This window comes from Crassostrea angulata, chromosome 10, assembly GCF_025612915.1.
Source record: "Crassostrea angulata isolate pt1a10 chromosome 10, ASM2561291v2, whole genome shotgun sequence".
NCBI lineage: Eukaryota > Metazoa > Mollusca > Bivalvia > Ostreida > Ostreidae > Magallana > Magallana angulata.
Window position 1 is genome coordinate 3,942,052 of NC_069120.1, and position 144,179 is coordinate 4,086,230.

Sequence of the window (144,179 nt, forward strand, 5' to 3'; positions counted from 1 at the left end):
TCCCGAAATATTGTTATTTATCAACTGAGAACTTCTTACCTATTTAAATAAAATGTAAGGTAATACCATACATCTACGACAACAAAAATATGATTACGATTTCTTCTCAAGAAACTTGTACCCTATTTACATGTTAAGGTCAGACGAAACCTTCCTCAAAAAGTTATATTTATTTTTTCAAATTTTCAACGGCCTGATCATATACCAAATAAAGATATTATTACATGTATCTATTATCATTTTAAAATGATTAAAATTTTAAAATATATTTGTATATGCAAATATGTTTCTATATCGGCAATTTAAGTGTATTTTTCAATGAGATTTTAAAGAAATTTGCATACTCTAGTATCTTGCGCAAATGCCTGGTAAGGTATCCTAATGTTTTGCAAGGAAGCTTGTCAAAGTAAAATCAATAACCAATTCCTTAAAAAGATTTGTAAAGTTGAGGAACGTGTCTGACCTTAAATGAATCCAGGGTACGATAAAGTTCTCTTGGATGGCGGTTCTGGGCACAGGTGTCTTACTTTGAAATATTTCTTTAAAAAATAAGTTAATTCTCTGTACTGTAATAATAATTATTAGAGTACGTCCAGAGAATTATCTCATTAGTATTGAAAGATTTTTTTTTATATTTTGAACGTAAGCTAGCGCCTTTGCTATCACCCTCCCATTCTCTTGAGAAAAAAAACAAAGGAATTTTAATCTGATTTCTCGTGGTATATAGTATTGTATGAAAATAAAATGAAGTTTGATGGCAAAAATTGTATTATACACATCAAAGAAACTTGAAACTTAATTTACAATATCAAAAACTTTTCCGAATTCGGATTCTCTCATTCATTTATCATTTTTGTTATATACTCGAGGTTTCTTATAGTTTACTATTGAAAAAGACACCAAGCGTTTCATTTAAATCAAACTTATTGATATCAAGATTATTTATTCCTTTGTGCATCAACTACCATCATCGATCATTACGCATTCTGGCAGAGTGAAAGATTGTGTCCCTGATGATGATAAAATCGTATAATCGATAATTTATTTTACAAACAAAATATGTTGCGCGAGCGCATCGACGCGCCGTATACAATTAGCTAATTTAAGTATGTAGCTGCACAGTTCTAACTTCTAAGTACGGCGCATCTCATCAAAAACCCGACTTGAACAATTCTTTTCCGATCGGGTTCGGTATTTTTGTACTACTAATGAATGTATAAACTTTCAGAAAATTACAAAGTTCTCCATGAAATAAATCTAATCATTTCATTAAAAGTAATAATTACGTATAACCTATACATATTTACATCGCAATGTGTTACGGGGTTCATCCCTCAATGCTATTATGCATGCGTATTTACTGTAAACAAAACACATGCAGGCCTCGCGAAGATTCTCCTGGACATGTTTGTTGATGAAAATATGTCTTTTCCACTTCTCCCAGGTAATAATTATTCAAAGTTTTTAAAATAACCACAATTATTATTCTGTAAGCATGTATTTTGCGTGTTTATCACAGGAGCTGCTACAACCTAAATTCATTTTTGTAAATGAGGCCCCTTGAGGGGTTATATGAAATATTTATGTCTGTTCATTTTTAAAATGAACCGAAATTGGTAAACCATTAAAAAATTATCGAGAAATGATGATGTGACGTGTGTTCCGTTTAGAGAGTCCCTTTAACCTCGTATACCATGATGACCGTAGTAGGACGAAGATCTTGTAGTTTTCAGTACGTGTCAATTACTGTCAATCAAAGTCTACGTGGTACAAATAAACGATATAAGATTATTCCGGTTTGTGATATACGGGTTGGTCACGTGATCAAAGCCCGAAGGGCTTATGGAAGATTTGATCACGTACAAACCCGTATTTATATCCCGATATACATGTACATCCAAAAATGATACCTTGTTTCTTATATTTACATTTGTTGCAAATAATGACAATAACAATGTTCCATACTTTCTCTTCTATGATGACCTAGAAAGCCGCTTCGATTAAGATGACGTAACAAAAATTAGTACAACTATTTTGCAAGTATTTCATTATCATGATGAATAAATATGACACTACTTTTGACAAGACAACACTTTTTAGCTCATCTGAGCTGAAAGCTCAAGTGAGCTATTCTGATCACATTTTGTCCGTCGTCCGTCCGTCTGTCTGTCTGTCCCACTTCAGTTTTCCACACTTTTTTTCTTTATGCATTTGAGGAATAATATGAAACTTACTGAACAGCTTCAAAATGTCAAACTACAGATCAAGTTTACACTTTTATAGCGTTTGGCTGACATATTTTTGAGAAAATTAATTTTTTATATTCCAAGTTTTTAATGTTCGGATTCGTTATCGGGTTCGGTGTGTATTGAATAAACGAGGCCACTGTGTAGTTAGAAATAATATCGTGCGTTACTTGTACCATTCCTTTTATCATTTCTAACAAAAAAATAAATTCTGTAAAATAGTGTCATACATTGTGTTGTAAATTTAATCGGCAGGGTTTTTTTGTATTATCACAATCGGGTTCGTTGTCGGGTTCGGCTGTTAAACTGTTTGGTTTGATTCGGGGTACAGAAGACGGTAAGAAATGATATTGTGCATAACAGTGCATCGTTTTCACAAATTTTTACCGGCGAATACCTAATGGACTTGGCGAAATTACATGAGATAAAATAAAAAGTATTATTTTACCGACTTTGTATTTAACTTCTATATCAACTATAACGTTATAGTTTGAATTTCCTCAGTCTGTTCTTTTATCTCTGGTTAAAGCATGACATCTCGTTTACAATAGTTCTGAAATAGTTGTGTGCTTGGAAGCTTTCGTAGAATAATACAAACCGGTAGGGGACGTGTATTGCTTTTGCAATACTCTCAGAATGCTTGTTTGTTAAGTTGTGTTTTTACAATTAGAGAACAATGATATAGAATCTTTAAACAGGTTATGCTGTTTATTTTTTGGTGTCTAAACATTCATTAAAATAATGTAGATGAGGTATAGAAAATACGAAATAATATTTGAAGTCCAAAACGTTTTGCTATGTAAAACCAGTGTAATATGCGGACATCGAATGGACCGGTCCGGCCAAAGGGGAAGTCTGTACAGATATTTTAGTACGCTGATTGATTTTATAGGGTTTAAACGGGAAATGATAGAACAAATTCTACTCATCGATTGGCCAGTTCGTTTTCCTGGCTGTATAAAAAATGTTCTTCCGAAATCACAATCGTGTTTAGCATTCCTGGGCATGTTTTTCAGGTGTTATGTTTATTTTTGTTATAAATTTGACAAACAAAAACAAAAGAAACGCCGTGTTATATTGTCGCCGGTAATCAGGAAACGGACGGAGTTCTAAGGACATCAGGAGAAATTCAATGTTTAGAAGGAACGGACAATGATCGGTTAGAAATGTGACAAGATTTTTATTGACAGGTTTAATTGAAACACAACTTGTCAACACTCGTTTTTGTGTAAATATGTTATTCTTTAATGTTAATGATTATTTATCGACGTTATTGACCCCGGAAAAGAGTCCCTGGCCAAGGGAGTCTGTCTTAAGGGGAGGGTCCGGGAGTAAATGTATATAAAGGCGTCGACTCTCTTAGGACACACGTCACCCTCACAGTTAGGATAGGTAATGGCTGTAGTGCCTGGTTTTTCTTAATGTAATTTTATCATATCTTAACAGTAAATTAAATTTGGTGTCTTTTATTTGTAGAACAATGTTGAAGCTTGCAGTTTTACTAGTTTTTGTGTCATACGCACAGGCCAAATGTAAGTTGTTTTTTTTAAACTACTTAATTATTTCAGGAATATTTACGGAATAAAAATGTTTTGGGAAATATTACGAAAAAAAGATCACGTCTAATTGCTCTGAAAAGAAAGACTCCAAATCTGAAAACTCTAAATCTCAATAATTTCAAAGTAAAAAAAAATGTTTCATCGGTAATTATCATTGTACATTATTGGAAAGAGATTGACTTTATTATAGTCAAAGGTGGCTTCGGTGGAACTGGCTTGGGTGGGGGTGGAATTGGGGGAGGACTGACAGGTGGCGCCCTCACCGGTGGCCTTGATATCGCATCCGGAGGACTCGGATTTGACGGTGGATTGGGTAGTGGACTTGGAGGAATAGGTTCTGGTGGACTCAGCCACGGAGGCGGATTAGGTAGTATTGGAAGCGGATTAGGGGGAATCGGAGGCGGATTAGGGGGAATCGGAGGATTAGGAGGTCTGGGAGGAATTGGAGGAATCGGAGGCGGTTTGGGTGGAATCGGAGGCGGATTAGGAGGGATTGGAGGTGGATTAGGGGGAATTGGAGGAATCGGAGGCGGTTTAGGAGGAATTGGACGTGGATTAGGGGGAATCGGCGGTGGCTTAGGAGGCTACTACCCAGGTGGAATTTCCTCAAGTTATTTCTATTACCTGATGAGTATTTTAGGCCCATACTTTGGAGGAGGTTTTCCAGTGACCGGAGGTATACCATACGGAGGCGGAATAGGCAGCGGTATCGGCGGAATAGGCAGCGGCATCGGTGGTATAGGCAGCGGCATCGGTGGAATAGGCAGCGGCATCGGTGGCATCGGTGGAATAGGCAGCGGTATCGGTGGCATCGGTGGAATAGGCAGCGGTATCGGCGGAATAGGCAGCGGCATCGGTGGAATAGGCAGTGGTGTTGGTGGCATTGGAAGTGGAATCGGGAGTGGAATTAGCAAGATTGGAAGTGGAATTGCTGACGTTGGTTACGACTTCGGTGGATTGGGTGGTATTGGTGGCATTGGTAGTGGAATAGGTGGTATCGGCAGTGGAGGTCTTGGTAGTGGCATCATCAGCACTGGTGGACTAGGTAATGGACTAGGAACCGGATTAGGAGGAATCGGAGGTGGATTAGGTGGAATCGGCGGTGGATTAGGAGGAATTGGAGGTGGATTAGGAGGTGGATTAGGAGGTTTAGGAGGCGGATTAGGAGGTGGATTAGGAGGCGGACTAGGAGGTGGTTTTGGAAAAGGTATGTTAATTTTTAACGTTAAAGTTTTCAGATAGGATATGGCGTTAAGCTAATAAAAAGAAAATTTATTTTTGGTTAATCCTCAATAAGAACAAAGAATTTAAACATTATTCAAGTGTCCTTTATCCGATTATGTTTTGCTTGAGAGCAATTCAAAGCATTTGTAAAAAGAAGATATACTGAACTCTATGTAGTAGAAATAAGTTGAGAACAAATGCTCCTTTAACCGAAAGTTTGTTTTTGTTTGCAAACAATAATTTTGAGGAGTAACCATTAATACATCATATCTTTATTTTTTTATTTTATGGATTCTTTGTGGTATACATCTGTTCATTTAGATTTGCCAAACTTAAATTTTTTTTTAAAATCCAAAATCAAACCATACGTACTGCATTAAAAATAAATAGGTAAATAAAGAATAATAGAGTAACGCTTTTATACATTTTTTTCATTATTTTGCAGGAAAAAAGTACTACTGAGCTCTGTTACTGAATTCGACGCCTGCTAGTTAACGACGCCCATCATTATTTCATCTTAGTTTGGTTTGTGTATATGTAGTCATAAAATTCTGCAAGTTTCAAACATATTTGTTGTTTTATAAAAGAAAAAGTCCCACGAGATTTTACAGGTATTTTAGCACAGTATGCAACTACGTGAAGGATCAACAGAATAAAAACTTGATTGCTTTATAATCTAGAAATAAAAAAAAATCATTATAAAATGTAAAAAAAAAAACCAGCAACCAAATTGTTAGGTTTTGTAAATTCAATATTTAAAGGGGCAAGGTCACCATTTGGTCAAATTCTAATTTTATTATTCACAATGCTTTACGATTGCATTTCTAATAATCAAATGAAATTTGAGAGTCAGTCGTAGAGTTATAAGCAAGATACAGGGCTCATAACTCTTTGTCATGTTAACAAAGTTCGAGCCCTGTTTTTGCTGACATAGGTTCAATATACCAGTAAAAAAATCTTTTTCCTGATTTTTTTTCAATCTTCTTATTTATTTTAAGCAAAGATAAACAGATTCTAACGTTTAACACAATCACTTAAGGTCTAAAACTGAAAATTTTAGTTTCAAAATCTAAACAAAGGTTTTGTTTACATAACAAAGAATTGTAAGCTCTGTAACTCGCTTAATACTCAACAAATGACACTCAGATTTTGGTTGTTGGTCAAAAATGCCTTACTAAAGCAATGTAAACATTAAAATAGGAAAAATGATTTTTGACCAAAATCGTGACCATGCCTCTTAAAGACCGGGGCCCGTTTCACAAAGCATACTTAGGACTAAGTTGTATCTTAGGAAAAAACTTTTTCCTAAGTTCATTACTTATCCGTTTCACTATTCCAATCTTATCTTATGAATTTCCTAAGTTATGTCTTAACTTTAAGACAGGTAAATCGATGTCTTAGGAACAAACTTAACATGGCGACTGTCTATCTTAATTGATTATATGCATATTAAGGTTGAACAAAGCTATTATCAAGATTTTTAATCTTTTCAAAAAGACGCAATATACGTTCCTTATAATGTAAAAATTAATGACTGGCCATAAAAATGCGAGATTTATAGGTATATGGTAAAAAATTATTCATTTCAAAGCTCCGTCGATATATACATTACCCTAAACTGCAAACTTAAAAATTATCAAAATATACCTATATTTCTTCATGATCAGTTAAATTTGTGGTGTAGACTTCTAATTTTTACATTTTTTAGATTATCTGATCGCACACGCAGATTGATAGCGGGTATAGTTATAGCTAGTGCACTGATGTAAATTAAATTATTCACGCCCGGGAATCACTGATCTCTTAAATCGTTTGATAAAATCAGGAATACATACTAAATAAATACCCAATTACAGATTGACTGGATGAATTGTCCTATCCCTCCGAGAAATAAGCCTTTTTTACGGGAGAAAATTTAGGTGCTAGGTGTGTGTGTGTGTGGTGTTTTTTTTAGGGGGGGGGAGGGGGTGTTAATTGATTTTTTTTGTTGGGGGTAGGAATGACCGGGGAGTGTTTTAGGAATGTCGACGCTAAATCCTCCATAGGGATGCTGTTTTACACAGTAACTGAAAATCTTGCCTTACATCTTCGTTTCGTCTTTCAGCCGAGATGCATTTATTTGCGAATTTCGATTTTTTTTCTTTTTTGTATGAAACTAAACAAAACACACCATTTTTATATCAATCATTACAAGAAAACTACGTTACATAAAACTTAGTTTAAAACTTCCACATATGTCCATTCCAAATCCTACTTGTCACTGCATATGATTATTGTATTCCATTTGGAACATACCCTATGAAACAGTAAAATCATCTGGATATTTCAACGATCGTTTTCAGATTTAGGAATAAGCATACAATGTATCAGTATACGTTAACACAAGCTGTTTAAAATGGACCAACTAGACAAAAAAAACCACACTCGAACATTTATAAAAATAACAGAAATTATAGCAGTGACCAATGTTTTCCATTAAATTATGCGGTCCAAAAAATAATATCAAAATATAAATAACGAAATACATGTATATATAGCTAAAAAATGTAGTACGATCTATCCATTCTCTCAAATAAAAAAAAATAAACTATACGAATTTATTACGTAAATATTGATCTACTCTTTTATGCATGTGAATGTAAAAATACCGTACAAAATTTTAGTACATGTACATAGACACTACACTATTTACATTCTATTTACACGTTTTACTTTTTTTTTTCTAAGATGTTTCTAGGTGAATAAGGGAATGGATTTTTACATTCATTGAAAAAGTATACATGTATATACATTCGTGTCATATTGAAATTTAAAGAATTTAAATAAACGGTATCAAATTAGAATTATTTACCAATATGATATGAAAGTGGCTTACATTGTATCTTAAGATAAGTCAACTGCGATATGCTAAGAAAGTTTTGTGAAACAGCTATGACAAATCTTAGGAACTTCCTAAGTTATAACTTAGGCATATCTTAAGTTCTATCTTAGGAAACATCTTAGGAAATCTTAGTGAAACGGGCCCCGGAATAATAAACATAACTTGACTTTAACTTGTGCGTGCACGGGTTGACATTGCATATGATATCGGACATTTACGAAATAGATACATCGACACACCCAGAGACATACATAACAGTATATAAGTCCCTGACACACCGTATTGTTGACAGTTAAATATAACCAAGCTTTAAGCCTACAACAAGCTATTAATTTCACTACACTCTGCTTAGTTAGAATAAAGGGAAAGGCCCTCGCCACAGTTTAAATGCCTCCCATATACCGGTAATGTAGCAGAAAGTCGCAGAATCGCTCCGAAACGATTTTTGAGAAAATTAATGAAGCTGCATTGAAAACAACAGTCAAATTATTCAAAACAAACCATTTTGAGGCTGTTAAATAAATACCTTTCACCTAAAAATTTAATTCATATTAATGAAGAATATAACACTTTTTCACCAACGTTTTTTCCTTGGTTCAAATTTACACAACATTTACACGACATTCGGAACTCTCGGGATTTTTTTTATATTAAATGCACTGAGTTAGAGTTATCTCCCGTATTTCCTTTGATGAACAGAACATATAGCAAATTTTCAATGAAAATTTACACGTATTTGTATTATCGTTTCTGAGTTTATCCATGCAACTGTGATATTGTGGAAACATAAACTAAAGATCCTCCCGTGATTTAGTGTGAATGCAATGCGCATGCACATGAATGTAAAATCCAAAATTACCAGAAAAATTCGAGTCTATTATTTCAATATAGTAATATAGATGTGTAATATTGATATTGCTGCGCTTGCTAACACTTTAACTAAAAGCAATTTTAATTCATTAAAGTATTGAAAAGAGAATGTCCATAGAAATAAACCCAGCGTTAGTGATAGCATTAATATTTAATGTTTGTTAGAGAACTCAAGAGAACTACTGAGTACTTTTAAGACTGAAGCACACGTTTTCCAACGCTTTCATTCAACTAAGTTACCCTCCCCCACCCTCTCTTGACAAACAAAATTTACATTTAGATTCTGATATTATATCATAATTATTTAATTAGTAAATGTTCCTTTCTTCAAAATATGTATTTATAATATCAATTATATAACTAGATACGACCTCGTTACGAGTAACGAGTAGGTCTTCCGTCCGATTTTTTTTTTTTAAAGTTTAAATGATACCATGAAATATCGATACAATTTCAAAATTACCCCCCCCCCCCCCCCAATTTGAAGATAAAGAATAAAAACCCTAATTACGTCAAACATGGGCCTGACGATGACTTTTTCAAACCGATAATGTAGATATCAACAACTTTGATTTTATAATGCATAACAAAATATTTATCGTTTTCAAGTTATTCGTAATAGACTTTACGATTCTCTTGGTCCCTAATTAAAGGGGCCAGCCCCTTGTTCTTGATTTTATTGGATAGAACTTTTGATTCTCTACTACTTTTGTTCTATATGTCTTAACAAAATATCAACTGATAAAAAGATACTGATCAAAACATATGAACATTTTGATTCGAAATCTGTACCCCATTTTCGTGCCTAAGCGAGCTCCAAGGAATAGCGCCACTGGTGGAAAACAACTAAATAGTGCACAACTTCAAACCATGCTCTACCTATCCTGAAAATTTCAAAGTCATATCTCTTATAGTTTCTTAGATCAGCTCTGCACAAAATTGGTCGTAAAAAACTACAAAATCGACCGTAAATCCGGACCGGAAGTGACGACGACAAAAAATTCAAAAACATATAAAATTCAGATAATGTCTCATCATCTGAGAAAAATTGTTGAGATCGGTTGAGTAGTTTTCGAGAAATTGCGTGCACAAAATTTGGAAAAAAAAAAAAATAAACAGTACGAAAACAATAAGGTCCTCCGTTGGAAACGGACGACCTTAATGATATATATAATAATTACTTAATACAGGTGAATAAAAAAAACAATGGGGAAACTGGTTCTTTAAATCAAAGAATCAACAAAAATATATTAAATTGTTACGAGTATATTTCTGTTGAAGATAAATGGATGGATTAGAAAATACATTTTTATTCAATATATCTCTTTTCAGAGTACATGAAAGGTGTAGTATATAACAATATCAAAACATTTATATTATACAACAAACATGAAATAAAAATAATTATGTACAAAAGTCTATATATAAACAAACGTGAAGTTGTGGATATTATAAATAAAATGTAAAATGCGACCTGCAAATCAAATTGTCCAGAGTTTTGTCAAAACTTTGGTCATATTACTTTGCTGTGCTTACCACGTAAATTTTCAGATTCTTTATCCATAATTCCATTTTGTAGAAAACTAAATGGTGTAAAGTTCGAATCATGAAGTGTTTGATTGATGGCGTTTGGAAAGGATGATTTCCGACTTTATGATTAATTCCATGCAGTACTCCACGTAAAGATACCAGTTTCCAAATCAGAATTTTGATATTTTTCAACAGAATATTTGTGAAGGATTGAGAATACTGGTATATCTTTAAAGGAGCATGACCAGGATTTCTGCCAAATCAAATGTTGTACTTTTTTCATTACACTGCTTTATTAATGCCTTTCTAATGTTCAACCAAAATTTCAGTGTCAACTTTTAAGTAATGGGCAATGATCCTGATCTTACAAATATTTGCTATGTAAACACGATTTGTCCCATGTTTTTGTTTGCATTAGTCCAATATATCGGTAAAAGTTGTTTTTTAATACTTATTTGTTTCTATCTGCTATTTCGTTTTAAACATAAATAAACAATTTCTAGTGTTTGTCACATTCGTTGTAGGTCTTAACCTGGAATTAGTTTTTCAACATTCAAAATATGAACAAAAACATAAACCGAGCTTTGTTTGTAATTTGACTACTGACACTCAATTTTTGATTGATTATTAGAACTGTAGAAGAGAAAATGTCTTTATTGATAATTCTATACGATTCCACTAATCAAAACATCAATGTAACTACCGTATGTCCCCATTAAGGATCTAGAGGGCTGGCCCCTAAAATATTCAATCATTTGTATCTCAAAAATGATCAACAATTTTAGATAAGTGTCATTCAAAGTCGTGACCACACCCCCTTGACATATCCAATGAGGTATGTCGCTTGTTGGATGAATGTGAAACATTAAGAAAAGGAACACTTTTTTGAATGGGCAAATTGAATTTTTTTCAAAAAGTTATTCCTTTTATATAACTTATGGTGTTAACAAAATTTTGGTCTGGTTTCAATTCACGTAACTTATCTTTGATTATAAACATTTTAATACAGCTTTATTTAAACTTAAAAACATGCATGACATTTTAAAAATTGGTGTACGTCTGTATACGTACATTGATGTTAATTAACACAGGTACAAGTGTAAACACTGCACACTGGTCAAGTGTCACGTAATAAACAAAGAACAATTGTAAGCATCGATACAAGACAGGTGTTAACACAGAATATGACAAGGGCAGTGAGGATCCCACACATGACGTGTTAAACCCAGTTCTGTGTACGTCCATCTACATGGCGTCCTTCTCCTCGTGTCTGGGCAATTCGTTATACAAAATGTGTTAATTATTTGGACTCAGTGATGATAATTTCTCGTAATAATAAATCCGTGAAATAAAGTTCTGATAATTATATCTATTTACTAAAATTTGAAAAATCTTTAAAAAATACTGGCATCTAAAACATTTCAAAAGGGTTAGGTAAAAAAATAAAAAAAATTATATATTCAATAAATAACTTCTTTATGTTTCAAGAGCCTAATTATTATAATATATTTATATAGATCATTAAATTACATTAAACAAATAGCAGTATAGTGTATCAGAAATGCCGCGATACGTTATAATAAATCACAATGGTACAAATGTGCATTTTTCTGAGAGTTTTTACAGTGGAAAAGATACAATATCGAACAAAATAATTTAGACGTCTTTACCAAAAAAATTCAAACGATGAAATCACATTGCTGATACCCAACATATATTGATAAACAAATTACTTTTGAAAAGAACTCAAACTAGTTGCTCTTATGATCAATATAGATATATTATGTCTTCTCTAAACTAGTATATACCTTGTTGCAGGCACGTAATATCAGGACGTTTTTCTTAAATTTACATATAATATTTTCAAATAACTTGGATTTTTTCCCGCCCCGCCCCATTTTGAAAGTAAGGAAATTGAAACATTGAAATAGAAATAAGAGAAACACATCGCTAATCCCCTCACTCCCCTTGTTCAGATTTTTTTTTTTTTTACACAAGTCTGGTCTCCACATTCAAAAACGTTGCCACGTGCCTGTGTTGACTGGTAATATATTTGGTATATAGGAACCTACAAATATTCACCAAACAAAACATATTAACTTATCAACAAGCTAGTTGTTATAAGTGTTCTAAAGTGTTCTAAGCTATCATAATGCTAACGATCACATACAAAGAAGAAAACAGTTCTAACTAGTATTTTACACAATTACGAACAATATTCATTCTAGAAAAAGGAAAAACGGGAAAATGCATAATCCATACATAAACACATTCTCTCTCACTCTTTCTCTCTCTCCCCATCTCTCTTTCTCTCTCTCTTTCCCTCTTCTCTCTCTCTCTCTAAAAAAATGAAAGCAGTGTATCAAAATATAGTGAATATTCAAAAGTTAGAAAAAAGTAAATGCACATTCCGAAACTTTTTGTTACACAACTGGAAAAAAATTGCAATAAGTTGGAACGTCAAATACATAGCAAGTTTTTACCTGGACGTATTATAAATGCGTTTCCAAACAATATCAGTACCAATTGCAAGTGAGGACTACAATCAAATAGAACTGAAGTGATACCTCCCGTTGACGTTGACAAACCAAATATAAATGCTCATGCAACGTGTTCTATTATTAAACACTGTACCAGGTTTAAAGCGAACTCTCTCTTATAGATAATTTTGATTACGTAGAAAAAAAAGTGTTCGAACTCTTCAACATGGGCATGGGTAATTTTACAAGCATTACAATTATAGAAACAGAACAATCAAAGTTAACAAAGATGGTGTGGAATGTCAGTAATATAGACAACACAGGTAGGACATGCATAATCAAGATGTTAACATTCTCTTATTGGTTAATTTGATCTGCACCAATCATTCTAATTACATAAATATATGGCTATATTCGATTTCTTTCATAAAAGAAGAGTATAAAAGGTCTCCCAAGATACGTAAAAGGCACTTTGTTTTATGTCTAGAAGCTGAAAACACATTGAGGTATATTTGATTTGAAAAAAAATGAAATAATGAATTATTTGCACTAATCGTTAAGAAGAAGATTGATTTTAACTTAAATGTTAATATGATTGATTGTTTCCCTTGTTATACAGATATCATGCTGAAGGAACTTTGTCTGCTACTTTGCGCCACATATGTGGCTGCAACCTTCAGCACAGGTAACATTTCTAAATATAAGGACTGTCTGTACAAAACAAACCCGAACGACTATGAAACTAAGATTTTCTTCTTATAATAATTCTTTTTCAATTTTTTTTAAACCCCCTATTACCCTGATAGTATCTTACGAGGTTTAGCCAAACGCACTTGGTAAATTGATAGATCCATAAAGTAAACTGAAAAGTGAGACAATTCTAACTGCTATTTCCTGAACGAACTATAGAATTCCATAGCTCAAATAGCAGGGCTCATACACACTTGGAAACTTTAAACGATCTCCGATCCATCCAGATTATTATTCTTGAAGTTAATATTACGCTAAGCCATTCAACGAACTGCTTGGCTTAGTGGCCCCACAGAGCAATACTACCTAAAGGTAGAGGGGTTCGAGCCAACGGTGCAACTTTTTTTTCTAATTTGATCTCAACTTGTATACATTATTTATTCTGTTATATTCATCGTGGCCAAAATGCAATATTTTGTTTATTATACCTCTATGAATATTTTCTATGTAAAATAACAACGGATAAACGTGCTATTCTATTTAACCGTGAAATAGTCTTCGTGCCATCTGCCCATTGTAAATAGTCATCGACCCTATTTATCGGCAGCATTTGATTTCCCTCCTTTTTAAACTCGGAACACCTCTGACGTAATACAACTGTTACATTTAATTCAAAGCCAGATAACTCTAATTTGTTTATCGTCAAGAAATTCTGCATCGAAGACAAATAAAGTATTTTTGGTGTAATAAAATACCTATTGTTCCCCTCGAAGCTTCTCCTCGTGAAATAGATGTTGTCTTGGGGGACAATAAACTTGCTACTGTCCTCATAGCCAGTGAATAGGCATATTATAATGCATGGATACCATCAAAAAGTTTCTTTTTATTTCATTTCATTTATAAAGTTTCAAGGATAAATATCATTTTTAGAATGAGACAAATACTTTGAGGCTGAGGATAGGAAAACCTTAAAACAAACTTTGGAAAAAGTAATGAAAGCAATAATGCACTCCCTTAATTACATTCGTTCATTTGATTCATTATAGGTTACCCCTCCTTTACACAATCTAATTCAATAACAATAAAATCAAACAATTTCTTTTTATTAAAAAAGGTTACCCCTCCTATCCCACCAATCCATACCAGCCCTATCCCTCTTCTGGAGGATCAAGATACGTAGTTTATCTCCAATATCTGTACTACCTGTACGTAACCTATGGACCAACCTCTGTCCAGTACCGTCAGCTCTACTACTACCTGATCCGACTCCACGTTATTCCTTCAGGATTCAACTTTGGGGGCTCTCCTGGTGGGTTTCCATTAGGAGGTTCCACTGGAGGATTCCCAATCGGCGGTGGTATTGGAGGACTTCCACTAGGAGGATCTGGCTCCCCATTGGGAGGAAGTGGATTGGGAGGCGGATTCCCAATTGGAGGCGGTAGTCTTGGGAGTGGTTTACCTATTGGAGGATCAAGTTTCCCAATTGGAGGCGGTAGTCCAGGAAGCAGTTTTCCAATCGGTGGTGGAATAAGTGGTCTTCCTATTGGAGGATCTGGCTTTCCATTAGGAGGAAGTGGTTTGGGAGGCGGACTTCCAATTGGAGGCGGTAGTTTAGGAAGTGGTTTACCAACTGGAGGACTCAGTTTCCCGATTGGAGGTGGTAGTCCAGGAAGCAGTTTTCCAATCGGTGGTGGAATAAGTGGCCTTCCTATTGGAGGATCTGGCCTCCCAGGAAGCGGTTCAGGAGGAGGTTTCCCTATCGGTGGTGGAAGTCTAGGAAGGGGTTTACCAGTTGGAGGATCTATTATTCCGATTGGAGGATCAAGTTTCCCAATCGGTGTTGGTGGGCCAGGAAGTGGCTTTCTAACTGGAGGATCTAACTTCCCAATTGGAGGGGGAAATCCAGGTCTTGGCGGATTTCCATCAAACAGTGGTTCACTAAGCTTTTCTAGCAGCGGATCTAGCCTCCAGTCTGGTAGCTCTGGATTCCCAATTTCCGGTGGATTCCCAGGATCATCTGGTCTTAGTGGATTCCCTAGCGGACTTTCTGGCCTAACTTCTGGATTGAGTGGTTTAAGTGGTTTAACCAACGGATTCCCAGGAAGTTTTGGTCCAAGCAGAGGTCATGGCGGATACAAACCCAAAGGTACATTATATTAATTTGAATAATGTCAATAATAATAATAAATTAAAGAATATTCACTTATTTTATTTCACTTTTCATCGGGATATTGATATCCACATGATTTTATTCAAAATATTATTCTATTATTTAGGTGGCATCTACTAAGTTGTGGAATTGAACTCTGACTATCGAAGATGGATTTAAAATCTAGATTTTCTGAAAATTGAGTGTAATGGTTACGGAATAAACAGCAGACACCAATAATCAACCATTGTTTGTTTTATTTATAAATATAAAAAATAAATTAATAAAATTAATTATGATTGAATAGAGCAGTGTAATGACAATTAAATGTGAATATAAGTTAAAACAAAACATTAGACTAAAGTCAAAGCGCTCTGCTAGATATAATGGAATAATATATAGCAAATAAAAAATTGTTATTGTAGCAATAACCATCGTCTACATTTATAGCAAAATAATTTCCCCCTGATACCACTGAAGCTATTGAAAGACTATTTTGAAAATCAGAATGCAATACAAAAGTAACAAGACAAACTGAAACTTTATTTGATAATAGGAACTAATAATTCCCGAGTATTATAGAAAATTTTAACATAGCACAGGTCGGGAAATCGTAAAGTCAGTAAACACAATCGGTAAATGTTATTATTTTATTAGACCAAAATTTTTAAAATAGCAAAACTGCATAAAAATATAAAATCCTTTTTAAACATAAAAATCCAACCAGTTATACTTTTGTTCTGTACTGTCTCCATGGAGGGATATGCCTCGAATTACAAGTTTTTATATATTGTACTTTATCTGTTGGGTTAAAAACATAATTTCGCATACTTTTTTCTATCAACCCTACATGAACATCTCTGTTACATGTCATTTTTTTAAACATTTTTTTTTATTTTTAGGGACAAAACAACTAACATTAAATCATTATGTTTCTTTTATGCTTCTACTGAAAGTCATACCGTGATTAAAATGCACTAGTATATTTTTATTTGTTGTCTTTAAAAAAATTAACAGCGCAAATAAAACAAAAACTATATATATATATATATATATATATATATATATATATATATATATATATATATATATATATATATATATATATATATATATATATATATATATATATTAGTCTTTGACCCGCATGATGTCGGACATTTACGAAATAGACACATCAATACACCGTATTGTTGACATTTACATAACCAAGCTTTGAGCCTACAATAATGCTTTTAATTCCACCACACTCTGCTTCGTTAGAATAATCTAACTCTGTCTCGGGACATGCCTTCACCATAGTTGCCTCCCATGTACCTCCCATATACCCGTAATGTAGGAAAAAATTGCAGAATCGCTCCGAAACGATTTTGGAGAAAATTAATAAAAATAACAGCCAAATTATTCATAACAAACCATTTCGAGGCTGTAAACACCTTTTATCTAAAAATTTAATTCATATTCATGAAGAACTCAACACTTTTTCACCAAAGATTTTAGTCGCTTCAAATTTACACACCATGTTGACATTCAGAATATTCGGTATTTTTCATAGTAATTGCACTGTGTTAGAGGTATCTCCCGTATTTTGTTTGATGAACAGAATAAATGGCATTTTTATGGTGGCATAAATCTGCCACCACTTGTCAGATAATTATGTCGACTTGTCAGATCTTGATGTCGACTTGTCAGATAAATTATGTTCACTTGTCAGTTCTTTAAATCGACTTGTCACTTATTCACGTGTATAAGAATACAACAATTTAACCTTTCCACGCCCAATTTGTGCCATCCTTTGAAATAATATTTTCTGACAAGTCGACATAAGGATCTGACAAGTCGACATAATTATTTGACAGGACGACATAACATCTGACAAAACAACATCCTTATCTGACAAGTCGACTTACAATTTAAATGATTATTTTTTTAAACTAGTGGCCATATTATTTTTTCTGTCAGATAATTATGTTAACTTGTCAGATCTTTAAGTCGACTTGTCAGATAATTATGTTAACTTGTCAGATATCTATGTCGACTTGTCAGATGATTATGTAAATTTGTCAGATATTTATGTCGGCTTATATGATATTATGATGACAAATAAATGGCAGTTAGTGGCACTAACACGCTTTGACAACAAACTATTGAGTTTCTAGTCACTATGGTTATTTTCTGACAAGTCAACATAAAGATCTGACAAGTTGACATAAATATCTGACAAGTCAACATTATCATATGAGAAGTTAACATAATTATCTGACAAGTGGTGGCAGATCTATGCCACCATACATTTCCAATAAAAATTTACACGTATTTGTAATATCGTTTTCGAGTTTATCCATGCATATGTGATATTGTGAAAACATAAACTAAAGAGCCTCCCGTGATTAAGGCGTGAATGTAATGTGCATGTGCAAGGTTGTAAAATCCAAAAGGTCCAGATGAGTTCCGGATTTTTAAAAGGAATTCTCGTTGATTATCAATTAGCGAAGCTTGATTGAGAAAAAATAAATACAAATTGGTAATCTTCAAGTACCAATGATGTTTCAAATATATAAATCAAAAGGCAGTACTTTTCCAATTTCTCGGTATTGAAGCCCAAAAATTCGAGTCTATTATTCTAATATTGTAGTATATATATATATATATATATATATATATATATATATATATATATATATATATATATATATATATATATATATATATATATATATATATATATATATATATATATATCCCTTTTTATAATTTAATAAAAAGTCTTTACAATGATATTGCAACATAAGTTCCTTAGGGGATCCGAACTAATAAGACATTGTTTGTCTGGTTCGCTTGTTAGTCTTGCTAATTTTCGAATATATTGAAGCAGGTTTTGCCGGTGGATTTTTATTTCTATTTACTTTTTTATATGAATTTTGAACCTATAAGCTACACGAGATACAATCTTATATAGAAATTAACATGCTTTTTCTTATCCTTTATAGTTTATCTATCATATGATTTATACGAATTATAAAGAATTTTCTACAATTTATATATTTTGCAATCATATGGAGTCATATGGGATTATATGTGAATCGAAGATGATGACCGGTGTTAAAACTCATCATTTTCATTAACTAAAATCACAGAAAACAGTGATAAAAGTAGCATCGGTTATGAACCCTTGACATTATAGCTGTTGAAAACAAGATTGTTTTTAGAAAAATATGTCATTTTAATATTTATTTTGAAAGACAAAATGTCATAAAAATGAAGACGTTCGATACATTCTAGGCATTAAGATGATGATTATTTTAGTATAAATCACTTTATACACGAGGGCATTAATATTAGTTCTAGATAAATGCTTCGTTTTTAAGGTAAATTTCACTATAAATTGCACAAGCTCAAAATTGTTTTAATGAATTTGAATTTTTTTTTTGTGTGCTTTGTGAAAATGTTTGGAACTTTATAAATCAAAGAGCTTTATCTCTTTAATGTTAATAATTTTGTTCGATTAACGAATGGCTTGTTATAATAATACGAATTGCTTTAAATAAATGTATATAAAATGATCTCTTTTTTTTTAAATTTCAATATATAGCTGCCCATATACATTTTCCTAACCGTTATCGTAAATGATCGCAACAGGTAATGGAGGTGATCTGCATGATGAGAGACGCTATGATAGAAATAGTCAAAGGTTAGCAAAAAAAAAAAATTATCTTGAAAAAATATAGAAATATCATTAGAAAAAGATTTAACATTCATCTGGTTTGATGAGCGTCAAACGTGGCGAAGATTAGTTTGGGAAAGTGTAGACGGAGCATAAACATTTTCTTGAATTATTTGATATTTAAGGTAGCTCGCGGGTTTACCTGCTTGTGAGAAAACCTACCTTGAAAATTTGTCCACGTGATCCATAGGTTTTATAGTTTTATTTCTAAAATTCATTTAAGATTCGTCTGCGCGGTAATAATGTTATCGTGTTTCAAATACAGTGTCATTTATAAAATTAAGCAACGCCATTTCAATTAAATATATAGTAAAATGCACATTTTAACCGAGAAACGCATTACAAAACTATGCTCCAAACTTTTAAACGATTCAGACGAAATTAATCATACTCAACACAAAAACAGAGGAGATGATTATGAATCAATTCATAAAAAAATATCAGTATGTGTTCTCGGCCAATTTTTGGCAAAAAAAACTTTAAAGATTTAAAAGATTTCTCAAAACCTTATATTTTCATTACGACGTTAGCCTGACGTCATCATTTCCTTACTTCTTAGAACACCAAAATTGAAATGCATTTATTGACAAGAACATGTAAATGCTTATTAGACATTATTGTGAATGTTATCAAATGCAATTAATGTAAGGCTGTAAAGATACAGAAAATTGCTATTTTTGTTTTTATGAAACTCTGAGTCAACCAATGCAAAAATAAAATGCCAGGCAACTACTGACATTATAAGTAAGTAATCGAATAAAACAGTTATCTCAAACCAAAAGAAATTTAAGAATTTAATCGGTAGTACAGATTACGGAAGTTATAATTGTAAAAAAAAATAAAAAAGTGAAGTTAATGCATGTATACATTCTATTTTAAAACATGACTTTAAATGGAAGAGTTCTAACGCACACTCATTCTTTATCTTTATAGAACAAAATGTGACAATGTATGTGACATCTTTAAATTTTCAGCACTTGATATTATAAATCTTTGTATAAACAGTCATAAACCGCATATAAGCTTTTTAAAATATTTTTCTTTTATGCTTCTAAATATCTCATTTGTCATTTTAAAAAAGAATTATGAGTTTACTATGACGGTCAACTCTTTACGTCGATTCCTATTATGACGTCAGCAAACCCGCGAGCTACGTTAAATGATGTTATCGACTAGGGAAAGGGTAAAACAAAATACATGTAAATGAATAAAACAAAATTGTTTGAATTTAAGTGAGAATAAACCCGAATAAATTTGTTGATTATTAAAAGTTTTTAAAGTAGAATGCATTAATCAGTTTAAATGCATATCGAGTTGTCAATAGTTAATCCATATTACTTTTTAACTGAAACTTTAACTTATTAAATATATTTAGTATTTTAGAAAACAAATCTTCAAATGGATAAAAAGACGTTTTTCTAATTCGGTATTCAGTATCAACGTAACAATGGCTTTCATGTGGATTAATGAGTGAGCTAAAAATTCGACGTGGAAACACTTAATGATTACTTCTTTGTCAACGTAATGAACATTTTTCAGTCGGGCTTTTTTTACCTGAATTAAATAACCTTTTAACAAAATCAAGAAAATCATTTAAATATCGAATAATTTTCAAAAATGTACAACTACATCTTCACTTTAAATACTATTTGCGATTTTATTTTTTATCGAAAATTATTTCAAAATGATAAAAATCACTAATAATTGAAAAGATTTTGATTTAATTTTCCATGCATAAAATTATAAATGGCCGCAATTTGGATAGCACAACAAGTAAATAAAAAGTTAAACCCTTTTTATAAAGGTAACTTTTGTCGACACACGTCAGCAACTCGCTGACATAATGTCAAGCGAATTAATGCTCCATTTAACGATATGCTTGCAATGTCTGAAACTAGGACAAAACCTTGTCAGTACTTTGAACTACCAAGAAAAAACTTACAAATGCTGCAGTCACTTATAAGTATTTGGCAACAGATTACGCCCCTTTTGAATAAATTTATCGCCACGTGATGTATCTAGCTTATTGCTTGTTGGTGGTGGACTAATGAACAGTTCTCAATGATTTGTTATATTTGTCACAACTCTCTTCTTCGTGTAACTCGTCATATTGTCTAAAATCATGTAAATAATGTTTATTTACAGAATAAATACACGAGCATACCAACCATTATAAACTTAGTCACTGTGAAGTATAAAAGATGTTAATACATGCAGAAATGTAACCGCTTTTAGACAGGTTTAGCAATAAACAAGAGGACAGGTGTCAGCATCGAAACAGGACATGTGTTAACACAGAATATGGCAAGGAAAGTGAGGATCCCACACATGACGCGTTAAACACGGTTCTGTGTACACATGCCGTCCTTCTCCTCTGGCCAATTTGTCTATACATGTGTAGGCAATTTGTTTATTGTTTAAAGTATTAACACGTGTCACAATTACATATAATTTTACATATTATATGTTATTTATTTGGACTGGTGAAGGTGGTTTCTTAGACTAGTGAAATAAAGTATTTGATAGATATAAATATTCACTAAAATATAAGAAATTTCGCCAATACCGGTATTTATAGCATTGTAAATTGATTTAGTTAAATTATTGTATATTTCAGATAGAGTTTCTATAGAGCCATGATTTACAATCGATTTTCATAAGAATTCATACCGGGTTAACGTAAATATATTCAAATAAATCACAGAAATAAAAAATAATCATTTTTCTGGACATGTTCACAATGAAATTATTTGATTTTGAGAAGAGATATATCTTGAATAAAAAAACATTTTTCTCGACGTGATTTGACTATATAAATACAATTTTTGTTGTGTTTGTAGCATTACGACAATGTTACGGAAAGTAGATTACGTCATCAAGAAATAATATCAGACAATTAAATCTCATTGGTGATATAATTTAATTCTGGTTGTAACGCGCTTTCTGATTGGCTAAAAAATTATTTTATATCGTATAAAGAATGTTGCCTACGTCATAGTAATACTAACGTCAAAAACGTATCAATACGCCTGACGTTACGTTTGAATTTTTTACAATTTTACATCATTTTAAAGGTCAAATAACCGTTTTTTCTAGAATGAAGAGTAAAAAAAATTAAATTATAAGTAATGAATTCAATATTTATTAGTTTTATACGATATAAAATGGTTTGAAACAGTTTACGCTTTTTTATAAACCGCTTTGCGGTTTATAAAGCGTAAACTGCCCCAAACCATTTTATATCGTATAAAACAAATAAATATTGAATTCATTCCTTAAATCAAACGCATATTTAAAAATTACAATTTACTATAACTCTAACTATTTGCTATTTTGATAAATTAAAATAAATTTTGATACTCATTTCTATCATTGGGACTGGTAATTTAGTTTGGCATAATAGTACAAGTATTTACCAGAAAATACTTATAAAACACTTGCAATTGCGGTGCATCTGTAATTAAGAAAAATTAAGAAAAATTAAAACCCAAGAAATACGGTATTATAATATTTACCCTCACAAAGAAAAAAGGAAGAAGAACAATTCAAAACTGTACTTTAACAAAGATAACAATTACTCCACAGTTTAAAGCTGTATTACCTCTCACAAAGAAAATAAAAATTGAACAGTTTAAGGCTCCATTGTGTATTAGCTCCAATAAATCAGAAAAATACACATTTCAGAGCATTATTCCATTTCAAAAGAGGAAAAATGCACAATTTATTAAAAGTCCTTTCTTATCTCCAGAAAAAGAAAATAAACCGGTCCAAAATATAAAAGAAGTACTGCAAAGTATCAGAATAACAAAAAAAACAAAACAAACCAAAAAGAAGTAAGTAAAAGGTAAGTAAAAAGTTAATTAATATTTCCAGAATGTGCAGTTGCACAGCTGATAAAATCGCAGTAACTGACTGGACATCAAATAACGTTAAATAGATAAAAGCGTCTCCACACAATGCTAGTTCTAAGCAAGGAACGCAATCAAATATAATTTAAGTAAATTGAAAACTCCAATTGACGTTGACAAAATCAAGTTTAGATCGTCATGCAATGTGTCCTGTAATAAAACATATTACTCATGATCAGTATAAGGCACACTTTATCCTGTATATTTTTATTACGTAGAAGCAAGTGTTCGAACTCTTTAACATGGTCCTGTGCATTGTTTAACATGCATTACCATTTACGGAACAGAAAAGTAAAAGTTATTTAGATAGCATGGAATGTCAGTGATACAGACAACACAAAACATGCTGATCGGGATATTAACATTCTCTTCCTGGTCGATTTGATTTGCACCGATCCTTCTAAATATATCAATATTTCGCTATTTTCTGTTTCTTTTATAAAATAAGAGTATAAAAGATCTTTCAAGATAAGGAAAAAGCACTTGCTTTTATATCTAGAAGCTTAAAGCACATAGAAGTATATCTGATTTGAAATGAAAAGAATTACTCTGCATTTATAAATTAAAAAAAGAAAACTCATTAAAAAATATATTTGCTTCACTTTGTATTCCAGATATCATGCTGAAGGAACTTTGTCTGCTACTTTGCGCCACATATGTTGCTGCAACCTTCAGCACAGGTAAACTTTCTCTAAACATCGGGGTTAACTGTACAATTTATAACTGAATGACTATGAAACTAAATCAGATCATATTCCTTTTTTCTATTCTTGTTAATCCCATATTCCCCTTATAGTATCTTTCGTGGTATGTATCAGTGAACTTAGTAAATCAATGAATCCACAAAATAAAATAAAAGAGTGAGACAATAGCTGTTATTCATTGAAAGAAATATAAGATACCATAGTTAAATTTCGTGAGTAGATGATTAGACGATCACTGGCCAATATGAGAATTTAATGCAATACATATATTCCTTCAATAACATTCTTTCGATTCATTTTTAGGTTACCCCTCCTATCCCACCAATCCATACCAGCCCTATCCCTCTTCTGGAGGATCTAGATACGTAGTTTACCTCCAATATCTGTACTACCTGTACGTAACCTATGGACCAACCTCTATCCAGTACCGTCAGCTCTACTACTACCTGATCCGAATCCACGTCATTCCTTCAGGATTCAACTTTGGGGGCTCTCCTGGTGGGTTTCCATTAGGAGGTTCCACTGGAGGATTCCCAATCGGCGGTGGTATTGGAGGACTTCCACTAGGAGGATCTGGCTCTCCATTCGGCGGAAGTGGTTTGGGAGGCGGATTCCTAATTGGAGGCAGTAGTATAGGGAGTGGTTTACCCATTGGAGGATCAAGTTTCCCAATTGGAGGCGGTAGTCCAGGAAGCAGTTTTCCAATCGGTGGTGGAATAACTGGATTTCCTGTTGGAGGATCTGGCTTTCCAGGAAACGGTTTAGGGGGAAGTATCCCTATCGGAGGCGGAAGTCTAGGAAGTGGTTTGCCAGTTGGAGGATCTAGTTTCCCAATTGGAGGATCAAATTTCCCAATTGGAGGAGGAAGTCCAAGTCTTGGCGGATTTCCATCAAATGGTGGTTCGCTAAGCTTCTCTGGCAGCGGTTCTAGCTTCCAGTCTGGTAGCTCTGGATTCCTCAGGGGAGGATCCCCAATTTCCGGTGGATTATTCCCAGGATCATCTGGTCTGAGTGGATTTCCTAGCGGACTTTCTGGCCTAACATCTGGACTAAGTAGTTTAAGTGGTTTAAACAATGGATTCCCAGGAAGTTTTGGTCCAAGCAGAGGTCATGGCGGATACAAATCCAAAGGTATATGTCTCTTTAAAATTCACTCTTAGTTGAATTGTTCACTTGTTTTATTTTACTTTTCCTCTAAATATTGATAAAAATATCAACATGGTTTTAATGGAAATACTATTTTGTTATTCAGGAGGCATTTACTAAGCTGTGGATTTGAACTTTGATTATCGAACATGGATTTAGAAACTGAATTTGCCAACATTTGATGTGTAAATATTTATGTGTAATGGATATTAATAAACAGTAGAAACCAATAACCAACCCTTGTTTGAGTTATTATAAAATATTATTATTTCATAATTGAAAAATAATAACTGTGTAATACCACTAAACCTTATTTTTTGAAAATCAGAATGCAGTATTAAAAAACAAAAAAATTAGCTTTTTTCCAATCACAGGATGAATGACCATCTTTAAGTCCTCCTTAAAGATAGCTTAAAGGTGTTTAAAGGTAGCTTAAAGACGATCTTTAAGCCACCTTTAAGCTACCTTTAAGCTATATGTAGTGCTTAAAGGTGGCTTAAAGAAAGCGTAAAGATGGCTTAAAGGCAGCTTAAAGACTATCTTTAAGCCACCTTTAAGCCACCTTTAAGGACAACTTATAGGTCCTTAATGTCCAAACTTCTTTAAGTCACCTTTAAGCCACCTTTAAGCTACCTTTAAGCCACCTTTAAGCCATTAAAAAAAATTTAATTCAATATTGTGCTTAATTTCGAACAAAATGTATTAACTTTATGAAAGAAAAGGTATTATAACGGTTTTTGTTCTAGAAAGAAAAATATAAAAAAAACACATAAAAAAAAACCGGCCACGGCGAGAATTGAACCCGGGACCCTTAGTTTACTAGCATCACCACACATCCTCTGCGCCACGGCAACTTACATATATTCTGGCGTTTTTATATCCTATATATCAGTGGATATTGAATCACTGTATTGAATGTGTTTACTTGAAAAGATTTTGACAAACCATTCAGTTTGTAACAATCAATTATATCTAATTTATTAATTACATGCATGCATGTATTTAGAATGAAATACGGAACTTGGTCTTCAGTGAACAAAAATATATTATACCTAAATGGAAACCGTTAGGTTCACTATAGTAGGCTTTCTTACATGTAGTTAATAAATTTAAACCGAGTAGATATACGTTCATCTTATTTATAGCTATAAAAATGTAAGAAAGAAAATGATGTCATTTCTTTTATTAAATGCATTGATACTACTAGGGTATTTGTTCAATTTCCCGCAATTTCACGGTTTTCATGATCGCGGCGCCGTTCCAATATGTTTAAATATTTACATGTAATTGTATGTACATGATTTGTAAACTATCAATTCTATAACAAACAAAATTACCAATTACCGGTGACGTATTTACTGCATGTGGCAATTGCAAATGACTTGTACATACAATTGTATGATGTGCCAGGCCGGGTATATTTGACATATTTACCCTTATACATATATTTAAATAATCAACCCCTATTTATGATCACCGGTACATTAATTAATTAGCCTCAAGATTTTACTCTTACATACATGTATCGTTAATTTGTAGACGTAACATCTTTGAAACCCAGAGCTAGGAAATAATACTTTGAAAATAAATTACAAATGTAAATTAACTTTTATTCATTAGACTTATCGTATACTCGTACATACTAAGATTCAACGCCTTTAGAAACCCTGACGTGCACCTGGGCACACGACACACCTGTTGTGTATATCTTGTATATTCTGTGTTAGTTCCAGGGGTTTTCTTAAGTTGGACAAACAATAGACTTTAATTAGATATACACAAACATGCACCTGGGCACACGACACAACTGTTGTGTATATCTTGTATATTCTGTGTTAGTTCCAGGGGTTTTCTTAAGTTGGACAAACAATAGACTCTAATTAGATATACACAAACGAACAAAACTATGTCTAGACAAACAAAGCAGTAATATCCTGCCCGATATAACAAAGGCAGTTGAGAGTCTTTTCATCTTTAACATGTATCTAGCAGATCTAGAGTTAGAAATAATGAAAATTGAAAAAAAAAATACAAACCTTAAACCGATTAACAAATTAAATCATGCATTTTTGGTTCATTATCTTTATTTTGTTTAATAACCGGATGAACTGAGAGAGAGAGAGAGAGAGAGAGAGAGAGAGAGAGAGAGAGAGAGAGAGAGAGAGAGAGAGAGAGAGAGAGAGATATTTTTCACCGATTAATTCATAATAGGAAACAAACATACTTTAATTAGTTTTATGCACATATTAAGATACAGAGACTGCGCTCATCCCTACAATAATTTTGAAACCCCCAAAAAATTATAAAGAATTTTATAACGGCAATCTGTGTCCATCGGAGCGGTGCTGATAATAGCGATCTGTGTTTAATGGAGCGACGATTAAAACCGCATGGAACACCCCCCCCCCCCCTTCCTTGGAAATTATATTATCACTCGGATGAACCCCTCCCATCTCTATAAAAGAGCTTTTGCATTTAATATATGTTTTTATTGTTCAGCTTGATCAATATTGACTTAAAGGCCACTTAAAGACAGTGTAAAGGCAGTGTAAAGAGAGCGTAAATGCCACTTAAAGATGCTTAAAGGTGGCTTAAAGGTGGCTTAAAGAAGTTTGGACATTAAGGACCTATAAGCACTTGCTTAAAGGTGACTTAAAGGCGGCTTAAAGGTTGTATAGCCTTTAAGCTCCTTTAAGTCACCTTTAAGCCACCTTTAAGGACTTGCTTAAAGATGGTTTTTCGTCCTGTGAATTCGCCAATGCTCTAGATCTTATAGGTTTAAAATTTACAATATTTCGCAGTAGTTTTTTTCTATAAGCCCTAAATGATCATCACATCTAGTTTTTTTTTCATTACATTTTTTTGTGTTAGGGAGAAAGAAAAGCAATGAATCATTATGTTTTTAAAGTTTCTACTGAGAGTTATATAGCGTGGTTAAAATGTACTGATATTTCAAATGTTGATGTAGCCGTGGACATAATTAATTCACCAATGCGATTAATTAAAAAGAATTTATGTATTGTCATCAACGCATGTATGATTTGATAAAAATTCTTTATAGTGCTACACGTCTTTTAATGATTTTGATGAATCCCATTTTACGATTGTTTTTGATGGACCGTCTCGTAATTCACTTTTACCAAACACCAAACCTCTTGTTGAAGTACATATTGCATCTTTCTATATCCGTATTGAAAAAATTATATAAGTTAGACATGCCATAATCTTAGAAAGGGAGCAAAAAGTGACATCGTTTAAGGTTTTTTTCATTTTTATCCTTTATAAACTAAATCTCAGACTAAAATAATCAAATTCAAGTGCCAAAGTCACTTTTGATGAATCGAGAATTATTCAACAATTAACATGTTTGCAGCTGTAAAGGTTGCTCTAAATTGGCAATATGTCTATCACTTTTGATAACCATTAACCAATGGTAAATCCCATCGCCTTTTTTGTATGAAATCACCCCCCCCCCCCCCCCAAAAAAAATGATATATTTACATTTTCTCTGAGATAAAAGTACGAAACGATATTGTAATGTATACAGTAAAACCCGGTTATAGCAAACACGCTTTTAATAAATTGATGTTTACTTAGAAGTGAATTCCATTCCCCGGGACTCTATTACTTTTTGTTAACTTGATGAATATAACAATTATGTAGACCCTAAGTTATTTATTGCTACATTATTGCAATTTTATTATTCCTTTTGTAAACAGTGGTAAAAAGAGTAATTACCAATCGGTTATGAACTCGTGACTTTTTTGAAAAGAAAAATAGATACTAGTGCTACGCTGTTAAAATAGACAGAACGGAACATCTTATTAGAAAACCGACCTGAAAAATGTTTTTGCTATTTTTGTACAACTCATAAATGTATAAACTTTCAGAAAATTACTCCATGCAATCATGCAATCAGTTTAATTTTTTCAATAAAAATTAATTATTACTTATAACCCATAAATATGTACAACATTACATGTTACAGGGTTCCGTCTTCTATATTATTATGCATGCATATTAATTATAAACAAAGCACATGCAGGTCCCGCAAAGATTCTCCTGGACATGTTTGTTGATTAAATTATGTACTCCCTACTTCTTCTAGGTAACAATTGTTCATATTTTCAAAATAATCAGAATCAAAATCCTCGTGGTACAAAAAAACGATATAAGATTAATCCCTTTTGTACGACCCTTAAACTCCGGAGGCTCATAATTACAATAAATAGGCACTTGAAAGGGACTTTTATGAACTCCAACTGTCACAATGGACGCTATTTCTTATTTCTAACGATACATTGAGTAAATCTGATGTCAATCACACATTTTTTCAGCTCTACTGCTTTTTTAAAACAAGATTGTGTCCGGAAAAAATATCATTTTATTGATATCGAAGGACAAAGCATAAAGATGTCATACACCATTACATAAACCCTTTATACACGAGGGTATTCATATTAGTTCTAGATAAATGTCTCGTTTTTAAGGTACATTTTTCTATAAATTGCACAAGCTTAAATATTTGAGATTGTTTTAATGAATATGAATTTGTTTTGTGTGCTTTGTGAAAATGTTTGATAAGTATCTTTATAAAACCAAGAGCTTGCTTTCTGATTATCTTTAATGTTAAAAATTTTGTTCGATAAATCACGACGAAAACGGGCTTGTTATAATAATACCAATTGCTTTAAATAAATGTATATAAAAATGATCTACATTTTTTTTAAAGTTTCAATATCTAGCTGCCCATATGCATTTTGATTGCAACAGGTAATGGCGGTGATGAGAGACGCTATGATAGAAATAGTCAAAGGTTGACAAAAAAGCGTTATCCTGAAAAAATATAGAAATATCATTAGAAAAAGATTTAACATTCATCTGGTTCGATGTGCGTAAACGTGGCGAAGATAAGTTTGGGAAAGTGTAGACGGAGCATAAACATTTTCTTAAATAATTCAATATTGTAATGATGTTATCGTCTAGGGAAAGGGCATACTAAAATACATGTACAATGAATAAAGCAAAAATATTTGAATTTAAGTGAGATAAAACCCAAATAAATTATATTCATCATATTAAATATTAATTATATAAATTATTGAAAGTTTTTAAAATAGAATGCATTAATTAGTTTAAATGCATATCGAGTTGTCAATAGATAATCCATAGCACTTTTATTCAGTATAAACATATTTAACAATGGTTGGCATGTGGATCAATGAGTGAGCAACAAATTCGAGGTGGAAACACTTATATTAATGATTACTTCTTTGTCAACGTAATGAACAATTTTCAGTCGGGCTTATTTAACCTGAATTAAATAATCTTGTAGCAAAATCAAGAAAATCATTTAAATATTTGATAAATTTCAAAAATGTACAACTACATCTTTACTTTAATTACTATTTGCGATTTTATTTTTTATCGAAAATTATTTCAAAATGATAAAAGTTACTTATAATTAAAATTTTTTTTATTTAATTTTCGATGCATAACATTATAAATAGCCGCAATATGGATACCACAACAAGTAACTAAAAAGTTAAACCCTTTTTATAAAAGTAACTTTTGTCGATACACGTCAGCAACTCGCTGACAAATTGTAAAGCGAATTTATGCTCTATTTAACGACATGTTTGCAATGTTAGAAAAAAGGACAAAACCTTGTCAGTACTTTGAACTACCTAGAAAAAGCTTATTACAAACAAATGCTGCAATCACTTATAAGTATTGGGCAACAAATAACGCCCCTTTTGAATTATATTTATCGCCACGTGATGTATCTAGCTTATTTCATTGCTTGTTGTTGGTGGGCTAATGCACAGGATGCGTAGATCTTCTAAAAACACCACAACTAAAACATGGCCTTTGTCGTGACGTTAAACAGACTGGTGCTCAATTTACAGCACTCAATGATTTGTCATATTTGTCACAACTCTCGTTTTCGTGTAACTCGTCATATTGTCTAAAATTGGGTCACCTTTCAAAAATCATGTAAATAATGTTTATTTACAGAATAAATAAACGAGCATACCAACTATTTTAAACTTAATTTGAGTCAAAGTGTAGTATAAAAGATGTAAACACATGCAGGAATGTAACTGCTTTAGACAGGTTTAGCAATAAACAAAAGGACAGGTGTCAGCATCGAAAGAGGACATGTGTTAGCACAGAATATGGCAAGGAAAGTGAGGATCCCACACCTGACGCCTCTGTGTAGACATGCCGTCCATCTACATGGCGTGCATCTCCTCGTGTCTGGACAATTTGTTTATTGTTTAAAGTATAAAACGTGTCACAGTTATATTTAATTTTAAATATTATATGTTAATTATTTGGACTGAAGAAGGTGATTTCTTAGACTAGTGAAATAAAGTATTTGATCGATATTAATATTCACTAAAATATAAGAAATTTCGCCAATACCGGTATTTATAGCATTGTAAATTTAGTTAAATTATTGCAGATTTCAGACAGAGTTTCTATAGAGCCATGATTTACAATCGATTTTCATAAGAATTCATACCTGGTTAACGTTAATATATTCAAATAAATCACAGTAATAAAAAATAATCATTTTTCTGGACATGTTCACAATGAAATTATTTGATGTTGAGAAGAAATATATCTTGAATAAAAATACATTTTTCTCGACGTGATTTGACTATATAAATACAATTTTTGTTGTGTTTGTAGCATTACGACAATGTTACGGAAATTAGATTACGGCATCAAGAAATAATATCAGACAATTAAATCTCATTGGAGATATCAAACGCATATTTAAGAATTACAATTTACTATAACTCTAAATATTCGCTATATTGATAAATTAGAATATGTTAAATTATGATACTCACTTCTATCATTGGGACTGGTAATATATTTTGGCATATTAGTACAAGTATTTACCAGAAAATACATATAAAACACTTGCAATTGCGGTGCATCTGTAATTAAGAAAAATTAAGAAAAATTAAAACCCAAGAAATATTATAATATTTACCCTCACAAAGAAAAAAGGAATAAGAACAATTCAAAGTTGTACTTTAACAAAGATAAAAATTACTCCACAGTTTAAAGCTGTATTACCTCTCACAAAGAAAATAAAAATTGAACAGTTTAAGGCTCCATTGTATATTAGCTCCAATAAATCAGAAAAATACACAGTTTCGAGCATTATTTCATTTCAAAAGAGGAAAAATGCACAATTTATTAAAAGTCCTTTCTTATCTCCAGAAAAAGAAAATAACCCGGTCCAAAATATAAAGTATCAGAATAACAAAAAAACAACACACAAACCAAAAAGAAGTAAGTAAAAGGTAAGTACAAAGTTAATTAATATTTCCAGAATGTGCAGTCGCACAGCTGATAAAATCGCAGTAACTGACTGGACATCAAATGATATTAAATAGATAAAAGCGTCTCCACACAATGCTAGTTCTAAGCAAGGAACGCAATCAAATATAATTTAAGTAAAATTGAAAACTCCAATTGACGTTGACGAAATCAAGTTTAGATCGTCATGCAATGTGTCCTGTAATAAAACATGTTACTCAGTATAAAGCACACTTTATCTTGTATATTTTTATTACGTAGAAGAAAGTGTTAGAACTCTTTAACATGGTCCTGTGCATTGTTTAACATGCATTACCATTTACGGAACAGAAAAGTAAAAGTTATTTAGATAGCATGGAATGTCAGTGATACAGACAACACAGGTTAAACATGCTGATCGGGATATTAACATTCTCTTCCTGGTCGATTTGATCTGCACCGATCATTCTAATTAGATCAATATCTCGCTATTTTCTGTTTCTTTTATAAAATAAGAGTATAAAAGATCTTTCAAGATAAGGAAAAAGCACTTGGTTTTATATCTAGAAGCTTAAAGCACATAGAAGTATATCTGATTTGAAATGAAAAGAATTACTCTGCATTTAAAAATCAAAGAAAGAAAACTCATTTAAAAATATATTTGCTTCACTTTGTATTCCAGATATCATGCTGAAGGAACTTTGTCTGCTACTTTGCGCCACATATGTTGCTGCAACCTTCAGCACAGGTAAACTTTCTCTAAACATCAGGGTTAACTTTACAATTTATAACTGACTGACTATGAAACTAAAATTTTCTTCCTATCATATTCCTTTTTTCTATTCTTGTTAATCCCATATTCTCCTCATAGTATCTTTCGTGGTATGTATCAGTGCACTTAGTAAATCAATGAATCCACAAAATAAAATAAAAGATTGAGACAATAGCTGTTATTCATTGAAAGAAATATAAGATACCATAGTTAAATTTCGTGAGTAGATGATTAGACGATCACTGGCCAATATGAGAAATTAATGCAATACATATATTCCTTCAATAACATTCTTTCGATTCATTTTTAGGTTACCCCTCCTATCCCACCAATCCATACCAGCCCTATCCCTCTTCTGGAGGATCTAGATACGTAGTTTATCTCCAATATCTGTACTACCTGTACGTAACCTATGGACCAACCTCTGTCCAGTACCGTCAGCTCTACTACTACCTGATCCGAATCCACGTCATTCCTTCAGGATTCAACTTTGGGGGCTCTCCTGGTGGGTTTCCATTAGGAGGTTCCACTGGAGGATTCTCAATCGGTGGTGGTATTGGAGGACTTCCACTAGGAGGATCTGGCTCTCCATTGGGAGGAAGTGGATTGGGAGGCGGATTCCCAATTGGAGGCGGTAGTCTAGGGAGTGGTTTACCCATTGGAGGATCAAGTTTCCCAATTGGAGGCGGTAGTCCAGGAAGCAGTTTTCCAATAGGTGGTAGAATAAGTGGATTTCCTGTTGGAGGATCTGGCTTTCCAGGAAACGGTTTAGGGGGAAGTATCCCTATCGGAGGCGGAAGTCTAGGAAGTGGTTTACCTGTTGGAGGATCTAGTTTCCCAATTGGAGGATCAAATTTCCCAATTGGAGGAGGAAGTCCAAGTCTTGGCGGATTTCCATCAAACCGTGGTTCGCTAAGCTTCTCTAGCAGCGGTTCTAGCTTCCAGTCTGGTAGCTCTGGATTCCCCAGGGGAGGATCTCCAATTTCCGGCGGATTCCCAGGATCATCTGGTCTGAGTGGATTTCCTAGCGGACTTTCTGGCCTAACATCTGGACTTAGTGGTTTAAGTGGTTTAAACAATGGATTCCCAGGAAGTTTTGGTCCAAGCAGAGGTCATGGCGGATACAAATCCAAAGGTATATGTCTCTTTAAAAATTCACTCTTAATTGAATTGTTCACTTGTTTTATTTTACTTTTGCTCTAAAAATTGATAAAAATATCAACATGGTTTTAATGGAAATACTATTTTGTTATTCAGGAGGCATTTACTAAGCTGTGGATTTGAACTTTGATTATCGAACATGGAGTCAGAAACTGTATTTGACAACATTTGATGTGTAAATATTTATGTGTAATGGATATTAATAAACAGTAGAAACCAATAACCAACCCTTGTTTGAGTTATTATAAAATATAATTATTTCATAATTGAAAAATAATAACTTTGTAATACCACTAAACCTAATTTTTTGAAAATCAGAATGCAGTATTAAAAAGCAAGAAAATTTGCTTTTTTTCCAATTCGCCAATGCTCTAGATCTTATAGGTTTAAAATTTACAATATTTCGCACTAGTTTTTTCTATAAGCCCTAAATGATCATCACATCTAGGTTTTTTTTTCATTACATTTTTTGTGTTAGGGAGAAAGAAAAGCATCGAATCATTATGTTTTTTAAAGTTTCTACTGAGAGTTATATATATAGCGTGGTTAAAATGTACTGATATTTCAAATGTTGTTGTGGCCGTGGACATAATTAATTCATCAATGCGATTAATAAAAAAGAATTTATGTATTATCATCAACGCATGTATGATTTGATAAAAATTCTTTATAGTGCTACACGTCTTTTAATGATTTTGATGAATCCCATTTTACGATTGTTTTTTATGGACCGTCTCGTAATTCTTTTTTTTTTCGTAATTCACTTTTACTAAACACCAAACCTCTTGTTGAAGTACATATTGCCTCTTCCTATATCCGTATTGAAAAAATTATATAAGTTAGACATGACATAATCTTAGAAAGAGAGCAAAAAGTGACATCATTTAAGGTTTTTTCATTTTTATCCTTTATAAACTAAATCTCAGACTAAAATAATCAAATTCAAGTGCCAAAGTCACTTTTGATGAATCGAGAATTATTCAACAATTAACATGTTTGCAGCTGTAAAGGTTCCTCTAAATTGGCAATATGTCTATCACTTTTGATAACCATTAACCAATGGTAAAACCCATCGCCTTTTTTGTATGAAATCACCCCCCCCCCCCCCAAAAAAATGATATATTTACATTTTCTCTGAGATAAAAGTACGAAACGATATTGTAATGTATACAGTAAAACCCGGTTATAGCAAACACGCTTTTAATAAATTGATGTTTACTTAGAAGTGAATTCCATTCCCCGGGACTCTATTACTTTTTGTTAACTTGATGAATATAACAATTATGTAGACCCTAAGTTATTTATTGCTACATTATTGCAATTTAATTATTCCTTTTGTAAACAGTGGTAAAAAGAGTAATTACCAATCGGTTATGAACTCCTGACTTTTTTGAAAAGAAAAATAGATACTAGTGCTACGCTGTTAAAATAGATAGAACGGAACATCTTATTAGAAAACCGACCTGAAAAATGTTTTTGCTATTTTTGTACAACTCATAAATGTATAAACTTTCAGAAAATTACTCCATGCAATCATGCAATCAGTTTAATTTTTTCAATAAAAATTAATTATTACTTATAACCCATAAATATGTACAACATTACATGTTACAGGGTTCCGTCTTCTATATTATTATGCATGCATATTAATTATAAACAAAGCACATGCAGGTCCCGCAAAGATTCTCCTGGACATGTTTGTTGATTAAATTATGTACTCCCTACTTCTTCTAGGTAACAATTGTTCATATTTTCAAAATAATCAGAATCAAAATCCTCGTGGTACAAAAAAACGATATAATATTAATCCCTTTTGTACGACCCTTAAACTCCGGAGGCTCATAATTACAATAAATAGGCACTTGAAAGGGACTTTTATGAACTCCAACTGTCACAATGGACGCTATTTCTTATTTCTAACGATACATTGAGTAAATCTGAAGTTAATCACACATTTTTTCAGCTCTACTGCTTTTTTGAAACAAGATTGTGTCCGGAAAAAATATCATTTTATTGATATCGAAGGACAAAGCATAAAGATGTCATACACCATTACATAAACCCTTTATACATGAGGGTATTCATATTAGTTCTAGATAAATGTCTCGTTTTTAAGTTACATTTTTCTATAAATTGCACAAGCTTAAATATTTGAGATTGTTTTAATGAATATGAATTTGTTTTGTGTGCTTTGTGAAAATGTTTGATAAGTATCTTTATAAAACCAAGAGCTTGCTTTCTGATTATCTTTAATGTTAAAAATTTTGTTCGATAGATCACGACGAAAACTGGCTTGTTATAATAATACCAATTGCTTTAAATAAATGTATATAAAAATGATCTATATTTTTTTTAAAGTTTCAATATCTAGCTGCCCATATGCATTTTGATTGCAACAGGTAATGGAGGTGATGAGAGAAGCTATGATAGAAATAGTCAAAGGTTGACAAAAAAGCGTTATCCTGAAAAAATATAGAAATATCATTAGAAAAAGATTTAACATTCATCTGGTTTGATGTGCGTAAACGTGGCGAAGATAAGTTTGGGAAAGTGTAGACGGAGCATAAACATTTTCTTAAACAATTCAATATTGTAATGATGTTATCGTCTCGGGAAAGGGCATAATAAAATACATGTACAGTGAATAAAGTAAAAATGTTTGAATTTAAGTGAAAATAAACCCAAATAAATTATATTTATCATATTAAATATATATTATATAAATTATTGAAAGTTTTTAAAATAGAATGCATTAATTAGTTTAAATGCATATCGAGTTGTCAATAGATAATCCATAGCACTTTTATTCAGTATAAAAATATTTAACAATGGTTGGCATGTGGATCAATGAGTGAGCAACAAATTCGAGGTGGAAACACTTATATTAATGATTACTTCTTTGTCAACGTAATGAACAATTTTCAGTCAGGCTTATTTTACCTGAATTAAATAATCTTTTAACAAAATCAAGAAAAATTATTTAAATATTTGATAAATTTCAAAAATGTACAACTACATCTTTACTTTAATTACTATTTGCGATTTTATTTTTTATCGAAAATTATTTCAAAATGATAAAAGTTACTTATAATTAAAAAGTATTTTATATAATTTTCGATGTATAACATTCTAAATAGCCGCAATATGGATTGCACAACAAGTAACTAAAAAGTTAAACCCTTTTTATAAAAGTAACTTTTTTCGATACACGTCAGCAACTCGCTGACAAATTGTAAAGCGAATTTATGCTCTATTTAACGACATGTTTGCAATGTTTGAAACAAGGACAAAACCTTGTCAGTACTTTGAATTACCTAGAAAAAGCTTATTACAAATGCTGCAATCACTTATAAGTATTGGGCAACCAATAACGCCCCTTTTGAATTATATTTATCGCCACGTGATGTATCTAGCTTATTTCATTTCTTGTTGGTGGTGGGCTAATGCACAGGATGCGTAGATCCTCTAAAAAAACCACAACTAAAACATGGCCTTTGTCGTGACGTTAATCAGACTGGTGCTCAATTAACAGTACTCAATGATTTGTCATATTTGTCACAACTTTTTTTTTCGTGTAAATGTCATATTGTCTAAAATTGGGTCACCTTTTAAAAATCATGTAGATAATGTTTATTTACAGAATAAATACACGAGAATACCAACCATTTTAAACTTATTTTGAGTCACCGTGTAATATAAAAGATGTAAACACATGCAGAAATGTAACTGCTTTAGACAGGTTTAGCAATAAACAAAAGAACAGGTGTCAGCATCGAAACAGGACATGTGTTAGCACAGAATATGGCAAGGAAAGTGAGGATCCCAAACATGACGCCTCTGTGTACACATGCCGTCTATCTACATGGCGTGCATTTTCTGGTGTCTGGACAATTTGTTTATTGTTTTAAGTGTTAAAACGTGTCTCAATTATATTTAATTTTACATATTATATGTTAATTATTTGGACTGATGAAGGTGGTTTCTTAGACTAGTGAAAAAATTATTTGATCGATATAAATATTCACTGAAATCTAAGAAATTCCGCCAATACCGGTATTTATAGCATTGTAAATTGATTTAGTTAAATTATTGCAGATTTCAGACAGAGTTTCTATAGAGCCATGATTTACAATCGATTTTCATAAGAATTCATACCCGGTCAATGTAAATATATTCAAATAAAGCATAGTAATAAAAAATAATCATTTTTCTGGACATGTTCACAATGTAATTATTTGATCTTGAGAAGAGATATACCTTGAATAAAAATACATTTTTCTCGACGTGATTTGACTATATAAATACAATTTTTGTTGTGTTTGTAGCATTACGACAATGTTACGGAAATTAGATTACGTCATCAAGAAATAATATCAGACAATTAAATCTCATTGGTGATATCAAACGCATATTTAAGAATTACAATTTACTATAACTCTAAATATTCGCTATTTTGATAAATTAGAATATGTTAAATTATGATACTCACTTCTATCACTGGGACGGGTAATATATTTTGGCATAATAGTACAAGTATTTACCAGAAAATACTTATAAAACACTTGCAATTGCGGTGCATCTGTAATTAAGAAAAATTAAGAAAAATTAAAACCCAAGAAATATTATAATATTTACCCTCACAAAGAAAAAAGGAAGAAGAACAATTCAAAGCTGTACTTTAACAAAGATAACAATTACTCCACAGTTTAAAGCTGTATTACCTCTTACAAAGAAAATAAAAATTGAACAGTTTAAGGCTCCATTGTGTATTAACTCCAATAAATTAGAAAAATACACAGTTTCGAGCATTATTTCATTTCAAAAGAGGAAAAATGCACATTTTATTAAAAGTCCTTTCTTATATTCAGAAAAAAGTAAATAAACCGGTCTAAAATATGAAAGAAGTACTGCAAAGTATCAGAATAAAAAAACATACCAAAAAAAAAGTAAGTAAAAGGTAAGTAAAAAGTTAATTAATATTTCCAGAATGTGCAGTTGCACAGCTGGTAAAATCGCAGTAACTGACTGGACATCAAATAACGTTAAATAGATAAAAACGTCTCCACACAATGCTAGTTCTAAGCAAGGAACGCAATCAAATATATTTAAGTAAAATTGAAAACTCCAATTGACGTTGACGAAATCAAGTTTAGATCGTCATGCAATGTGTCCTGTAATAAAACATATTACTAAGTATAAAGCACACTTTATCTTGCATATTTCTATTACGTAGAAGAAAGTGTTCGAACTCTTTAACATGGTCCTGTGCATTGTTTAACATGCATTACCATTTACGGAACAGAAAAGTAAAAGTTATTTAGATAGCATGGAATGTCAGTGATACAGACAACACAGGTTAAACATGCTGATCGGGATATTGACATTCTCTTCCTGGTCGATTTGATCTGCACCGATCATTCTAATTAGATCAATATCTCGCTATTTTCTGTTTCTTTTATAAAATAAGAGTATAAAGGATCTTTCAAGATAAGGAAAAAGCACTTGGTTTTATATCTAGAAGCTTAAAGCACATAGAAGTATATCTGATTTGAAATGAAAAGAATTACTCTGCATTTATAAAGTAAAAAAAAGAAAACTTATTTAAAAATATATTTGCTTCACTTTGTATTCCAGATATCATGCTGAAGGAACTTTGTCTGCTACTTTGCGCCACATATGTTGCCGCAACCTTCAGCACAGGTAAACTTTCTCTAAACATCAGGGTTAACTGTATAATTTATAAATTTATATCTGAATGACTATGAAACTAAAATTTACTTCGATCATATTCCTTTTTTCTATTCTTGTTAATCCCATATTCCCCCATATAGTATCTTTCGTGGTATGTATCAGTGCACTTAGTAAATCAATGAATCCACAAAATAAAATAAAAGAGTGAGATAATAGCTGTTATTCATTGAAAGAAATATAAGATACCATAGTTAAAATGTTTCGTGAGTAGATGATTAGACGATCACTGGCCAATATGAGAATTTAATGCAATATATATATTCCTTCAATAACTTTCTTTCGATTCATTTTTAGGTTACCCCTCCTATCCCACCAATCCATACCAGCCCTATCCCTCTTCTGGAGGATCTAGATACGTAGTTTACCTCCAATATCTGTACTACCTGTACGTAACCTATGGACCAACCTCTGTCCAGTACCGTCAGCTCTACTACTACTTGATCCGAATCCACGTCATTCCTTCAGGATTCAACTTTGGGGGCTCTCCTGGTGGGTTTCCATTAGGAGGTTCCACTGGAGGATTCCCAATCGGCGGTGGTATTGGAGGACTTTCACTAGGAGGATCTGGCTCTCCATTAGGCGGAAGTGGTTTTGGAGGCGGATTCCCAATTGGAGGCGGTAGTCTAGGGAGTGGTTTACCCATTGGAGGATCAAGTTTCCCAATTGGAGGCGGTAGTCCAGGAAGCAGTTTTCCAATCGGTGGTGGAATAAGTGGATTTCCTGTTGGAGGATCTGGCTTTCCAGGAAGCGGTTTAGGGGGAGGTATCCCTATCGGAGGCGGAAGTCTAGGAAGTGGTTTACCAGTTGGAGGATCTAGTTTCCCAATTGGAGGATCAAATTTCCCAATTGGAGGAGGAAGTCCAACTCTTGGCGGATTTCCATCAAATGATGGTTCGCTAAGCTTCTCTAGCAGCGGTTCTAGCTTTCAGTCTGGTAACTCTGGATTCCCAAGGGGAGGATCCCCAATTTCCGGTGGATTCCCAGGATCATCTGGTCTGAGTGGATTTCCTAGCGGACTTTCTGGCCTAACATCTGGACTTAGTGGTTTAAGTGGTTTAAACAATGGATTCCCAGGAAGTTTTGGTCCAAGCAGAGGTCATGGCGGATACAAATCCAAAGGTACATGTCTCTTTAAAAATTCATTCTTAATTGAATTGTTCACTTGTTTTATTTTACTTTTCCTCTAAATATTGATAAAAATATCAACATGGTTTTAATGGAAATACTATTTTGTTATTCAGGAGGCATTTACTAAGCTGTGGATTTGAACTTTGATTATCGAACATGGATTTAGAAACTGAATTTGCCAACATTTGATGTGTAAATATTTATGTGTAATGGATATTAATAAACAGTAGAAACCAATAACCAACCCTTGTTTGAGTTATTATAAAATATTATTATTTCATAATTGAAAAATAATAACTTTGTAATACCACTAAACCTAATTTTTTGAAAATCAGAATGCAGTATTAAAAAAGAAGAAAATTTGCTTTTTTCCAATTCGCCCATGCTCTAGATCTTATAGGTTTAAAATTTGCAATATTTCGCAGTAGTTTTTTTTCTATAAGCCATAAATAATCATCACATCTAGTTATTTTAATTACATTTTTTTGTGTTAGGGAGAAAGAAAAGCATTGAATCATTATGTTTTTTAAAGTTTCTACTGAGAGTTATATAGCGTGGTTAAAATGTACTGATATTTCAAATGTTGTTGTAGCCGTGGACATAATTAATTCATCAATGCGATTAATTAAAAAGAATTTATGCATTGTCATCAACGCATGTATGATGTGATAAAATTCTTTATAGAGCTACACGTCTTTCAATGATTTTGATGAATCTCATTTTACGATTGTTTTTTATGGACCGTCTCGTGATTCACTTTTACTAAACACCAAACCTCTTGTTGAAGTACATATTGCCTCTTTCTATATCCGTATTGAAAAAATTATATAAGTTAGAAAGAGAGCAAAAAGTGACATCATTTAAGGTTTTTTCATTTTTATCCTTTATAAACTAAATCTCAGACTAAAATAATCAAATTCAAGGGCAAAAGTCACTTTTGATGAATCGAGAATTATTCAACATTTAACATGTTTGCAGCTGTAAAGGTTCCTCTAAATTGGCAATATGTCTATCACTTTTGATAACCATTAATCAATAGTAAAACCCATCGCCTTTTTTGTATGAAATCACCCCCCCCCCCAAAAAATGATATATTTACATTTTCTCTGATATAAAAGTACGAAACGATTTTGTAATGTATACAGTAAAACCCGGTTATAGTTTATAGTTTAATAAATTGATGTTTACATCGAAGTGAATTTCATTCCCCGTGACTCTATTACATTTTGTAAACTTGATGAATATAACAATTATGTAGACCCTAAGTTATTTATTGCTACATTATTGCAATTTTATTATTCCTTTAGTAAACAGTGGTAAAAGGAGTAATTACCAATCGGTTATGAACTCGTGACTTTTTTGAAAAGGAAAATAGATACTAGTGCTACGCTGTTAAAATAGACAGCACGGAACATCTTTTTAAAAAACCGACTCGAAAAATGTTTTTGCTATTTTTGTACATCTCATAAATGTATAAACTTTCAGAAAATTACTCCATGAAATCAATCTAATTATTTCAATAAAAATCAATTAGTACTTATAACCCATAAATATGTACATCATTACATGTTACAGGGTTCCGTCCTCTATATTATTATGCATGCATATTAATTATTAACAAAGCACATGCAGGGCCCGCGAAGATTTTCCTGGACATGTTTGTTGATAAAACTATGTCCTCTCTACTTCTCCTACGTAACAATTGTTCACATTTTTAAAATAATCAGAATCGATATTAATCCCTTTTGCACGACCCTTAAATTTCCGGAGGCTCATAATTACAATAAATAGGCACTTAAAAGGGACTTTTATGTACTCCAACTGTCACAATGAACGTTATTTCTCATTTCTAACGATACATTTGGTAAATCTGAAGTCAAACACACATTTTTGCAGCTGTACTGCTTTTTTAAAACAAGACAGAATTAAATATCATTTTATTGATATCGAAGGACAAAGCATAAAGATGTCATACACCATTACTTAAAATGATAATTATTTTTTACATTAACCATTTAATAAAGATGGCATTCATCTTAGTTCTTGACAGGTTTTTTTAAAAGCTTAAATCTACTACTAAATTGTACTAACTTTAAATCGTTACCTTGTTTCAATAAATTATTTTTTGTGTAGATCATAAATATTTAGTTCAACGCCATTTTTAACAAGAGTTTATTGAGTATCTTTAATGTGAAAGATTAGGTTTAGTAGCGCACGGCGAAAACTAGCGTGAAATGATAGGATATGTTGCCATACCGTAAATAATTTTAATATATATAAGAATGTGACCCACATTTTTTTTATTTTAATATATACATGTAGCTGCTCATATCTTCTCCTCGTCGTCCTCATGAATGACTTGTCTACCAGTATTAGATACATTTCATATGGTTGAAAATGTGTCTTAAAAATCCCGGAAATGTTTACAAGTGTGTAGTGCATTTGAATTTGGACAGTTATTCATTATAAATATATTACGTCAAAGAGCTCACGGTGGATGTGACCGGTAAGCAGAGGATGCTAACTCTTCAATGGCACCTGGTCCTACCTCTAATTCTTTAAAGGCCCGTGTTTGCCCAGCTCCCATTTTGTATATTTCCTTTGAACATTTGATTTTGAACGCTGTTCGTGATCACCACATATCATATCTAAACAATGTTTATAATTTGGACAGCTATAATCTTAGAACATTTGACATCCAGTCTAAATCGTTTTCCCGACACACACTACATTGCTGAAACTACTAATAGTAATAACTGGTTATATTTCTGAATTATTAAATAAAAAGCTACACCGATACCTTTACATCCTCATTATGATATCCAATTCTTTTGACGTAACAAGTTAATGTCTTAAGTCATAGAGTTGTTTTTTTAAAACCACCCTACAACAAACATACCCTGGTAAATTGGTAGATTTCATTTCATTGTTTTGATGAAAAGCTTAACAGAAATTACGATTTGGTAGGCATGCCTGGCACTATATGGGATCTTCTTGGGTCTGTTAAACGTACAGCATCTTTGTGTTAAAGACTCAAAATAAATATAAGGACTGCATACCAATCATATATAAAGAAATGTTATTTCTTAAAAGGAAAATGAAAAGGTTGGCCCAGATTTACGATTTACGTGACATCTATGAAATTCAGGCCTAAACGTTTAATGCAACAAGATTTTGACAATTGTTACGCATGTGATTTGACGTGGATTGCAACTTAAGAAATTAAACAATTACATCAAAATAAGTTCACAAGAACAAGGCTTTGTATGTCCAAATAAAGGCAATAAAAGTAGGCATACACCATCGATGCTACAAATCTATTCATCGTCGATTTTTGATCCGTACGGCTCATCTAACTAGATTTATATATAGGAAGCACTCCAAGACAAAGTTTACACAGTAGGGTTTATTTTAGAAAAATCAAATACTTAAAGGTTACTTAGTATAAATGTTTAACTGTATCCATACACATATAACTATTTGCAGAAAAACACTTGTAAAATGCAAGAAAAGTTACTTAGATAACTGTATTTGATACTTTTAAAAGAAAAATATAATGAAGTCGTGCCTACATGTTGTCTTGATTCCAATAATCAGGTATGGGCAAATTCCTTAGCGGACTTTCTGCCCTAACCTCTGGTTTGTGTGAGTTATGTGGCTCCCAGGAGGTTATGGAACAGGTAGAGAGCAACCCAACGGCATAAAGTAAATACATCCATTCTTTTTTTTGTAAACCGAACTGATTTCGATATTTCATTGGAGACATATATATATATATATATATATATATATATATATATATATATATATATATATATATATACATGGTTTAAGCCGAATTTAATTCTTCTTTCAAGTGACATTTTCTAAGCTGTGGAATGGAACTTTGATTGTCAAACACGAATCTGCTTATATTTTTTATGCATATACATATGTGCAGTTGTAAGGGAAAAACAAAAAAGCATTCTTTGTTTGTTATATTCAATGTATATCTAAGCACACATAATATTTTGTAAACGGAAATCAGTACAGTAAAACTCGTTTAGAACGAACACGAATATTGCGAATTCACGGATATAGCGAAGTCATCCTGGATCCCCAGCTATGTAAATTTAATGAATTTCTTATACGGTTATAACGAATTACGGATATAACAAAGTGATTTCTTAAGTCCCAGTGACTTCGTTATAACCGAGTTTTGCTGTAGTCGGTTGCAAGTAGTCCTACACCAAAAATGGTTTACCTATCACTCAAAAGTTAAAAAGGTATATAAAAAATAAATAGTTAAAATAGGTATTACAAAAGAAAATCACCATCGACAACAAATGTATATATTGATAGCATCGAAGCATCCCGAATATCAAATAATTCTATGCGAGGTAAGTCACCATAACCGATGACATTGTCCACTCAAATAACCTAATTTGTGTGTGTGGGTTTTTTTTAAATATCCGTCTTATATAATATTGATGAAGTTGACTTTCTACAATTTCGTAATAAGTTAAAAGCAAACAAAATTTACGATGACAAACATAGTTCAATAGGGAGAAAAACAATGCAGTGAAGATTTAAGTAAATATTTCTCTTTCTGAAGGTTAAGCTCTCATAAGCATATATTTGCTAGAAATAATCAGAAAGGCTACTGGCATTCTTTTTAGTTTAGATAAACAGAACAGGAAACACGTTTTCAATTTTACAATTTGTTTTCCTTTCAAAAAGTAATAAAAGAAGTAATGAAAAATAAAAATACAATTATCATTGAAAACTGTAGAATATGAAGTTTTTCAATGGGTCAAAACATTTTAAATATGAAGTGCATGCTTTTTGGCAACATTTATATCTAGAATTAGTCTGCATTGCTTTAACAAAAAAGGACATAAATAAGGAATAAGGAATCATTATTTGGGTATTATGAGGTGATAATTTTGGTCGGGGCATGATCAAATCCAATAAAGCCCGATGGGCTTTATGATTGATTTGATCACACCCCGACCGAAATTATCACCTCATAATATTCAAAAAATGATCCCTTATTACTTATATAATTTTAAGCCATCGTACGATTATATATTTAAATATATTTAAGCAAACCCCGCTGGCGCCTCAATTTGGCGTCATTTGTATTATGGGTTAATATAGTATAAAATCGATACGTAGTGTTACCACAGGCAAAGACACTGGAAAATGTAAATATATGTATATATGTAACACATTTGCTTTCTAATGAATGGATAACCGTTAGACTACTTTTTTTTAGAATAGAAAACAAAACGTATCAAGAAGTTTGGTGATCAACAATGGGAGAAATGTTTAAATAATTATTAAAGAAAACCTAATTTAAAACTACAGAGTTATGATTGCAAAAGGACAGTATTTTTATGTCTATTTATTGTATGCATAAGTTTTTCTTCTTATATACACTTTAATGGATTAAATTATTAGGTGGCAAATGATAAAGAAGTATAAAAATATGTTTCTTATATTTTGAATCAAGTATCACGTCCTATAACAATGGCAGTTTAAAAAAAAATAGTCCAACACGTTTGCATCATTTTCGTTTGGTCTGCGAGGTTTTAAATTGCAAGAAGTTGGGAGATTTTTAAAATGAGGATTTTTTTGTCATTACATATCACAAGCAGATGTATAAAGCCGATGATAATAACTTTGTTAATTTGGTTTCTGCTGTTTAATAAAAGCTTAATAGAAAGGTAACACGGTCAATTATATTTGGCATATTTTTCTCGATTAACAACATCTATAAGCGTTAATGAAAGATCTTATTGGATTGTCAAAATGTGTATGTCAAAATTTTGACGCTAATGTGGAATAAAAAATGAATTAATTATTAACACAAGCTTCGTTTTAAAAAAATGCTGTTTATTTTTAATGCACGACTTGTCAACAATTTATTCTAAAGACCATTGTACTTACAAGCCGTCTGCCTTTAAGTTCTGTTTGTAAGTTATACTAACCACTTACACTTGTTTTACAAGTAATCATACATAATGATTTTACAATATCTTACAAAACCTACAAATGTTATCTATGTTTAACCAAATGTTAACGCAACGCTAATGACAGTTGTAAATTGTACAGAGTGAGAACTCAGTGAGTTTGAAAACATTTGTACATACAAACCATAACAGCGAGCTTACAAATACATGTCATTAAAAAATCCAATGCTAATGTATACAAACCAAATATCAGCATAAATAATTATAACAATCTCAGCTTACTTTTGACTGATACTCATACTATACACATATATTACTTGTCATTATTTTTACACGTGTTTATAATTCGGATAAATATTCCATCACTATAGTTTTTATCATTTTAATAAGATTTGCTGTAAAGTTGGTCAATTGCTGATTACGTTAACAATTCTCTTGGCATGGTACTAATCTGGGATTTTCCTTGGCCTGCAGTGCACGCCCAACATGTACGCTAGTCATCCCGTCCCATAATAAGAATGAGGACTGTATTTTAAAATTGATAAAGAAGTGTTATTTTTCGAATAAAAACTAGAAAGAACGGCCAAGATAAACGTGCCATCTATGCAAAACAGGTCTCTGCAACGTGTTTTCTTTAAAACAATGCAACAAGATTGGCAAATCTTTGTTCTATGAGTGTCTGATTATTTTGAGAAAACGTTCGAACTTTTGAACAGGGTCGTGTATCGTTTAACATGCATTACCATTTAAGGAACAGAATAATTAAAGTTTAATAAGTTGGCTTTTTATGTAAATGATACCAGCAACAAATGTAGGAATGCATATTTGAAATGTTAACATTAACTTTCTGATTCAGTTTTAATCTGCACTTATCATCTAAATAGATCAGTTATTTTCCATTTGATTCCTTTTATAAAGTAAATGTATATAAGGCTCTTCAAGACAAGACATGGGCACTTGGTTTAATTTCTAGAAGATAGACACAATAAAAGGTGATTTCTTTGCAGAGATATTCAACTATTTATTTTGATATTTTTTTCAAATAAAGTTAATTTCTCCTTCATTAAAATTAGGAGATTAATTGATTTTTTTAAACCAAAAACCGTACTGTAGATAAAAAAGCTTGCATCTTGCACTGCTTTTTTAAATACTTTCAAACTGAAACAGAAATATTTCATTTCTCCATTTTGATTGAAAATGTATATTTTCCCTTTGTTATACAGATATCATGCTGAAGGAACTTTGTCTGCTACTTTGCGCCACTTACGTGGCTGCAACCTTCAGCACAGGTAACATTTTCTTATTATGGCCATCGCTGACAAAACACAATTTAATTCAACAACCATAAAATTAAAACAATTTCTTTTTTGATTTCAAAAGGTTACCCCTCCTATCCCACCAATCAATACCAGCCCTATCCCTCTTCTGGAGGATCTAGATACGTAGTTTACCTCCAATATCTGTACTACCTGTACGTAACCTATGGACCAACCTCTGTCCAGTACCGTCAGCTCTACTACTACCTGATCCGACTCCACGTCATTCCTTCAGGATTCAACTTTGGGGGCTCTCCTGGTGGGTTTCCATTAGGAGGTTCCACTGGAGGATTCCCAATCGGCGGTGGTATTGGAGGACTTCCATTTGGAGGATCTGGCTCCCCATTTGGAGGAAGTGGATTGGGAGGTGGATTCCCAATTGGAGGCGGTAGTCTTGGTAGTGGTTTACCTATTGGAGGATCAAGTTTCCCAATTGGAGGCGGTAGTCCAGGAAGCAGTTTTCCAATCGGTGGTGGAATAAGTGGTCTTCCTATTGGAGGATCTGGCTTTCCATTAGGCGGAAGTGGTTTGGGAGGCAGACTTCCAATTGGAGGCGGTAGTCTTGGGAGTGGTTTACCTATTGGAGGATCAAGTTTCCCAATTGGAGGCGGTAGTCCAGGAAGCAGTTTTCCAATCGGTGGTGGAATAAGTGGTCTTCCTATTGGAGGATCTGGCTTTCCATTAGGCGGAAGTGGTTTTGGAGGCGGACTTCCAATTGGAGGCGGTAGTCTTGGGAGTGGTTTACCCATTGGAGGATCAAGTTTCCCAATTGGAGGCGGTAGTCCAGGAAGCAGTTTTCCCATCGGTGGTGGAATAAGTGGTCTTCCTATTGGAGGATCTGGCTTTCCATTAGGAGGAAGTGGTTTAGGAGGGGGTCTTGGCGGATTTCCATCAAATGGTGGTTCTTTAAGCTTCTCTAGCAGTGGTTCTAGCTTTCAATCTGGTAGCTCTGGATTCCCAAGTGGAGGATCCCCAATTTCCGGTGGATTCCCAGGATCATCCGGTCTGAGTGGATTCCCTAACGGACTTTCTGGCCTAACATCTGGACTTAGTGGATTAGGTGGTTTAGATAACGGATTCCCAGGAAGTTTTGGTCCAAGCAGAGGTCATGGCGGATACAAACAAAAAGGTACATGAAATGACATATACTGTCGATTCTTAACTTTTTTTGATTGAACGATTGATATTTCTTTTAATTCACTTAATGTGTTTTTTCAGGTGGAGTTTACTAAGAAGTGGACTTTAATTGCTGAACGTGGACACAACAAATGAATGTTTGACTTTTGATATGTAAATAATTATGTGTGATGGTTACGGAATAAATAGCAGACGCCCCAAAACTTCTTTTGTTTTAGAACATTAAGAGCAAATATTTGTTTCGTGGTTGCGTGTATCAATCTAGTAACAGGTATTAGTAGCAATCTAGTTACAGTAAGGTAGTAGAACTGTACAATGTCTGTGAAACAATGAATGTAGATAAAAATTTCATCTGTACCTTATATTTAACTGGGGAAAAAAGAATAAGCATCTGAAAAATCGTAATTTAAGCTATTTTATTTACAAGTTTCTGTTCAATGTAGGGTATATTTAGATACAAGGTATTTTTCAATATGGCCTTTTTAGATGCTGCACTTAAACGTAGTTTAAAAACAATATTTACACACATTGTATATTTCTACATATGTGTGCATTCGATATCAATGACATTCAAAGTTTAATTACACAAGACAAACCTGATCAAGGTGTACGCTTACAAGTAAACGTCATCCCGCGTTTTAAACAGATAAATCATTGTTAGATTTAATGAATCGTGTGGACTTTCCTAACTTTTTTGATGTGCATTTACGAAATAAATCATCTAATCATACCTAATAGTATTCCAAATTATAAAAAGGAGTTTTTCCGGCATACCACAGAAGAGCACCAAATGGCATGTTTTATGGCGTACTATCTACAATGTAATATTGATATCCATGGCAAAGAACGTATAAAATAGCTTACACACAGTATGATAATTTGTCTGAATGAAATAGTGTTATAGGATTTACGATATCCAAAAATGAGCATTCAATGCCTAATAGTTTAACAAAGTTAAATATTCAAAACATATTTAAAAGATAATGAAATTTAAAATGTTGGATGGTCTAGCGATACTAATCTCCTTTAGATGAGGAGTTATTAAAATGATATAGGAATATGTTTCCATTTCAAGCCTAAAATATTTGGAAGTTTTCTTTACTAACTGAGAGTTTATGCCAAGTTTAATGAAGATCTGATAAGTACTTCGCAGACTAACTAGCTTCCTTAAACATTAAATTATCCGATAAATTGATATGGTTGCTCAAGAATACGGGATTTCTTTCAAATATGATTTTAAAAATTAATTGTGATTTTATGCATTAAGTTGGAATTTAGGCGGGAACGATAAACTGGAATATTTCTACGCTATGATTATGTTTTAAGTAGTTTAAACGGTATAATTTTTTATTTTTAGGCATCGTTTTCTGTTTGAAATATTTTTTAAAAAACATTTTCTATCTACAGGTTTTGGATTCATAGATTGATTATTATCTAAACCCAATTATTCCAAAATGTATATCTGGCAAGTTAGTTTGAACATATTTTATTGCATATATATAAAATACAGTTGGTTTTTACACAAGTTCTGACAAATTACTAGGTTCTCACTTCAAAACAAACAATTTAAAACTTATGCTAAATAAATCCAGATTCAAATATATTTCTTCAAGTAAATTTTAATAACCTTCAGTAAATATTTTAACACTTTTCTTCCAGGATTAGCGCTTTTCAGTGCCTTCAGTACTTTGATTTTACCTAGTTTAAACAGTCAAAGAAAATTTACCTGCTTCTTGTTATGTGAGATATCCTGTCGTTGATTACCGTTCAAGGAGAGCAATTGTTTGTAGGTCATGAATAGTATTTGTTAACACGATAATTAAAATATATAATATCTGATATGTTTATTTATGCAACAGAGATTTATTAGTTTTCGTAAAAATAGGCTGTTATCCTGTAATGGTGTGATACTTTTGATTTCATTTTTTAGCCGGCCTCTGCTGAAAGCAGAGTCCTGGCTGTAGGCAGGCAAATCACCAATGTTACTATAAATTGCACAACTTCAAAAGTAAACAAAAAACCAAACAGCGTCAAAGCTTCCGCTTTACCAAATAGTTACACAAAGAGCCACGTTTTGTCAAAAGTGTTTGCATTTTGTTTCTTTTTTATAATTTCGAGAGAATTGTCTATCTTTTTTAGTTTTCTTAATAATAATGTGTTTAAAAAAAAAGACTATGCATTGTGGACACATACAATGCGCATAAATTTCCATGAACTACTTTTTTTCAGTCTTTACTACACAATATGCATAAAGACACACCAAAAGAGCCCGGCTTTCAGTACTTCAGTACTTTGATTGTTCTTGAGCTGTCCTTCAAACTTTCAATAAACAATGATGAACAATAGTTACATTTTGATCTCGCTAACATTTGTACCGAATGACCCTACAAAATTTGCTGTATCTCCTGGCGGAATGACAGAAACAAAATATGTTTGTAATTCATATTTGTGTGGGAAAACCTGAATAGTCAAGAAGTTGACGATTAGTCGGATAAACCGACGTTTGAAAACTAAAGTTTCCGAATAACTAAGATTGAAAATAGCAATATGGATTACTATTCACTGGACGTCGAGTAGTACCCTGATAAATTGTTTGTTTTTACTGTTTTCTGAAGGACTACATTTATATATCTGAACTAATATTGAGAACCCGGTTGTCTTCAGACAGTTATTAATGTTTATTTAAAGCAAACCATCTAACTTTTCTTCGGTGTACGAAAGATGAATAGGGACCAATAACAAAATATTTTTATTTCGTAATTACGAGAAAAGATATCGTTATTACCAGTTAATTTTCTCGTTATTACGAGAAAAGTACTCGTTATTTCAAGAAAAAGATTTCGTTATAACGAGCTAATTAACTCGTTTCTACAAAAACGATCTCGGAGTTTCGAGACAAGATCTTATTATTACGAGATAAGATCTATAGAAAATGGTACGTTTCTGGAAAGATCTTCAAGTCGATTGGTTCACCTTTTCAATCTATTTTATTCTTTAGAAAACGTTAATTAAATTTTGTTTAATTCATAAATAATAACGATCGTTATTCATTAATTTCTACATAAAATGATCGAATTTTATAAATTATCTTGTATGAATAAGTGGAAACTTCATGTTATTTTTCTTTTTAACGTATATTACAATCCTATTCCGAAGTAAATAATAGGTAATTCTCGTCAATTAAAAAAAATTCTTTTAGTTACAGATGACTATTAAGTTTCATTCATGGATATAGGCCTACGGGATTTACCCCGGATTGTGTTTTATATATTCATGCACAACTTATATTGAATTTCTTATGTACATCTTTTTTTACACGATGAGAGAGAAGAAGAGAGAAAGAGAGTAGAACAATAAAACACACTATTTTTATAGATTTCGTAAAAAGGAGATATTTTCTCGTTATTACGAGATCTTTTCTTGTAATAACGAAATAATTAACTCGTAATAACGAGATCTTTCCTCGTAATTACAAGATCTTTTCTCGGTATTTTTGAGATAATTTTTTTAATGTGGCCCTTTTCGTCTTTCGTAGTGGTGTGTGAAACTAAACACATTGAAAAATAGAATCGTGTGAAGGAATAGGAGAACTTCACACTAAATGGTTTCAATGAACTGTTAGGTATAAAACCATGCTATCACCTTTCACCAACCTTGTCCGCATTATTAATGACATTTCTGGACATGACTTTCCCAGTCTAGAGAAATAAAAATAGGATGTTTCCTAATGCGATGATATATTAGTTATCGAAAATCTACTTCAATGAGCATGGTCATGATTTTTGTCAAAACTTATTTTTCTGATTTTAATATTTCCAATAAGTAAAGCATTTCTTATAGTCAACCAAAATTTGAGTTTCAGTTGTCAAGTTAAAACCGATACACAGAGCTCAAAATTCTTTGTTATGAAAATAGAGCTCAGGTCATGCTTTTGGTTAGATTTTTAAAAAAAAATTCACGTTTTTACCTCAAATGAATGTGACAAATATTCAATGCTAGGAACTGTATATTTATGTTCAAAACGAATATGTAGATGGAACAATCAGCTTTTATAGTAGTTTTATCCGGTATATTGAACCAATGTAAGCAAACACATGGCACGACAATCAGGGTTGGAGTTACATTAAAAAAAATTGTTTAGAAAGACAATAGATTTATTTTTTCATTTGGGATTAAAAAAGGAGCCATCATTTCAAACCTTTGAATTTGGTTTGTTAATGAATTTAACAACACAGTAAATTGTTATATCCAACAATGTTTTCAGAATCATCATTCGATGTAAAAACATATAACCTATTGTCTAAAAATAAATAAATAAGACATTCCTTTTTCTAGTCTGAATTAAAAGTTGTAAGCTGTTAGCCAAAAATAAAACTTAAGAAAATTGAGAAGCAAATATACACTACTTTCTCTACATGTAAATTTGTTCACTTTGATTGAGGAGATAGTCTTATCAAGTGTCAAATGTTTTACATAGATTTAGATAAATATAAAATACCATATTTTCAGACTTAAAATTTCAATCGATTTGTTGTCTTCTACTTTAAAAATGTTAAACTTAATGAAAACTCTTTAAATTATGCCTGTGTAAGAATATCTAAATAATTTTTTCTCTTGTCCACGATTATTTTTCATAATGATTTATCGCCATCTTAATGGTTTCCTCAGGACACCGATATGATCTCCTTTGATTTGTTCATTACTTTTCATTTTTTAATAATTTCTGTTTGGTTCCGTTTATGAATGGCTTTTTAAAATTGTGTTATTTACCTGTACTGTTTTAGGTAAAAGTCAGCAAAAAACAGATTGAAAGTTTGTGTACCAAATCCTGTTTGTCTGTGGACATTAGAATGTATTTACAAGGCAAATCAGGTTTTCACACACAAAACTTAAAACTGAAACTGTTTTTGAAATGTGTATTATGACAAATAACTTCATCTGACTATAAAAGTTTCGTATATTTTAATACATGTATATTAGAAAGATAGCAATTTTCTAGGTAAGAGAAAATCTAGCTTTCAGCAATTGTCTAGGTTAAATAAAACCCAGATTTCAGTAATCAGAAAAACAGCGATCAAATGTCACGAATTGAAAGAAAATTAAAAATTTCAATTCAGATGAAAATGTCGATTTTCTAAATCATGATATTGAAACGATTCAACGAATGGTTGGAAACCCGTACAAAAGTATTAAAACTTCTCGATTCTAAAATATACGAATACCTTTTGTTAAACTGATATATTTCAAATGTGTTTTGAAAGTGACTGGAGATTAAGAATTTAAGAATAAGAGACTTTTTTATTATGTTTCATCAACTACAATATCTCAAAGAATGGCACCTTTCATATATATAATAATGAAGAAACGGTCTCCATCAGTAACATTTCTTTTTTTCATTTTGATTTTCAGAATATATACCGATAATTAGATTTCGTATGAATTACAAATGAAAGACACCCCCCCCCCCCCAAGAAAAAAAATAAGTAAAAACACCCGAAAATTATTCTATCCATCATTAAGCATTTAGCAGATTCTTAAAACCTTACAAAGTTGATGCCAAATTAAGAAATTGTTTAATTTCAAATGTCGACTGATAATCGTTCATAATTAACATTTGTTTGAATTTTCAAGATAAATACATGTCATTTTTTTGTTTTTTTTGTTTTTTTAAAAGTAATTGATAATGAAATGATTTATATTAGCGCCAAATATATATCTATATTTTAGTTAAATCTTTTAACAATTTAATCTATTGTTGTCCTCTGCGCTTCCCGCAACGGGAAGCTAACATTAGTGCCACCCATTGGGGAAAAATCAGTAGAAGTTTTTCCTACCATAGTTAGCCCTTATCCTCTTTATCCACCACTGCCTGATTACCCCAACCCACCCCTCCCACAGTGTAAATTAACAAATGTACAAATCTGGTGTTAGTCTAGACGTTTAATGCCTTTGCTCGGGCAATGAACCCGTTTTAACAGTAATATCATTGTTTCCAAACAATGAGCAATGGGTCGCCCATTTTAACTAATACTCCTAATAAACCACAAGATTTCCAACATTGGTGAAGCTTACATTATTTTACTTGTTCTTAGCCCTCCCTGTAAGGTGCGATAATTCCTATTCTTGTTCAAGAAATACAGGTTCAAATGATTTACAAATCTCCAAACTCCATCAATTATCAATATTTTATTATCATTGCGTAACAAAGGAAAAACGGAATTTTAGTTTCTGCTTGTAAATTCAACGAAAACAGGAGTAAGAACACAACTTTCTTTGATGTTTTTAATTTTGTCTTCCGCGTTCATCATAGCGCTTGTCATTGAATCGATCTCTCGTGTACCGCACTGGGTTAATGCTTTGTCCGGATCAAGTATTTAAGCAGAACTTTCCAACAGACCAGCACAGTTTGGGCTAACCTTCCAAAGAAACTGCTCCAAAAAGGTACATTAAATAGTAACTGACGAATTGAACTTGAGTCTTTGTTTAGATATCTACATTTCCAAGATTCTTGATAAGATTTCGGACAGTGTTTAGTTAAATTTTCTTATAATTTTGCATCTTTGTTTTGTAGATCACCATGCTGAAAGAAATTTGCTTTTTGTTGATGGTCACTTATGTGACAGCAACTTACAGCACAGGTAAGATTAACTATAGGCTCTTCTAGTTTAGTTCTTATTCATAACCATTCATGACTAATTTTTACTTTAATATTTTGATTTCTATTTGTTTTAGGTTATCCCACCTATCCAAGCTACCCTAGCTACCCATCTTATCCCCCTGTCCCGACCTATCCCTCTGGTGGATACAGATACGTCATTTACGTTCAATACCTGTACTACCTGTACATCACCTACGGACCCAACTCTGTCCAATACACCCAGTACTACCAATATCTGGTCAGACTGCACATCATCCCTGTAGGATTCAATTTCGGATCTGGTGGTTTCCCTGGAGGATTCCCTGGTGGTATTGGCGGAAGTAGAATTATAGGAGGCGGTAGTGGAACTATCCCACTTGGAAGCGGTTACATTCCTAGTGGTGGATCTCCATATGGACCTGGTATTGGTGGAATCGGAGGAGGATTTCCATCAGGAAGTTCTCTTAGTATCTCAAGTGGAAGCACTGGTTTCTCATCTGGATTCCCAAGCGGTGGATTCCCAAGCGGTGGATTTCCAAGCGGCGGTTTCCCAAGCGGTGGATTCCCAAGTGGCGGATCCACCAGCTTCTCAAGTGGTGGCTCCTTTTTGAGTAGCGGTGGTAGCGGTCTTGGAGGACTAGGAGGCGGAATTGGAGGTGGACTTGGCGGAATTGGAGGCGGAATTGGAGGTGGACTTGGCGGAATTGGAGGTGGACTCGGCGGAATTGGAGGTGGACTTGGCGGTGGATTAGGCGGAATCGGCGGTGGATTAGGCGGAATCGGCGGTGGATTAGGAGGAATTGGCGGTGGATTAGGCGGAATCGGCGGTGGATTAGGAGGAATCGGCGGTGGATTAGGAGGTGGTTTAGGAGGCGGACTCGGCGGTGGATTAGGAGGAATCGGCGGTGGATTAGGAGGTGGTTTAGGAGGTGGACTTGGCGGAGGATTAGGAGGAGGCGGACTCGGTGGTGGTTTTGGTGGAAAAAAAAGTGGTAAGTCTATTAATTCTTAACTAGTGTTTAAAACCCAATTTAATAATACGTTTTTTTCTTGACCTACTTTGAATGACATACTTGCTTTTTTCAGGTTACTACTAAATTACCACCTCACTGATGACGACTGATATGAACTGGACTCTCATTTCTATTGTTTACTTATTATAAGGTTGTGGAATAAAGAGATGACGCCCAAGCAAAGTTTTATTTGTTTTCTTTACTCATATATACTTGAGATATATACTTATAACAAAGTTAATAAAAAAATAAATAAAATAGAGAATCTTTAATTCCAATTTTTTATAAAACAAATGCTGTAGAATGAATAGAATATTTTTAAAAAAATCTTTTTATGAACATTTTTAACGAAAACGAAGTCCTCCGGTCACTAGTTTGTGAGAACAAATCACTTCCGGTTTGCTTAACAGATATCAAAACTTTTATAAGCATTTGCGTACTCCTGGAACGAATTCTTTATTTATTCTCTGGCAACTTTTGAAATCTCTATTGTTTCCTGTTATTGACGTACATGTATGACCAAAACCAGGAACGAATATAACCGCGCCAAGCAAGTGTTAAAAATATGTCTCAAATTCAATCAAAACTATTTGCAAGTATTGTTACTGATGACGAAACATGCGCTCACTATTTCGAATCAATAAGACAAATTGAAACAAAAATCTCTTACTAAACACGGTAGAAGGCCTGTAGTTGCCGAAAGAACCATTGGCGTATTTTTGCATATTTTTCTCATGTGATGGTAAAGTCGAACAAATTCCGTTTTCAAGAGTAACAGTGCTACAGGTTGGTATGACCTATATTTTATACTAAGAAGCTGATAGCAACTTGCTGTGTGTGAGAGTCTGTGAGAAAGTGCTGCTCCGTATGTCAGTATAAAATAAATATGTGAAAAATAAAAATAAAAAAATTTTGAAGTCGGAGAAGGTCACCATCTTGCCTCAACCACTATACTTTTTCCTTTTTTCAAAACTTAAAAAGTCCATATGTTGTCGTCGGTGCAAGTGTTGACAAGCTTCAGTCAGTGCCGTAGAAGTTACAAAAATCAGCGTACCGCGTTTCAGAAATGGATCCAGAGGTTGATATTATGTATTGCAAAGCGAGGAGATACTATGAAAAATGTACATTACATATCAAAAAACCCTCCTATGTAGAATTTAAAAATGGTTTTCTTTCTAATGAAAGCGAAAGTATTTAGTTTTCATTTAATTAAGTTGGTTATAGGGTGAAATTCCAATAGTAAGAATTATAAAAATCAAAAACTTCATTTTCAGTTACCTCCGGAAACAATTAATTGTTTAAATAATGTGTATAGTATTGCAGATATTGATATGGAATGTAAAAATAATTAATGTTAAGGGGGTTCAAGTAGGTTTGTTAAAAGGGCAAAATTACAATGAAACAATATTCTCATTTTACTACATGTATTAGATGATGAAGTTTTAGCATTCCTGCGTAGTTTTATAGAATGATATCGTCCGGATATTTTAATACATTTTAAAAGAACCTCTCAAATTACAGCAACATGCACTATAGGATTAAAAGTGCACTACTTTTGGCACTGAAAATATGCGAAATAAATACAATTGAACTTTTCAATATTTTTAGATAGATCGTCTCAAAAGATAAAAATACTCATCTTTTTGGAGCATAATAAAGGTAGTGAGGAACTAAGGATTATATGAAAACTAGAAACATAAATCTGATTACTACTTATTTTGTGTAGAATTTCAAAGGCAATATTTTGTTTATGCTTCTTATGCAATGTCAATTCACTGAAATAATCCTACAGATATCCTGTTTAATGTAACGTCATACGTTCCTTGGCAATATTCACCAATTAAACAGCTTAAAAGCAAATACAAATATTCAATTCTTGTTCTTAAATGTTGTATTATTTCCTATTAATTTTTCAAAGAATTTAAGCGATTTTCAAAAGGACAAAAAGTTTAATTCTCATTTTAATTGATTAAAAATAGAGCATTTTTGTCAATCTGTGTAATCACATTGTTCATCACGAGAACAACGAAGTTTTTCTAATAGGTTAACTATGTAAAATATATTTCGATAGATGGCATTTGGTGATATCAAAAAATGTTCAAAAGCAAAAGTCCACAGGAAAAATACAAAACAGGCGCAGAGCTAACACGTACCTCTAAAAACATTAGAGGTAGGATTAGGTGGAGGGGTGAGGCTTCTCAGCTGACGGGTCACACCCGTCGTGTGCTCTTTGTCGTAATCGGGAAAAAGCATTACTGTTGCTGGATGTGTGAAATGCAAAACTCGAATAGAAGAAGAAAGACTTTAATCTGAGGAATAGAGGATTTATTAAAAATATTAATAATTGACAAGTGTCTGGCAATCAAAATGTATGGGAAAAAATACAAAACAAACAATATTAGTATTTGCAAAACTTCTGAAATGCAAAACTCACAGATTCTGTATTATGTAAACACAACAAGGACTAGAATATTGTATTTAATATGACAGTAGATATCTGAAACACAAAGAACTGTGTATGATATGGGTTAAATTTGGCCCCCCTAATTCGCCATTTTTTAAAGTGTTTCTGGTACAATAAAATGTTGAAGAAGAGTTGATGTAAAATATATTTTTCACCTATTCATTTGACTAATTTGCACCCACTTGCATTGGTGACGTCAGAAGTGACGCTTTTTCTATAATTCAATCAAAATCAGTCAAAAATGGACATTTTCTTATCTTTTTATGAATGGGAAATTTAGAGCGCGTGCTTGAACAAGAAAAATGCTTTTGTCACTTATTAGCATTGGCTAGATACATCTCTGATTAAAATATTTTGTTTGTTCAAGCATGCGCCCTATGTTTTCTGAAAGAAAAACTGCTTGAAAACAAGCTGCTTTATGCTAAAAATGCAAAATGGCGGGAAACGGCTGTCTTTACGATGACATATTTCTAAATTGTGGGCAGTTAAATCAAAATGAACGTTATGTAAAAACATCACATATATATCTGTACAAAGAAAACAAAGAATTACAGTAAAATGATGATGTTCATATAAGGGGGGGGGGGGGGGGGGGTTAGGCCCATATCATATATAGTCCTTTATATACAGATTATACTGTACGTAAACTTTTATTCTTATTTCGCACATATCTTGTTCAAATTGTTGAACCATGTATTATAAGATTATTTTCTACAAGTGAACATCAATTATCTTAAGTTGCAGAATTTTATCGTCTCTACAAAAGATCATTCATATTCATATATTTACATTCCACATAATTTTGATTGTAAAGTGTGTTGAAAGCTACGGCAGTTATAACACTGTAATGCACACAGGGTTCTCAAAGGTTAAAATGACGAGTTTTATTATGACGTCACAAATGTTGAACGCTGTTAACTGCAATGTCACAAGCGAAAGTCAAAGTTCACGTTTGCGGTTGTTACTGTGGCTCTTCCATTTATATGAACTTACCCTTAGGATAAGATAGGAATTTTAAGGTATAAATCACATTTTCAGACATGGCATGAAGTTAAAATAATGTAAATATAAGCATTAAATCATGATTTTTTGAAGTATACAGTCTCATATCTCCAGCGATGCTTGCATACAAATTGAGTAACGCGCTTTAGCGCGTTATGAAAACACACCGCTGCAGTCATGAGACTGTATACTTCAAAAAATCATGATTCAATGCTATAATACAACGAACAAAATATGTTATGCAGATTAAAAAAAAAATGGGACAAAATTTTATTTCAAACATGAGTAATAAATAAAGATCTCCACATCAATGTTATTAATATAGAAAAATGTTTATTTCTCATTTATTTCAAAAAATGGATACCTACAAGGGTTTTAAGAAAAGCAAGTTATGAACAATCAAGAAGTTTACAGTTAAGAAATCGGTTTTCTGTATTTTAAAAAAACTAGCTTTATAAACTTTGGAAAATAAAATGTTAAAAAGAAAAGTTTTAACGATTATAAGTTTATGGACTAGCAACATCTGCAGTATCCTGCCACGTGGACGCTTCGTATGTCCAAATAATGAAGTACAGAATTATATTGTACATGTATATTCTTCGATTATCAAGTGTACTCGTGTATTTATAAATCAAATCATTATTGATTACAAATAATGAAAATAACATACATGTACTATTCATCTTTTCATACATTATGTACATATTTATAATTTGTTTCATTTTGTTACCAAATTTCAATTGAAATCAATGGTAATTCACAATTAATACGTAATTGGTTAAGGATTGAAATGCAAATAACACACTCTCATTTAGTCAAATACATTCATTAATACGTAATTGGATTCAAGGAAACTGGATGGTGAACAAAATTAGCCATCATCTAACTTCATTAAATTTTTAGATAATATGCCTTTAGCTATAAACTATTACTTTGTAAAGAAACAGTTTATATATTTTACTTTTTAGGCATTTTCCAATAATCTTATATAGAAGTCTCATTTTAAAGGAGATCAATACAGTCTAAAAATGACCACGACCATTGAGCCCCCTTAAGGACTGAATAGGACGCACTAAAATTTTGTAACGTTCTTTCTTTCACATATCCTTATCGTCAACTATTCATTTGTATTCTTTTTTTGCATCTTTTATCGGTTTAAAAATCATTATTATTCTTATCGCCAAAAGCTGTTAATATTTAAAACAATGAATATATTGAAAGAAATATTGAGAAAATAAACAATCCTTAACTATCAGAAAATTATTTCACAAAAATATACATTCCTAGTTCGCTCTTAAAGTGTCCAGTAATGAAAATTACGGGAAGAAAAGATGGAAAATCTGTGCGGCATAAAAAACTCACACAAATAAACAAATGTTCCTTTCACAAAGGGTTCCTGAGAAATGAATGTTTTAAATTATTTCTTGAAAATTAATTGATATTGATTACGCAAGATTATTGCATAACAAAGAGACAAGGAAATTTATTTTGCGTGTTTATTCCTCAAAACATACGTTTACGCATGTATTTTATTGAAACCAGACTTCCGTGTTCAGTTTATCACAGAAAGGTGCTATATCATCCATTCTTGGTAAAGTATATAAGGGGGTCCTTCTCTACCAGAAGTCAACAGCGGTACCACCCTCCAACAAGAAGCAACTAACAGGTACTTGAAACAGTTTTAAAAACGAAATAAGTGCCATAATGATACTTAAGAATTTTCTTTTATATATACTCCATTTTTTAAAAATATCTTTTCAGATCACCATGTTGAAAGAATTTTGCTTTTTGTTGATGGTCACTTATGTGGCGGCAACATATAAAACAGGTAATTTTTTCTTTGTGAGCAGCTACATTTGAATGTTTATAGTTTAAGTCTCTGTTCAGTAGCCTTTTCTTTGCTGCTCGGTTGTAGGTTTCCCCTTGATGCCCTTCAACACTAACATCCAAAACTTTCCTCCTGTCCCGACCTATCCCTCTGGTGGATACAGATACTTCGTTTACGTTCAATACCTGTACTACCTGTACATCACCTACGGACCCAACTCTGTCCAATACACCCAGTACTACCAATATCTGGTCAGGCTGCACATCATCCCTGTAGGATTCAATTTCGGATCTGGTGGTTTCCCTGGAGGATTCCCTGGTGGTATTGGCGGAAGTAGAATTATAGGAGGCGGTAGTGGTATTATCCCACTTGGAAGCGGTTACATTCCTAGTGGCGGATCTCCATATGGACCTGGTATTGGTGGAATCGGAGGAGGATTTCCAACAGGGAGTTCATTGAGTATCTCAGGCGGTAGCACTGGTTTCTCGTCCGGATTCCCAAGCGGTGGTTTCCCAAGCGGTGGTTTCCCAGGGGCTGGGTTCCCTAGCGGAGGTTTTCCATCTGGAAGTTCATTGAGTATCTCTAGCGGAAGTTCTGGTTTCTCATCAGGATTCCCAAGCGGTGGATTCCCCAGTGGTGGTTTCCCAATCGGTGGTTTCCCAAGTGGTGGAGTATCATCCACCAGCTTTTCCAGCGGCGACTCCATTTTGAGTAGCGATGGTTTCGGTGACGGTTTTGGTGGCGGTTTGGGAGGCGGAATTGGTGGAATAGGAAGTGCATCTGGAGGTGGCCTGGTTGGAAAACCTAAACTCGGTACATGTTTGTTTTGGAATATTGTTTAATCTTAAAGATATCTTTCGCAATCTAAAAATAAAACAATCAAAACTGTAGCTCTGCTAAATACATCGGGATATCTCAATTATATTCCCGTAGTTTCGCAGTTCTGGCTAATATGTACATGTATATACAAAATTGATTGACTATTTTTTTCCGTTTTTTAGGTTACTACTAAACCTTATCCTAGCTGTTAAAGACTGGAAGCTGATGGGTACTTGACTCTATTCTGATTGCATTTACCGTTAGAATGTGTTAATAAAATATGACACTCTTTTCTTGTCTGTTACATTTTTAAGGTATATTTAGACATCCTTCATTTTGCCAGGATTGTCTATTTGAATAAACGAGTACATTTAATTAATTAAAGTTTGAAGGTGATTGTCTATTCATTTTCCAACTGTTTTATTTGAAAATAGTTTTTGCATCCAGTCAACAATGAAATTCCCTTTATAGCTTGATATATATTTAAAACCGTCACGGGTTGCTCGGAAAGGGACATGGTTATTCACTTTTGGTTTTCCTTTCTGAATATTTACAATAGGAAGAACCTTTTGAGATGTTGCTCTTAAAATAATAACTCTCTAATGGAAAATAATGACTCTTTAATGGAAATAATCAAAATGAAGATCTGGATACGGAATAATAATAAAAAAAAAAACAACAAAAATTCGGTTAAAACATTCGTTTAAAGATAGATTTATGTTCTGCAAGCTGACATAAATTATTTACTGTGTTAAAACCTCATAAAAATTAAACATGCGCATGTGGTTTCCCTGAAGGATTCCCTGGTGGTATTGACGGAAGTAGAATTATAGGAGGCGGTAGCATAGGGGTGGTATGAGACACCTGGCAATATTTATGTGTTTTAAATTACATTTTAATCAAATTACCTTCACAGGTTAAGAATTTCAAATTTTACGAAATAAGATTTTTGAAAAGGCAAATATTAGAAATGCCCCAGCAGGATTTGAACTCATGACTTACAGATTCGTAGTAAACGCCCGAACCAATTGCGCAACTACTAGGTAACTATTATGGGAAAGAACATATAAAATCGAACTTGATTTTTTTGTTTATTTCGATAAAAAGTATGTCACAATATGAATGTGTCTTGATTAGGAACCAGAATTATGACACCTTTTAATTAAGTGTATAATACCATATGGTGTTCTATGATGCTCGACTCTTAAAGTACACATAAAATATGTGTAATGTTCAAATTTTTTAAGCTGCTTGGTAAAATTGTATATCAGTTTTATAAACGCTGTCAAAATATTGTTATACATGTACTATTGTTTATGCATACAGGCAGGTAGCAATTATTGAAAACGTGTGGTATTCTTAAAAAATCTTCCTTTTAAAAATAATTTGGCTGGAAAAATTCAAATTTAAGTGGAAGCATCCTCAGGTAGTGTAGATTAAAGTTTGTTCAAATCATGGTTCCGAGGAAACGGAAGTCCCTAGAAACTCATATTTCTGTAGCATCCTCGGGTAGTGTAGATTGAAGATTGTTTAAATCATGATTAGCGGGGGTAGGATGAGGCCACAATGGTGGAACAATTTTCACAAAGGAATATATAGAAAAAATCTATAAAAATCTTCTTTTCAACAACTATTAGGCAAGAAAAGCTCAATTTTCTGTGGAAGCATCCTCAGGGAGTGTATGTTGAAGCTTGTAGAAATCATGACCCCGGTGTAAGGTGGGATCATAATGGAGGTTGATTGTTAATTTTTTACATGGGAAGATACGGATAAAAACCTTTAAAATGTTTTGGAGAAGCTGTCAAAAAAAGCGGAAATTTGTGTAAAAGCACAGATTGTGCTGACTGAAGTTTGATCATGATTCTCTTGAGAAAGGTGGGATCACAGAAGGTGGGGGGGGGGGGATAGGAATAGAGAAAAATCTTAACAACAAAAGGGGATTGGTATTGTTTGGATGAAAATCGGCAGATTTTTGTAGCTTTTGTGTAAGATCTACTGTACTTAATTGTCAAGATATTTTAAATTTGATTCTAACATGCTCATCTAATCACAGTTACGGCTACTGTTGCAGCTATGTGGCCCCTGTTCCTCTTTTTTTTCCTCTTCAAGAACGTTTTATGAGTCTGCCCCACCCCCACCCCACACGTTCAAAATGATGCTACGTGTTTGGTAAACTCATAGGCAAGTTGAAGTAGTTAATCTTATTGCTTTTGAAAGTTAAGCGATATGTCCAAAGAGAACATATCTTACAAAGTGTGTATACAAGACCCACTTTACTGAAAAGGAAGCTACCAAGTGATTTTGCACCGTATAAAAAGATGTCCCGTTGGTGAGGGTTAATATGTTTATGACTTTGCCGTTCGCCAACAATGACTTCAGATAGCTTTAAAATATTTTGGCGAACATAAAATACCTTTTGTAAAATTTTTTTTAAAAAGTATCTCCAGTTTTTTATTTTGAAATTCAATAATGATGTTTGTATTATTTATGCGACATCTTAGGCAGATTCAGTGCATTTTTATCGATATCATGAGAGTCTGAAACTTGAGAGAATTGCTTTTGTTTGAAGAATTATTTGATTTAGTAAAGACATAAAAGCTAGCGCCATGAAATATAAAACTAGTATTTGATCGTAGTTGTATACTTGTATTTATTCATTGCTTGCAATTTTACATGTTGATCTTCTGTGAATTATCTGTTCTTTTTAGGATTATAAGCAATTAATTTTGTTTACGTTCTGGAAGTGAGAAGTCTTGATTTCAAAGAGTAGCACACATTTTGGTCCCCTTGGATCTTCTTAGATATATAAGCAACAAAAATATGTCAATAAAAAACCTAAAAGAACAGATCAATTATTTTCAAACTGATTCCATGGGGATTTTTCGTCACTAACTTCTTAAAATGTTTTACTTGTAAAAGAGCTTACAGTACTGTACAAGTGTCAAATGAGGGATTTTCAATAACTATAATGAATTATTTTCAATCGATATTCAAACGAATATAGGTTGACATGATTTTTATAATATTTAAGAGGGAATGTCACGAACCATCAAGCTTCATCCCTAAAATTAATTAAAACTATATTTTTTGAAAAACCAATTTTTACTCCAGTTGTGGGTCAAGTAAAACAATCCTAATATATCAGACAATTTTTTTTGCAATATTGCGCTCCATTCCCATGGTAACCAATAGGGAAAAAAGGGGGGTTGAAATTTGGTGAAATGTGAAATTTTCTCAAATTTGAGATGTTGCATAATAAAAAGTATGAAAAAATCAATAGATATACAACCGTTTGCCTCAATTCATTAATTTTCACCATTTTCCCCATATTTTTTTATTGACTATCAGTTTCAAACGCTATAATAACGAATTTTTTATCTCAATTTTCCCCAATTTCAATGCTATTTTTCTTAAATCTGCAACAACATAATTGATCAAACAGAATATATCAAGAAAGTGCCACACCTAAACAATATAAATCAAAAGAAATATTGAGAAGCCTTTGGACAGAGGCCACGGTGACAGTGATTCTCTGCATAACTTTCTTAATTTTTCTTCAAAATTGTGCCATAGAATTATCTCCCTTGAATGAGCTCTTTAATAGTAAGTGCACAAAAGATAGTACATGTCAACTTCCACACTTGTCAACAAATCAATGATATGCAGTATCTTCTTTGATGTGGTTTTAGTGTTTTCATGATGTTATAGATGGAGTGCTCTTTTTCCCAGTATTCAAGGATTACTTGTAACACTAACTTTAACACCAAACCATCATCTCAGATATGTTCATTCAATTCTTGTCGAGACAACATTGAAGCACATCTTTCACAAAACAGAATCAACCCATCTTCACTTTGTAATGAACAAGAACTTGTTAAATTTCGTGCTGGACTTTTTGAACACGAGACTGACCAATTCACAATTTGTCAAAACCACCGCTACTATTTGGGGAAAGGATGGAAGGCATCAAAGCTGTGTATGCTGAAATCCCCACTTCAGGGGTGGGGGTTTGCTATGGTGTAAAACTGGTTGCTAAGGACTTTTTCAGCTATATTGTCTTTTTTATGCAAGTTATTTTCTTTCTATTATGACTAATCCTCTAAAAAGATCATTCTGAAAATGAATTTAGCTCTTTCATTCAAAATTTGAAAAAATGAAAATTAAGCAAAAGTGTGATTTTTTAACACAATTTTCCCGATATTTTTATAAAAAGGCTTCTCTATTTTATTTATGATTTTGATAAAGATGCTCTTGGTCATTTGTATGCAACATACATTTTTTGCCTATTTTGTTGCAGAGTTGAAATATTCAATTTTATATTAGAGGGCTATTTTAGAATTTGGTTATTTTCAAAAATGTCTCAAATATTGGTTACCATAGCAACCCAATAACCAAACTATTTTTTTTTAAAAGTATGTTAGTTTAGAAACTTTGTTTATGTAACATTAATCTACCTATAAATTGAAATGTGTTTAACAGTAGAAAATGCCAATAAAATATACATGAAAATCATAGAAAATGAGTTTATTTTGGTATTATAAGCCGTTTCCATGGAAATTTCTGAAATCATTAATAAAGGTGACTTTAAATTATTCATATCCAAAAAAAAAAACAAAAAACGATTAGTACAATTAAGATGGTCAATTTAGAGTAGAAAAACGGGGGAATTTTTTTTTTCAAGTTTCATAGCCAAGCTTGATGATTTGTGACATTCCCTCTTAACGATATATTTTTATGCGATGTTTTAAGGTCAAGATCTAGTAAATGATTCCAGACTGTCTTTTAGGTGCTAGAACCATTATGACGTCATAATTGATTTGATGAATTTTTTCCCTTATTTTACGGCTTTTAAAGAATTATGTGTAAAATAAAACAATATTTTGACATTCTATATTTAATCAAGGGAAAAGTAATCCCGGTACCTATATTCTAATTGACATCATTTTAAAGAGGATGTCAAGACCTTGTATAATGCCGTTTTTGCTGAGACTGTAGGCATTCTAGATATATTTCATTAGTCAAAAATGGACAAAACTCCGAGATTTGTTACTTTTATCCTTCATATTTCATAGAAAACGATTGTTTAAAACATGATTTTTCATTGTGTTTACCAAAAATTTAAGCCCCGGTACACCCTATGAAACAAAGATATTGTTATGAAGCATCATTAAAAGAATTTATATCCTGAATTTCAAAAACATGTAGGCACCTTCCATTTACTAGATCTTGACCTTAAAATAAACACACAAAATTTATTCTCGAATTTAGTTCTATTATGATTCTGATCACCATGTGATAACGATATCACCTATCGTAAAATAAAGAAATTTCGAGTAATTACAAAACTATATATTGTCTTAAAGAGATAATTATTTCGATAATACGAGATCTATACAGTCCATGAAACTTAGAATTTGTATATTAAACCAAGTAATTTGCATTAATATAGGCTTCAACCTTAGTTTCCATGGTTTACGATGTTTAGAACTGGGCTGTGTACCGTAAACATAGTAATAGATAGTTGGTAAAACGAACAAGAATAGATTATGAATTAGAAAGCAGTTATTTTGAAATGCATAGATATTGAACCACTGTTTCAAAGTATATGCAGATATTGCGCACTTTTGATCTTAAATCAAATTTCTACTTTATCCAACCTCATACCTGACATGTTAAAAACTACTCAAACACAAATATGGCGGAACTGTCAAGGCATTTTACTCACATCATCATTCACAATTAACTTGCCACTTGCATGCTCATACTCTCTGCGCTTGTAAGCTTTTGGCAGCATAGCATTTACCAAATGTTCATTCAACAAACCATATCAGAGCTGGGGGACCTGGAGACAACATTATCTATCAGCATTGGTTATAAGTTAAAATTGCGCGAACATTTTTATCAATGTAAATGTCCTGATCACCACAACCATTTTTAAACGCCATGACGATATCTGGAATTGAAAAAAATACGCAGCAGCAACCAGTATTAGAATAGCTATCATTAACCATAAAAAACAAGGTGTATGTTCAAACCAACCATAATATCTATGGGAGGGGTTGGAGGGAAAAGTTCTTCTTCACTCAGACGATGATTGAAATAAAAAGACGAAGAACGAATGCTCAGGAATAAATAAAGTATCAAAATCATGATGCATAGACGAAAACTTTTCCGGAAAAATTGCACAATATTTTCTTAGATTTTAATTACACTAATTTATTCTCAATAAATGTATTTATCTATAAGGGATAAATTTGATTACCGACAAGAACTTTGAAAAAATATCCACAGAAGTATTTTTAACATTAAAAATTTACTTTAAAAAAGTCATAAAATGTCCCCATGTGAAAGATTGGTATCCACATACATTTTGGATTAATTTTACGAATCTGATAAAACTGCAAGTAAAAAATTCTGAAACGGTTTTTTTTGTCATTAAAAATTATTTTTGATGAAAATAGAGATAAAAACAAAATCCTCACATAAATCTGCTTGTAACACTACGATATGCATTGTATTCAATGGTAAAATGCACGGAATCGACGAGTTTATATATACACCTGTGTGACGGTGTCTGTTTATATATACACCTGTGTGACGGTGTCTATTTACATATACACCTGTGTGACGGTGTCTATTTACATATACACCTGTGTGACGGTGTCTATTTATATATACACCTGTGTGACGGTGTCTATTTATATATACACCTGTGTGACGGTGTCTATTTATATATACACCTGTGTGACGGTGTCTGTTTATATATACACCTGTGTGACGGTGTCTATTTATATATACACCTGTGTGACGGTGTCTATTTATATATACACCTGTGTGACGGTGTCTATTATATATACACCTGTGTGACGGTGTCTGTTTATATATACACCTGTGTGACGGTGTCTATTTATGAGTGATGTTCACGTTTACTAACAATCTCTTAAATAAAACTGGTAACGATTGTTTGACATAAAACATTTGCAGCAATAGATATGTCAACATTACCTTACAGGAATTATCTTATTTGTTCAGAGATGTAATAAACTTGTTAAACACATCGTATTGGATATCTTACAATCCCCGTAAAGTCAGTCTGGCCATTGTCTCTTAAATTATATGCATGTTTTAACTAATTCTGACACTCTGAAAGTTGTATATTTCGGACATGATGCTTACCAAACAAAGCAGAAGTGTAGAATATACAAATACAAATTTTTGTAGTTATGCCTGTCTGTTTTCATAAAAACTCTAACTTCTGGTAAAGTAGGAATACATGCATAAGTAAAACAAAACAATCACAATTTTCATGGATAATAAACATACATATATAGTCTTAAATTGCTCAATCTTTATTTCCTTCTTTCAGAACTTTTAGACACAATATCACAAATACAAAATTTTAACAGTGGGCATAAATTGTGTTCTGCAATAGTTTACTTGTACAAAAATTTCTATATAAACAGTGTCTGTAAGAGATACAATATCTTCATAAACAGCTTTGCCTAAAAATAAAAATGTATGAGCATAAACTGTTTTGTGAAAAAATAATAGTTACATTTCAAATAATACGTTTAAAGGTGAACGAACTGTTACAGAAATAAAATCCTTGTAAAGGTCATTTAAAAGGACAGTTAAATGATAAAGTTAATAAAAAAATAAATACTCTCTGGGTTTTTTAAAGATAAAATTTTCATAAATAGACGTTTTATCAAAAGTAAACAACATGTATTTTTGAAACGTAAAGTTATCGTAATTTGAACTTGGTATAAAATGTTAAATGTTACCTCTGTGTAATATGAATGATCTCCATATTGCTGAGTAGTAAATTCAAAATCATCTCTATTGTAGATCCGAATTAAATACAAAATATTTTAATTTCTGTTTTTTAAAAACTCCTGTTAAAATAATTGTTTCTCATATTTTTTAAATCGTACATATTTAATAAGCAGTTATCCTCTTCACCTAGATACACTGAAAATGGAAAAAAGACTCAAACAACTTTCTTTTTCAATCACATTATCAAAGATTGATTTTGTAAATCGTTGCTTTGCATACATCGAAATTTTTATTCCACGTGTAACTACCTAAAAAGAGAGATTCAAACATGCATTTGTTTGATGTTAAACATCAAATTTCCATGTTCAGAATTACATAAAAAATCAGACTCGATCAGTGCAGTTCTGTACAATGAATCGAAACCGAGTATATAAAGGGGACCTTGTCCCTATCTTTCATAAACAGTAGTGCCAACCTTCCAAGAAGATTCAGTTAACAGGTACAAAATCTGAATTCTATATCTACCTTTTTAGATAATTAATCTTTATATCAAGTACTCATTTGTTCAACAATAGTTGATTTTTATATGCTAAGCTTTTAATTTCAGATCACAATGCTGAAAGAATTTTGCTTTTTGTTGATGGCCACTTATGTGGCAGCAACATACAGCACAGGTAGTTTGTTTTAGTTTGAATCTTCATTCAAATTTGTGAAAACATTAACAGACTTCTTGTGACCGTTTCCATTAATTGTTTTTAGGTTATCCCACCTATCCAAGCTACCCTAGCTACCCATCTTATCCCCCTGTCCCGACCTATCCCCCTGGTGGATACAGATACGTCGTTTACATTCAATACCTGTACTACCTGTACATCACCTACGGACCCAACTCTGTCCAATACACCCAGTACTACCAATATCTGGTCAGGCTGCACATCATCCCTGTAGGATTCAATTTCAGACGAGGTGGATTCCCCGGTGGATTCCCTGGAGGATTCCCTGGCGGTTTCCCAGGTAGTTTCCCAGGTGGACTTACCAGAAGCAGACTCATAGACGCCGGTAGTGGAGTCATTCCACTTGGAGAAGGATACATTCCTGGCGGCGGATACCCATATGGATCTGGTCCCGGCGGAATTGGAGGATTTCCTTCCGGTCTTAGTGGAATTGGAGGATTTCCCTCTGGTTTGGGCGGTACAGGAGGATTTCCATCTGGTCTAGGTGGATTTGGAGGATTTCCGTCTGGTTTGGGCGGTGCAGGAGGATTTCCCTCTGGTCTAGGTGGAATTGGAGGATTTCCCTCTGGTCTTGGCGGAGCTGGAGGATTTCCCTCTGGTCTGGGTGGTGTAGGAGGTTTTCCCTCTGGTCCTGGCGGAGCTGGAGGATTTCCCTCTGGTTTGGGCGGTGCAGGAGGATTTCCCTCTGGTCTAGGTGGAATTGGAGGATTTCCCTCTGGTCTTGGCGGAGCTGGAGGATTTCCCTCTGGTCTTGGTGGAGCTGGAGGATTTCCCTATGGTTTGGGCGGTGCAGGAGGATTTCCCTCTGGTCTAGGTGGAATTGGAGGATTTCCCTCTGGTCTTGGCGGAGCTGGAGGATTTCCCTCTGGTCTTAGTGGTGTAGGAGGTTTTCCCTCTGGTTTAGGTGGAACTGGAGGATTCCCCTCTGGCCTAGGTGGATACCCGTACGGCTCTGGAATCCCAAGTGCTGGATTCCCAAGTGGTGGATTTCCCAGTGGTGGATTCCCAAGTGGTGGATTCCCAAGTGGCGGTCTTTCATCCACTAGCTTCTCTAGCGGTAGCTCTTTTCTAAGTAGCAGTGGTCTTGGAGGTTTTGGAGACGGTTTCGATGGTGGTTTCGACGGCGGTTTCGGCGACCTCGATGGCTTCGATAGTGGGTTAAGTGGCCTAGGAAGTGGATTTGGCGGTGGATTCGGTGGACTCGGCGGTGGATTAGGAGGCGGACTAGGAGGTGGTTTGGGTGGAAAATCCAAACACGGTAAGGAATATGGTTTGAATAAGATAACAGTAAGTATATACTCGTTATATAGGGCCTATCATGAATTATACTTAATTAATCGTAAATTAATTTACTTACTTCAATGTTATGTTTTTGTTAATTTTAGGATACTATTGATCTATGAGCGGACTGAAACGACTGATCCTTATATGTGATATAGAACGATTTCCAGCATTTGTTATTTGTTAGGTTGTGGAATGAAATAAAAAAAATGACCTTTTTCATGTTTGTTTTTTTCATCTTAGTGAGAGACACTGAATAAGATAGAAATAAGATAGAAAGAACTAAAGAAAAGAATTCGATTCTTTTTCATTGTAAAAATATGACAGTATACATGTATGTGAGAGAAGAAACAAATAAGCTAGCGGAAATATACCCCCCCCCCCCCCATGACCCGACCATAAAATATATCATTTCCTTTTAGAAGAGCTCTGCAGATGGATATAAGAAAATATTAATAAAATTTAAAAGTTAAACTAGTTGGAGTTTTTCTTTTTTAAATGATAGTTATTGGAAATCATATCTTGACTTAAGGTACTTCACTACACCTAGACTTATACTTTTTAAGACACAACGTCACAAGATGGCGATTTAAATGTTTTGTTAAACTGTTTATATCGTTCGACTGGGTTCTATATCGTCGTAGCTCAGTGGTTAAAGTATTGGGCTTCTGAACTGCAGATCATGAGTTCGAATCCGCCTGGAGCTTTTGTTCATGTTTACCGAATTAAATTTTCGAAAATAAAATTTTTCATCCAAAGTTGCACATTTTTTTTTCACCTACTAGCATTTGACTTCAATACTTCTTATCCATTATGATATCTATCATAATCAGGTAATTTTCTGCTGATTTGAGAAAATATTACAAGGTGTAGTGAGTCACCTTAAATTTTAGGTGGACCTAATGAGTAGTTTGGTGACCATCTGACTTCTTATTAAGCACACATATTGTTAATATCTGATGTATACTGATTTTCAAAGCTGACTCATGCTAAAGTGAATAAATGTCATTTTTTTTTTTTTGCATGCTTGAAATGACTTTTAGCACAGAAAGTAAACTGGAATGATTACTATCAAGCAATAAAGATTTGTTTTCACCACAATTGGAATTTAAATTATAAAAGAGCAACACGTAGTTTGCATATTGGTGTATCGTAATTGAGCAATAATCAATTTGAAGCTTCACATTGCATATCCGGTATGATATCACAAAGATAATCAGGAAATAGGTTATTGTAAGTTTGAAACACAGTATTTATTCTTGGGTCTTGCGCCTTTCGTTAAATGTGTCTAGTCGGTTTCTAAACAAAATTGTACAAATTTTCTCTAGAAGATGTTATTGCTATCCAACAGCGTAGTGCAATGGGTTATAGCATATGGATCTGTAAGTCAGTTCGAATCCCGCAAAGGCTTTTATAATTTTTACCTTTCCAAAACAATTTTATCTTAAAATTTCGTCAATGGTTTTACGACGTAATAGTTGTTGTATATAAAAAAAAGGCTGAGTACGTGTTTTACACTTCGAACAATATAATTTTATTGATACCAAATGATTTGGTACACACATAGGGCTCGTAACATTAAGCATGCTAAGATTTTGACTCAAGTTGGGTCATAAGTAGGACCTAAGCGGAATATTAGGACTTGCATAAGTCCTGCTTAAGAAGGTTGGCACCTGATTTGATTTGAACATATTTTTATTGTAAAAAAATACAATTGGGATTGGGCACAAGTTCCATAACTTAGACTGCTCTCTCCCAATACAAAGATATAATACAATATATGTGTACACAACATAAATAAAGGTCAGTGGATAGAATGGACGTATATACATATATGCAATTGACATGTATATAATTAACAACAGTGTACCAGTAGTTATAAGATCAGTTAAATCTTTCAGTATTTTTGATAAAAATATAAACTAATGTAAATAATTGCTTGTTTTCATTGTCACTTATTGAACTGTCACCCCAAAGTAAAACATGAGTATTGACAATGTTAAGATTTACAATTTGAAAAACGTCATTAAATAGAACATTTCTAGCATCTTTATATTCATTACAAAGTAAAGAGATTCCCGAGATGCAAAAATAGGTAAACCTGTAACAGTTCTTGCTGCAATCAATTGTATTTTTTCTAAGTTGTCAGAATCATTAATAGAACATCCGCCCCCTACATCAGATGCATATTCTAACTGAGGCCTTATAAATGAAGTATATAATAGTGACAGTGATTTTCTATTGAGTTTAAATTTAAGTTTTTTATTAATCCCAATTTCTTTTAGCATTTGCTATAATGGAAATTATATAAGATGACCAGGAAAGATCCTCAGAAAATATAACACCTAAGTGTTTATGGGTGGGTACGAATTCCAAATCAGATCCTTGAAATTTTAACGTAGGGGTTACTGTGTTAGGTTTATTACTAAAATAAACAGCCTTAGTTTTTGAAGGATTAAAATTTAAAAGCCATTTCTTAGACCAAACCTCTAAAGTTAAAAGATCCCGATTAAGATAAGATTCCATATCGTGTACATTGATTGCAGCATGTTGAAGGCTATTATCATCTGCAAAAAGTCTGCAAAATGTTAATATGTTATCTGCTATATCATTTACATAAATAAGAAATAACAATGGACCAAGGACAGAGCCTTGAGGCACTCCGGCATTAATAGACTTAATAGACGACAGCGCTTCTCGATACATAATCCTTTGCTTTCTATTTACAAGTTAACTATTAAACCATTTGAACAGATTTCCAGTAATACCATAGGTATGGAGTTCAAACAATAAACCTCTATGCCAAACGCGGTCAAATGCTTTTGACAAGTCGCAAAAAATCATACAACAAGATTGACCTTGATCAATTGCTCTTAAAATATGGTCGTACGTTTCTATTAGCTGATCAACAGTTGAGTGACCCGGTAAAAATCCAGCTTGATACTTATAAAAAAGATTATTATCATAAAAAAAGTTGTATACATGTCTAAAAATAATTCGTTCCATTATCTTAGAAACACAACTTAATAAGGAAACGGGTCTATAATTCGGCATTTGTGATGAGTCGCCTTTCTTATATAAAGGTAAAACATTGGATATTTGTAATGTACAGTTTCTTAAAGAACGATTAAATAATGTACATAGAGGCTTTGCTATTGTATTCATAGTTTTTAAAGCATTTTATGATTTATGTTATCTGGCCCCACAGCTTTGTTTACTTGAATGATTGAAATAATATCTATCACATCTCTCGCACCTGAAATACAGGTAATGTCAGTCATCCGAAAACATCTTGGATATAAAGATGGGGACCTGATATGTTCATTTGTTTTATTTGTGACCTATGTTACATGCCATTTTTTTTTTTTTTTTTTTTAGAAAAAACTATATATGATGTTAGTCAAATTTGGCCCAGATCATTCGCTATTTTTTAAGTGATTTGGATACACTAATATGTTGTGTTATTTTATAAAAGAGTTGATATAATTTATTTGATTAATATGCACTCACTGGCAGTAAATGACATCAGAAGTGACGCTATTTTTTTTTTTTTATAATTCAATGAAAATCAGTAAAAAAACTGACATTTTTCTCATCTTTTTCGAATGGGAAATAAAGAGCGACTCTTTGAGCAAGAACGAATTTTTTGTCACTAAGTACTGGTGAGATACATCTTTGTTGAAAATATTTTGTTTGTTCAAGCAGTCGCTTAATGTTTCCTTTAAGAAAAACAGGTCCAAAACAAGCCGTTTATTGTTAAAAATGCGAAAATTGCTGGAAAAGGTAAACTTTATGATGTCATATTTTTAAATTATGGGCACTGATATCAAAATAATAATTATGAAAAAACCTCAAATGTATATTTTTACATTTAAAACAAAGAATTACAGTAAAAAGACAATGTTGATTTTAGGGGGCCATTTTAGGCTCAAACCATATTATATAGTCCTTTGGGGCCCAAACAGAGATGATGTTTTTTTTTCCTGAAATTACTGCTCAAATTTGGCATGGAAATTAATTATTTAAAGAAATCAAACAGATATTCATAGTTTGAACTATTATGTAATTATGATTTCAATATAGTATGAAGTTGAACACATGTAGTGATTATAAAAGTTCTATCTAAGTCAAAGTTTGTAAAACCATGCTTAACTGGTGGTTGCAAATGCCAGTGCATAATGAACTCAATAATAGCCCCAAAGGCTCGTAGCATAAAGCATGCTAAGATTTTGTAAGTAGGATCATAAGTAGGTCTTAGGACCTACATAAGTTATATTTAAGTATGTCATATACCGCAACATAAAGCAAACTGAGAAATGTCTTAGCTAAGTCATGCTTACGTTAAAAAGTAAAAACGAATTGTTCATTTCTTTTATCGAATTTGAATGTATTGGTAATAAATCGTTATTTTAGGTTGATATCATGATTGTTTATAGATACAATTGTTTGGTATTTTTGATATTAGATGGGATAGAAGTAAATGTACAGACACAAAAATTCAAGGTGGCATGAATGTAAATATATATGTGCCTAAAGTTTTTAAAAAGCTCAACGCAATGGATTTCAGGCAATGCCAGCAGTCTATTGTTGTTACATCTATGGCATAGATCTGCCACCACTTGTCAGATGATTATGTTAACTTCTCATATGATAATGTCGACTTGTCAGATATATATGTCAACTTGTCAGATCTTTATGTTGACCTGTCAGAAAATAACCATAGTGACTAGAAACTCAATATTATGTTGTCAAAGCGTGTTAGTGCCACTAACTGCCATTTACTTGTCATCATTATATCATATAAGTCGACATAAATATTTGACAATTTTACATAATCATCTGACAAGTCGACATAAAGATCTGACAAGTTAACATAACTATCTGTCAAGTTGACATAAAGATCTATGGTGGCATAGATCTGCCACCACTTGTCAGATAGTTATGTCGACTTGTCAGATGATTATATCGACTTGTCAGATATTTATGTCAACTTGTCAGATCTTTATGTTGACTTGTCAGAAAATAACCATATTGACTAGAAACTCAATATTTTGTTGTTAAAGCGTGTTAGTGCCACTAACTGCCATTAAGTTGTCATCATAATATCTGACAAGTCGACATAAAGATCTGGCTAGTTAACATAATTATCTGACTGAAAAAATAGTATGGCCACTAATTTAAAGAAAATTATCATTCATATTATAAGTCGACTTGTCAAATAATGATGTTGACTTGTCAGATGTTATGTCGTCTTGTCAAATAATTATGTCGACTTGTCAAATAATTATGTCGACTTGTCAAATAATTATGTCGACTTAAAAGATGCTAATGTCGACTTGTCAGATCCTTATGTCGACTTGTCAGAAAATATTATTTTAACTTGATGGCACAAATTGCGCGTGGAAAGGTTATAGTGTTAAAATTTTTAAACACGTGGATAAGTGACAAGTCTACATAATTATCTGACAAGTCGACATAATTATCTGGCAAGTCGACATCAGGATCTGACAAGTCGACATAATTATCTGACAAGTGGTGGCAGATCTATGCCACCATAAAGATCTGACAAGTTAACATAAAAATCTGACAGAAAAAATAATATGGCCACTAGTTTAAAGAAAATTATCATTCATATTGTATGTCGACTTGTCAGATAATGATGTTGTCTTGTCAGATGTTTTGTCGTCTTGTCAAATAATTATGTCGACTTGTCAAATAATTATATCGACTTAAATGATGATTATGTCGACTTGTCAGATCCTTATGTCGACTTGTCAGAAAATATTATTTCAAATGGATGACACAAATTGGGCGTGGAAAGGTTAAAGTGTTGAATTCTTAAACCCGTTAATAAGAGACAAGTCGACTTAAAGAACTGACAAGTGAACATAATTATCTGACAAGTCGACATCAAGATCTGACAAGTCGACATAATTATCTGACAAGTGGTGGCAGTTCTATGCCACCTTATACATCTTTGTTTTGATGAATATTTACTAGTCGTTCTCGAAGACTGCCCGTGACGTAATATCACGATGTCGTTATAACTTGATAGAATAATAAAGTGGGTTTCTTTTTTTTTTTTTTTGTTATAAATCTTACCTCACCAATAAGGCAATTCGCTTACTCTGAGTATAATTTCTTCATAAAGTCAATATATTGAATTAAGCAATCGTCTTCTTTAAAATCACTGTGGGGTTTTTTTTTGTCTTCAAACCTCCTTTTTATAATTTCTCAGGTTTTGCGAGTTTACATATACAGTATAGTCACAAGTACTTCTTGTAAACTGATTGTTACGTGTTAACAACCTTTTCAGTAGCCCACTTGCATACTGTATGGAAAATGTTACAGCTTATTACTCTCAGTGCTAATGTTTATATCAATTAAACCCAAACTTTGATATTTGTGAATATCAAGATATTAATTTTGTTTAAATTATGTCATAAATACACTGTTTTTAGATGCTGAATTGAAATAATTAATAAATAAACTTCTAAATTTGTGTAAAACAAACTTAGGATAAACTGAAGCCACCTCTATTGGCCGCCTAGGTGTTGGGTAAATTGTCCTTGCTAGGCACTATTCTAGTTACGGACTTAAGTCTAAGTTTTCAATAACTTAACTATTTTAGTAATATCCACTTCTATGTACTTTCCATTCTAAACTACTATACAGTTGTAAATTGTTATACTTGGTAAGAACCTCGTTAAATGTAAGGACTTGTGTTCGAACCATTTGTATATGTTTATGCAATGAAATATGTTCAAATCAATTACGTCTAAGAATGTACGTAAGTCTCACTTAAGCACTGTCTTAGACTTAAGTACCCTTTATGTTACGAGTCCGAGTCTAAGTTTTACGGCGTAGTGGGCAGACTTTTCAAGTTCAAGTTCATTTATATTACTCATAACATATAATGTTACATCAGGTGCAGAAAAATTATATACAAAAGTATAAGAAAAGCAGGATTTACAAAAAAAAAAAAAGAAAGAAACAGAATAAAGTAAACAATGAATTTGTTATAGTTGTTAGGTAGGATGGCCGACCAAATCCAATATTTTTTCTAATTCAAGTACACATTTTCATAAGTATTACATGATTTGAAGATAACATAAGTGTTCTAAATTTTAAGATGTTTGGGTCTTTAAGATAATAATTACTAAACAATTTTTTTCTTACATGTGACAGTGCACTACAATTTAAAATATAATGAAATTCATTGCTAATTTGATTGGCTTCACATAAGCCGCACTTGCGGTCTTCACGTGGAGTATTGTTCCACCTACAGTTGTACCAATTTCTATAGGGAGGTGATGGTTTGTAGTTCTATATTTAACAAACACGTTTCTTAATTTTCGTGGTAGTATTAATAAATAGGCTTCACAACAAAAATTATATTTAAATATACGATATATAGCTATCTAATTCATTATTCCATTTTTAACCAAATTGATCTTTAAGATTTTGTTTGACAGTATTTTCTAACCATTTCATGTTAACAGGATTTTGCTGGTGCCATACAAAGGATAAGCCACAGCTATCGAGAATATTTTTTATACAAAGAAGCCACTTATTATTGATTTCACCTCTAATGTAACAATTGTATAGATACATATACATAGTTTTACATAACTTATTTTCCTGGCATAACATCATCTTTGCCCAAAATCCAATCATTCTCGTATAAATTGTTATATATAATGGAAAACGACCTGTCTCCCCATAAACCATAAAACTGGGGGTACTACTTTTCAAGTTAAGTATGTGTTTAAGAAACCTTAAATGTACACGCTCGATAACATCAATATTTTCGTAACCCCATATTTCACAAGAGTATAGTAAAACTGGTAAAACAACCTTGTCAAATAAATCTAATTGAATATTAAAGGACATATCAAAATTTCTTATTTTTCTAATAATACCATACATAGCTTTCTGGGATTGATTGCACAAGTGTTTCTTGGCTTTACAAAAAGAGCCAGATCGGAAAAATAATATTCCTAGGTAGTTATACTCTTTAACTACTTCTAATTCATCATTATTGTACATAAATGAGCACTTAGGAGCAGGTCCTTTGGAGAATATCATAACTTTGTTTTTTTTTCACATTAACTGTAAGTTTCCAGTATTTACAATATATATATTTTGTAACCATAGTCGGTCATAATTGGCAATGATCGGTAATTGACCAATTATTGCTGCATCTTGGGTTGAAAGAACTCTCCCCTAATGGATGGCAATATGAATGAATTAAAGATGTTCAAGGAGTATAGGCAAATAGATATATAAGCATTGATATGACGCTTCTAAAAATACCAATGAAATATATATGTAACATATTGCGTTGTGTAGAATAATGCATAAAACTATATCACCAAACTTTGAAACAGAAAATTACACAGAAACTCTCCCCAAGAACGACAATACTTAACCTCTGAATACAGAAAGAATGATATTCATGTCAAAGGCAGACCAAATAATCCCAGTACAAGAGTTGTCTGTATTTTATTCTTCAATTAAGACGCATGTACAATTAGGATTTCATAAACAAACCCGAACTGTCTCTTCAAAGTTCTTAATAACTATAAAATGTAAAAGATTGTTCCCTATCCGTTTCTCAAACTTTGTGGAAAAATTATGAAGTTTTTTCAATTTTCCTATCCTCTGTCCCGAAAGACATGTCAGCTTGAAAATGACCAGACCTAATAAAGGTTTTCTACTTTTTGATATGAATACTACTCACTTCGGTCAACTGTTCTAGACAGGAAAATTAGCCATAATGGGAAATAATTTTACAATCATCATTAGCAGAATAAGCTTTGAAGACGATTGCTGTTCTTTTGATTAGAAAAGATAATCTTGAACTAATGATAATTAAAAGAAATGTTTAAATATATATAAAAATAAGGTTTAATTTATCGCGTGAAACATGTAGTATGTCGTTAAAAGGTTTCCTAGATATTCGATTTGTTCCCTCGCTTTGCTTGGAACCAAATCTCATATTATTCGAAAATCGTTTACCAACATATACATAGTACATTCAAACACATGGTACAACACTACTAATCTTATGATGCTTCCTGTTGTATTGTAGTGTCATGTTGAGTAGAACGTTTGAATTTTTAAAAGCTCCGTTCGTATAACACACAGGTAAGTAAACCTTCAACCTGAAACTCGTGGCCGACGAGCGCGAGTAGTATTTCTTTCGTGGTCCTAGATTTTGTGCAATTATTTTAAATTGTTTTATATATATATTTTGTTTGTAAATAATTCATTGACCTGTTCATTTAATGTCAGAATTCTCCTTGCTTGGTAAATGTGCGTTAAATTTGATAGTTGCATTGCGACCGAGTAACACGGCGAGGCAAGATGTACATCCCCACAGGTTAAACATGGGATAACCTTACAGGGACTTTAGACACTACCCTAGATCAAAATCTTATTTTTTATGTATAAAATTGTTACCTTGCAGGTTTAAATGTTAGAAGTCAAATTATATGAGAGATACAGAGGAGAGATTTCACTGTTATGTCAACAAAACTCGAGTCTTATATTTATTTTCAAATGCTATAAAGTGTAGAATTACCATTTCCTTCACAAAATGACTGGTGGCAAAAATTTGTACTGATTTCATGGGTTTATAATTAAATAATTTAAATATGGCTGTAAGGCGGCATTTGATTGGATAGAAAAATTTAGTTAAACCTGGCACCTTGTTTTTTATATAAATAGAATCATTTTAACAAGAGCTTGGACTTTGTGTAGCTGTGTTAAACAGCAATATGACGTGGGCCTGTCGATTTCAGTGTCGGCTAGTCAGTCATGGCTCTCTGAAACCTATAAGATTTGTCTGGCTTTTAAGCTAAGACTACGCAATCGATGGATGCATATTTCACTTAAAACCGCGTCATTTTTAACTTATTTCGACGCAAGAATTAGATAGCTACGTCCTCCTGAAAGTCCAAGCTCTTGTTGAAATGGTTCTAATGAGACGTCCGAACTTACGCCTACCTATGAGTGGACGTAAAATTTTGGCTTAACTTTAGTCGGACGTAAAGATGCGCTCTTCAAGGTATCACACCGGTAATCGGCCAATCAAAATGAACTTAGTCAATTGTAGTTCCACATATACTTCAGAATTATTTTTTTCCTTGACTGCATTTTTACATTTTCCTTTACTCAGTTTTAAAATTTTTTGTACCACTGAGTAGGATATTTCATGTATTTTGTTAGGTGATGATTTTTTTTCACAGGAACTACTTCTTTCAGGGCTCATGCAGCAGCTTCCTGGGGAGTGTGCAGTCTGTTTACATACAAATGGAAAACACGTGGTTTTGAGGGTAGACCTGTTTGGAGCTAGATATTTTGAGAAAATGCAGTATCGCTTGCCCTTTTTATGGTGTTAGCTGATGAGATAGGTAACAAATAACATTTCCTCCGAATATTTTGTCATGAAAAATACAAACTGATTTTTAAGAATTTTTTCCCCTCTATAGTGTTATATAGTGAAAACAATTACCGGTGTGATACCTTTAATGAAACGCAAATATTCGAAACAGTCCCGTATTTAAACCGGCGTAGCGCTAAGTCTGGTCGTACGAGCCCCAGAGGTTTAAGCATAATTACGAGCGATATCAGGGAAACAAAATGGAATATCTAAGAAAATGTAATTCCATGCAGTTTTTTCGTTCATTTAAGAATAATAAAAAAATCAGCTGTGATGTTAGTGCACAGGATTTTTTTGAGCATTTCAAGAATCTTTTTGAAAATGTAAATATTACTAATTATGACAACAATAGTGATGATTATGATATAATACCATGTTATGAAGAGTTTGATGCGTGCAATTCAGAATTAGAAATTGAATAGCTATTTTGAAACTGAAAAGTAACAAGAGTAATGCTGAAGATGGTGTAATTAATGAATTTTTTTCAAAATGTAAAGAGGTTATGATACCCATTTTGTGTAGATTGTTTAATAACATATTTGACACTGGTTTTTACCCAGACAATTGGTCAAAAGGTTGTATTGTACCAATTTTTAAAAAAGGTGAGATTCAAGATTTAAACAATTATAGAGGTACCACATTATTTAGTTGCTTAGCAAAATTATTTACAAGTATTATGAATACTAGATTATTAGAATGGGACCAGAGATATAATAATTATCATTACTGATGCTCAGTTTGGTTTTAAACCAGGTGTAGGTACAATTGACACCATATTTGTACTTCAGAATCTAATATGTAGAACTTTAAAAAACAAGAAAGGGTGTATTGTTGTTTCGTGGATTATGCAAAAGCCTTTGATTTAATTGATAGGGTTTTGGGGGAAAATTGTTACGTATTATTAAGTCTCTTTATAGAATGTAAGAGCATGTGTCAAGCATAAAGGTATATTTACAGAAACATTAAGAATCTCATCTGGAGTTCTACAAGGTGAAATATTGTCTCCATTATTATTCTCATTGTACCTTAATGATTTTGAAAGATATTTAATAAATAGTAACTGTACATCAATTGAATTACAAATGATTAATTTGCTATTAATTATGTATGCTGATGATACTGTACTTTTGGCGGACTCGCCCGAGGGTCTACAAGATATGCTGAACACATTGCAGAAATATACCGAGGAATGGAACTTATCTGTTAATGTACAAAAAACCAAAACTGTAATTTTTAGAATCGGAATACGTGTTAAAGACGATGAAAAATGGGAATCCAATAGCAAAGACGTAGAAGTAGTGAATCAATTTAATGATCTTGGTATGTTGGTTAATTACAATGGTAAATTTTTATCCACGCAAAAGCACTGTGTAGCACAGGGAAATAAAGCAATGTTCAGCATATCTAGTAAAATGAAAGATTTGAATTTTATGTTGAAACTCAATTAAATGTTTTTGATACCTATATATTTACATTTTCCAGTGTCTTTGCCTGTGATAACACTACGTATCGATTTTGTACTATATACAAATGACGCCAAATTGAGGCGCCAGCGGGGTTTGCTTATTTATATTTAAATATTAAATCGTACAATGGCTTAAAATTATATAAATATAAGTAATAAGGAATCATTCTTCGAATATTATGAGGTGATAATTTCGGTCGGGGCGTGATCAAATCTATCATAAAGCCCTTCGGACTTTATTGGATTTGATCACGACCCGACCAAAATTTTCACCTCATAATACTCAAAGAATGATTCCTTATTCCTTATGTAAAAAGTGTGATAAGCTATGGTGCTGAAATTTGGGGGTTCCATAAAGGCAAAGATGTAGAAAAAGTGCAAAAAAATATTCAGGAAACAAATTTTTTTTCAATACTGGTTTAAGAATTAAGAAATTAAGAAACAGTAAAAACTGTATTATAAAAACATGCTACGAACACATGGTGAAAAATGATGACACATGAATATCAAATGCTAGGGAAGATATGTGCACCTTAGGCTTGGCCAATTTATATCACAGTACTATGAAAGAATCTGTTATTTCAGATATTATATATGAGAGAATGTGTGATGTCTTTAAACAAGAAGTTGTTAACGATATAAGCAATGCGTCAAAATGTATATTGAATAAACATGTTGTTGATTACTGTACTTTTTTTTACAAGTTTATCTAAAGAAATCAATTCATGTAAAATATCGTAAATATCGTAAATTAATTACACAATTACGGTTGTCTTCACACGACTTAAAGATTAAAACAGGGAGCTAGGTATGATAATATACCACGTGATTGTCGAAAATGTGACTTTTGTAACTTAAATGAGATTGAAGATGAATTCCATTTTTTTCTTATTTGTCCATCACTTCGTAGTTTAAGAGAAAAGTATATCAAAAATACTACTCCCGAAAACCAAGTGTGTATAAATTGTGAGTGAATTCAAATAATTGGGTCTTGTATTTTCCAGAAGTGGATCTTTTTGTAAGGCAAAAAAACACTTAGTTTAGCAAGCACAGAAATCTATGTATGGTATTATAAGAAAAATAAGACTTTTTAATCTACCCATAGAACAACAGTTTGATTTGTTTGATAAAGTAGTAGTGCCGGTTTTGCTCTATGCTTATGAAATTTTGGGTTACGAGAATATAGATATTATTGAAAAAATCCATTTGAAATTTTTAAAATATGTTCTATGTTTGAAAAGTAGTACGCCATCGTATATGGTCTATGGTGAATCAGGTCGTTATCCTCTATACGTCACTGTATATTCTCGAAAGTCAAGACAATAAGATTGTGTTTACTGTTTACAAATATTTAGCAAACCAATATATGTATAATAATGACTGTGTAAATTCATGGACTGATTTTATACGACATATTTTAGACTCATGTGGTTTCTCTAATATCTGAACAAAAATAATGTACTGCAATAGTTAGTGATAAGTGGATTTCTGCCGCCATCAAACAAAGATTGCAGGACCAGTTTATTCAGAAATGGGCAAAAGATATAGATAATTCATCTAAAGGTCAAATATATAAAATTTATAAACAAAAGTTTAAACAAAGGTTTTGAAAAATACTTAAGCATTCTTACTAAAAAATTTTGGAAACCACTTATTAAATTCAGAACAGCAAATCACCGTTTACCGATTGAAACCGGTATATGGAATGGAATTCCTGTAAATCACAGAAGCTGCACACTCTGTAATAGTGGTAAATTAGCGGACGAATATCACTTTATTGTTGAGTGCAAATTTTTCTTAACTTTACGTAAGCAATTTCTACGTACTAGGTATTTTCAAAAACCAAGTACATTAAAATTTAGGGAATTGCTGATGAAAACGAACATCAAAACATTGAAAAAATTGAGTTCTTTTATATTGAATATCCAGGAGCAAGTCTGCTGTCCAGCCTAAACTATATTAGCATTCATTTAGTCCCCTACCGGAGGGGACTATAGCTTTCCTCTGCGTCCGTCGGTCCGTCTGTCGGGCCGTTCGTCTGTCTGTCCCACTTCAGTTTTTCCAGACTTTTTTTCTTTATGCGTTTGAGGAATGATATAAAATTTGCTGAACAGCTTCAAAATGTCAAACTACAGATCAAGTTTTACACTTTTGTAGCGCCTGGTTGACATATATTTTCGAGAAAATTAATTTTTTATATTTTAATTTTTTAATGTTCGGGTTCGATATTCTGCATAACAGTGCATTGTTTCAAGGCAATTTCCACAAACCGGTAGGGGAGGTGTATTGCTTATGCAATACTCTCAGAATGCTTGTTATTATTATTACTCTCCGCGTATTGAACACCAATGAAACATTGTATTAAATTTATATGATGATCTATTTTTTCTACCACTTTTTGTATTATTACTATTTTTTTCTCTTACTTAAAATATTTATGTTATGAAAACAAGCATCGAACTCTTAATGTGAATAATCAAAATTGATTATGTACACTTTGTATATTGCTATCCTATTGTATTTATATGTATGTTTACACGTATAATCTATGAGATATTTATCTCTCGGAATAAAGAACTTGATATACATATAACAAACTCAGTGGTTATAATTATATTTAAAATATTATTTTCGGTCAAATCCAAATTTTCATGAAGTTTGAAATACTTTTAATGTCGCAAACAAGAATCAACTTATTTAACTTTGTATTGTTAAATACTTTTATTGAGACTAAACGGCACCTATTAATTGGCCTCAAAATTATTTTCTCACAAAATGAAAAAAAAAAATGAATATCAAATAAAATACACAAGAGAATATAATTTTGTCATTTTAAAGTACAACAAAGTTTAACGAGATCAGAAACACTCAATATCTTTATCGATACACCGATTTTGTTAGTACGGGAAATCAATAGTAAACAATTTTATACTCGACAGAAGGCGACCCTAACACACCGATAAATCAGAACCGTTCAAGAAAGTCTTCATTTATAACAGCACCGCCATTCTGTTGTAGATACGTGAATTAATTCAGCCAGGTGGATGCGTCAGGGACCTGTCCATCACATGCATGTTTGACATTTGTTTAGCATTTTGACATACATAGGGACCTCAGTTCATCCATTGTTTGAACAGACGTAAACAAGATTCCGATCGGTCTATGCGATCGTTGATCAGCCATTTTCTTACACAGACATGTAAATCGACAACGCACTTGTTTTTATTGGAACTCGGGTGAGATACAAATGTTTCAGGTTTAAAATTAAACTGACTATGCCTTTTTGAGAAATTTAAGAATGAAACATTTGCATCGCAGTCTCTATATAAATACGGGGATTCACGTCAGAAAGCACTACAACACGGTCCGTAGAGAAGAAAGGTACGATGCCTTCAATGCTCAGACTTATTCATCATTACGCTTAGAAACATTTTTAACTTTAAATCATTTTTGTTATCTTTTGTAGATGAAGATGATAGCAAAGGAGTTAGGAGTGATTCTTTCCTTCATGGTGGTAGCCACCCTCGCTAAAAACATGGGTAAGTTCATTTTCTAAAAATCTTAAATTTCTAATATAATTAAAATCTGTTCACGATTGTCGCCACCTGTTGTCCTTTTCTGTTGTAGGCCCCTCTGGCTATCCTTCCCTCCACCACCGTCCACCTTTCCCAGGCACCGGTCCCTCCTCTGGTGTTCCCGGGTCAAGTGGAACCTACATCCAGTACCTGTATTACCTGTATCGCACCCAGGGACCTAACTCGTCCAGCTTTCTGCAATACTACCAGTACCTCATCAGAACAGGTATACTGCCAAGAGGACGATTCCCATTTGGTGGTGCTGGTGGAAGTCTCGGATCACCCTTTGGCGGTTTACCCGGTTTTAGCAGTGGATCACCTTTGAGCGGCGGATCACCTTTGGGAGGCTTACCTGGTTTAAGCGGAGGTTCACCACTGGGTGGTCTGCAAGGATTAAGTGGCGGATCACCTCTAGGTGGTTTACCAGGTTTAAGCGGAGGTTCACCATTGGGAGGGCTACCAGGATTGAGCGGCGGGTCACCTTTGGGAGGTTTACCTGGTTTAGGCGGAGGTTCACCAGTTGGCGGTCTACCAGGATTAAGCGGGGGATCACCTTTGGGAGGTTTACCTGGTTTAGGCGGAGGTTCACCACTTGGCGGTCTACCAGGATTAAGCGGCGGATCACCTTTGGGTGGTTTACCTGGTTTAAGCGGAGGTTCACCACTTGGCGCTCTACCTGGATTGAGCGGCGGATCACCTCTTAGCGGTCTACCAGGATTCAGCAGTGGATCTCCCACAGGCGGTCTACCAGGTTTAAGTGGTAGTTCCCCTTTGGGTGGTTTACCTGGTTTGAACAATGGTTCTCCATTTGGCGGTCTTCCTGGGTTGAGCAGTGGTTCCCCTTTTGGTGGATTATCAGGTTTAGGCAGTGGTTCTCCACTTAGCGGTCTTCCTGGATTGAGCGGAGGATCACCTTTGGGAGGTTTACCCGGTTTCAGCAGTGGTTCACCCACTGGTGGTTTTCCTGGATTCGGTGGTGGTTCCCCTCTGGGTGGTTTACCTGGATTGAGCAGTGGCTCCCCTCTTGGCGGTTTACCTGGTTTGAGCGGTGGATCCCCTCTGGGCGGTTTACCCGGTTTGAGTAGTGGTTCACCTCTTGGTGGTTTTCCTGGATTAAACAGTGGCTCACCTTTAGGTGGTTTACCTGGCTTGAGCAGTGGCTCCCCTCTGGGCGGTTTATCTGGTTTGAGCGGTGGATCCCCTCTGGGCGGTTTACCTGGCTTGAGCAGTGGCTCCCCTCTGGGCGGTTTACCTGGTTTGAGCAGTGGATCCCCTCTGGGCGGTTTACCTGGTTTGAGCGGCGGTTCATCTCAGGGTGGTTTACCTGGATTTAACAGTGGATCACCATTTGGAGGAAGCAGTTTACCAGGGTTATCTGGTGCCTCACCTTTCAGTAGTTTACCTGGCTTAAACGCTGGATCATCTTTCCCTGGAGGAATCACTTTCCCCGGGGCAAGCAGTGGTTCACCCTTTAGCAGCAGGTCACCTTTTGGGAGTAGTCAAATGATAACTCTTAGTGGATCTTCGTCTTTCAGCGGTTTGTCTAACACTCCAAGCTTTGGGGATTTCGATGGCGATTCTTACTACACTCCAGACCTAGATAGCGGATATGGAAGTTCACTGCCAGGGTATGACTCTGGGTATGACTCCTCTCCATCGTACAGTGAGTACAATCCATATCTGACTGACAATCTGACGTACCATTACTCGTTTATGAACAAAACAATTTTTAAGTAAAGGCAAAATACATTTATTTTGATTTCATAATGTATAATGGTTTTTCTTTTTTTCTTTTTTTTTAGAGAAAAGCGAGCCATATTGAAATATATGAGGATGGATGTTATGTTAATGGGAATGGACAAAAAATAAAATAAAATGTGTGATTACAACTTGGCGTTGTGTTTATTACATTACCATTATAAGTATAAAATCAACGATTATTAACAACCTTCCGCAAAGAAATATTCTTTACATCAATAAAACAAACTCTACCTTCTACAAATCGAATGAATCTTCACAATACCAAAAGTCAACAATTTAAGACTAGAAAAGCATCAATTTTAAAGAGAAAGCATTCAGCGTTGACGACTATATGGATTTAATATGGATTCCATACTTAATGGCAAAATTGCTAAGGAAGAAAACAATATAATTCATGTCAGATTACGAGTAAAAGAAAGTATGTTACTTGTTGTTTAAAAAAAAACATAGTAAAAAATGGATATGGCTGTGTCTTAAGTTTGTCTTCTTTATTTTTTTTTTGGGGGGGGGGGTCATAAAGCATGTGTCGATTATTCCGTGTAATCTCTAACGATAATATCCCACTACATCCTACTTTTTAAAACCTAACAGCAAACAATACTTAACTATTATAGATTATCATGGTTTTCGTTAAAAAAATTTCAATACAAATCGGGGACACCGACTCAGCGACGGCAAAATTAAAAACACCAAGCGTCACCACAATGCCTCACATACAAAAGTATTTAAAGGGTCTTTTTTTAAAATTTGTAGCAAAATTCATCCATGTTTTGGAAAAATCATTCAAATGTGTGTTTGATTTCCATAAAGAAGGGCACATGATACCAAAATGCATTTAATGTCCAAGTGTACTACAATACTGATACGATACTTCTATAAAATAATTCAAACTAGACTTCCATGGTATACAGATTTTTTATAATTGCATGTTCTTTTGTTTTTTAAAATAATAATATACCTCACCACATCAAGACGTATTCTTTTTAATGTTATGTGAGATTGTTTCCAATAAACGCTTTATTTGAATATCACCTTAGCGTAGTGGTTAACGTATTGGGCTTGTGAACCGCAGATCTAGAGTTCAAATCCGCCTGAGGCTTTTGTTTGTATTTATTGAATTTACTATCAGAAAGTCATGTCTTTTTCAAAAGTTTCATATTTTTGCCCAATTGACTTATATCGTTATTATGCATCATACTATCTTTTATAATGAGTTCGTTTTCTATTGATTTGAGAAACATTTTTTAGGTGTAGTGATCCACCTTAACGAAACCTGAAGGAAGAGTTCATTGATGTTGATTAAGATATTAAGGACTCTTTAAAACAGACAATTGCGTTATATGTATTTTTTTATATTTTGACCGAATATTGTATAATATTGAGAATGTCTTCTGTTTGTAAAAGCATTATAAAGTAGTCAGAATTAACATACACCAACGCCAAATATCTGCAAATGATTACATTTACGAAATACATGTAGTGACTTATTCTCCAGAACATAACAAAATAATTAATAAATCCAAGGAACCCTGATTCGACCCAACCAAACTACACAAACGTTAATTTTATAATTTGTCTCGTTCTTCCTCCTGATTAGGAGGTTAATTCTACGATTTCGTCGCCATTTTTGGAAAAACGAGGTTCACATATAGGCATATCTCTGTGAGTAAAGTAAGAAATAAGAAACAAAAATGCCTCCGTAGGCGTTCATCAGATCTAGACTGCTCTAGTTATTGAGAAAAAAGCACCCCCCCCCCTTCAGCCAAAGCATGGTTCTCGAGCTATCGTAAATCGAGTCATACGGTTTCTATCTCTTTCCCATATGGTCGATACAGACCAATAGGTTGTACCATTTCTGGACCAGATCCGATCAGCTTTACACTTTAGCTGCCCAGTACTGGGTTTGAATTTAATTAATATTCTACCAACAAAAGTAGATATTCAACATCTACACAAGTTAAAACAATGCTTTAAGATTCCGTCTTTTATATATCTTTAACTTCCGTTGATTAAAACTTAAACATTGTAATGCAATTAAAAACACATCCTTCTAATGAATAAATAATCGTAGCAATAAATATACATGTTGCTTTTCCAGATTTTAATTTGTTTATAATTGAAATTTTACTCGTCTGGCACGCCAGAAACATATTTATCGTTCATCAACAAAAGGTTCAGGTTCTGAAAATCGTTTATTCATAGTATGTTTTAAAACGAGTCTAAACAGAAGTAAAATACCTGAGTTTTCTCAATCGGGTTGCGATTTTAGCTGTCCATTGGAATCTGAGCAAATATAATATGAAAAAGAGTTAGGTCCGATTTTATATCAAATTTTGTGCATGTTTTTAAACGGTGGTTTTGCTAAGTATATGTATAATAATAGACATTGCAATAGTTTTCCCAGTCAATTAAACCAAATTTCAATGAAAAAAATTGTGTACAAAATTTGCTGACAAAACAAACGACATAAAAAGGGTATCGCGTTATTTCGCCTCATATGAAAATTTACCGTGAAGCCAAGACGGTTATGGTTGTGGCATCGCTATAAATAAAAATTATTTGATACAGTAATTACAAAAAAATCGGACCAAGCAGCTTTAATTAGTATGATACGGTTCGTGCCTATATTCGATTTAGATAGCATACATGTAGTAAACATCAGTGTTCTTGTCCAGCCTGTCTATTTGTGTCTTTTTTTCTTGCTTACAGGATGATGCTTACTGTTTACTGGTGTATATCTGTTTTCATTATTTCTTCTTTTTTCCACGGTGTCAAAGACTGTTGATTATGCCAAATTATTGTTTCATTTTAAACGTAATTCGCAAACGCTGATAATCATATACTTATACTACTAGAAATTGCGTTACAGACTTTAGTATTGATCGGGTTACCTTTGGCCGTCTCGCCATCATTTGGCAGTTTGAGCGTTGGTGGAATTATTTCAGACATATTCGAATTTTTGTTGAAAGTCCTGCTGCTTACCGTTCAAAGGGAAAATAATACGCATTAAGCACCTACTGTGTTTCCCAGCCAGCTATTTAGTTGGTGGTCCCTATTTACTTTGACATGATGGGTGTTCTTACCCAAAGGACCCTTGTATTGAAACAAATTGTTACTCTAGAAAAGTTGCTGATGTTTTAAATCATAAGTTAAGGTCTGCAGCTGTGCAATTCTCAGTGATTTTTTAAAAAAGCATTTGTACAAAATTCACAACCTTATATCAGCTGTTTCATCTTTAACGACAGTTTTGGTCATTTTTTGCATATTAAAGTTTATTCAAGAATTTTTTTCAATTTTGATTCAAAAGGGAAGACATTCACCTTCTTCTTATTCGAAATACAAAGAAATTCTTATAATCAATTGATATCACGTTTGTCCAGGGAAGAAATGTAGTAAAAAGTGATATTAAAATAAAAAAGAAAATTGATTAATTGGAATAATGGGTGTATTACCTCTATCCCTGTATCTTCCTCTCCTGTATCATTTCCACAAACTTGGCAATTGTAGTAAGGATGACGTTCACATCCCGGGCGTCAACGTTACTTAGCCCTCCCATTCTATAGATACGTGAATTAATCAGCCAGGTGGATGCGTCAGAGAACTGTCCATCATATGCATGTTTTAAAAATTTTATCTGCTTTTTGACATATCAAGAGACAGAAGTTTATCTATTGTTTTATCAGACGTGAACATGATTCTGATCGCTGCTTGCGAGTGTTGATCAGCCATTTTCTTACACAGACATGTAAATTAACAACGCAGCCACTTGTTTTTATTGGAATTCGGGTGCGATACAAATGTTTCAGGTTTAAAATTAAACTGACTGTGCCTTTTTGAGAAATTTCAGAATGAAACATTTGCACCGCAGTCTCTATATAAATACGGGGATTCACGTCAGAAATCACAAAAACACGGTCCATAGAGTAGAAAGGTACGATGCCTTCAATGCTCAGACTTATTCAGCATTACGCTTAGAAACATTTTTAACTTTAATTCTTTTTTTTTTATCTTTTGTAGATGATAGCAAAGGAGTTAGGAGTGATTCTTTTCTTCATGGTGGTAGCCACCCTCGCTAAAAACATTAGTAAGTTTATTTTCTAAAACTCTTAAATTTCTATATAAATGAAATCTGTTCACGATTGTCGCCACCTGTTGTTCTTTTCTGTTGTAGGCCCCTCTGGCTATCCTTCCCTCCACCACCGTCCACCTTTCCCAGGCACCGGTCCCTCCCCTGGTGTTCCCGGGTCAAGTGGAACCTACATCCAGTACCTGCATTACCTGTATCGCACCCAGGGACCTAACTCGTCCAGCTTTCTGCAATACTACCAGTACCTCATCAGAACTGGTATACTGCCAAGAGGACGATTCCCATTAGGTGGTGCTGGTGGAAGTCCCGGATCACTATTTGGCGGTTTATCCGGTTTTAGCAGCGGCTCATCTTTAAGCGGTGGATCACCTTTGAGAGGCTTACCTGGTTTAAGAGGAGGTTCGCCACTGGGTGGTCTGCAAGGAATAAGTGGCGGATCACCTCTAGGTGGTTTACCAGGTTTAAGCGGAGGTTCACCACTGGGAGGGCTACCAGGATTGAGCAGCGGATCACCTTTGGGAGGTTTACCTGGTTTAGGCGGAGGTTCACCACTTGGCGGTCTACCAGGATTAGGCGGCGGGTCATCTTTTGGGTTTTACCTGGTTTAAGCGGAGGTTCACTTGGAGGTCTACCTGGATTGAGCGGCAGATCCCCTCTTAGCGGTCTACCAGGATTCAGCAGTGGATCTCCCACAGGCGGGCTACCAGGTTTAATTGGTGTTTTCCCTCTGGGTGGTTTATCTGGTTTGAACAGTGGTTCACCCTTGGATGGTTTGCCTAGGTTGAGTAGTGGATCACCTTTTGGTGGTTTACCAGGTATTAGCAGTGGTTCTCCACTTGGCAGTCTACCTGGGTTGAGCAGTGGTTTCCGTTTTGGTGGATTATCAGGTTTAGGCAGTGGTTCTCCACTTAGCGGTCTTTCTGGGTTGAGCGGAGGATCACCTCTGGGTGGTTTACCTGGCTTGAGCAGTGGCTCCCCTCTTGGCGGTTTAGCTGGTTTGAGCGGTGGTTCACCTCTTGGCGGTTTAGCTGGTTTGAGTGGTGGTTCACCCCTTGGAGGTTTTCCTGGATTGAACAGTGGCCCACCTTTAGGTGGTTTACCTGGCTTTAGCGGTGAATCCCCTCTGGGCGGTTTACCTGGTTTGAGCGGTGGCTCCCCTCTGGGCAGTTTACTTGGTTTGAGCGGTGGATCCCCTCTGGGCGGTTTACCTGGTTTGAGCGGCGGTTCATCTCTAGGTGGTTTACCTGGAATTAGCAGTGGATCACCATTTGGAGGAAGCAGTTTACCAGGGTTATCTGGTGCCTCACCTTTCAGTAGTTTACCTGGCTTAAACGCTGGATTATCTTTCCCTGGAGGAAGCACATTCCCCGGGACAAGCAGTGGTTCAACCTTCAGCAGCAGATCACCTTTTGGGAGTAATCAAATGATAAGTCTTAGTGGTTCTTCATCTCTCAGCGGTTTGTCTGACACTCCCAGTTTTGGGGATTTCGAAGGCGATTCTTACTACACTCCAGACCTAGATAGCGGATATGGAAGTTCACTGCCTGGGTATGACTCCCCTCCATCGTACAGTGAGTACAATCCATATCTTATAGACATTCCTACATACAATTACTCGTTTATGAATAAACTATTTTTGAAATGAAATCAACATACATGTGTTACATTTCATAATTTATAAAGGTCTTTAATTCATATTTCAGATTAAAGCGGACAATATTGAGATCATATAAGGAAGTATGTTATATTAATGGAAAGGATAAAAAAAAAAAATTTAAATTACAACTTGGCGTTGTGTTTATTTTACTATCATTTTAAGAGGTATATAATCAACTATTTATAAAAAACGATCCAACGAAATATTCTTTACATCAATGAAATGGTAAAAAAAAACTACAACCTTTTGAACTGGAAAAAAAATTCACAATATTAAAAGTTAACAACTTATATTCAAAAGACCATCAGTTTTAAACAGAGAGCGGTCGATTTAAGTATAGATTTACGATGTATTCCATACTAGAGACAAAAATTGCAATTATTCTATGTAAGAAAAATAGTTCCTGATAGGCTAGATAACAATGAACATAACTATTGATGATACTGGCCCCCATAGTTCGCAATTTTTAAACGTTACATCGAATTGGTATGTTATTTTTAAATTTGTGAACAAAAGATATATTTTCACCTATTTATCTGATTTGTTTGCTTTCACTGATAGAATATGATTTTAGAAGTGGTGCTATTTTTTTAATTCCATCAAAATCTGTCAAAAATTGACATTTTTTTCTAATATTGATTTAAATGGGAAAAATAGAGCGACGCTTTGAACAATAAAAACCCTTTTAGTCAGTTAAAGGCTTGGATATATACGTCTTTGATGAAAATATATTGTTTGTTTAAGCAATCGCTCAGGGTGTTTTTGAAAGAACAAGCTGTTTTATGCTAAAAAATGCGAACATGCCGGGAAAAGGTTAACCTTTTGATGTCATATTTAAAAGTTGTGGGATCAAATGAAAACTATGGAAAAACTTCACATGTATATCCGTACTGAAAGGAAGTAAAAAATCCAGTGACATTAGAATGGCTGTAGAAATGCATGCTATAAATCGTCTTCATTTTTACATTTGATAACCAAAGTACTGAAGTACTGACGGGAGTTGATTTTATCGATTATCATTTATTTTAAAATCAACTTATCTTGCATGGCAATTAGTTTATAGTCTGTATTTGAATTACTCTTTTTTTAATGATATGAATTTTTAGACATTTCCGACAAGAATTTCGAGAAACCCCATATGAATCATGTTGTGTAATATTTAAAGATAGATTTCAAACTATTTATTAGTAATCGAAACAATTCTAATAATCGTATGGATCCAGGCACTATTGATATTGAACTCTAGTCTCGTTCAAACAGACGCTCGGCTGTCTCCGTTAATCTCCGACAAGCAAGAGAGCCTCTCTGCTTGTCGGAGATTTACGGAGACAGCCGAGCGTCTGGTTGAACGAGACTTTATTAAACTCTGGCGTAGGAACACATGAGACTACAAAAATATCTAAATTGTTCGTATTATATAAAATCTGACTATTTTCAAAGTGTTTATAGATAAGTTTCCTTGAAAAACAATGCTTCAGCATACATTCCATCGAATTTTTCTATTATTTTCAAGAGCTAAGTCTTGTCATCGGTGATGAATTGTGCTTAGGTCCAAACACTGTTTCACTTTCGGTTTGCCAGAGTAACTGCATAGGAGAGTTGATTAAAATCAACTCCCAAAAATGTATCAGGTATCGTTTATTCCGTGTAAATCATAACGATACACTTCTATTGTACCCGACTTTTTAAAACCTACAAGCAAACTTGAATTAAGTAGAACACTAATGGCCGTCGCTCGGTGTTTGTTGACACGGTATGGGCGCAGCAATTGTCCTTCCGGTGAAATGACGTATATCCGGTTGCTTCCATTACAAACTAATACTCTGTCCTCATTGTCCACACATAGACCACAGGGGTTGTCAATCGAATAGGTACACAGGTGTTTTCCGGACCCCTCCAGCACTACCAACCCCTTTTTAGAATCACAAATACAAATTTGATCGTTTTTCTTAGTAGTTATTTGAAGAGGCCACTCTAAAATAGCCTGGCCCTCTAAATCGTTTTCTACTACGAACATTTCTTTTCCTGTGTCGCTATATCTCGCTACTTTACATCGTTTTTCCTCCTGATTATAAAGTCCTATGATTAGGTCGCCATTTTCGGAAGAACGAGCTACACACATAGGCGTATCCCCGTTTGCAAAGTAAGAAATAAAGGGACGTAACTGCCTCCGCACTCGCTTCATCAGACTGTTCTGGTTAATGAGATAAACGTTCCCTTCCTCCGCCAAGGCGTGGTACTTGAGCTGTCCTTGTCCTAGACACACGGTTTCCATTTCGATTCCCTCCTGATCGATACAGACCAATAGATTGTCCCCATTTCCGACCCAGATCCGGCCATCTTTACAAGTGAGCTGTCCGATCCCGGGTCGGACTTTGGTTTGTATCCTACCGATCAGATGAAGATATTCCATACCTGCAACGTAAACACAGGTCTATATAATTTGTCTGCGTGGATTACATTGTAAAATGTATTATATAAAGCTTTCATACTACCGCAACTATTCGATGATAAAATACATACAAATAAAATACATAAAATACATACTAGAAGTGAATTACTAGTAAACTCGCATCTTATGCTAGAAACGTCATTCAAACCGGAAAATTCAGAATTTCTTGTTCATATTTTGTTTCAAAACGACGTTAAAACGTTACAACATACCTAAGTTATCTCCATCAACTTGTGGCTTCCGCTCTCTACTGGAATCTGGGTAAATATAAAAGAACAATTAATTTATAACTGTGATGATTGTGCTTTATTCGATTTATAGGTCAGTCACGTGGTCAAGTGGTCCTCCGATCATGGAGCACAACGTGTATTTGTCATGTCCGTCTATCTATTTGTGTGTATTTTATGTTTTGATCAATTGTTACTTCAATGCTGATTCTGTTTAGAATTATATTTACCCAATACCTCTTAGTATTTTTTTCATACCGATAATGCCACACAATTTCGATTATATATTAATTATATGGTACTTTTAGTTTCAAACTGTTGATAATGTTAAATTTCACTCACAACCTTCTGATTATCACATTCAACAAATTATAATAAAGGTTTCTGAAAGATTGCTGGTTGAGTTACCTTTCGTCGTCTCGTCGTCCTTTGTCGGTTTCGGCGGAAGGTTTTTCAGACAGATGCGAATTTGTGTTAAAAGCTCCGGGGCTTGTCGTTCAAAGGGATACTTTCCAGAAAATTCGAACACGCGTTTAGCGCCAACTATGTTTCCCAGCCAGCCCTTGGGGTCGTAGTCTCTGTTTACTTTGACGGGAATGATGATCTTCCCCAGCTTACCAGCATACTCCGCCTCTGTAGCAACAAACAACCGTAGATTATATTATCATACGGTACTAGTATGTTCTTTTCTTTATAACTGCTTAATCTAGTCACTCTTTCAAATAATTTCATTTTACAATTAAGTCTAGTTCCTGAGAGAAAATAATAATGGTGTATCAATTATGGAGATTGATATTAATGATTATGTTGATTCAGTGCTGAAAATACCTTGTCGGCAGTTCTTGCTGATGAAGTACTTAAAAGAGTAAAACATAAGGCAAAGGTCTGCTTCCTCTATCGCATTTTCTACTGCTGGACGCTTGTCTCCTGTCACGTGATCCGTGTCAACCCAACACGTGACTTTGTTCTTTTCCAGGTAATGTTTGACCTTTTGAACGACCTCTCTAGAATCCCACTGGTAACTAAACACCACATTGTAGTGAACTGGTTCTGTAGTATTCACTGCAGGGACTTTTTCTATGTAGGAATATATTGAGTGGTTATAAAAAATAAAATACACAATTCGATTGTACACAAAAAACGATTATAACATTTACATAGGAGAACTCTGATATATGACATAACTTTCTAAAGTCGAGTGTAGAAAATTAAAAGATGTCTATACCACACTGACCTATAATCATGCCGTTTATTCTTATTCCATTAGAATAAAGTACATTTTTTTAAAAAAAACTGGGAGTGCTGGTAGGGGGCATTTATTTCTTTTTTAAAGACTTTCAGAATGCTTGCTGTTTATCAAAATGCAAGAAAGTTTTATGAACTACTTCTCGAGAAGGTTCGTAACTTACATATCGATTTAGATATCATTTGTTTTGCCACAGTGATTTTCTTCAATTATATAGAAACTGTTATTATGATTTTCAAAATAAAACTGTCATTAATCTTATAAAATATTCATGATAACAATAAGCCTTGAATCAATGAAATGTGACAAAGGTGATTCCGACTGAAAGTACCCTCTAATAAAGTGATTTTTGAACACTGAAAACCGATTACCGTCTGAAGTCGTTACGTTCAAACTTGGTGGAATTGGCCAGCGCCGCTTTAAAGCTTTCTCAAACATCTCCTCGTTCACAAACACCATGTCTGTTGATATAGTGGCCTTGTGCATATCGTATCCTAGCAAAGCAAAGACAGTAATCAGAAAATTGCCCACCGCTCTTCCGGCGCAGTCCGGGCTATAGGACTTTTGTTCGTGACCTTGCACATACAGCCCATCCGGCTTAATAGTTTCCAGAGAGTACTGGGTAGTCTTTGTAAAAGTACCTATGAACAAATTGATATGTATCAAAACGTCCAGACTCATTTCATGTGTCTTGGATAATGAATTTCCTTTCTCTATGATCGACTTCTTCAGTTCCTCTCTGTTTATAATTGATCTCCATTTCTGTGCTTTTCCCGGCTTATTGTTGGACACTTGCATTGTGACGTCATTAGCTACTTGTTGTAGGTCGTTCTCCCAGCTGTGTGACGCTTTGCTGTGTTGTAGCACGTGGTGCAGTATATAGTACATGTTCTCTAAATGGGCTGAAGTTATCTCGCTTTGTTTAATCTTTGACCGTAACAAAGCATAGCGCTTCTTTGATGTCTTTAATTCTATTTTTGAAAGGGAAAAACCATCATATTAGCAACAGTATCATAATAAGTTTTAAAATCATTTAATGATGATATTCTTAAACTCTACATTTAATAAACATAAAATTTCTATAATTTTTGGAATCATAACTGAATAATTTAATTCGCATAAATTTTCTATACCCTGTATCTCTTTCTCAATTTCCGCGAACTTGGCGGCTGTATTACGGATGATGTCCACGGCCCGGGGGTCCACGTTACCGAACACGTCTATCAGCTCGTCGTACCTGCCGGGCGCCACCTGTCCCTTCTGCTCCAGACAGGTGAAGTCAGTCGTAATGGAGCACTGGTCATGCGACGAATCGCAGAACCGTCGTAACTGGGCCTTCCATCGGAAGATGTTCTTGTTGTGTCGTGAGAGCTTAGAGTTCAGGAAACCCTTTATCAAAGTTTCCTTCAGTTTATCATGGAGCTCAGATTTCCTTTGCTTGAATCTGCACACGCAAAAAAGGAGAAAATAAAATAACGACACCCAAGTCTTATAAGTTAACTACATTTAATGTACTTCGAATCAATCGCGAAATAATTTGGATCGAGTAATTTATATATAGTTCAACAATGTTTTTGGGAGACCGCGCCGTCACTCCATCCTGTTATGCTCTCGCTTCACACAGCCGTAGCGCTAACACCAGGAAATATTGCATGACAGGGAGACGGCATAACGTTGGAAGTCTACATGGCGAGTTAAAAATGACGTACAGCTTAAATCCAAATTTAAAAAAGAAACCATCTAGATTGGAAAGTATATATATATATATATATATATATATATATATATATATATATATATATATATATATATATATATATATATATATATATATATATATATATGACTGCATATTGACATGCATCATGTTAAAAACATACGTATAAAATGTAAGACTTCATGTTATTGAGCTGGAAGGTCAGACACATTAGCGATGTACTTACGTTGACATGACATCACGTTCCCCTCTTTCCAGCGTATTCTGCCACAGGAACTTTGCTTTCGTTACAGTGATATAAATCTCGCTGGTTACTTCTCGGGACGGTCATCGTAGCCAAAATGTATGACTTTAAATTACTAATGTTTTAATAATGGCGTTCACAGTATTATTAAAGCCCGCGTCAATTAAGGGTATGACTGGGGTTAGCAGACGTTAAGTTTGAGGAGTCTTATCTTTGTTAACAAGATTGACAAGCCTGATAGCTTAGAACTGGTCTTTGTCGTGTTCGGTGTATTATGTCAATCGCTTAACTTATGGAAATATTCATAAATTAGGAGTTTCATTGTATACTACATGTATCTGTCTTTTTCAAGTTTGTAAAACCTGTGCGATATTGTAATATTTTTTCACCAAATATTAGGAAACTTTTTGCATGTTGAAGTGAAAGGCATATTAACTTTATTCAGTCTTCTAATATTATTGAATATAGTCACTGTTAATTGTGGAAGTCTGTGTGTGTGGGGGGGGGGGGGGCAGGGGTGTTCTTTTTATTTGCTCTTAGGGAGTTTTATTTTTAAATATCTAAGACAATATCTCAAATCTAAAACATGATTTTACCCAATTTCAATTTTATAAAGATTTGAATTTCGATTTGAAGAAATTAACACTAGACCAACCAACCCCGATCTGTTGATTCTCATCGTATGTACGATAGAGAGTATAAAAACTATTTCCTTAACGTAGAACGTTTTACTTTATTCAATTTCGTTTCGCAAAGTCTGAAGGAGTTATATCTTATCAAAGAGGTCGAAACATTTTGCGTGTAAAGTGTATGTGTAAAAAGAAATAAAATATTAGATTAAATAGGCGGGCTGAGAATACAATATAGACATAATGTAGTTTCAGCGATTTCAAGTCGATAACGATATGAAACTGGCACGGGGTAATCCCACTATGAGTACTTTTGCTACATTAATGACGTCAAAATCATCAAATTCAATAACTGAACGATTACAAAGAATTGGGTGAGTTTTGTATTTCTCTACCTAAATCATCGCAATGACCTCAAAACACCAATAATTGTATCATTTTCCTTTATCATAAACGCCCAAATCAAAACCAAAACTCTCAATTCACTCAATGAATAAGAAAAAATGAACACAAGTTCTAACTTGAAAATATATATATTTTATCATAAGAAATTTGAGACAGAGCTGCGACTTGTCGCGTAGATAATTCTGTACACTCTGTCATAACAGCACACACTAATCACAAAACAGACGTGATTTAACAGCGCCCTGCTAACAACAATCACCTTCTCATATTTAACATAATAAATAATAATAACTTACAAATAATATACACGCAATACACAGCTAATTTGCTTCCTGTAAAATCTACGGAGAGCACAGTTCGCTTATTTCACCTATTAAAATCATAATCAATTATAATAAATATTATTCTCACACAAATTTGACGCGCAATATTCTCATATGAATTTTACAGGAGTCATGCGTGGATCCAGAAATTTGTCCACAGGGTAAGGGAGAACAAGGGACGGTTTGTTTTCCACGGGGAGAGGGGGTATTTTTCGTTAATTTTAAGTTAATGTGTCAGGAGGGGGGGGGCTGATCGCCACCCGAACTCCCCCTATATCCGCGCATTTGAATGTAATTGCTCTTTTTATGATAGTATCACGGGAAATTACTGAGAGGCAAGATTGCCTGAGCACAGAGGCACGTGTTACACGTTAACATTTTTTGTACTTGCACTCCTAGTCAAGTCGAAAACACCAACATAATCCGCTACTTTCACTTTATATAGTCTGACCAGAATATCTCGGACGTCCCCTGCACAGATCGGGCTGGTTTCTCCTCAGAGTCAGGAAAAGCTGTAGTGTTGCCCACAATCTTACCGAGAATTAAGTACCAGCATACACAGACCCCGACTCCAACACAAACACATCATATAATGTATACTTTTGAGCAAAATGTTCTACTATGTATAAGACAGTGAAGACAGTATAACTAGTGTTCCGAATTAATCTTTTGTAAACACAGTTACACACACATACAATTAGTACCAGTACTGTATCGTACTCAGAAAACTTTTTTTTAAAGAAAAGATACACGTATCAACACTATTCCATCTATTGCACTGCTTTCCTCTCATTTGACAAAAGAAATCCCCTCTCTCTCTCTCTCTCTCTCTCTCTCTCTCTCTCTCTCTCTCTCTCTCTCTCTCTCTCTCTCTCTCTCTCTCTCTCTCTCTCTCTCTCTCTGTATCACAGTGATGAGGCAGATTCTTTCCTCGACGGTCGCCTATAGCACATACGCACGTTACCCTAATACAATTATTGTTCCGGATGTGTATCATAAATGTACTTTGCACACGTAAAGTGCACACGTAAAACAGATGGCACTGGTAACAAGGGAGACCACTGGGTGGGGTCGCCCGGCGGAAGAGCAGGTGGCCGAGCGGGAATTCCCCAGGGTAGGCAGTAAGGAGTTCCAGAAGGCCATTCTCTGGGCATTGTAGTTGTCCTGGGATCTAACAGTCAAGTTCCCGTCCTCCAATAACAAATTGCTGAAGGATCTAGAGTTCTGGTACTTTACAAATGGCGTAGAGTTAGTTGAAAATATCCTTAAAAAGTAAAATAAAATCAGAATTTAGACAGGAAAATTCAAATAACAATGAACCAATTTTGTACATGTTTCTAGCTACATGTACTGTATTTTCTAAACTCATTACTTTAAATGTTTCTCTTATAATAATGGTTACTTTGTGCAATGTTTATTTTAGTTACCGTCAAAACTCTAACGTAACTATCTATTTCTTGCGTCAAAACAAGTTAAAATCAAATCTTGTTGATTTCAAAGAGCAATGGCTGAGTGGCCAGTATGGAAATAGATAGGCCTACGTCACATTGCCGTTAGACTCAACTACCCAAAGTCAAAGCTCGTTAAAATGGTTCTAAAGGTAATAAAGACTGTTAAACAAATGTAAAGTAAAATATGTCCCAATGATACACAATGTACGATTTATATGGATATATCTGTAAAATATTTCTCAATGGTAGACCGTGTACGCTTACGTTCAAAGGTACACTTTTAAATAAATGGGTAACGCTGTTGGAAAGTCCTGCGAGGTATATTTCAAAGAAACAGTGTCCTTAATGCAAGATATCTCAGAATTACACCGTGAAAGATTTATATCATTGGTAAACCACGAAGGATTATCTCAAAGATAAACCGTGTAAGATTTATCTCATTAATGCACCACGCGGGATTTGTCTTAAAAATAAACTATATACATGTAAGACTTATGTCATTAATACACAATGCAGGATTTAAAGTTTAAGGTAAACCATGTAAGATGTGTCTCATTGATATATAAGCTGGATTTATCTCAGAAAGATACACCATGCAGGATTTTTCTCAAAGATAAACAGTGTAAAATTTATCTCATTGATGCACCATATAGGATCTACTTTAAAAATAAACCGTGTAAGATTTATCTCATAAATGTAGATACATCATTTGCAGGATTTATCTCAAAGATTCACCGTATAAAATCCAGTACGCAAGATATTTCTCAATGATAGACCGATAGAATGATAAAGAGCGTGTAATTTATTTTAAAAATCCCATGAAGTTTAATTCAACGACAGTCACAACTGACCCTGTTTTGACGTACAGTCACTACTGATCCTGTTTTGATGTACAGGTACTACTGACACTGTTTTGACGTATAGTTACTACTGACCCTGTTTTGACGTACAGTCACTACTGACCCTGTTTTGACGTACAGTCACTACTGATCCTGTGTTGACGTACAGTCACTACTGATCCTGTTTTGACGTACAGTTACTACCCACCCTGTTTTGACGTACAGTTACTACCCACCCTGTTTTGACGTACAGTTACTACCCACCCTGTTTTGACGTAGTTGGACCACATGGTCATCATCAGACTACTGGCCTCTATGTCTTGTTTGTTGTAAGGAGGTACTCCAGTGTACGGAATACCAAATATGTAGAACAGATCTGCACCATGGGGAACTCCTTCAACAAAGACCAAAAGTATTAAAGCATGTGTATATGTATTCTTGTTACCTTTTTTTTTTCTATTTTTTGGGGTTGATTTTTTTTTGTTCAAGTGTACAAAAAATACGCTTTTTCTTATTTCAACTTAAAAAAGCCCAATTCGATGCATTAGTGATTAAACTAAGACTTGCATTTACCATCGCTGGCATGTAAATTTATAAAATGCTTACCCTCCCACTCCTGTAATGGGGAGGACGGCGACCGGTAGTCAAAGGAAAAGAAAGTGATGTCCTTGACATCTGCCGACGTCAGAAGGTCAGCGAGCTTGACCATTGGAGCCACAAAGACAATGTCACTCTCCATCTGCAATGTCAGGGATATTCTTATTATCACGGTCCATCTACATTGTCGGGGATATTCAAATTATTTTACTCAATCGCTAAAATTGTCTCCGATATTGAAATCCTATGAAAAACTTGTTTTTAACAAAATTGGCGTAACTGAATAAGTTTATCTTTAAAAAAAATGTACTAGTATATAACAACAACAGTAGGTTTAGAGTATTTTATATATTTCCATCATTAATTCATCATATCTTTTGAAATTGGCTTTAAAACATTATAACATGATGGCATTCCATCGTAAGAAATACATGTACTTAAGAAAATAATATGGTGAACATATATTTTTTGTTTGCTCTAATATTTAAAATTGATTTTAATCTGATTTAAAATCATGCAATTGGGTTGTCTAGACTTGCTAAAACCGCTTCTTTTGAGTAATGGATAATTTAAAAACTGCCGTTTACACAAATTGTCCAATATTTGAATACGTCAGGGCACTATTTCTTTTCTCAGAGTCCTTTCTCGCTTTTCTCCACGAAGAGTAAGAGTACTTGCCTTTGTGTAGCGCTCCAGTACACTGGTTTCTTCTGTGTGGTTAGGAAACTTTTCCCACCCTCCGTACTCGTGTAGAATAAGGTCTGTAAAAGAAGCCATGGATTTAATGGATTGTAATCCTGCTTCCTTTACATTATACAGACCATTAATGCGAATCACGGATATTTCCAGCTTAAATTTTCAGAATCAGCAACAAATGAAATCAACACGATAAAAGGATGAATTTGGACTGCAAGTGTATGGTGATTTAGCATGAGCAAAAGAGACGACAAAGAAGTCTCCAATAAAATTTTCATTAATAAATCAAAGACTACAGTTCTACGCAGCCCTGAGCTAATGTCACTGAGCAGAAGCTTGCTTTGCCTCTAAAACTTGTAAACATATAATACAGTATCCTTTATTTTTTTACACAAGAGGATGTCAATAAGCTGAAACTAAATATTTCCTCTTCTAAACAACACCGAGGTTTGTAACGTCAAGATAAATGGGTTTGTACCATTTCTACTCATCATTATATATAAGGTTGTACATGTACATTGTAACGTTGGGATAGATATGATCGTACAATTTTTACTTACCTCTAAGGTTTGGAACGTTGGGATAGATGGGTTTGTACCACTTTAAAACTTCACGGAAAGTTTCCTCATCAAATTTGCCAGTCTTTTTCTTCATATTATCCAGCACAAACTTCACTGCATGAACAACTTTTATAAAATAATAAATAATAAATAGTTTTTCTTGTAAATAACACATTTCTAAGGTCATGTATTAAGATATACTGAAAACCAAAGGGATTCTTTGTGATAAAGACCATGCTTTACCGTCAATGGAGCCCTCGTCCCTTGTCACAGAGAAGACGAACGATTCACAGTTGGTTCTCCTGGCTGGAATGGCCGTTTCCGGGCGCTCAGTGATGAATTCGCCGTCAACAATGGAGACCGGAAACGTCAGCACTTCCGTGTACTGAAATTAGAGACTCAAGAAGTCAGTACATGTACTGCCTATTTCAACAGCACTGGTAAACTTAGAAAGCAGCAGCTGAATCCCAGTGGTGGATATTCACACTGTGTTAATCTATAACTAGTTTTCTTTTTCTTCCGAAGTACAGAATGAGATATATACTTAGCAACCAACATCCGGTTTACTATGAATTGTAATATAAGAGGTTGCAAGTATTTGCTCTGAATATCTCTTCATAATAACCAGAGGAACAAATACAATTACCATACAACACAAATACATGATGAAATAAAACGCTAAAAAATATGTAGTTTATTAGTATTCCTACAGTTGATAAGGAGTTTAGTTAATTAATATTTCTACAGTTGATAAGAGGTTTACTTAGATTCTTACAATGTATTATTACTACAAAACCTGGGATTTCAATAACCCATTTTCTGACTGTTTAAAAATTAAATGAAAACTATGAATTCAGAAGTTTTTACAGAGTCAATTCTGACAGGATCGTTAATGCATTTAAAAACTCAAAAATCAACAGAGTTCAATGTTAACTTTTCTCACAGTGCAATATAAGTATCCAAACAAAGAGAAAAGATAGTCAAAATTAAACAAACTAAAAAAACCGAATAGTTGAGTTCTATCAGGCTCCATCACTCACGTCAGTAGGAATGGGCGTGACCTCGCGCTTGGTGAACGTTTCCCAGGGAAGTTTCATCAAATAGTCCCGGAAATCCCGCGGGTCTCTGTTTCTGGGACACAGCTCTCTGTCGCAGTACTCCGCAATGTTGTAGCCCGGCTTCCAGTGGGGGGCGGCTAACCCCCAGAATGCGATCGGGGACCCGCTCATTATCATGGCGCGGCGGAACAGCCCTGAATGAGTGGTTACAAGTAAATAATAAAGAAGTTGGACTGCACGACAAAATACAATGATCGTTTACTTTATATGTATGGACAGTTTTTACAACATGTTATATACTACATTTGTTGCTTTGGGCTTAGGGATGAGTTTTGTAAAACATATAACTAAGTTGATGAAGTGTTCGTTCGGTACCTTTGCTTAATGGCGAAATCACGTGAAACCCGACGTCAGCTGCGCCTGCGCTGTGTCCGGCGATAGTAATCATATCCGGGTCACCTCCAAAATTGGCGATATTGTCCTTGACCCAATTCAAGGCTGTCACCTGGTCAAAGAACCCATAATTCCCCGTCAAACCCTCCTTCCTCGCCGCATAGAATCCTATAAAGCCGAATATTAAAAGAAAATATAGTGTAGAATAAAGAGAGCGTTAAAGACGGTGTAAAAACGAATAATATCTATCAGGTAAAGGTTTAAAAGTAATATGTCGTGACATATGATTACCCAGGGAACCTAGACGGTAATTAAAATTAACAACAATGATGTCTCCGAATGCCGCCAGAATATCTCCTCTCAACATCGCCCCCATTCCTACTCGGTTGGAGCCCCCGTGAACGTAAACAAACACCGCCATCTTAGCTGGCCCCCGCTGTGAAAGAAAACAAGAAACAATCACAGAGGTGCTAGGAATCACAATAACGTCATATCGTATCTGAAAAGTAGTTTTGACTGCACCTTTTTTTTTATTAGTTTAGTGTTACCAATCTACGTCTATTTTTCTCATGTAATCAATTCAACCATATTAACTCTTAAAACTTCATCATAAAATACAAAGAGAGAACGAGTCCACTTTAAAATTAGTTACTGCGATATCCTATGAAGCAGAGCGAATTCCCTGAACATGGTTTGTTACCTTGCTATGGCGACATGCAGAATTCTAGTTTATTGAATTGGGCAACAATTATGTCTATAATTATATTTCGTTATCATTATTTTCTCCTTCGTTTCACTCCTCCGAAAATAAATCTTTTCTTGTCTAATTCAAAAAACAACAACTAAATGAAATAGGTTAGGTGCGTTCGTTACAAGATCGCATTTAATAACAATTAGACACAAACGTATATATAAAATAATTGCATACCATATAAACAAGCATGTAAATTGTGCAATACAGTGTACAGGGCGGGCAGGGAGGGCTACTATCACTCCTTACAACCTTGTAACGAACGTCGCAATGACCAAAATCACGCATGAAAAACTATTTATACTACGCGCCAAGTCACTCGTGCATGACGAAACTACTAATAATAGAATAAAGATTTCCGTAATGTCGTAAAATCAAAACGTTAAGAAATTCATTTATTTTCTCCTTCGTTTCACTCCTCCGAAAATAAATCTTTTCTTGTCTAATTCAAAAAACAACAACTAAATGAAATAGGTTAGGTGCGTTCGTTACAAGATCGCAAATAAACAAAGGTGTAAATTAGACTAAACAAATTTATAAGCCCAAATTCATCGAAACTAAAAGTTTTTTCTGAATGCTGTCGTCGATATACCCATCCTTAGCCTTATCAGAAGCCCAACGCCCGTGTACTTTAAGTAATCTATCTGGAACGTTATTGTTCGAAGCAGCAGTGGCACCCCCACTTCTTAAACTATGTAAAGAAAATTGTGAACCGTCAAGGCCAACGTTGCTGAGAGCCGATAACAGAATCTCTCTTGCTCTGGTGTAAGACAATGGTTTAGATGCATTTACGACTTTAAAAACCCCCAAAGATTTCTTGTAAGTTATAGCTGTAAACAAATAGTCACTTGCAGAAACATTCAATTGCAATAATGAAATATATTTTTTTCAACCAAAATATGGGACACATGTCATTTCCAGTTTTTGCAATAATAACTACATTTCCTCTTCTGTAAATGTCAGTTTTGCTTTTAGGTATATTAATTTCTATGTAAGCTTCTTTCCATTTGATATCACACAACCGAATGTTTGATAATTCGCTGAACCGCAAAACTCCCGAAAATCCTAATAAGCACATCAAGAAAACTCTCAACTTCAATGCATTATCTGGATCCTTTTGGTACTCCTCCTTAAGCTTTAGAAGAATGTCAATGGTTATTGGTTCTTTCTTATTAACTGGTTTCGCAAGAATTCGTTTTCCACCTTCAAGAGTAAGCTTTAGAAATTTTTCCTCACACGGATTAATGCATGAAGCTTGAGAATGAATCCAATTTATGCTATAATAAAATGCTTCTAGCACTGACGATGACACTCGTTGTTGTACAAGACTGGTCAGAAAAAGGGAAACTGTAGCTACTGAGGCTGGTAGTGGTTGAAAATTGTGCTGCAGACACCAGACTTTAAATCTTTTGAAATAACCATCATATTTTTGGTTTGTTGCGTTGGACTTTGCACTTTTAATAACACCAGGCAAGAGATTCACAAAAACGCCAAGTTGGGGATGTTGTTTAAACTTCAAGATGTCTTGCCAGTGGCCTTGACGGTTATGCAATGTCTGTAAATACATCAGAATAATAACTGATTAATTATGACATTAAAATAAAATAACAAAAAATATGATTAACGTATATTTGGCAATACAATAATACCATTAATATATACAAATCTAAACAAGAGAAAACAGTCATCTCTTTGGGAGCACAGTCATTCATCAATGTAAATTAGGTTTTAAAACCATATAATACAATCAATAACGATAATGAGTACAGTCCTCCAAAACTCGCTATGTAGCATCTATATTCAGCACAAGTACATTACTGTTGAATTTATTGGCTGCAAAAATGCTATTCTTGTCAGAACCTGCACAGAAAAAATGTAAGGGTTTTTCATATTCAACATGCTGTTTGATAAACCATCGAAAATTTCCAGATATGTCAACAATAGCTGGCCAGAAAACTGAAGATTTCCATTTCGGCACCACTAACACACCCTTTGCTTGACAATGAATAATATGCTTTATTGCCTTGCTTATTAGATTAATAGGCGGTACTAACCAATTCATATCTTGAGCCCAATCAAAAGCGAATGCGTCTACGCCGCTACTGCCCGGCGTCCAAAATTGAGAATAAAATTTTTTAACTTTGAAATTTGAAGAACTTGCAAAAACGTCACATGTGAAATGTCCCCAAGCTTGATCAAAATAATGAAAAATATTTTGGTGTACGCCCCAGTCGTCATAATCAAAAATCTTGCTATAAAAATCCGCCTCTTCGTTGTTTTTTCTGGGTATCCATGCCACAGAAAGTTCTATATTATTGACCAGACATGTAGAATAAATAGAAAAGGCTAATGACTGTAAATTTTGTTTCATGCTACCTGTTTGTGAAATCTTTATAACGTTTTGATTGTCCGAATATAATTTTATAAATTTATTTTGCAACATATGACAAAATGTTTTCATAAACAAATCAACAGTTTTTAATTCTCTATATGTTGAACTTTGCTCTCTATCAAAATCGTTCCACATTTTATGAAAAAACTCTTTGTTTGATTCCAACAATACGCCAGCGCCAGCATAATCGCTTGCGTCAGTGAACACCATTCGATCAGGAATGCGGAACCATGGAGAGATAACTCTGTTCGGTACACGCAACACGTTGTCAAACCAGAAATCTAATTCATCGGATTCTAACTTTGATAATTGTATTGATTGATCCCAATAAGCTGTTTTAGCAATTAGGATAGATAAATTCCTTGTGAACATTTGACAAATTGGACCTAAAGCGAATTTGAAAGAAATTATGCTGCCGACAATTGAAGCTAGGTCTCTGGCTGACACATGTTTTTTAATTCTGATACATTTTATCTTGGTGCGCAGGTTCTCTAATTTATTAAAAGGGATACTAATAACGCCCTGCATTAAATCCCACTCGAATCCCAACCAATCCAGCTTTGGTGAAGGTTCCCATATACTTTTTTCTTGATTAACAAGAAAACCTGCGCGCGCAAGATCCGTCTGAATTATGCTTGATATACGTTCACAATTTTCTTTTGTATCGCAAACCCAACCGTCATCTAAATACATGATAACTGGAAATGAGTTAGTTCTCCAATGTGTTACTAATGGTCTCAGTGTCTTTGTGAAAATATACCCCGCAGAACTTAAGCCAAAAGGCAGTACTGTAAAAACGAAATAACGAATTTTACCATCAATTTTCCAGGAAAAACCGAGATATTGATGATGATCTTCATGTATATTTATATGATGATAACCACTCGTTAAATCAAATTTTATCATGAAATTTCCTTTCTTTGCAAAGTTGAGTCCTTCTTTTGTACCCTCAAATTTCACCTTTCTTTTCACAATGAAAAAATTTACATGTCTTAAATCTAGTATCAACCTTGGCTTTTTGTTTGCTGGAACAGACACTGTCAATGGATTAACACAAAAAGGAGCTTGAGGACATTCCCGAATAAGATCTTTACCTAAAAGTTCGAAAATTGATCTTTCTACAAAACCTGAATTATCCAGAGCGGATTTGTTGTTTTTCAGAACAACTCTATCGGGTAAATCCTCAAACTCTAACCTGTAACCAAACTTAACTACATTCAAAATGTAATCAGACGGTTTTAACACATTTTCCCAAAATTTACAAGAATGTTTTAAACGATTCTTAACAGAATTTGCATTTTCAAAATCTGATTTAACATCTAGCAAACTAAAATCAGAACAGTACTCAACTTTACTGTTTTCTGGTGTCTGCGTCAGATGTAACGGTTGATTCTGGGGCTGTGGCTGGGCGTCCTCTCTGTTGTTGATTTGTATATGGACAGAATCTTGCGAAATGCCCTGGAAGTTGGCAGTACAAACAGATGACGTTGTTTCCCGGTACTTGATAGGTTCCTCTGAAGTACGCAGTGTTTGGTCTGTTGAATCTCTGGTTATATTGCTGGAATCCCGAATTCCCACGAAAAAGCTGTCTGGGAGTGAGACCATCGAATATCCCGGGCTTAGCGGACTGATAATCCTTGTTGTCGTAACTGTACGGGTTATACCTTCTCTTCTTAGCGGCTGCACGGGAAATAGCAGAACGGAGTTTAGTAGCGTCCTCAGAATTATCGGCCAAATCCGAGTCCGTGTATTCTTTAACGGTATCCCAACCATGCTTGTCGGCGATGCGAAGGATCTTATTTCTTTGACGTAGAGCCTCTTTTTCTTTTTTAATGATGTCTAGTACTTCGCTAATATCGTCTATCATAAGTTTTCTTTCAATCAGCTCGAGACTTCTCAGCCTTTCTTCGTTAAAAGAGAATTGAATTCTGTTACCTTCGGCACGCAAAACACATGACTCGGAGCTCTTGGACTGGAATTTCTCGTGAATTTCCGAAACAATGGCCACTCTCTGTTTCTCGAGTGCTGACTCAATGCGTCGGTTAAAAAGACGAACTGCGTCCGTGGCGTCAAATTGCTCCTCATCAATAGCTCTTGTCTGTTCTGGGTTTAAATTTCTGCCACTCGAATGATGAGAATCATTTTTCTCCGAATCACTCATATCTTATAGAACACAACTACTATCACTCCTTACAACCTTGTAACGAACGTCGCAATGACCAAAATCACGCATGAAAAACTATTTATACTACGCGCCAAGTCACTCGTGCATGACGAAACTACTAATAATAGAATAAAGATTTCCGTAATGTCGTAAAATCAAAACGTTAAGAAATTCATTAACAGTGTATGCTTGAAAATTACAAATTACATTTCGGAGGTTTTAAAAGTTATAGATATCGGTGATTCAATTATCTTACGTACGATTATAATCCAAAAGAATGGCTTTGATATGTTTGATAAACAAATTTAACATATATTTTGGTCACAATAATTGTTTCCTCTGTATTTGGGGTGTGTGATTGTAGCCTGATGTTTCGTAAAAAAGTGTGTAAATATATGTATTCTAATACAATGTAATTGTATTCTCGTCAGGGCTCTTATACGCGTAAGCATATTCAACAAAATCCAAAAAGTGAAAGTATGCTAATCAAATACTGGTTACCGAATGGTGACCGAGAATCAGTTCCTCGCTATTCTATCTGTTGACTGTGTGGCACACTTACATTAACAGCCCAAGCCGTTTTTAAACAGTGATATGACTATATTAAGGTGTTTCTCAGTAATACATTTCGCAGCGTTTGAGTGTATTTGTTTAGTTTTGAAAAATTAATGAATACAGCTATCGGTCTCAAATAAAGCACATCCATATTGAGTCATATAAACGGTCTGAAAAAAACTTTGTGGTATGTTCAATCGAACAATACTCGGTTATTGGAAAATCAGTGTGACCTGTGAATTAACCTTGCTATGTTCATAATTTGTTTCTTACATCCAAACAGCGATTTAGGGTATAAAATATGGATGGGAAATTCGTCCAGGCCTATACTTGTTTAACATCTAATCACAAAAGCCAACTAAAGAATGAATTCAAAACTTGAAATTTTGAATTAATACTCGTATATTTTATTATTCATTAGCAAATCTGTACATTCGTAATGTAAAAGTTCTTTATAACTGTACATGTTGTACACGTTGTCGTGGAATCACCCCCCCCCCCTCTCCCTTTTTTAAATTCTGAATTCACTATATCCGTGTTCTTAAAAAAAGATTTCTACAGTCTAGCGTTAATGTCCATCGTGCAATAAATACATTTACTTTCTTCCCCCCTATTAAATTGCATCGATTGATTTTTGTGATACATGTATTTAAGCATAACACAGAGGACCGAATCACCGAATATCACCTCCTTGTTTGACACATGCCGACCTGCCAGTAACTGAGAACAGTTCCCTTTGAAAAAAAAAAATATTTATGCACTGTTCCAGTGCTTCATCTGTTAATTGCTCGTTGCTCGTAAAATAAGGCAGAGGTTTTCAAAAAAAAAAAATCGTAATTGCCAAAAGGGAATAGAAGTTAAAAACTGTCATTATAAGCATTGCATCATCATTTTTTTAAAGGTGTGGTCGTTCTTTCAAAAAATAATGATTCAATGCATAAATATCTTTTTTTCCAAAGGGAACTGTTCTCAATTACTGGCAGGTCGGCATGTGTCAGCAACTGAGGTGATTACCAGAGGTACAAATACGTTGATGTACAGGCAATCTTCATCCTCCTTGTTGAAGCCCTTGGAGTGCAGGTTCACGTAGGTCATGTCAGGGGTCTGGGGACAGGCTGGAGGGAGTTCATCGGTAACCTTGACCTCGTCCCAGGGGTCAGGCCTCTGTGTCTTCTGTAAAACAAACAAACCTACACTTGAGACAATTGCATTACCGTTTGATATGGAAATTAAAGATGAATGGTTCTAGATAATTTTTTTGGCTTTTATAATTATTTGACAATCATTTGATAATTCGGTTTCGGGTTGAACGTTCTGTCGTTAAATAATTAAATGTCTTGAGATCTTACTGTCGCCGTTCGTTTATGACAAAAGAATTTTTTTTAGGGGGGGGCAATATGCATCCATTATTCATATTTATTTTTAAATTCTGTTATAGTAAACTGAAATAATCTATCGACTGAAAAACATATTCTCCGAGTGAAAGACAAAGAAAACACTCTTACGGAATTACCCTTATCTTTCAAAAAGGTATCAGAATATCTGGTTCATATATTCCTAAACATCACGTGATAGTTATTTACAAGTACTCTTTGCTTAGGACCCCAAAAAAAGATAATGAATTCCATGAAATGCCAAAATCGTATATTCAAAATCAAGATAATCATATTTATTTTCCGGCTGCGTTTTCCAGTTTTTCTGTCAGGTAGAACATTTTGTACATATGACATTAGATAACATTCCTGCAGTGCTTTGAATGATTCGAAACAAAAAGGATCTATTTTTATTTTTATTTTATGAAATAATTCAAAACTGACTTCCACAACACAAACTTAAACGTCTAATGTATTGGTACAATTACTATTGGTTAGAATGCGTCAGATCATTGATACCATTACTATTGGTTAGAATGCGTCAATTTATCGGTACAATTACTATTGGTTAAAATGCATCAATTACTATTGGTTAGAATGCGTCAATGCATTGGTACCATTACTATTGGTTAGAAGCGTCAATGTATCGGTACCATTACTATTGGTTAGAATGCGCCAATTACTATTGGTAAGAATGCGTCTTCGTATTGGTACCATTACTACTGGTTAAAATGCGTCAATGTATTGGTACCATTACTATTGGTTTGAATGCATCAATGTATCGGTACCATTACTATTGGTTAGAATGCGCCAATTACTATTGGTTAAAATGCGTCAATGTATTGGTACCATTACTATTGGGTTGAATGCGTCAATGTGTGGGTGCCATTACTATTGGTTAGAATGCGTCAATGCATTGGTACCATTACTATTGGTTTGAATGCGTCAATACATTGGTACCATTACTATTGGTTAGAATGGGTCAATGCATTGGTATCATTACTATTGGTTAGAATGCGTCAATGTATTGGTACCATTACTATTGGTTAGTATGCGTCAATGTATTGGTACCATTACTATTAATTAGAATGCGTCAATGTATTGGTACCATTACTATTGGTTAAAATGCATCAATTACTATTAATAAGAATGCTTCAATGCATTGGAATTATTACTGTTGGTTAGAATGTGTCAATGCATTGGTACCATTACTATTTGTTAGAATGCGTCATTGTATTGATGCCATTACTATTGGTTAGAATGCGTCAATGCATTGGTACTATTACTTTTGGTTAGAATGCGTCAATGTATTGGTGTAATTACTTTTGGTTAGAATGCGTCAATGTTTTGGTGTATTTACAATTGGTTAGCATGCGTCAACGTATTAAATTGGTACCATTACTATTGGTTAGAATGCGTCAATGTATTGGTACCATTACTATAAGTTAGAATGTGTCAATGTATTTGGTACCATTACTATTGGTTAGAATGCGTCAATGTATTGGTACCATTACTATTGGTTAGAATGCGCCAATGTATTGGTACCATCACTATTTGTTAGAATGCGTCAATGTATTGATGCAATTATTATTGGCAAGAATGCGTATCTGTAATAGAGGTTACATTAAAATTCTTTTTTTAAAAGTTTGATATATGAATACCATTCTAAAAATCAACATAAAGTTTTCAGTTTTTTTCTTAAATATGAATTTAGTTCATACGTTGCAATCTGTGAAGCAGTTAAGTAACTAGTAGCTTTAACTTTACAAAAAGATTAACATGTTGGGGGTATGACTCCTGTCTTTTTACAATGTAAAATTTGATTTTTACTTTTCCCGTACAAAAAAAAACTAAACTGTATATAATTTTGCTATGTTTGTAATATGCTGGTGCCTGTGGCGTAACATCGGACATTATTATGACGGGTAATGCTTTTAATTAATCCTTAGCTCTGTAATTAATGGTTATATCTCCGATGATTATGGTCTGCCTATGTCCTGATAAACAAAGGTGTTAATTAACACGGGACAGGCAACCAATCAGGGACTGATTAACATCTGATGTCAATACTCCACATACTAACAGGGTAAACAGGATTGATTGCGTATTGTTTACAAAAAACATGTGTTCTCTCAATTCCTGATGTATTTGGACGATTCCCTCAGCTTATTGAAAACAACCTGGTTGGATATGATAGTAAGGGTATGATTGATGAGCGGAATGTAAAGAGGATAAAAAGACCATCCATGTTTAAAGTCAAACTGATACAAGCTGAGATACAGGAATCAAAGCTCCAGATCTGTAACCTTGCGCACAATTCCCGCTCTCAGGCCTATCGAAGATAAGACATTTCTAAAAATTGTTCTTGTAAGATTAACTTATCATGGCACAAAAGATTTCACCGAATGCCGACTTATGTGGGTCATAGACGCCGTGAATAGTTGTTTTATCTGAGAGACATCTACTCAGACGAGAGAAACCATTCATATGGATGTCTACCCTCCTCATCGAAAGCATTTTTCGTTTGCAATAAAAAGTTAAAAAACCCTTATCTTACTACGATATGTTGTGAACTCGTCGATGTGGTGAAAAGCTAAAGATACGTCTTCATTAAGTGAAAGAGACTATACTGGATGCCACATCAATGAGATAAGCGGTTATGTCTTTGATTCTAATTTGTATTAATTGAATAATCCCTTGAAGGTTCAGATTAACGACGAAATTCGCAATTAAATATATCAACTTCATACACAGCATCAAAGATATTTTTTATTTTAAAGCTTGGTCTTGTAGACAAGATGTCAGCTGTCTGCTCGAGTATTGTACGTAAACGTACGTTATGTTTTGGTCATTCAGACACTTTAAAACAAATTCTCTCTCTCTCTCTCTCTCTCTCTCTCTCTCTCTCTCTCTCTCTCTCTCTCTCTCTCTCTCTCTCTCTCTCTCTCTCTCTGTTCTAAAAGAGCCAGGAGTCAGCAATATCTTACCTCAAACCTGAGATTATTAATTGGAGGTTTTGCGTATGGAATTCCCAGGTAATTTGCCACCGACCGTCCTTGGATGGGTGTTGTGACCATTCCCTGCACCTCTCCGTACTCTGTGTCCCGAATTGGAGCCTTCGTGAGAGGACACACAGGTTTCACTGAAACAATCAGCACCACTGCGAACAATTTCAAACTCACACCCGCCATCACGTATCAATGACCAGTAATCTGATGGGGTAAAATAACACTACTGAAAGAAAGCCCCAGATAGAAAACAACTCCTCCTGTAGGTTGCAGCAGGTGCCCGCTCCGTGTCACTCCTGGTCGTCATTAGCCGAATGCATGCCAGTGGAGTACATTGTTTAGTGATGTGCACATTGCTTGTATCTACCAGGGCAGATACACGGAGGCTGGCGCTGCTCGTGAATCCACTCGCTTATAGTCTAATAAAAGGGTCGTTATGACGAAAGCGATGGAGGGCAGGCACTACAGGGCTATTTGTTTTGAACTAATCTTAGGAGTTCTTGATTCCAAAGAGAGATCTTCTGCTCGTTAGGACGTTTTCTCGACTGTTTCTAATTCCAGGATCATCTGAGGTCCTCATGGAAGAGGGATATGGTGCATAAACAGAGTATAAAGCCATAAAATACAATTGTTTCTTATCTTTATGTAATTTGACATACTGCTCGGGTTGACTGTGGATCTATATAGCTTATTGATATTGCACACTATAAACGCTATCTGACATCTTGCAGAATCTCGGGCATTGCAATCATTCTCTGTGACAGACTGTTCGATTGTAGGCATTTATAAACGTAAGAATCGCTGACTCCTTATCCCTCCGTTCTCTTAAAAAAAAAAGATGCTTTATCAAAATGTGCTGGGTGTAAAAGAAACTTTTTCTTTTCCTTATACCCGCCCGAATTTTGGTAATTTTTGTGCAAAAATGATATTTCATTCACCATGCGCGGATCTAGAGGGGGGGTCGGGGGGGTCCCGACCCCCCCTGGAAAATGAAAATTTATTAAATTTACATAGTAAAATTATCGCGAAAATATGCCTCGGACCCCCCCCCCCCCCCCTGGCAAACACAATTATCCTTCGGACCCCCCTGGAAAAATTTTCTGGATCCGCGCATGATTCACAACGATACTTCATAATAACTAATATAGATAAACCGAATAGGTAAACCATCAATGGATCTGCAAGATATACAAGTATAAAAAAAAAAACCCACAATGGGCATTGACAAGTTCGTGCAAATGAAAATTCTACATCACTGGACCACACTCGACTGTTCGGTTAGAACCATTGAGATCGTTTAAAACACCTAGTTGTTGTCGGATAGAATACTGAGTGATATATATTGATAGATATGAACAGAACTACCCGAAAGGCAGAATTGTATATCGAATTATATATTTATAGATTTAATAAAACTAACTGGTTTGGAACATTGCATTCATGGAAAGCGATGAGAAAAATAAAATAGATAAAGTTTCAGCAAGTCCGCCGTCGGCCCCCGGGGAAGGCGCGATCTGCTCAGCACGAATTGAAAAATTTCACCGTTTATTTTTTTATATTTTATGTATTGAAACGTTCTGGGAAAGAGAAATGGCTGTTTAATCTCCGGTTAGCGATGGAAGATAGATATATCGAGTCCCCGCGAGGTGGCTCCAAGCTTATCCCGGGCGTTGGTAGATAAATATATCGAATCCCCCGCGCCCGTGGCTCCAAGCTTATCTCAGTAATGTCTGCGTCCGTCAGTGAGATATACAGGTCCAATGTTGAATTTTTTAATCCCCGAATTTATAATAAAACTTTCTAAATCTCGTCACATTACAAAAAGGATTTTGAATATACATGCATTTGTGTCCCTCCATGGTCTCTTAGTCAAAGTTTGAAAAACAGAACAAAAGAAAAGTAACAGTTTATCCAGTACAGTTCTAAAAAATGTATCTCTTTTGTGATATAATGCAAAAATCCCTCTTATTGCTACAGTACATTGATGTCTCCTAAACCAGTGATCTAACTTAGAAGTACTTTGATAGATGGTGGAAATGAAATCGTCGCTCGTGTGACAGGAGACCGTCTGCTCTCGACACCGACCAGTTTGGGGGCACGGTCCGCAAGATTTATTTCTTTAAAACGCTTCTATCCGGATATATCTGGTTAAAACCATGCCCACATCGGACCTTTTCTTCAAGTTGTAATTTTAGAAAAAATTTTAGAAACAATATTTTTGTCATGTTAGAGTTGACTATATCATATACGTGTAAATCATACATACATATGAAGATGTATATACATATTCAATGTATAAACATTATGCGAAAACTTTTGCTTTAAAATACCTGGTATTATTTATCATATTTGTAAACAAATGAAACATAACTCAATGCTTTTTAATTTAATTTGAATATTATTCTTTCTTTAGAATGTAGCAGCCTTGCAAACCATTTCATATAGTTACATGTACATGAATGTACATGTACAGATGTGTAATTCTTCCAGTTGCATTGTGTAATTTTACACTGGTCCGGTCATAGCTCAAAGCTCTCCCGTCCTATCCTGACAAATGAACACATTCCATTTAGTTACACTTAACATTTACGACACATCCAACGTGTCATGGTGATGGCATTAGCATTCTCTTAGACACAGAAGAAACCGAAATGAAATTATTAAAAAGTGAAAATACGTCATCAAACTTTTCAATATATGGTCAATCGAGTAACCGAAAACAATCTACTTAGTACTTAATACTGGACAATTTGCGATAGGTAACTAATTACACAGGTGCTTGAATACATGATCGACCTCCCCCCCCCCTTCCACCCCCTGCCCCAAGTATACAGACCCCCGGAACTTTATTTATTCGTTTTTATTAAATTGTCCTTTTGTGACATATATCTAATCTAATTTATACATTTGTCTTTTACTAATTAACAATTTTTAATTGTCAATGAGTCCATGACTAATTAATTAGTCATGGACTCATTGACAATTAAAAATTGTTAATTAGTAAAAGACACATTCATTGCACAAAATTACCTAAAACAAACATTTTAAAAAATCAGACCCTCTACATATGTTTAGAGGGTCTGATTTTTTAAAAAATGTTTGTTTTAGGTAATTTTGGACAATGAATGAATTAATTAGATTAGAAACGTGTCATAAAAGGATAATTTATTTTTAAAAAAAATAATAAAGTCCCGGGGGTCTATATACTTGGCAGTGGCGTAGCTAGACCAGAATCGAAGTGCATGCTTAAACTGCCAGTGGGTCCAGGACGAAGCCTGGTGGGGGCCCAGGGGGCGAAGGCCCCGAAAGCTCATGAATTCTGACGATTTTTAACACTAACAATCATCGCAGAAATTGAACGGAATGCTCACTATTTAAGCATTTTTAGGCACTTAAAATTGTTTTGGTTATAGTTTAGGCATAAAATCACAAAACTTATTAAAAGCTTATTAAAAGAAGAAAAAACTTTTGACGCTTGTTTTTGACCCACTCAAAGCTTTTATTCTTAAGTTCATTTTCACCTAGTTTATGCTAATGAATATCTCAATAAAGCTGTGATATTCTATTGGGGGGGGGGGGGTTAAAATGATGTGCTTTATTGGGTACATGCATTGTGTACTGTTATTTAATAATTATGATACTGTAAGACCACATTGCGTGTCTATATTTGGTACTTAAGACGTCTTTGTTTAGCATTGATTCCGGATAAAGTAGGACCGGGTGACGGAAACCGTTGAAGAGATAACTAAGTATGGACCTTAATACTTGAATTCTTTTTTTTTCTTTATTTATTTTTTTACTGAGTTTCTTCCTTTTCCCCCCAAATGATGTGCATGCTCAGGCATATAAGCATACATGGTAGCTACGCCACTGCTTGGGGTGGAGGTGGAAGGGGGGGGGGGGGGGTGGTCGATCCTGTCCTGAAGCACCTGTGACTGATTACTGTTCTGTAGATCGGTAATCCGACACAACTTCTTCTGTTCAACGGATCGGTGCCAGGTCCGGCGCTGTTCCAATTAGATATGACCAGTCCGGCAGAAAATCACTACAAAACAATCGGAAATACTTAAAGTAATTGTACTTTGAGTAATTTCAAAACTTTCCAACTTTCAATTGGTTTTGATGTTAATAGGTGGGTCCTTCCCGGGTACGATTGTTTGGATAAGAGTCTGGTTGCTTTGGATACGGGTCAAGGAATTCAGTTCTGGAAACTATAGCTGTAATTAAAACGGTCGCTCTTATTTTGTCTATATTTGCATTTTTGTGATAACTGCCATTAACACGATGATTTCCTTATATTTCACATGATTAGTGCACTTTTTGAAAGACAATTACACTCCATCATAACTTCGAGCTCACAAGGGGCTCTGAACTTTTAATGTCTTATTTGGATGAAGCATTTATAGAAAGACGGATTACTTGTTTGAAACCGATTAAATTTTGCAAACTCTTTCTTGTATTGATATTATTGTTATTTCTTAAATGTGTTAAAATGGCCTAACCAATGATTATGAATGAATGAAGAGATCGTTTTAATGATGCTGTAGCTTGTGTTATATCTATCAAACTGACTTTTATGGCTATTTTTCCTGCCGCACAAACTATTTATTTTCCGCGTCTTGTAAGTTAGATTGCACTTGAAGATTCTATCACATGTGGGGTAATCTCGTTAGGACTGTGATCTATAGGAGAACATGGCCATCCCGTCAGATCTAGGCCACAGAACCACGGGGTTTGACTTGTGTGAGGGGACGTGTGCGGTAGACCACACAGTGTCGGTGGTGTTGGGTTGTCAAGCAGTACAAGTGACCGCTAACCACCAATTACAAAACAAAAAAATGACTAAAAAATCAAAAATTGTGGAAATAAGAATGTTTTATCGCGTGTATACCCTTTGTTCACGTGCAAAATGCATGGACATAAATATTCAATAGTTATGCAACTCTTAATGTAAAGAGTATACAAGCATTGAATTTTGAAAGCCGTTTTTCAATAACGATAAAATTACTCGTCCTTTGATTTGTCACTATCAACCGTAAAGTATGACATCCAATCTGTCTACACTCAACATCACACAGATAGGAGAGTTCAAGTACTTCCGGAGAATTATGACATAAATAGAACCAAGTCGTATATCCTTATTGCTGTAGAAGCTCAATTTCTTTTTGCTTTAGTACTTAACTTTAACACTTTTATTACATTACTTCAGTTGTTCTTATTGTGTAATTGAACAAAATACATGTACATATATCTAGATTAAAAAAAGAACCAAGTGATCAAAATGAAAAATGCTCAAAATATTCCAATGAAACAAATGTTCTGAGAAAATGTGTCGAATCTTTTAGATGTAATCATGAATAATGATAACATGGGGAGTTTTGTCCTTTATTTGTTACATTAAATAAAAAATGGAAAGAAGATGGGGGAATAAGATAGCGCAAATGCCCATTTGGTTTAGTTTTAAAATACAATTTCAAATTTAATTTTTCCCAATCAAATCTATTTTATTATTTATAATACATGTTTGCAAAAGCACTATTTCTAACTATATTCAGTTTTGAATATTTTAACAACCGAAAAAAAATTACTGCTCAAGTTTTGGTGGTATCGAATCCACAACCCCAAATAGCCTAGTCATCTAATTAATCAATGTCTGTTGCTCTAACCACTGAGCCATTTCATTTACAACAAACTACGTTCTTTAAATGTTATATGCGACTTTGGCAACGAATTTAGGGACATGTATCATTTTTGTAGAACGTTAAATTGTTCGGATACAAAATGATATAATTATATCTAATGTAAAGGGTGGTCATCTCTCTATGAACTCAATTTGTTTTCTATTAGCCCTTATTAAGAGTATGCCAAAATATTGAGCACAAGCCCACTCTTTAAAAGAAAAGGCACCGATGTTCTGAAAAAGGACACTATCCGGAGGTTTTGATACGCATACGCCAGTTTGAATCAACAAATTCCCAGTATTGAATATATCTAAGGGTTACAAAACAATTTTTTGTTAAATATACATTGTTTTGAATGATTAGTATAAAAAAAAAATATTATATTTGTTGATTTGAATTTTTCAATATATTATCCGTCCTTATATGGTCATTTTACACGACTGATTTTTTAAATAAATGTCTCTAAACCCTTAACATACTTTTCTGAATAAGACTTTTTACCAATAACGAAATCATTTAGTTTAGATCATCGGCGGCAGTTTTACAGCATACAATTAAAGTATGTCATTGAGGAAGTCAGTAAGTTTCCAGTTCCCCTCAAGCAAGTCTATTTCCATCAGCTTTGCCTCGGGAAATAGACTTACTCTCGGGGAACTGGAAACTTGCTGACTCCTTCAATGGTATAAGGGAATCTGCGAAATATATCGAGTTTTTCTTATATAGTGAAAAATAAGTAGAGGTATAATGATTTTATATACCGGTAGAGTTTAAATATAAGAGCTACATTTGTTTGTAAGATGTTTATATACTTTATACATGTATATAGTGTTCATGATCCATTCTCTAGAAGAAGTCAGTTTCCTTTCCTTTCACATATCAAATAGGCATTTGTGAATGTTCAACCCATATTGTGACTGTTGTATCAACAGAAAAATCTTCATTCTAGCTACTTGTTTCAATATAAATTGAAAACAAAATATTTGTTAGTTTTTATAAATATTAATAGTTGATTTCAAAATCAATTTTAAATATAATTTCCTCGACTATATATAAACCCCTATGCCGTGGTTGGTCCCTTTTTGACTCAAAAGGATCATCGAATAAAGCATTTTGAAACTTGTTTATTTCCATTTATTAAATAAATTAACCACACATGTATATACACTGTAAACAGTGTGTTGTCTTGATAATTTCTTATCCCTTTGCCGTGGGTTGCTATAATAAACTTAAAACCAATATGTGAAACTAAATTTGACCCCTGGGGTCATGGTTTGACCAAAATTACCGTCAACATTATATAAATAAGGAAGTTTAAAAAATTGAATATGTAAGGATGGCTGTTTTGTTTTAAAAGAAAATATTTATAAAATAATGCACCCAATTGTATTCCTTCTTACATATCCTACATATGTACCTTGGAAGGAGGCATGGCACTTCATTCATTTGAACAAACCTGGAAGGATTTTTTGTGTCAGGTTTGGTGGCCTAGTGGTCTGTGAAAAGTGTACGACAACAACAGTGACAGAAAATGGACAAAATTTTCAATTGACCAAAAACTGCGCTCTTAAGCCTCTAGCTCAGGTGAGCTAAAACAATTTATCACAAACAAGCATTCTGAGAGTATTGCATAAGCAATACACGTCCCCTACCGGTTTGTTGAAATTGTGAAACAATGCACTGTTATGCAGAATATCGAACCCGAACATTAAAAAATTGGAATATCTCGAAAATATGTCAACCAGAGTTACCAGACGCTACAAAAGTGTAAACTTGATCTGTTGTTTGACATAATTTTGAAGCTGTTCAGCAAATTTCATATTATTCCTCAAACGCATAAAGAAAAAAAGTGTGAAAAATTGAAGTGGGACAGACAGACAGACAGACGCAGAGGAAAGCTATAGTCCCCTCCGGTGAAAACCGGTAGGGGACTAATAATAGCATGTAGCTATGGTCATAATGAGAGTTTATACATTTTGTTTATTTGAAGGACTGAGATATAAACAGCCTTAAAATCTTGATTTGTGATTCACATCGGATAGAAACCAACATAAATTAGATTTAGATCTATCATTTTAATTCACTTATGACACTTCCATAAATGGCGGAAAGGACAATATTATCGGGGAAAAGAAAGCAAGTACATCAATCTTGTGAGCTGAAAACAATCTACAAATACTCTTGGATTTCCTGAACAGTATAAACAACTTTAACTACCAACTGGATTCATTTGTTTATAAACGCATTGACCTATATGATAATGAAAATGCTTTAATGTTATTTAAAGGGGGATTGTGAATGTATTTCAAAATATCTCGAATAGATTATAACATATTTATTCGTTTGACTTGCATGAGTTTAAATTTTTAACAGATATAAAAACGGCTGCAATTTATTAAATAACATTGTACAGTTTATACATGTACATATATTATACTCTTTAGATAGACATGTGAACATAAATACCATCATTATTTTTTATTTAGTTGATTACTTGAGAAACAGAAAGGCAAAATCCAGCGTTTATTTCACAGCACTGTGTACATTGTATCGGCAAACCGGAATAGATTGTGTGACGTCAAAATAATTGATTTGTTTGGGTTTTCAATACAAAAGAGTTCTATATCACGCCAGCCTCCAGTAAATAGCGATTTCTCTAACATCAAACGAGCATAAAAGCTTAATTATGTATTTTGTCTTCAAAACAATATGACCAACTGTTATCAATTAAACCACTTTATTAATTCCCATATAAACGTTTTATGATTTTCCTCTCTTTGAATAAAAACGGTTGTAAGAGATAAAAAGAGGCTTAGGGGCCACATCACTCACCCGAGCATTAAAAGCTGTAACTCTAATTAAATCATCATTACCGCATCAAATAAAAAATATCTTGACAATTAGGTACAGAAGATCTAGCACAAAACGTTTAAAAATCTGCCGATTTTTATCCCTATAATTGTATGGTAAATACCAAGCTCCTTTGTTGTATTAGTATTTGTGAGAAGAATTTAATCTTGCTATTCAAAAAATACCCCGTTTTGGTCACACATTTCTCCAGGGAACCTGTGCTTTCACACAAGTTTCAGCATTTTGGCTGAACGCTTTTCCAAAAGATTTTTAAAGATTTTTCTCTATATCTTCCTATGTGTAAATTTGACATCACCCATTGTGGCCCCATCCTACCCGGGGATCATGATTTGAATAAACCTGAATCTACACTACCTGAGGATGCTTTCACATATATGTAAGAGCTTTCTGGCCAAATGGTGTTTGAGAAAGAGATTTAAAAAAAAAAAGTCTCAATATATTCTTATGTTAAACTACATCCCCTGTCCCCAATTGTGGTCCCACCCTCATCCGGAGATCACGATTTGAACAAATTTGATTTAACACTAGCTAAGAATACTTCCACACAAGTTTGAGCTTTTTTGACCAAATGGTTTTTGAGAAGATTTTTGAAAAATACTAACAATTTTTCGATATTTCTAAATTAACCCCCCTCCCCCATTTAAAGAGAGCGTTGCCCTTCATTTGAACAAATTTGAATTCCCTTTACCCAGTGATGCTTTGTGCCAAGTTTGGTTGAAATCGGCCAGTGGTTCTGGGGAAGAAGATGATAATGTGAAAAGTTTACAACGACGACATATCGACTACGACGACAGACAATGGATAAATCTTGATCAGAAAAGCTAATTGAGCCTTCGGCTCAGGTGAGCTAAATCTGAATCATTATTCCGACATGGCTAACACACTTCATATGTCAGCAGATAACGTTCAGTCATTTGTCCAGGAAATGTTGTTCTTAATGCTAATAACAGTTATATGAATGGTAATAATAGTTTTTAAAACCGAGGGAGAACTACATTTAGAAATGTATCTATATATAAGCAAATGTTTATAACTTCACATAAATTTTCTGCACTTACAGCACATTGGGGTATTTCCTGGATGTATTTTTACAATAATTGTTGCCATGATTTGTATCATACGTCCACCATTCAATTAGCGACAACACTTTCTACTAATTGTAATGTAGAAAACGAACTTAACCTAAACCAACAATGCCTGCACTCTCCAAAAAAGCGACGGCTGACGTCAGTGAACTTTTAGGGTGACAAGTGCTGCCCCCTAGATGGTGGCAAGGAGCGCGTGGACGACCTCTCCTTGCTTCCAGTAGTCAAAGAAGAATGGGAGTCACACTGCTGACCATGCCGATTCTTACTGCTTTAATTTTATATTAATTCTGAAGAATTAAATACGTCTTTTGATAAAGGTAAAAGAGATGATTGCAGCAAACAAAAAAAAATCTTCAACGTTATACGAATATCACATTGTTGAAATGAATAGTTTATAATTTATAATAAAACATTTAAAGTTGTGTATTTTAATTGATATTTTCGTTTGTTTGCTTGCTTGATTTTTGTTTCTTAAGACATGGAATAAGCATAAATGATTCCAGAGTCTTTCCCATTTGTAGTAATAGAATTCATAGAGATACATATTTAAATGAATAAAACAAAATGGCTTAGATCATTTGTGCATTTCTTGGGTCAATTTCAACTGCCAACATTACGGTAGTACGTTACTAGCGCATCACTATATGGTTGGGTTTTTTTTCATCATTTTTTGAATTGAACTTTCACTTTCAAATTTACATATCAGAGTAATCATACCGCATTACATATAAGTATATAATTTCAGTGTAAACATACACATTTGTCGCATTTTTTTTTATTCGATATTTAAATATAATATACGTAGATGTACATATACATTACTTGAAAATTTATGGTGTATTTTTAAAAAGTAGTGTTTTATGTAAAAATGTTTTAGATATAGGCGGAAAAGATACAAAAACGACAGGGACATTAGGAAAGAAGACAAACACTGAAATATAACTCTCCAATAGGTATCTAACTCTAACTCTAACAATTGCAATTTTTTAGAAGCAAATTTTTATAAGCAGTCTTTTGGATATGGTTATAGATTTCTTATTGATGTTTTTCAATTGATAGTTTTTGACTCAGTAAAACTTTCTTTGCTTTATAAAATAACTTAATTTTGGTCATGTATTTCAATAATGCTATTTAACTACAACTATCATCATCGCGTCATCATTTCTGTTTTGTTTTTTTGTGTTTGGTTTTTTTTTTTTTCTCATTCAAAAACAACTGTTTGTCTTGGAGAATACAATGCCAATGATTCCGGGGCATTCCTGGCATTTTCTACTGAATGACTGACACATTTACATCAGCCGATCGAACTCTAACAGAATGGTCGGGTTCCAGGGCTCCTCTCTCGGTGGCTGACCGGGATGTTTCTCAAAGCCTGTCTCTCTAATTAACACGGGATCCAGATCCAGCGGGCATGTCGAGGCCTCCCTTAGTCATGTCTATAGAACCACGGACCCTCGTAGCCCGACACGCTCTTCCTGGCATTGCGGTGTTACAGGGTTCTGGCATATGTCCCCAACAGTTGTTGACAACTCAATCCTATCGGAACATACATCGAGGTGTGCGATGGTCCTCTGTAGGTACAAACATCTATTCTTCCTAAAACTTTTTGAAATGATTTCTCGGTTAATCAATTAATTAGTCCGGGAAACATCTGACAACCAATCACTACATTTATTGAGACAATCGGTCTATGATTGATAGAGTCCCGCCTCGTACATCTTCTCTCCCTATAAAAAGACCTCTGCCTCCATACAAAAAAACCAAACGACATCCGTCACACAAACCAACTGTAAGTATCCAAAATTGTTCTTCAAGTAAAAAATAACAAAAACTTTTTATTTTGCAATCGATTCTCTGAAATCATAAATCCAATCAAAATCAAATAGTTAAATGTTGCCACTTTCACACATTGAAGTCGACAATAAATTAAGGCTGCAAAACTAAAAAGGAAATAATTCCGAAATCATAACAGACATAAGAAAAATTAACTTTATTCTTTAATTAAGGATGTTGTTTACTCAGGGTTTGAGTTCTCAAATCCGGATTGTTAAAAAGTCCAATTTCATGAGAAAAATTTGTTTTAAATACAAAAAGTATTTATGAAATAAATTATTATTGACATAACAATCAATATTTTTACTAAATAATGGAACTAGGCTCAGACAGAGTTTGACTTTTAGCAAAACAGAGGAAATTCGGACTAAATTTTTCAGATTTTGGCAGATTTTGTTTTCCACTTAAATATTTTTGGTAGTTCTGTAATATTTAAAGTTAAGATTTTATTTGTTAGTCTACATAATTTTGCTTATTTTTTGTTGGTTTTATCTTGCTTTTTCGTTTTGATAATCGAATGGCACACACTACAAAAATATTGAAAAATGCCTAAAAATGATAAAAGACACAATATCTCAAAATTTTGATCATTGACCTCATATAAACTTTATACCAGCAGAGAAAGGTCAATATACTTCGTTTAATGCTATAAATGTTTTAGCATTATCATCATTCAGTTTTTTGTTATATTGAATCAAAAATGGGTAGTAATTTGAAAACTGATAGAGGAAATTCGGACTAGAATATCTATAAAAATTGTGAATAAAAACTTTATGCTTTGTATCTATTTAATGTCTCTACCATTCATAAACTGTATTTCATTTGTTAAAGAGTTAAGAAATTTGTATTATTTTCACAATTAAGAAAACCTCAATCATAGTGTAAAATTTTTATGGATTTTTCTTAAATTTTCAAAAAATAGTACATGGCCATTAACTCAAAAAGTAGGTCATTGACCTACTTTTTTGAAAGTGAAGAATAACACTACCATGTAAGGTATATAACACACAATAGTTGGTTTTTCATTATCATCAGTGGATTTTTTTTTCATTCTGAGTAAACGTCATCCTTAAGGAATAAGAATTCATTCTTTGAGTAATCTGAGATGATATTCTAAAAATGATTCTTTATTACTTATATCTATATAATTTTCAGCAATTATACGATTACATATCAGAATATTAATTATGCAAACTCTGTTTGCGCCCCGACAATATGTTATTTGAATTTATTGGACAGTACAATACCAAATTGATTCGTAGTACGTGTTATCACAGACAAAGACACTGGGTTATGTAAATATTTCATAATATGGAAAATGGTCCTTTTTGTATTAAAATGTACAAAGAATTGGAATAAGCATTGAATGAAAAAAGAGATAATTTTGCCTACAACAACCACCATAGATATTTTGCTATAATGTATGGGCTTAGATATGGTTGATTCTATTCTTCGGTTTAAGTGATAGTACTGTTGTGATGTTATGACTGCGGCGAAGATTGCCGATGCAGTGTCAAGTGAATTTACCAGTGTCTGGAGATGTTAACACTGCCGTCTGACAGAGGACCCCTCGGTCCAAGTCTTGGAGTCTTCAAAGTAAGGTGACATATCGCCCTATGTAAACACAGCTCAGAACACAGCTTCCAGGAGTAAAATTTCGAAACTCATTTTGCAAACTTGGTAGGCATGGCGTTGGACATTGGCGCGCGACAGACGTTGTCGCCTGGCGACATGAGGGTCTGACGGGGGTCTAAGCTCAACCCCGGGGGCTTCATATGATTCCGGAAGCCATTGTGTGTCATAACAGTGTGTGTACAAGAAAACAAATGATATACACAAACCATAACTTGTTACTTGACACGAAGTCTCGCTTACAGACACGTGGGCCTTACTACTCCAAACGCCAGTTACTTAATAACGGCCAGGACTGTCCGTAGAACCATTGTTCGCTCAGTCTTCGATAGGTCTACACGCTGTCTCTTTTATTGCAGGATCTGGACAAAATGAACTCCTCTCTGTTAGTGCTGCTGTGTGCCTTGATTCAGTTCCTGGGACTGGACGCCGTGTACGTCAACATTCAGCGTTACCGTGGCTACATCCAGCGAACACACAACAACCTCAGGGCTCTAGAGGGGGCCGCCGACATGAAGTACATGGTAAGAATCCCCAAAAAATTAAAAATCGCCATCAACTCCGGAGGTCTTTCAAATAATAGACGACCATTGTTAACATTAACTCTTAGAGATGCCAAAAAGAGTAAAAAAAAAATTGCTAAATTCAATAACATGTTTTAAACAGTCAATTAAATATTGTGACAAATGTTCATACAGAGGGTATATGTTTCCAGTGCTAAATTTCAATGATGCGCACTGAACCAATGTAACTCTGATGTAATTTATACCTTACCAGACCACGGACTATGGTTTGGAGAATCTCTCCCAGAGATGGGCAGACAGATGCGTCTTTGAACATCAGATGAGGGGTTACGGAGAAAACCTGGCTTTTATCTCCAGCACGGGCCCCACCCCAGATCCTGGTTACGTCATCAGGGAATCCATCCGTCAATGGTACAATGAACGCCCCCTGTATCGGTTCGGTACCGGTTCCTGTGGCGCAGCATGTCACTACACTCAGGTAAAATCTCTCAGGATTAGGTATTTCAATTAATTTTGCAAGAAGAGCCCCTCATAATATGAAAAAATGAATCGCACAATAGATTAATAAGCAACCTTAGATATTATGCTCTGTGAGGTAATTTAATTCGCAAAAGTGGTAAGAATAATTATAAAACTCGGACTTGTAAAATTCGTTGGTAAACAGGTGATGGAAATGGTTTCCCTCACACATAGTCGGGGGTAATATTTAAGTGTGTAGATATTTTGGCGGTAGTTCCTTGTTTCCCGGTGTCCCGTGTCTTTACACGGCTGTTAATGTGTTCCGTTGTCTTTCGGTGCTGTTTCCCTGTATTTATAACCTGGTAACATAATTTATGACAAGGAAATACACCGAGGGTCCGCTTAGCATGTAACCTACACGGACCATTACTGCTCGGGCTCCGATAAGGTGACTTAAGGGCGACAGAGTCACCTGTTTTTATTTTTTTGTTTACTTATCAATCCAGCGAATAATTTTTCTATGTAATTTTTGACAGATTCGGTGAACCATCGTTCTCTTTGTTTTTCTCTCGAGGAAAATATTCTTCAAACGAAAAAAAGTTATCGATAGTAAAAAATGTTTAAAACGACGCTTCATGAATTATTTGATTTTATCTGATAAAACATTATTGGTGTGTCCCGCTCACACTCAATTTACGTCACATTAATTTTTCGCCGTCGTGTTGTTATTATAAACATGATAAGCCGGTCTAGGTTTCGATACTCAATGAATCCTCAAACACCGTTATGATTTCACATCATTTGACTACTTAACCATTTGTATATTGTTTCACATTTTCAGAGACGTTTTATGTTTATTTGTAGATGATTTGGGCGCGAACATCCCGGGTAGGTTGTGCCATGAGTTATTGCGCTGCTCTCTCTGACGGTAGAGGGCGCGTCTACAGAAACGCGCAGTACTTCGTCTGCTTCTACTCACCCCAGTCAGTATAAAAGCATTTACTAAGACCATGTCGAATTTTGAAATTAATAATAAATCACGATCTTCAAACAAACAATTTTAATGACTGAATACAACTGTTTTGCAGGGGTAACTTTATTGGTCAGACTCCTTACACCCCCGGCCCAGCTTGCTCCCGCTGTCCCATGGGAAACACATGCACGCGAGAGGGACTCTGCTTCGGACCTGGTCAGTGATTACATTTCATTGTTATGATAATAATAATAATACTGATTTGTGACAGACTGATCATGATTTTGTCTCGTATATTTCAGATTTTATGGGCAGGCGTAGACGAAGAAGCGTTGCAGCCACGTATAAATCCACCATGACGAAGTCTGAGGCTTGGTAAGTAAACAGCCTCCAAAACTAAATATTAAAATTAGTTTTAAAAAAATCAGCTCTACCAATAACACAGTGACTTTTGATATTAGCTAAGTGGATATATAATAGCTTTTCTGTTTTTCACAGATGACAATCACGCATGCTGTCGTGTTTCTTGAAGCTGAGTCAATATAACGATATAATTAATGGTGCTGTTTAATGTATACCTATCCATTCAATAATAAACAAACCTGTACCTCTGTATTGTCTTCTGAGCTATCAATTCACGATTATAACCGAAATAAAATCAGAATTTACTGTTTATGATTATCAAAACCAGTTTTTTTAGCGATGGGATATGTGGCCATAGTTATGTGTCCTCTATATTTTCTGAAATCATCGTCTTCTAAATAAATGAATCATGCATACCTTGATATTAAATAAATGGAACATTCAATGTTATAATCAAACGACGTTAAACCTTCGCATAAGAGTGTCAGACATAAGATCACTAAAACTACGAAAATTCCCAATTCTAGGTTCTATATTACAGATTGCACATATTTATTTGGATTTCTGTAACATATCACATTTGTTTAAAAAATAAATATAAAGATGTAAAGACTACGGCGAGGAGACATAACAAAATAGAGCACAAGGAAAATACAAGTAAACGTCTCCAAAAGATAAACCAGTGTATAGCAAAACAGTCAAAACCTCATACAATTCATAAAGCACTTCACATTGGTAACGATTTTTGCATAACTATGTTGTTTTTTTTTTCTCTCGCGTTGAAAGACCCAGAAGAGAGAGTGAGACACGGGGACTTCTTAGTGAGACTACTAGAGTATATATTACATATGTATACAAAATGGATGGAATGGAATTATAACAACTGTTTGTGCTGCTGCACTTCTCTATCAGCAGTGGAATGAATTAAAGCAGTCAGCTCTTCTTGAGGTTCACTCCGGGAATTCTGTCCGGATAGGTTCACTCTGTTATATCCGTTCTTCCGGACCGAATGGTTTGGCGCACTAACACCAAGTCTTTCCACTTCCCTTCCGATTATCCTTGTATCGTTTTGATTAAGGATTGGTACCCTTTCTGAGACAAAGGCGACCTCTTTGCTGCCGTTTGCCCGTATAAATAATAGCGGGCCAGTAGTTTGACTAGGTTTATCAACAATTTTCGTCTCTGCGCACGAGACTGTCGCACTATTTGCTTCTGTATTGTTTAACGGAAGCTCGTGAGCAGCAGAACTTCCAAGAAGTGACGACAGATGGCGCTTTCTCTCAGCAGTATATTTGGCTCTATTGACTTCTGCATAATACTTGTTTGCTTTCTCTTGTTCTCGCGTTGGGTGATTAAAATAACTACAACAACCTGTGTAATTGAAAGAACATTGTTAGAAGGAATCTGCAAGTGCAGTTAATCTAATTCAAACAAGCACAGGGAGCAACAACCAGTATTCGTTACCTTTACAGCTCTGTTCCGCTTCATCCTGTAAAGAATCCAAATCATTACACTTTGACAGAAACAAACAAGATAAGCACCTTTTGTGATGTCTTTTTTTTCTTTAGCCAAAAAGTGATAGGCTACGTATGTGAATAAAATTTACCGAGTTCTCTGTAGAGTTGTCGGACTTGGGGGAGGAACACCGGAATAATTTGACGACCTGTAAAACAAAATGCAAGACGCGTTACACACTACACGTGCATACCCTGCACTGATTAACGCTGACTGGTTACACGGTCTGTTCTTTACATAGTAATTTACTAGTTACCTGAGTGTCCATTATTATTCTGCTTACAAACAATGATATCACCTGCAATGCAAATGACAAAATGATCAAATTAACCCTTACAAATTATTACGCATTATTTAAGAATTTCAGTGCAGTTTGACAAACGTACTATTGCAATCCTACAGGTAATCAAGATAATGAGTTGTAGGGAGGCAGGGTCGGGCGTTAGATCCATGGATAAGAAAGCATCCATTGCCACCAACATGAGTAGAACGCCCGTCTTAATACAGCGACATCTGAAAGGGTTCAAACATGTACAAACAATACGTTATGAAAACTCAATATATGGTAAAGCCAAAAAAAAATCGACTTTAATTTTTTACACCTTTCGTATTAAGCATTTTGTTTAACACTTCGAACAAATATTTCACAGATGTAAATTGTTACATCTACATGTGGCAACAGATATTTGGATACGGTAACTGCTTACAAGAGTTGTCTCCTGTTGGCCGCGGTCGTGATGTCTGCTTTGATTGTTTTGGACTTGACAGACAACACACTGAACACAAACATCACCTGCAACGAGTCAATGCCCTGACTAATTATACAGTTTTAGCACTGGATCATATTCTCTCCAAACCAGCGGAAAGAAAAATCGCAACTTTAAGAAGAATTTAAAATTCCGATAATACCTACAAAAGTTATGATGGCGACTTCAATGGCAAAGTAGTAAAACGTCCATTGGCTTCTCCTAAGCCAACACCTACGGTTCACAAAAATAGGTCATGTTTCAAGTAAAGGTATTTAGTGAATGCATGTCTTGAGCATTAATTAGTATTTCTAAATTTAACAAGATAAAGACCATGTGAGGTTGACAGTAAGCTGTGTACATACATGAAGGAATGGCTGTCGGACTTGTCAAACATCTGAGACGCTACCACGAAAAACGATGTCAAAATCAGCGGGCATCCTGTGAAGATTGCAAAGATTGGAGTGTGAAATGTGTCAGCATCAATGGGCCTTCATGGAGAGCCGGTCAGTGATCACGTGACAGAGATAAATCATGATCAAAACTTACCCCAACCAAACATCAGGTACTTGCTGACCAGTCCCCCCGCTTTACTGGGAGAAATAAACTGATGAACGCTGACCAGCAGTAAAAATGATATAGCTGCCGAGTACAGGAAGAACAAGGCGTACCTCCCTATTGTACAGATAATCTGAAACAGACAGCACAACTTTTTATTAGGAAGATAATGTTATTATTTTCAGACTTTGACTTTAATATTTGATGCAATATGTTAATGTACCTCAGTTTTCCAATGATAAAGACACACGATAACGACACAATTCAAGGCGATTAACACACAGATGAAATTCACATAGATAACCGACTCCTCTCCCGGTAATCTCCTATACAGAAAAAATATTCCATCAGTATCAGGGAATTCAAACGGCAAATTGCTGACAGTGTATACGATAATTATTATGACTATTGTAAACCATTAAAATAGTAAATGCTATTCCTAATCACGTGACTACCTGCAGGCGACCACAAGAATGATGAGAATGAGAGCAAGACCGGATATAGCGACGGCAGCGCCCACTAGAAGCAGTTCAAAGTTGTTTTGGACGGCGGGGAAGACAATCTGTCAAAAAGCATGGCAATATATTAAAAACATATTATGGAAGAAGTAAAAGAATGACCATGAAATACATCACCATTATATGAATATCATGTTGTTTAGTTTACCGTTTCATTTTGCTGGATGCCAACCACTTGTAGCATGACAGGAAGTGAACACTGACACGTGATGTAGGAGTTGTCATGTGACACAAAATGACAACTGTCGTTTTTCCATTCATGTTTTATGTATCTGATATTACAAACGAAGCATTTGTTAAAATAAAACTTCACAGTCTTCTACATATTCATTACAAAATCTTCACCTTAATTGAATAATAATTAGACAATTGTGTACCTGGAATCCTTTTCAAGGGATAAACAATGGAATGTTGAATAATCTCTCACATTAACCTGTTGATGAAATGAAAAATTAATGTCATTCGTTCCAGAGCAAAGACCGACAACTCTAATATCGATCATCGTTATTTATGGTTGGATGGATACAAAATGTTTAAAAGTTGATAATCAATACATAATAAATTGCCTTATATAAGGAAATAAAATAAAATTGTATGATATATATAATATTATATAATATATAATTCATTGCCTTTCCTCAAACATACATGTAGCAATTTTTCTTTCCGATATCACATTATTTTAACTTTAAAAGAATATGGAATTTGCTGTTACTACGGACAATAATGTTACATACTGATGACAGCAGTGGAATGCTTATTCGTCCAATCAAATTATCCGTTACAAAGGAATCGCTGGGGAACATGCTGACATCCAGCATTTCGGACACGGAGCGCAGGTTGTGGTCCCTGTGTACACAAGAAATCAGGTGTGTTTGTGCTTTTATAACAGAATCCTGAGTGTTATGCTTTCTCAGCTTCATATATTTAATATCATACAGTATTAAAAGATTACCAAGATATCATTTGATCTGACAATTCTATCACAACGGAGGTTATAAATTGATATTGATACGGTAGTTATGAATACAAGTCGCACGTCAGCACTATTGGATATACAATAATCGTGACTTTTACCTTTGTATTTTCATGGGAAACAAGTCGATTAAATTCCGCAGAGAAAATAAAACCACCGGGTAAGCTGAAATAAAATCACCGATAGACGCCATTAGCCAAAAATTCACACTCTCGTCAAAAGTTGTATCTACACTCAGCACGTCTCTCATTTTATCAAAGGCAGAAGAAAAACTAAAACCTACCGTTGGTGTCTGGAACAAGAGCCCTTTCGCCATTCTGTCTCAACAGCGTTACACGATGACTGGAGCTGCTCCCAAACTCCACATCTGTTAATAGAGATCAATTGGTCATCTAAATAAGCTACGGGTGAAACCTACCTTCATTTTGCAACTTAAACGGGAAGTTTTCTCTCTCAATGTTTTCATGTGAATGTAACATTTACGAACTCTTGAATAAATTTGGTGCGGATTACGTAGATGTTTTGTTCTAGAGCTCCTGCATGAATACTAAAAAGCCTGCGAGTAAACGTTAGTAAATGGTTACCTATATTGTCCGATAGAATTTCCGTATCAGGTGAGAAGTCCAGGTAACTGGTCAGGTTACTACTCAGGGCGTCCAGTATACCTATCATGTTGTCCCCAAAGCTCACCGCCTGAAAAAAATAGCCCACAATAGCCTCTCACACAAACGTCCTCCGGATATTTTGACTTATTTACGCATATCGAACTAATTTAACTAATTTCTTTCATGAACTTATAGGTGTATTAAAAAAATCAACCGTATTTTTACGGACCTTTTTTTCCTCCACAGTGGCGTTAGAGATGGCTGTGAGAAGTTGGTCCAACAAATAGACGACATTCTGCAGGAAATATCACAGATATAAACCAAAATGACTTTAAAATCCAAACAAAAATATACCGATATAACAAATTTTTATCGGACGCACCACGAATGAGATCTTGGAGCCACCATAGTAGAGGGAGGGGGACTTGACCAGATGTTGGAGGATTTTCAGGAGAACATTAGCGGCAATCTCTACGTCACCCGAGTACATCCGGTTGTCTGGACTGGCGGCGTACTGGAAGAGCTGGTCGAACACGTGCTGTAGGGAAGATGATCTATATCCGTTACGGAGGATCTCCATCTACAACAGACATCACAAGGATCCTCCAATGACACGCTTTACATGCTTACTTTCTTTTACTCCAGTTTTGGCATGCGCTGCATATCATATTATAAAATATGACTTGTGCAGCTTTACATTAGTTCATATACTTTTAACTTCTTGTACAAAGCACTTGATTGAATAAAGAACATAGGATGAGTCGTGTGGGCTTACCTCGTCATATATCTGGACCAAACTGACAGACTGACACATTGAAAAATTGGGCTCGTCCCAGGAACAAACTCTTCCCCGTCCGCCATTTCTACACCGGCACTTCCTAGTGACAAAACCTGCCAAAATTCACCGGACACAACCGGTTTATACATCGTTTGCAGGTATGTTACAGGTTACAGGTATGTTACAGGTTACAAAGATTGTATCGGTATCATCGCTGTATAAACCTTTTTCCTAGATCTATATACGAGTACATGTAAATTATCATGCTGGATATATGGTTAGTATTGTAACATTTACTATGAAAGAATCTAGGGGAAATCGATCAACGCTATATCATTACAATTTTCATAAGAGTGCAGGAAAGTTTTAACAATAGTTATGTACAATGATTTGGGCTGTAAGACAGATGTACGAAAGGTAAATGCCTCACAAAGAAGAAAACACAAATTCAAAGTAACTCATACAGATAGTACAGATATGGTTCAGTCTATTGTTTGCATTGGTGCTAGTTATACACAGAACACGGCATATTGCACCATTAACGTCAACATTCGACATCTTATTGTTGTTAGATGGAATGGTGTGAAGAAACGGTGATTACACACGGTGATTATACCCGCCAAACCTAAGTACTGAAATACCGGAAGTACACACGACAACTCTCTTGTTACAGAGAGTAGTGTTCTCAAGAAATCTCACAAAGACACTCACCAGTATCTATAGGGATGTAGTTTTGAAAATCTGTACAAATAGGGACAATCGTCAGATAAACCTTGTATATTTTGTTGTAAATTCTGATGAATGGGAAAACATAAAGCGCTGTAAATAATTTTGATTTCTTACCCCCTGCTTCTGCTGGACATCGTTCCTTCCGGTAATGGCCGCCTGCCATTTCCGCCCACAAAATACTCTTATACCACTGCTGATGACAGGTATCGTTAACATGGTTAGCTGTAATAAATTATCATGAAAGCAGTGAGGGTGAAATTGAAATGCATTAAACGAGAACTTTCTGGTTCGGATAGTTTCAGTACCTGGCTGTACATATATAGCCGCTGTGACATTCTGGGCGCCTGCAGCGTTGGTCACTTTACAAGTAAATATCGCCCTTTTCAGCAGGCGACGGACGTAGAGCTGTGATCCGGCAGGCTGTAGTGTTTCCGGTATCATATCGGAGCGCCCTCTTTTGATGAGCAAGTTGTTCACGTACCATTCATACTGCAAGGCATCTTGATCAAAAGACAGGCATCGGATTCTAATCGATCCACCGTAAGGGACATAGTCCGCCATCGGATCTATATCAACCATCGGTGTTGTAATGACGTCAACCAAGTCAGACTTATTCTGAGCAATTCCAAAATCTCTGGCTTCACAGGTGTATTCACCTGGAATTAGATATATTAAAATCATGTACATGTCTACAAGTACCGATGGCATGTTTATTCCAGGGGATCGTTCAGTTGTCTGATTCAGTTTTCATACCTCTATCCGACGCCTTGACGTTCCCGTAATACAGCACTGAGCGAAGAGTCCCGTCCAGTTTGGAGTTGATGATGGTCTGGAAACCTTTCCTGACAGCTACGCCCATGTCGATCAGCATTCCGTCCTTGAACCACCGGAAGCTGGTGTTCTCAGAGCCTCGCACAATACAGGAAATGGTCAGGAATTTGCCCTCGATGGTGTAGCTGATGTAGTCGTCGCCCCAGAAGGAGTCGTGCTGTCCTTCCTCTGTGGTGACCACCTCCATCAGGTACAGAACTAAACGCGCCCAATATAAACTATTATAGAACTAAATGCATAATACATGTATATAAATATACTATGACATATCTAAATGCACCCAAAATATACTATTACAGAATTAAATGCATCAAATATATACCGGTAATTTTACAAAACAAATCGCGCTCAGTACATACTGTGTACTATTAAATAACTAAACCCAATCAAAAGTAATTAAAACTAAACGCATCCAATCAGAATAATCACAGAACTAAACGCACCCAGTCGAAATCGTTACTAAACGCTCCTAATCATCATTATAACAAACGCACCCAATATCAACTATAACCAATCAAAACTCTCACAAAACGAAACGTTTACGCGTCCAATCAAATTCATTTCCAAAACGTACACAATCTAACAGTAAGAAAATTAAACGCACGCAATCAAACAATTACATAATAACAAAAAGCATCAAATCATAACAAAACTTAACGAATGCAATGAAACAATTATAACAAAACCAAAAAAACAATAAATGGAATGATTTGTAAGTTAATGTTCACCTGGAATGCTTTTGATTGATAATGACGTATTGTAAAATGGAATGTCGCCGACCAAGCCACGGCTGAAGAGGGTTTTCTCAAAGGTCGCCATCTTGGATTGTTCACTTGTCTCGATGATAAAATGAAATTCCATTGTTCTTGGGTTTGATGAACTACATACATACATAGGAGATATTAATAACATTATGGGCTGATAAACCAGTTCACTAATGTCATGTTAGAACCGGTAAAAGTAATTTATCACATAATAAAATATTAATAATTCAATCAGTATATTATAACAAAAAATAACGTTTCACTTCACAATACATGTAGATAGAATACGTACTCTAACTTGCACTTATTGGTAGCTTTAATAACATAGAAAATGATTTTTGTCTGTTTAAATTATGTTCCGGACATTGTCTTACCTTGACCCAATAAAGGTAAAATTTGTCATAGTGTGTACATTATACTCTTTGAGGCTCAGCTCAATCTAAAAAAAAGAATATTGGACAATTTATGTTTTGAAGTCGACACTTTTACAAAATAAAATAATCAATATTAACAATTTATATTAAAATCAAAATTCATAGCTATTAGCGCCAGCTTTGAATAGTTCTGTTTACTAAAAACATTTTATTCTTCTTTTTTTTAAAGACCATTCTCTGTAGAAATTACAGCGTTCTGAATGCTTAATGTTTTGAGACATCGTGGGAATAACCAAGAAAACCAATGTTTTCCCAAAATAAATTACACGCTATTTAAAATTTTCAAAATTAAGGTTAAAAAGGTTAAATGATTTCTTATCTACAAAATTTGATTTGTACAATGAAGAAATGACAAGTGAAAACTTTCATTCTCAATTCTATATTTCTGATCTGATTTTCTTTTTAAAAAAATTATTATTCTTTAAACAGAAATTATTTATTAATGGAAACACTGATTGACCCATCATATACGAATATTCAAATTTGACGTTTTCCTCATCTTATCAATGAAAATTCTTACATCTTGGCGAACTGACTCAATTTGAGATTCAGTAAATAGAACATCATTTCCGCTTCCGGAAATAGACTGGAGGTAGCTGTCCGTTGGTTGCATTGTTACAATGATTCGATTTCGATCTGTAATGAGTAAACATTCTGTCTTTGATATCAATGAAGTGTCTAAAGCGACAGCTGACCGATGTTTTATTCATAACGTTTGCTTTCTCCAATGGATAAATATTTTGATAACGCTCCGTTCGACGGCTATTTTCTTTGACTGTTGATTATTGTTCAACATTTTGTACAACACCGAGTGACCTCGGTTACAGGTAAATGACTTACCTATATGGGAGCAGGTTCTATTGTCAGGGTTCAGTCGGAAGTCTTTGTAACATGCGCACTGTTTGTAGCCAAACATGCCGTCAATGCATGTCTGACCGCATCCAAGGTAGGCACATGCTGAAAGCAAAGACATTTGTCGATATCATATAAACTTATTACTTATCAAAGATTAAAAAACATCGATGTTT

General features: G+C 34.2%; 14 protein-coding genes and 1 pseudogene across 21 annotated transcripts in view; 12 read left to right on the forward strand and 3 right to left on the reverse strand.

Moving 5' to 3' along the window:
- The first annotated feature begins 3,564 nt into the window (after positions 1-3,564).
- Positions 3,565-5,594, forward strand: LOC128167033 (uncharacterized). 2 transcript variants are annotated; one of them, XM_052832530.1, is made up of 5 exons: positions 3,565-3,638; positions 3,723-3,778; positions 3,996-4,598; positions 4,671-5,012; positions 5,475-5,594. In XM_052832530.1, the coding sequence occupies exons 2-5, from the start codon at positions 3,727-3,729 to the stop codon at positions 5,489-5,491; spliced, it is 1,014 nt and encodes a 337-aa protein (XP_052688490.1). In that variant the 5' UTR covers positions 3,565-3,638; positions 3,723-3,726; the 3' UTR covers positions 5,492-5,594. The 2 variants fall into 2 exon arrangements, with proteins under 2 accessions (XP_052688490.1, XP_052688489.1); XM_052832529.1 differs by having other exon boundaries at positions 3,567-3,638; positions 3,996-5,012.
- A 7,661-nt stretch (positions 5,595-13,255) lies between these two features.
- LOC128167674 (uncharacterized) lies at positions 13,256-15,873 on the forward strand. Of its 2 annotated transcripts, XM_052833524.1 has the most exons (4): positions 13,256-13,296; positions 13,410-13,475; positions 14,595-15,626; positions 15,757-15,873. In XM_052833524.1, the coding sequence occupies exons 2-4, from the start codon at positions 13,415-13,417 to the stop codon at positions 15,768-15,770; spliced, it is 1,107 nt and encodes a 368-aa protein (XP_052689484.1). In that variant the 5' UTR covers positions 13,256-13,296; positions 13,410-13,414; the 3' UTR covers positions 15,771-15,873. The 2 variants fall into 2 exon arrangements, with proteins under 2 accessions (XP_052689484.1, XP_052689485.1); XM_052833525.1 differs by lacking the exon at positions 15,757-15,873 and having other exon boundaries at positions 14,595-15,640.
- A 7,866-nt stretch (positions 15,874-23,739) lies between these two features.
- Positions 23,740-25,344, forward strand: LOC128168010 (uncharacterized). Its single transcript, XM_052834060.1, has 4 exons — positions 23,740-23,779; positions 23,876-23,941; positions 24,269-25,096; positions 25,218-25,344. The coding sequence occupies exons 2-4, from the start codon at positions 23,881-23,883 to the stop codon at positions 25,229-25,231; spliced, it is 903 nt and encodes a 300-aa protein (XP_052690020.1). The 5' UTR covers positions 23,740-23,779; positions 23,876-23,880; the 3' UTR covers positions 25,232-25,344.
- A 7,631-nt stretch (positions 25,345-32,975) lies between these two features.
- On the forward strand, positions 32,976-34,561 carry LOC128164480 (uncharacterized). The gene is made up of 4 exons (XM_052828324.1): positions 32,976-33,017; positions 33,114-33,179; positions 33,514-34,338; positions 34,461-34,561. The coding sequence occupies exons 2-4, from the start codon at positions 33,119-33,121 to the stop codon at positions 34,472-34,474; spliced, it is 900 nt and encodes a 299-aa protein (XP_052684284.1). The 5' UTR covers positions 32,976-33,017; positions 33,114-33,118; the 3' UTR covers positions 34,475-34,561.
- A 5,321-nt stretch (positions 34,562-39,882) lies between these two features.
- Positions 39,883-41,483, forward strand: LOC128164479 (uncharacterized). Its single transcript, XM_052828323.1, has 4 exons — positions 39,883-39,901; positions 39,999-40,064; positions 40,410-41,234; positions 41,357-41,483. The coding sequence occupies exons 2-4, from the start codon at positions 40,004-40,006 to the stop codon at positions 41,368-41,370; spliced, it is 900 nt and encodes a 299-aa protein (XP_052684283.1). The 5' UTR covers positions 39,883-39,901; positions 39,999-40,003; the 3' UTR covers positions 41,371-41,483.
- Positions 41,484-48,145: 6,662 nt separating this feature from the next.
- Positions 48,146-49,853, forward strand: LOC128164477 (uncharacterized). Its single transcript, XM_052828319.1, has 4 exons — positions 48,146-48,189; positions 48,421-48,486; positions 48,578-49,642; positions 49,732-49,853. The coding sequence occupies exons 2-4, from the start codon at positions 48,426-48,428 to the stop codon at positions 49,743-49,745; spliced, it is 1,140 nt and encodes a 379-aa protein (XP_052684279.1). The 5' UTR covers positions 48,146-48,189; positions 48,421-48,425; the 3' UTR covers positions 49,746-49,853.
- A 6,152-nt stretch (positions 49,854-56,005) lies between these two features.
- LOC128164478 (uncharacterized) lies at positions 56,006-57,497 on the forward strand. 2 transcript variants are annotated; one of them, XM_052828322.1, is made up of 5 exons: positions 56,006-56,091; positions 56,222-56,288; positions 56,383-56,943; positions 56,977-57,279; positions 57,374-57,497. In XM_052828322.1, the coding sequence occupies exons 2-5, from the start codon at positions 56,228-56,230 to the stop codon at positions 57,382-57,384; spliced, it is 936 nt and encodes a 311-aa protein (XP_052684282.1). In that variant the 5' UTR covers positions 56,006-56,091; positions 56,222-56,227; the 3' UTR covers positions 57,385-57,497. The 2 variants fall into 2 exon arrangements, with proteins under 2 accessions (XP_052684282.1, XP_052684281.1); XM_052828321.1 differs by having other exon boundaries at positions 56,383-57,279.
- Positions 57,498-62,340: 4,843 nt separating this feature from the next.
- Positions 62,341-63,704, forward strand: LOC128167611 (uncharacterized). Its single transcript, XM_052833418.1, has 4 exons — positions 62,341-62,432; positions 62,528-62,594; positions 62,682-63,407; positions 63,596-63,704. Exons 2-4 carry the CDS (start codon positions 62,534-62,536, stop codon positions 63,604-63,606), a joined length of 798 nt encoding a protein of 265 aa, XP_052689378.1. The 5' UTR covers positions 62,341-62,432; positions 62,528-62,533; the 3' UTR covers positions 63,607-63,704.
- A 7,935-nt stretch (positions 63,705-71,639) lies between these two features.
- Positions 71,640-73,511, forward strand: LOC128167608 (uncharacterized). Its single transcript, XM_052833415.1, has 4 exons — positions 71,640-71,688; positions 71,797-71,863; positions 71,949-73,181; positions 73,309-73,511. Exons 2-4 carry the CDS (start codon positions 71,803-71,805, stop codon positions 73,317-73,319), a joined length of 1,305 nt encoding a protein of 434 aa, XP_052689375.1. The 5' UTR covers positions 71,640-71,688; positions 71,797-71,802; the 3' UTR covers positions 73,320-73,511.
- Positions 73,512-88,405: 14,894 nt separating this feature from the next.
- On the forward strand, positions 88,406-90,580 carry LOC128167112 (collagen alpha-2(IV) chain-like). Its single transcript, XM_052832648.1, has 4 exons — positions 88,406-88,497; positions 88,583-88,655; positions 88,744-90,354; positions 90,494-90,580. Exons 2-4 carry the CDS (start codon positions 88,583-88,585, stop codon positions 90,511-90,513), a joined length of 1,704 nt encoding a protein of 567 aa, XP_052688608.1. The 5' UTR covers positions 88,406-88,497; the 3' UTR covers positions 90,514-90,580.
- A 3,311-nt stretch (positions 90,581-93,891) lies between these two features.
- Positions 93,892-96,184, forward strand: LOC128164787 (uncharacterized; annotated as a pseudogene).
- Positions 96,185-96,309: 125 nt separating this feature from the next.
- On the reverse strand, positions 96,310-119,691 carry LOC128166393 (uncharacterized). The gene is made up of 17 exons (XM_052831521.1): positions 119,256-119,691; positions 115,910-116,068; positions 109,325-109,469; positions 109,016-109,201; positions 108,623-108,834; positions 107,826-107,967; positions 107,583-107,696; positions 107,005-107,087; positions 106,336-106,468; positions 105,994-106,123; positions 104,445-104,703; positions 101,255-101,510; positions 100,493-101,092; positions 99,704-99,952; positions 99,284-99,508; positions 98,861-98,905; positions 96,310-98,611 (listed from the first exon to the last, which is right to left on the reverse strand). Exons 1-17 carry the CDS (start codon positions 119,457-119,459, stop codon positions 97,824-97,826), a joined length of 3,930 nt encoding a protein of 1,309 aa, XP_052687481.1. The 5' UTR covers positions 119,460-119,691; the 3' UTR covers positions 96,310-97,823.
- On the reverse strand, positions 111,200-115,360 carry LOC128166392 (uncharacterized). Its single transcript, XM_052831520.1, has 2 exons — positions 113,527-115,360; positions 111,200-111,339 (listed from the first exon to the last, which is right to left on the reverse strand). Exon 1 carries the CDS (start codon positions 114,335-114,337, stop codon positions 113,528-113,530), a length of 810 nt encoding a protein of 269 aa, XP_052687480.1. The 5' UTR covers positions 114,338-115,360; the 3' UTR covers positions 111,200-111,339; position 113,527.
- A 10,912-nt stretch (positions 119,692-130,603) lies between the features above and the next one.
- Positions 130,604-134,947, forward strand: LOC128166381 (peptidase inhibitor 15-like). 2 transcript variants are annotated; one of them, XM_052831503.1, is made up of 6 exons: positions 130,604-130,702; positions 132,738-132,902; positions 133,156-133,380; positions 134,226-134,344; positions 134,450-134,550; positions 134,637-134,713. In XM_052831503.1, the coding sequence occupies exons 1-6, from the start codon at positions 130,604-130,606 to the stop codon at positions 134,711-134,713; spliced, it is 786 nt and encodes a 261-aa protein (XP_052687463.1). The 2 variants fall into 2 exon arrangements, with proteins under 2 accessions (XP_052687463.1, XP_052687464.1); XM_052831504.1 differs by lacking the exon at positions 130,604-130,702 and adding an exon at positions 134,833-134,947 and having other exon boundaries at positions 132,638-132,902; positions 134,637-134,709.
- Positions 134,948-135,218: 271 nt separating this feature from the next.
- LOC128166380 (uncharacterized) overlaps positions 135,219-144,179 on the reverse strand; it is a 15,595-nt gene continuing 6,634 nt past the window's right edge. For 3 of the 4 annotated variants that reach the window (XM_052831500.1, XM_052831499.1, XM_052831501.1), the window contains exons 4-31: positions 143,992-144,108; positions 143,672-143,787; positions 143,092-143,156; positions 142,682-142,833; positions 141,876-142,151; positions 141,428-141,778; positions 141,237-141,344; positions 141,105-141,134; positions 140,391-140,506; positions 139,998-140,195; positions 139,845-139,910; positions 139,595-139,703; positions 139,294-139,377; positions 139,112-139,175; positions 138,772-138,883; positions 138,412-138,467; positions 138,183-138,306; positions 137,972-138,078; positions 137,740-137,842; positions 137,508-137,649; positions 137,324-137,399; positions 137,126-137,192; positions 136,920-137,005; positions 136,599-136,725; positions 136,469-136,510; positions 136,304-136,360; positions 136,162-136,186; positions 135,219-136,068 (exon numbers count right to left, since the gene is read on the reverse strand). In XM_052831500.1, the coding sequence (XP_052687460.1) occupies positions 135,572-136,068; positions 136,162-136,186; positions 136,304-136,360; positions 136,469-136,510; positions 136,599-136,725; positions 136,920-137,005; positions 137,126-137,192; positions 137,324-137,399; positions 137,508-137,649; positions 137,740-137,842; positions 137,972-138,078; positions 138,183-138,306; positions 138,412-138,467; positions 138,772-138,883; positions 139,112-139,175; positions 139,294-139,377; positions 139,595-139,703; positions 139,845-139,910; positions 139,998-140,195; positions 140,391-140,506; positions 141,105-141,134; positions 141,237-141,344; positions 141,428-141,778; positions 141,876-142,151; positions 142,682-142,833; positions 143,092-143,156; positions 143,672-143,787; positions 143,992-144,108 (3,473 nt within the window). In that variant the 3' untranslated portion in view covers positions 135,219-135,571. The remainder of the gene's footprint in view (positions 136,069-136,161; positions 136,187-136,303; positions 136,361-136,468; positions 136,511-136,598; positions 136,726-136,919; positions 137,006-137,125; positions 137,193-137,323; positions 137,400-137,507; positions 137,650-137,739; positions 137,843-137,971; positions 138,079-138,182; positions 138,307-138,411; positions 138,468-138,771; positions 138,884-139,111; positions 139,176-139,293; positions 139,378-139,594; positions 139,704-139,844; positions 139,911-139,997; positions 140,196-140,390; positions 140,507-141,104; positions 141,135-141,236; positions 141,345-141,427; positions 141,779-141,875; positions 142,152-142,681; positions 142,834-143,091; positions 143,157-143,671; positions 143,788-143,991; positions 144,109-144,179) is intronic. The other variant, XM_052831502.1, reaches the window with a different exon arrangement.

Coding starts and splice junctions, on each gene's coding strand:
- LOC128168010 (XM_052834060.1), top strand. CDS start 23,881: ATGCTGAAGGAACTTTGTCTGCTACTTTGCGCCACATATGTTGCTGCA. Junction 23,942..24,268: donor TGCTGCAACCTTCAGCACAG/GTAAACTTTCTC, acceptor ATTCATTTTTAG/GTTACCCCTCCTATCCCACC.
- LOC128166393 (XM_052831521.1), bottom strand. CDS start 119,459: ATGGCGGGTGTGAGTTTGAAATTGTTCGCAGTGGTGCTGATTGTTTCA. Junction 116,069..119,255: donor TTAATAATCTCAGGTTTGAG/GTAAGATATTGC, acceptor TTTGTTTTACAG/AAGACACAGAGGCCTGACCC. Junction 101,093..101,254: donor AATTGAGAAAGAGATACAGG/GTATAGAAAATT, acceptor TTTCAAAAATAG/AATTAAAGACATCAAAGAAG.
- LOC128167033 (XM_052832529.1), top strand. CDS start 3,727: ATGTTGAAGCTTGCAGTTTTACTAGTTTTTGTGTCATACGCACAGGCC. Junction 3,779..3,995: donor GTCATACGCACAGGCCAAAT/GTAAGTTGTTTT, acceptor ACTTTATTATAG/TCAAAGGTGGCTTCGGTGGA.
- LOC128167674 (XM_052833524.1), top strand. CDS start 13,415: ATGCTGAAGGAACTTTGTCTGCTACTTTGCGCCACATATGTGGCTGCA. Junction 13,476..14,594: donor GGCTGCAACCTTCAGCACAG/GTAACATTTCTA, acceptor TTATTAAAAAAG/GTTACCCCTCCTATCCCACC.
- LOC128167112 (XM_052832648.1), top strand. CDS start 88,583: ATGAAGATGATAGCAAAGGAGTTAGGAGTGATTCTTTCCTTCATGGTG. Junction 88,656..88,743: donor CACCCTCGCTAAAAACATGG/GTAAGTTCATTT, acceptor TTTCTGTTGTAG/GCCCCTCTGGCTATCCTTCC. Junction 90,355..90,493: donor TGACTCCTCTCCATCGTACA/GTGAGTACAATC, acceptor CTTTTTTTTTAG/AGAAAAGCGAGCCATATTGA.
- LOC128164479 (XM_052828323.1), top strand. CDS start 40,004: ATGCTGAAGGAACTTTGTCTGCTACTTTGCGCCACATATGTTGCCGCA. Junction 40,065..40,409: donor TGCCGCAACCTTCAGCACAG/GTAAACTTTCTC, acceptor ATTCATTTTTAG/GTTACCCCTCCTATCCCACC.
- LOC128166392 (XM_052831520.1), bottom strand. CDS start 114,337: ATGAGTGATTCGGAGAAAAATGATTCTCATCATTCGAGTGGCAGAAAT.
- LOC128164477 (XM_052828319.1), top strand. CDS start 48,426: ATGCTGAAGGAACTTTGTCTGCTACTTTGCGCCACTTACGTGGCTGCA. Junction 48,487..48,577: donor GGCTGCAACCTTCAGCACAG/GTAACATTTTCT, acceptor TGATTTCAAAAG/GTTACCCCTCCTATCCCACC.
- LOC128164480 (XM_052828324.1), top strand. CDS start 33,119: ATGCTGAAGGAACTTTGTCTGCTACTTTGCGCCACATATGTTGCTGCA. Junction 33,180..33,513: donor TGCTGCAACCTTCAGCACAG/GTAAACTTTCTC, acceptor ATTCATTTTTAG/GTTACCCCTCCTATCCCACC.
- LOC128167608 (XM_052833415.1), top strand. CDS start 71,803: ATGCTGAAAGAATTTTGCTTTTTGTTGATGGCCACTTATGTGGCAGCA. Junction 71,864..71,948: donor GGCAGCAACATACAGCACAG/GTAGTTTGTTTT, acceptor AATTGTTTTTAG/GTTATCCCACCTATCCAAGC.
- LOC128164478 (XM_052828321.1), top strand. CDS start 56,228: ATGCTGAAAGAAATTTGCTTTTTGTTGATGGTCACTTATGTGACAGCA. Junction 56,289..56,382: donor GACAGCAACTTACAGCACAG/GTAAGATTAACT, acceptor TATTTGTTTTAG/GTTATCCCACCTATCCAAGC.
- LOC128167611 (XM_052833418.1), top strand. CDS start 62,534: ATGTTGAAAGAATTTTGCTTTTTGTTGATGGTCACTTATGTGGCGGCA. Junction 62,595..62,681: donor GGCGGCAACATATAAAACAG/GTAATTTTTTCT, acceptor GCTCGGTTGTAG/GTTTCCCCTTGATGCCCTTC.
- LOC128166381 (XM_052831503.1), top strand. CDS start 130,604: ATGATTGATAGAGTCCCGCCTCGTACATCTTCTCTCCCTATAAAAAGA. Junction 132,903..133,155: donor CCGCCGACATGAAGTACATG/GTAAGAATCCCC, acceptor ATACCTTACCAG/ACCACGGACTATGGTTTGGA. Junction 133,381..134,225: donor CAGCATGTCACTACACTCAG/GTAAAATCTCTC, acceptor GTTTATTTGTAG/ATGATTTGGGCGCGAACATC.